The sequence below is a fragment of the Melospiza melodia genome, chromosome 8 (genome assembly GCF_035770615.1).
Source record: "Melospiza melodia melodia isolate bMelMel2 chromosome 8, bMelMel2.pri, whole genome shotgun sequence".
Taxonomy (NCBI): Eukaryota; Metazoa; Chordata; class Aves; order Passeriformes; family Passerellidae; genus Melospiza; species Melospiza melodia.
Window position 1 is genome coordinate 14,532,551 of NC_086201.1, and position 142,163 is coordinate 14,674,713.

Genomic DNA, 142,163 nt, shown 5'->3' on the forward strand with positions numbered 1-142,163 from the left:
GAGAGACAATAAACAGGATGTCCCACAATGACATTTTTATAGAGCTGCTTTGCAGAGTGGGGCTGTGTTTAAAATCCAAAATTAGTTTATTTGAGTGGGAGCGTCCTCAGCTTTAATGTCTGCTTGCTTTCAAAGCAACATGATAGAGCTTGGCTCATGCAGCTCAGATGTCCGGGCAAACCCGTGATCTGGATCCCTCCTGCTATCCTCCTAAAAGCCCCCTGCCCTTCCATTGAGCTATGCTGGTGCTCATGTGTTGAGATTTTAGCTGTAATGATTTTGTGTGAAGGGTTGATTAGCAAGCTTTGCTCTGCAGCAGAGATTATTTCATTTTAAGGTTTAAGCATCTTTGTACATCAGGCCAGTAAAATATTCTTGGAACTAGACACAGAGCTATAAACCTAAAATCATGCTCTACTGCTGAATGAGATACAAGAATCTTTAATAAAAGGTCTGGTTAATTACTAGCATGTGATGGCAAGTGATGAAGAGAGGCTGTGGGCTGTGTTTGTTCAACGTGGAGAAGAGAGGGCAAGAGCCAATTGCTGTATTTGACTCTCCAAAGGGAGGGTTCAGATAGGATGGAGCAGGTCTCTTCCTCAGAGAGGCACCACAAATGGACAAGAAACAACAGGGGCAAGCTGCTGTGAGGGAAGTTCTGTCTCAATAAAAAGAAAATAATTTCAGAGGGAGGGTGGTTTAGCCCAGAGTGGCTGGAGATACTCAAAACTGGATCAGAACAGATGCTGAGGCAACCTTTTGCAGCTCTGAAAGGAAACTCTGTATGTCTCTAGCTGAACAGTGTGCTCTGCACAGCAGCTGTTTGCTTTAGGTGGGGAATTCCTGGAGGTATAGGTTTGTGGGGTTACTAGGGGACTTTTTCTTGGGATGGAAGGAATATATAGCCTTGGGCAGTGGTGGCCCAAACTTCTTACTTCAGTGATGCCTTTTCTTTGGCAGGGTGTCCACATCAGCAAGAAAGTGAAGAGTTTGTTAGTGCAGCTCCTCCTCTGTCACAGCGAGGGTCCGGAGAAGCAAGCCAGAAACCAGCAGTGCTGCTTGGAGAGAATGGTGCAGAAGGGGTCTTGCTTGTGGGCTGCATGTCAGTGCTTGTGTTCTTAGGCTGGTACATAAAAACATCCTGAAGAAATGGAAAGACTCACTGCTGTAGGAGTGTCTCAGGCTGCCTGGCTGTCTCAGCAGGGCTGCACCAGTGCAGGAGGGCTCATTGTGCTACCCTGGGATGAGATCACCCAGATCATCCCCTCCCACACCTGTCTTGACAGGTAGTGTGCTTTAAAGCACATGATTAAACACTGTGAGTTGAGGCCCTGTGCTTTTCTGCTGGCCCCTGGACACTTTCCTACAGGGCTGGTTCCTCAGTCTTTCTCCTATGCTGCTGCTGAAGAGGGCAAGGGGTTCTGTCTGGAGGCAGAAGGGCAGAGTTGGTGTCGCCCCAAGGTCCTTTACAGGTGTTTCTGCTACTGAGCAGAGTCAAAGGTGGGATGGAATTTATCTAGGTCCTGGAGAGGTGTAGGATGAGGGCCTGTTCCTGCAAGATGCTCTGTCCCTTCTGTTCTTGGCTCCATCTTCTTCTGCCTTGGCCACATATCCAGAAGTGAGTCAGGAGAGGTGTAGATCCAGGGCCAGGGAAATGGGATGGGAGAAATTCTTGTTTAAGAAGTTGGTAGGGGGTTAAAGGCACTGCAGTGCTGTGTGTTCCCTAGTCCTGGAGTAGCTCCTGTTCTTCAACAGCCAGAGGACTTTTAGTGCTGGGGTTTCCTTTGTGCTAGACATAAATGTCAGCATACCTTCAAACACTTCTCTTGCCCTAGGAGAGCTCTGTGCTCTGAGTCAAGATCTGAATGGCCTGTCTTGCCCCAGCCAAAACACGACTGTTCCCTGTGTTTCTTCCAGTACTTGTTTTATTTGTCCCATGAGACGAATAAAGTTACTTCCCTGAGGAGGCTTTGACATAGGCAGCTAGAGACCAGCAGCTGGAGTCCTTTCTTAATATGTACTCACACTGCACTTTCCTTTCCTTCATCCTGTTCCATCCAAGCACTTTCTGTGGACTCATGTAAGCAATCCCTGCTCTCCCTGGGGCTGCAGCCCCTTTCCACTCCATTCCTGCATGCAATGTTGTTACTCAAAGCAGTATCCCAGCATGGTGCCTAGAAAAGAGCTGTTTTCTCTCCTGAGTAGGTTCTCCAAAGCTGTTATTACTTTTCCAACAGCAAATACAAAGCAAGTGGAAATGTTGGCTGATGCTGCTAACAAAATTCTTAAGCATCTATGTGTACTTTGAAATGCTTTAATCCTGCTGCCCTGCTCAAGGGGTACCAGGCACTGATGGGAAATTTGTCAATGCAAATGTCAAAAGGATCTTTGGGTTCTTATATCTGTCAGGGGAATATTGTCCATTCGCTATTCCAGGGCCTGGGAGGCTGTCCCAGACCTCTCTGAGAATCTGGACCCTTTAGCATCTGGACTCACTGAAACAAAGGGATTTTTAATCTAACTTTTATCTTGGGACCTAAATCCCCATGGAAACCATGGATCATTGGAAGACTCGGTGGGTGTATGGATTGTGGTGGCTCTTACACCCAGGCACGTGAGTCTTTGGAAGCATTCCTCCTACTACTGAAGGGAAATCATGGTGGAGTGGTCTGGAGAGGAAAGGTCTCTGAGGCCAAAAGAACGGGTCCTCAGGTAAGGGCTGTTAGTCACCAAATATGAACAGTACTAGTCCCCATTCCCTCTAAGTTACAGCTGGAATTTTGTGATGTCTGTAAAGCCACCAAGAATCTAGATCTTTGTAAACAAGTCACCTTCTGCTGATATCCTGAGAACTGCCACTGGGAAACTGTAATAAAGAAGCTGTGTACAGTACTAGGTCCTTTAGCCACCCAAGGCCCACTTCAAACAGATTTGTTTAAAGTAGGAATATCTCTGAAAAGATGCACTGCTACCTTGGCTCTTCCTTGCCCTTCCTCAGCTACATCTCCTTGCCAGTTCCTCTTCCAAGAGCAATTATTCTGGTATCTGCAGAAATCAAGGGCAGTCTCCACATAAATCCTCTCTGCTTTTGTTTTATCATCTCTATAAGCCAAGCCACTGTGCCTAATCTGCCTGGGTCAATATTGAAACTTTTTTCCTTACCTTTTCCTGGTCAGCTGCTCGGTTTCAAAGTGTTTTAGACACTTGCAATTAATGAAGGCATCTTTGAGGGAAGCTTAGGGATGAGTGAGGATTGACTATGGGGTGTCCAAGCCTCTGCTCTGTATGGCAACTGCAGACCAGACAAACTTGGGACACGCTGCCCCTCTGCCCTGCAGCCCTGCAGGAGAGCAGTGGTGCCTGGGACATGGGTAAGTACTGAGCACCTGGCCCCTTAGCATGAGAATCACCACTGCTTTATGCCTTCCAGCTAATGGGTGGTTTCAGCTCTGCTAATCTCTAATCAGTGCTGGAGAAACCTAAACAAACTAGCCTGGACCATTCCTAAGCATTCATAATTACTGGATCAGGCTCAAAGATAATGCATTTAGGGCTGCTCTAAAAACATTTCAGATAGGGTGAATGTAAATAAAGTGGCCTATAATTGACCCTTCTGCTGACATCTGAACCCTGGCTGTGCTGATGCACCTGGAGAAAACAATATAAGGATGGAGAGGGGTGCCTGGGGCATCAGGCAGGCCCAGACCTACCTCTGAGTGTGACCTGTGGAGCAGCAGAGCTATGGGTGTGGATCAGAGCTGCAGGAGCTTGTGGGGCACCTGAAACCCTTGCATGGGAGCCAAGCAGGCTCCAGAGAACAAGTGCTGATGGAAGTGTGAAACATGCTGATGAGTTTTGGGGGAGAAGATGTGATGCTGGGAACTCATTTCTGGGTCATTCCTTTTTTCCTTGAAAGCTTGCTGTTTACTGTGTGATTGCCTTGGGCAGCAGCTGTGGGCAGGATGGAACAAGAGGGTCTTGCCAGTGCCTCCCTCCTCCCTGCAGGGCCCTGCTGAGCTCACTGGCACCACCCTAATTCAATGAGCAAAGCTACTGAACTGGGGTGGCTGAAGGCAGAACAAGGCAGCATGGGGCTGGCATTGGGACCTACAGTCCTGGGGAGTGTGGAGAGAGGGACAGAGGGCCAACTCCATGGCTGGATCCAGCAGCCTGGACTAGTGCTCCTTTTGAGGGGGAGTAAAGGTCCCCCCTGCAGGGGCAGAGGGCAGGGCAGAGCTCCTTCTGCCCTTGCTACTGACTCTGGCCTTGCTCATGTTCCCCTGGCACCCCCTGGGAAGGAATGGGGATGAAGGAATGGGGATGTTGTTCCACTTTCATGTGCTTCACTGTGAGACAAAGGCAATTCCTACCTCCCAGTTCCTTTTACTCATGGCCGAGCTTCACTGAATCTCCAGGGAGAAGGCAACATTCTTTTATGGCTCTGTCCTTTGTCAAGGATGAGCTAGGAAAAATAAACTCACAAACAGAAAGTGGAGGTGCAAATACATCAATCCCAACCTTTCTCCTCACAGCCTCCCCTGTGTCATCACCTGCCCCTCACCATGCCAGCTCTGGCACTCAGGAGACTTTCTCCAGCACCTACCATAAAGCACTTTGTGTCAGTCTACTGAAAAGGAGGACTTTAAAAATAATTAAAACACTGTTTTAATCTTCTTGACTTTTTTTTTCTTTCCTCCCTCCCCCGTGCCCCATTACCCATGAAGAAAAAATGAGGGAAAGAAAAAGGCAGAAGGGCACTTTGTTTTCTCCCCCCACGCACTCAGAGCTGTAAAATACTTCTTAATCATTGGTAGCAAGAGGATCTCCGTGCTGGGCCTCCACTTTTTGTTTGTGAGTTTATTTTTCCTAATTCATCCCTGACAAAGGACAGAGCCATAAAAGAATCAACCAGCACGTCTGTGGGAAAAAACTGCCCTGAAAAGGGTCGGAGGAATACTGTAGCATTTCCAAACAATTCCAAGGGCTAAAGCCTGTGTGAGATGCAGCTTCAGCTATAACTTGCCTTTCTAGGAACAAGCCTACATCTGTTTGGCAATGCCATATTTTGTAGGGTAAAATAAACCCTTGAGAACAAACAGGCCAGCTTATCCAGAGGGGTAAATGCTTGGGAACAGAGCTCACTTGTTAATCCTAAAACTGTCAGCAAAGACCCACTGGAGAAATTATAGCTGGCCACGGGCACTCAAGCTGTTTCCCTCTGCCTCCCCGCCTCCCCCATCCCCATAACAGCTGTAAAATCTTCTTTATTGTTCTGCTGGAGTTGGAGAGCAGCACAGAGAGGTCTCCCAGCCCAGGGCTGCAGCAGCAGGGGCAGGAGGAACATCTGATCCATTGTATCTGCACCGGTGTTATTGCTTTAGTGGCAGACAAAGAAAATGACGGTGATAAAAGGAGAACAGCCCGAGCACCTACTAAAGAGGCATATGAACAGGAAATCCTGGCTCGTTCCCACATCTGAGCTAAGTACGGTTTCTTTCCCTACAGGATCATTATGTTTAATGTCCTTCTGCAATTCAGGCAGCTGAGCCAGCCGAGCCCCTTCCCTCCCCCTCCTCTCCACCTTCCCTTCTCTCATCAGATTTCGAGCCCTCCCTGTGGAAAAATGATTTGTGCACAAGCAGCCTACACAACGGCGCTTAGAAGGAATTTGCCCCTGCCAGGAGTTATTAATGGCACCCCAGTAAATGCCCCCAGCAAAATGGGCCGCTGCAAGCATCAAGTGCGTGTTGAAAAATCGGGTTTAAATCGTCCCTTGGGCAATGACCTATTGGCCACCTAAAAAACACAGGATTGGTTTGCTGTATAATTAAGTTCAGGCCATCTCTTGTGCTTACACATGCAGAAACCCAGATGTCAGCTTGGTGCGAGTCAAAGTTCTGGGCTCTTTTAAAGCACCAGAAGACAGACTGCGAGGGCATAACATTTACCACTGGAAGAAAACCTACTTTGAATACTTGGAATATTTAACTGACTGCAACAGATAATTAGCCAAACCCTCTTACGCCTCCAAATATAGATTCATTAGTCATATGAAAATATCTCATTGGAACCAAATGTGAGTCATTAGTGAAGTCAACAGCAGATCATAAAAAAGGTACCGAGAGCCTCCTTCTCGCTATCCCTGAGAAGTTGTAAGTGTGCAGTGAAAATAATTTGCTCCATTTTCTATTGAACATCTGCTGGGAAATCTGTTTAAAAGGGAGGCTTTTGAAGAGCTGCTGGTATGCAGGGCTGTGCATCCCATTTTCCCGCTTCGAGATTTGTGGGAGTAACAATTGCAAATCCTCTGCTGGGCATTTTCACTGCATTTATTTTTCTTTTTGTCTTCTGGAAGAGACTTTCTCAAGTCACCCAGGCTAAAATTTGGGTTCTGTAATATAAAATGATATTTTGTAACATAAAGTAGAATAAAAATCTCTCCATTATTTGCTTGTAATTTCAGGGGAATATGTTGGTTGGCTTGAAATTTCAGAGTCCCCTGCACTCAGAGCAATAAGTGCTACTGCCACAGGGACCCCAAAAACAACTGGATACTTTCCAAAGGGAAATGGAGCTGGTTAACATCGGTGTCCTGCTTAAGCAAGGTGCAAAAAAGCAATGGTGTGCTTTAAAAACTAAAGCAAGTGGGTAGCTCCTCTATGGCAAGGTATCTGCAGCATGATGGGCAGACAGAGAAATTGACCATGCTTGATTAAACTCTTGTAAAACCTGAGTTACTGTTTGGGAAGACCCAGGGACTGGGTTGGGACTGCATACTCAGTCCCAGGACATATCACAGATTTCACAGAGCATGCTGAACGCTGCAGTCCATCAACCAACCCTGCAGTCATCAATCTCACAAACAAACATGTTGTTGTATAACTCCAGAGCCGCTAGTAATCCTGTGCCAAAAGTTGTGTTGTGCGAGTTGTCAACAGCAGCGTTCTGTATTTTTCTTAATTTGAAAAAAAATAAAACCAGAACAACAAGAAATTATACCATCAAATTTTAAATGCCCCAAAGCTGTCATTTTTCCTGTGGCTGAGGGAACTCAGGCTGCCTCAGTGCCTGACTTTAACCATACACTCCACAAAGATATTAACTGAGTTTTCCAGTTTCATTAGCTCAGTTGCATTCCCTTGATTTTGTTACTATTTTTTTTTATTACAGAAAAAAATGTCACCTCTGTGTAACACCCCTTGTAGTTAAAATCTTCTGTGTAGCCTGTGGCAGTTGGGCAGCAGGAAAAGGAGTGTGATAGGCTTTAAAATGGGCATTTCATACCAAAACGCCCAAAGCTCAGAGACCTCTGTTTTTGTGCCTCTGGTTGTACCCCACTTTTGGTTACCTTCATGAGGCAGTTCCGCATGGAGGTGCTGAGTCAGCTGTAATTTGATCAGGAGGCAAAATACCCTGTGGGCAGCCAGGCTGAAGACTTGGGGCATCCCTACGGGCATGGAGCGCTGGGTCTCCAAGAGGTCTCTCCCAACTGCAGGGTCCTGTTTCTATGGAGGCATGGTGGCTCCCAGGACCAACATTTGGTGAGCAACTGGGTGTTGGGACTGTCCCTGAGTTCAGGTGTCAGCCCCCATGCCCGTGGTGGCACCTGGACCGAAATGAGGCCGCTTGTGCCAGGCCTGGCCCTTTTGTGGCAGCAGGGTGAGAGTGGGCCCTTGCTTAACCCCCAGCTCCCCTCGCTGTTGGGGGTGTGGAGATCACCCCCCTCTCGGAGCACGTGCTGTGAGGCACGTCCCCAGCCCTCTGGTGGGGTGGGATCTCCATCCCTCCCTGTTCCAGGTGTGTCTGTGAGGCGGGTCTGGGTTCCCGTCGTGTTTAGCCCCGCCGTATTCAGCGGGCAGACCCGCATCCCCAGAGGGATGTGTCTCCCACTACAGTAGGCCCTCGCCCCGTGTCGGTCAGACTCCCCATTCCTCTCTGGCTCATCCCCAATCCCGTGTGCGGCTGGCCCCAGCCCACTCTGGGTCTGATCGCCGCTCCCCACCGGGAGGGACAGCCCCGACCCCCGCAGGGGAACGGGGGCGGGCACGGGGGCGGCTCTAGGACCCAGCGGCGGCGCGGCGCGCCCGGCCCCGCTCAGCTCCGCTCAGCTGCTCTCAGTCCGACACCGCGCCGAGCCGAGCCGAGCCGAGGCGTGCTGTGCTATACCGTGCCGTGCCTCGCCGGGCCGTGCCGTGCCTCGCCGGGCCGTGCCACGCCGCCTGGTTCCGCTCCGCTCCTCTCCTCTCCGCCCCGCGCCGCCCCGCCGGGGGGCCGAGCGGCGCGTCCACCTGCCGGCCCCGCCGCCCGTCAGTCCCGCCATGGCGCTCGGCGGGGTCGGGCGCGGCGCGGCGCGGGCCGCCTGGCCGCGGCTGCTGCTGGCGGCGGCGGCGGCGGCGCTGGCGCTGGCGGGGCCGGCGCTGCCCGAGGTGCTGTTCCGCTGCCCGCCCTGCACGGCGGAGCGCCTGGCCGCCTGCCCCCCGGCCGCCCGCCCGCCCTGCCCCGAGCTGGTGCGGGAGCCGGGCTGCGGCTGCTGCCCGGTGTGCGCCCGCCTGGAGGCCGAGGCGTGCGGTGTCTACACGCCGCGCTGCGCCGCCGGTTTGCGCTGCTACCCCGACCCCGGCGCCGAGCTGCCCCTGCAAGCCCTGGTGCAGGGACAGGGCACCTGCGCCCGCCGCCGCGACACGGCCGAGTACGGCGCCAGCGCCGAGCGCCCCGCAGGTGAGCAGCGCCCGGCCTCGGCCTCCGCGGGTCCGGCACGGCGCGCCGGGAGCCGCGCACCGGGGACGGGGCACCGAGCGCTCTGCGCGGCGCGCCAGGGACCGGGCACTGCGCCCCGGGGACCTGGGACTGGGCACCGCCGTCCGGGCTTCGGGCGCTGGGGACAGTGCACCGTGCATCGCTCACCGGGTACCGGGCGCTGGGGACAGGTGGGCGCTGGACACCGCGCCCTTGGGAACGTGTGCCGGGGCAGCACCGGGGTGGCGGAACGTCCAGGGGACAAATGAATCCTAAAGGGGAATCAAGGGGGTCCTCCCGGGGCAGAGCGACCCCGCGGGAGGGCAGACATGAGGGATCCCTGCGGGAGAGGAGCGAGAGTAAGTCCAGGGAGGCACAAAGAGGGAGGGAGTGAAAGGGGCTGGAGGGGGGAAGAAGCATGAGAGCATCCCTGAGGTGGGCATAATGGGGTGTTCGGGGGTGCAGTTACTTCGGGCTTAGAGAGGTTTGCTTGGTATGGGGCAGGAACCCCAGGGGTGGAATGTAACGAGGGGGGCGAGGGGGAATGCAGGGACTGCTCCAGGGGGCAGGCTGGAGGTTGGGGTCTTTTAGGAGAAAAAACCCACCATGGGAGCAGATACGGGTCAACTTTGTGGAGATGCAGCTGAGAGATAGGGAGGGTCCTTTGGGGAGCAGAGAGAAGTGAGCGTTCAGATTTGTGTTTGGTGGAAGAATAAAACCACCCTGAAGGGTGACGGATGCCCCACAGATAAGGAGAGAGGTGGTGTGTGAGGACCATGTGCTGCCTGGTGGGAAGGGGGTAGCTGAGGGACTGCTATGTGAAGAACCTGTTCCCTATGGCCACCCTTCCAGCAGAGTCCACCTTGGAGATGAGGTGACCTCTGCCAGCTCCCGTGGGGGTCCTGGCCCCCTCAGGCTCTCCTTCTCCGGGAACTGGGTGCAGGGACAAGAGGAATGCCTCCCGGGGACACAGCCTCGGGCACAGGGACACCAACAGGCTCCTGACCTGTTGCTGTGATTGCCGTGGGAGGGAGCGCTCTTCGGGTTGCCGCTACAGCAGTGCTGGGATTTATTAATGCCTCCTCTCCCGTGCAATCGACTGAATTGACAAATCAGCTCTGGAAATTAACACTAGCACTTTCTCCTTTGTAATCACCCCGCCTTGACTTCTGCCTCCTTGCTGGTTTTGCTCCCCTGGCTGTAACTTGGGTTCTTGACCCTGTTTGCATAACTAGTTCAGCAGCACGACTTTTGAACTCCCTCCCTCCCTTCCCTCTTGAGGCTTGATTTAAAAGCGCTCTGGACCGGGCTGTACCTCTTGGCTTCCCTCTCTTGGGGATGGGAATGCAGCCAGGTACCTGTGCATGCTCCTCAGGGTACCTGTGCATGCTGCTCGGCTCGAGGAGGAGAGATGGAGAGAGCGCAGTAAAGGAAAAAGAGCAGCACGGAGAACTTTGCACGTTTCAAGCGGCTGCTTCACACAGCCAGGCTGTGACTGCTGCTGTCCCCACTCCTGTCCCCTCTCCTGTCCCCTCTCCTGTCCTTGCTCCCTTGCCCAGCTGTGAAGGGCTGTGGAGAGCCAGGACTCTGGAGAACAATGTTAATGCAAAATCTTCCTTGACTACAGAATATAAGTGTCAAGGGAATGAATTTTAGACTCTCCAGAAGAAGCCAAGGGCATTTAGATTTAAGGAATTTGGCACTGACTTCCAGGCTTATGCTTTTACAAAAAGCTGGGGTGAGTGGAGGGCATTGCAGTGATGGGCTGAGAGGTGATTTTCTGAGTTAGTGCTTCTTTTTTTTCTTTTACAGACTTTAATTCAGAATTATGTTAACTTCACTCAGCATTTTGTTTGATTGGAATATCTTTATTCCTTTACAATGAGTGTGATTTATTTGTTTGTATCTCTGTGGATAATACACACACACACAAATAGCACACTGTAAGAACCCTATAACGTATGTGGTGTTCTGCAATATCCATAGGGGGTGAATAATCAAAATACTGGCACATCCTTAACCAGCGTGATGTGAAACATGCAGCTGGAATATTCACAGTTGAGCATGTCTTGGCAGAGGAGCTTGGACATCCAGAAAAGGGTTTGTGCTCTTCGGATTACAAAACTTTTAACAGGTTATTGTAGCCATTAGGAAAAAAAAAAATCCCAACCAAAACAACAACAAAAACAAAATCCGAATCTGCCAGCTTCACTTGATACTGTTCCCTTTAGACTGTCATCTTTGATCCCATCTGCACTTGCTTGCTAAACATATATGAGGGAGCTGAGTTTGCTTTTAGTTTTAAGCAGTGAGAGGGAAAGCACTCTGGCACCCAAAAGAGCAGGGACTGGAATTTGCTTTCAAATGCTGATGTTAAGCCAGTTTCAAGAGTGCCCCAAGAGCAAGTTTTTGCCTGCAAAAAGCAGGTGTTGAGGGCTTTTCGGTGTGGTTGGTTTTGTGGTGCCTTTTTTTTTTTTTCCTTTTAAAATGTGCTTAAAGATATTTACCCTTTTTCCCCTTTCCAGCTTGAAAAGGCTCCTTTGGCTGATTCAGGACTGGAATGCAGAGCTCGTGCTATTCCTAAATTAAGAGGTTGGCAAGTTTTTTTGTCCCTGATGAGAGGCAGAAGGATTGCCGAAATGAAACAAGGAATAAAACTCTGCAAATTCTCCTGCTATGGCTCCAGCATTGTTTAGTCTTCCACTAAGGTCTGTAAAGCCAATCCTGAAATGGTTGTAGGCGGAAAGTAACATAAACCACCATGTAGCTAAGGAGCAAGGGATGTAGCTCATTGCACAAGAGGCTTTGGGTATTTTGGAGATGTTGGGAATGTTGGAACAAAACAGCAGCAGTCTGTGGAAATCAGTCTGAGAACTTCTCCCCTCCCAGGGGAGGCGAGTGCATCAACCCCCATCAGTGGTGGGAGTGAGGTGGAGACTCAGCATCTACAGGGATCAGGGCCTTTTAGGTAGTTCTGGTGCCTCTGGACCTCATTCCATTGCAGTTTGTTTCGGGTCATGGTGTAACAAATTCCTGTACTTCTGACTGGAACCGCCTGACCTGGGGACAGAATTGTTACTGTGTGTGCAGAGCTGGTCTTGAGTGTGCTTATTCTCTCAGCACCTCAGCAAGATTATCACAGTGTTTTGCAGATGGTGTAAATGATGTGCCCAAGGTCCTCCAGGACACAGGGAGCAGAGTGAGGACTGTCTTTTCATTGTGTTAGTCTGTGTCCTGGCAGAAAATATCTTAGTCCCTGCAGCCACCCTCTACACCCTCTATTCAAAACAGGGCTAAGGTGGCCATATGGGTCTTGTAGACACAGTGTGATTTGAGAGGCATTTTAGGTAGCACTGGGGTCTTTCAAACCCTCCTGTCTCAGCCAGAGGGTGGGGATCCTGCCTTCTGTTTTAGCCATGATGAACTGGAATCAGGGGCTTGTGTGGTGTTGTCTAACTCTCAGCTTCCATGTCCTTTGCCCGCCCTTCTGCTGGTTCAGCTCTCATGTTATGTCAGAGCAGGCTGGTTCAGGAGATAGTCCTGCTGCAAGCTAGCCTTAAAAAACAAGTGTCAGGTCAATGACCTGAACTGGCTTAAGGTGCAGCAGGGTGCCCAGCAGGATGCCAAGTGCTGTTTCCAGGTGGGAACTTACGCTAAGAGGTGGAGCAGGGCAGATCTCAGTGATGTCGGCAAATGCCCTAGATTGTTTTACCCAAGCTATGAGAATAGTTGAAGTACATATTTTCTCCTAATGGAGACAAGATCCTTGGAATAAAACTTGTTCCACTCTTAAAAAATGTTTCTTGAGCCACTGTTCAAAGCTGACCAGTTGAAGGAATTTTTTTTCCCTTTGCCAATTCAGTTCAATTGTGTTTGTAGCATTACTTTGTTGTTGGGATACTTGTACTAATTTAGTGGGATATGTCTCAGAGCCCACTGCTAGCTAATGAGTCCTGCTTTGGAATCTCACTTACTTATTAAAACTAATGTTTTTTTTCAGTCCATGCCAGTGCAAAGTAACCTTTCCAAAGGGAAAGAGAGCTGTGAAAAGAATGTGGCTGCAAGCAAACTTGAACTTAAAGGTCTGGAGTTGCCTCACTCACCTGACCAGAGTCTCCACTTTGAACTCCCATGAGACGAAAACAGTGTCAAAATAGTTAACTGTTAAAAACACAGCTTGTTTTAGCATCCAGCTAAAATCCTTATTTGGGTAGCTCCAAATGCCACACATCCTTCCTTACAGGTCAGATGTCAAAACCTTCATTTCCCCTTGGCAGGCAGCTGCTAAAAGACAGTTTAATGTATTGCTTGAAAACACAGAAGACTCTGAGGTTGGAGGTAGCATAATGTAACTGGAATTTTAACAGCAACTTGAAAACCATGCCAGTAATGCTATGAATGCATTTTTCATTTCTACTGAATTGCCAGGAAGACTTCTGCTTTTCTCTTGCTTTTATAAGGAAACGAAGCATCCGTCATGATCTGCATGTGCATGTGTGTATCTGTCCTTCCGCCCCCACAACTTCTGACCCTGTCAGTCAAGCTGGTGGGTCCGATGCAGCAGTGGATGTCCTAAAAGTACTGCATTGCTAAAACATGGCTGAGGAGCAGAGGAGAGCCAGGCTGTGAGTGTCCCCCCCATCCTGCGCTGGAAGCACACGAGCAAGAGGGAGGTTAGTTATGGGTGCAGCAGTCAGGCTTTCAGCCCGATTTGTGCAAGCTTGGGCATTACCACACACCAGGGAAGCTGACTACCAGACCCAGATCCACAGGGGTGTGTTACTGTGTCCATAGCCACTGCAGCGGCTCTGCCCAGGATTAGCTGAACATCTGCACAGCTCCTTGCCTTGGAAGAAATTATTAAAAGTCAAATGCAATTAGGAACAGCTGTAGGGATTATAGGTGAATGAGAAAACCACACAGTTCATCTGTCCTCATTGCCTCTGGGGCTTTGCCAGGAGGTGGACCAGGGCTTCAGGCTCATCTGTGGCAGCTGTGTCTGGTCAAGAGCTAACCTGGTCGTCTTTTAAGTATTAAGACAATAAATAACACCTTTGTGAAGCAGCTTATTGAAAATAATGCTACCCCCTTCCACAGTCCCACTGGAGTTTGCCGTGGTGAGAGTGCTGCTGGTGTGAAAATGGTGGTTTGGAGGGAGAGGGAAGCCTGGGAAGATTTCAAGGCTCTGACCCAAAGCAGAAATGTGTTTTCATGCTGTCCCTTGGCAAATGATCTGTTTCCTTCTTGCCCTTTGCAGTTGTTTCCTTTCCTCTGGATTTCAGGCTTATACTCACTGAGTATGGTATTTGTCAAGGGAACAGCAAGAAGCCCCGTCTGTGAGAAAGTCCATGTCGTTTGTTTTATCCACATCCAGGAATTGAGCTGAGATAAACAATTCAGGAGGCAAAACAGTGAAAACTGGAATGTGAGAGGTGTCTTTGTGTATGGCTCTGTACTAGACCTGGCTGCAGTATCATCTGGGTCTAATTTATCTGCCCGATGGGTAGCTGTCGCTGTTATCCACAAACACAGCTGGATTTGTGAAGGCAGGGTTTCATCCCAGCAGCTAGCAGCATTCCTGTACCTGCTTTTCCTGGTCATATGTTCTGAGCTATGGAGCTAGGAGAAACAGTAGTTTCCTTGATGGATTTTTTAAATATCTATTTGGATTAGACAATTCTAAGCTTTCTGAACATGGTGACATCTGCCTTTCCTGCTGGGACTCCTTCAGGGAGGATCTTTTGCTCTAAGCAGACAGAATAACAGAAAGACCAAGGTAGAATGTAAAGATGCTGTATAAAGCATTTCTGTTACAGGAGGAAGGCTGAGTTTGGTGGTGTATTGCATTTTCAGGCGTAAGAATTCCTGTTTTCTTTCCTTAAATTGGGGTGAGATATGTAACTGTGATTAAGTGTCTGCTTAGCAGACCCTTCCTGTACTAGAGAGATGCAAATCCATTGCCATTGCTTATCACTTCCACCCATCTTCATCGTGGCTCTCCCCTGGGGAGGTGCTGCCGGAATCAGTGTCCCTATGGAATCAGTGTCCCTGTGAGGGTGCCCTTTAGCAGCACATACTGAGCACATTGTGCTTTCCAATTTGTTCTCTTTGACTGTTTGTGTCTGCCAGAAGGGGCAGGTTAGTCCTGAGGCCTGCATTAGTGTCTTCCCGTGGGAGGGAGCTGTAGTACATGTGTGCAACAACATGGTGCCTCATGAGTGCTGAGTGTGCTGTGGGACTGGGGGGCTGACCATGCTGCATGGCCCTGCTCTGCACTTGGGAGAGAAGGAAAAATCCTTGCTAGCAGTTCTAACATATTGTGCAGATCATTCTGCTGAGCTGATGTCGTGGCAGCCTCGTGCCACTTTATTCCCCGTGCGCATTTCTCATGCTCTGTTGTACAGGTCTTCGTTTTTGTTTGGACCCACAGATCCATGATAAGAAATTTACCCAACCAAATCTTCACTTTTCTGGAAGGATGAGTTTTCTGCCAATTTATCAGATTTCAAATCTAGTCTTATTATTCTTTCTACAAAGACAAATTACCTTCAGTAGACCAAGTCTGACTGAAACATCTCTGCCTACTTTCAGCAGTCACTGCCAGCAAGCTGGAAGGTGTTTCTCATTCACAAACTGGCCAAGCGTGACCTCATTAAAGGTTGAGTTGACACCCAATTACAAGAACACGTGATGTGATGGCTATCCTAGGTAAAGGCTGAGGAAAAAAGGGTTAGTGAACAGTTATCAGAGCTTTGCTGCAGCCCAGCATTTGACTGCTCTTTGTAATTGCATTATTGATTGATTTCTGCTCAGTGCTTTGCCAGACATGTCATTTAGTGAGAAAGATGAAGTCTCTTGTTGCATCAGCTTATGGTAGAAATAAATTGTTTAAGAAAGGAAAGGATCAGGAATTACATGCCTTTGTTATGGACTGAAATTCTGGGAGACATCAGGTCACTTTTATAAGCCTTGAACTGTCCTCTGACATTGCAGCTTTTATTCTGAAGAAAGCTGCACTGTGCCTCTTGGCTGGTGAGGGAACAAGTTCACTGCCTGGTGCTCTCTGTAGTCAAAGATCCCATTAATTCTGCCGGCTGCAAGGAATGATTTCTTGGTATTTCATTCTGGACTGTAATTGAGAGTGACACAAAGCACTGGTGGGAATTGGACTGTGTTGAAATCCCTGCTTTTTCTGTTTTCTGCAGATAAACCAGCTCAGGTGGGATGAGGGTATTTCTAATGCTCTGCCCTTGAAATTTATAATATTTTCAACACCTTACTGGCTGGAGGCTATTTTAGAGAGGTATCTTTGAGCCTCCTTGCAGCTTGCCCTTCTGCTGCAGGATGTCTACAACATTGACACACTGCACTCACTTGCATAACAACATGTGTGGGATTACATGTCCTGTAATATAATGAAAATTCATAAAGCTTTGCCCAGTATTTTTGCTCCAGACTACAGCGAGATTTCCCGGTATGATGTTGCTGGTCAGGCTTCCGCCAGAAGTCTGCTCTCAGCTCTCCTGGCTAGCTGTAGAAGGCTTAGTCCGAGCTGATGAATTTCTCTTGGCTTGGTGAGGAGATTGAAGCCTTCCTTCCCTTGTTTTCTCCTTGCTGTTTTCTAACAAGAAAAGAGTGAGCATCTGACATCCATTTCTTCAGGAGTGCTTGCTGCTCAGTCTGAGCTGACTGGTGAGTTGTTGACTGGTAGTGTTCCTCTTCTTTTGGCCATAATGAACAGGACTGCTTCTATGGCTTCTGCAGGGGTGGTTTGGGTAGGATTTTGTTTAGGCAGAAATCCAGGTTGTTACAGACTATTACAGAGATCATTAGAGCAGAAGATCTGGTTTTCTAGTGGTGTTTAGGGACTATTGCCATTCCTGGGACAGGATGCTGGGTCAGCAGTACAGGTACTAATTAGAGGCTAACCCACCAATTCATCACTGAATTTAAAGAGCAGTCTGGGGCTGGGAGAGAAAAGTGAGACTAGAGCAAAATGTTGCCTTCTTACAGGCCAGCTCACTGTGGGAATTCTGAGTCATTTTGTTATTGTTGATTTTAGTAACTAAAATCAGTGTATTCTCTCCTTTTTTTCCTTGCCAGACCCCACACACCCTGTCACCACAAGCTTTCAGATTCCATTAATTCTTGTGCACCAAGGGATTTTGGTTGATTAGATTCTTTCTCTGCAGAAGAGCCCAGCTTCCCACTGCCTGCAGATGGGACCTGTAAAGCTCAGCTGCCTCACACACCCAGCTGGGTGGTGGGAACACAGCTTCAGATGTCTTCAGGACAAACTCGGTGCCCTGTTCCTTTCAGAGCACCTGTTGCTGAGAGCATGGCCAAGACTGGGCAGGTGGAAAGCAACTGGTCTACTGAGCTTTGAATAAAGCCAAAATGCCTGTTTTGGGCTAGGAAGGTCTAGATGTCTCTGTACATAACTGAGGCATGGTTGGTCTGTGGGCATGGGGAGGAATTTGGCATGAAGCCCTCTGAAGCAACTGTCTTGTGTAGTAAAACTCAGGCTGTGGGAGTCGGTGTGAGGAAATCACAACATCCACTTTGGTTTCTGCAGGCTCTGTCCCGGGGGCTGGTTGAGTGTTGCAGGAGGCCACAGGAATCCTGCTTGTGACCACAGCTAGATTAATGGCCGCTTGGGCAGCTTTTCAGAAGTGAGGAATTTGTCCACTTTCACAATAGTGGGTAGAAATTCCACATGAATTAATTAGTCTTATTACAGGACTTGTCCTTCCTGCTTCTCCAGGGCTGCCTGAAACACTGAACTCATTACATGAAGAAATGGAAATAGTACTAAAAATAAGCACTGGTATTCCAAGCCTTTGTGAGGATACACACAGAGTATACTGACATCCTCCACCAGATGTGTTTCCCAAGCTGTGGCTTTTGGCCAGATGAGATCTAAACCCGAGTTTTAGATCAATTGCAGCCACTTAAACACCCCTGCCTGCTCCACGACTCAGTCTTCTCTCATCCTCTTATTCCCTGCTCAGTTTAGGCTGTTCATCTAGGCTTTGTAATTACTCACACAATTTCAGTTTGATGCTGTGTTCAGATCTGACCCTTGGATGTTGCACAGTGAAGGCTGTGCATTTCAGCCTCCTCTCCCCATTAGAATGGGTTTCCTACCTTGCAAGGACACTGTTGGCTTTTATGGCAGTGAAGTACTTGGAAGTACCCTTGTGAAAGGGTGCTCTGCACTTGAGTTGTGGTGGCATGGGACTTTGGAAATATTTGATTGAGTGTAGTCAGAGTAATGTTAGACTGAGTAAATATTTTGGGAACCCAGAGCCAATAATTTTCCCTTGCTTAGGTTTGTGGGGGGTCAGCCTGCAGAAATTTACCACCTCTCACATGGTTTTAAACAAATGTTGTGCGTGGACTCAGTGTGCTTTTATTTTAATCCCTTTTTAGAAGTGCTGATGTTGTCTTGAGATTTGCCCTGCTGGTAAGGGCAGGTGTACTGCTTGCTGGTCATTCCAGTGTTTGCTTTATGAACATTGCTGCAGATACTGTGGTTGGATGGACTCATTTTGAGTCCGACCCCTCCTTTCTGCTCAGCCCCACCTTTGTGATCCAGGCTTGGCTTGTGCTTTTTGGATGAAGGGAGTTCAACATGAGAAGCTGACCAGTGAGGTGGCAAAGTTCCCATGGTGCAGGTCCCACGGCACAGAGTGGTATGGTTTCTGATCAACTCTCTTGAGAATTGTGACCCTTATGCTGGACCATTGCCAAATGAGCTAACAAGGACTGAAAAACAGAATTTCCAGCATTAACAAAATGTGCCTGTACAAAGAGTAAAAAATGCAAATGCTGACATAGTTTCTTCTAATCTCAGATGAGTGGAAAGCTTCTGTTGTTCTAATAATGTTTGTTGTAGATTTCAGTCACTGCTTTCCTTCATTTTTCTGCTTATTCTGTTTATCATGCTGATTTCAAGGATTTCTTACCTTACTTACCTTACTCTTAGTCTGCTCCTGCACATCTGAAACTGACCTTTGCCAATTCAGACTGCACTGAAGGTATGACAGGGCAGTGGGTGATCCTGGCCAAATGTCTGTCACATTCGTAATCTGGCCTTGGGTGACAGCCAGCGATGCACAAACTGGGGATTCACGAAAAGAGTTTGGAGTGAGCCTTGAGAGGTGGGAACAGTGCTATGGAAACCCATCATGCTGCTGATACTGCTCAGCCCACGATTTCAGGGATTTCCGAAGCACAGCCTGCTCTGCTGGCTGCTCACAAAGGTGTCTTCATTTTTTGGTGAGCTGCCCTGACTTCCAGCAGGGCAGACAAACCCACAGTGATGTCTGTGTACATCAGTCCTGTGTCTTGAGGCTTCAGCTGTGGTGAGAAGGGAGGTCCCATCTCTTGGGCTGTGCCCAGTGGAAGAAGAGCCCTGCCCAGATCTGTTTTTATCCTTAGCTACAGGGTGTGCTAAGAGGGTTGAGCCTCTGGCTTGTCGTTGTCAGCAGTATCCTGTCCCCTGGAGCTGATCTGCCCTAGCAGAACTAAAATGTCTCAGCTGACCTAAAAAACTGCTTGTAATTGAAATGCAGTGGCCCCCATAAATATTTAACTGAGTGTGTGTTTTGCTGTGCATTTTTTTTTCCAGTTCTTCTCTTTTGCTTTTCCCTGCCTGTGTGTGGATAATCAACTGAATGCACATTCCCTCCATGGCATCCTGTGATGAAATGGCATTTTTGGCAGTTAAGTGATGCATCTTGCTTGTCTTCCATCATCATCATGTTTAAGATGGATATCAAGCTCAGTGTTGAGTGTATGAATGCTCCTGTGGGAATGTTTACACTCCCCTACAGGCTGCCCACTGCCATGCAAACCACATCCTGACAACCAGTGTGCAGCCTACATTAAGATTTTGCAACTCTGCTGTTGAAGCAGTGGACTACCATCAGATGAGGGAGGTTACCAAAGTTTTCCCAAGAAACAGCTGTGGATGGACTGGACTTCAGGTTGTGAGGCAGAAGGAGCCTGCAATGCAAGGCTGGAATTAGTGCAGTCAGACAGTAACAAAGGTGTCTCTGTGAGCAGCCGGCACACTGGGCTGAGCTTAGGAAATCCCTGAAATTGTGACCTGAGCTGGGCTGACTGCCTGACACCAGTACCTTGTGCACAGTGTGCAGTCTGCCCTGTAGTGGAGTCACCCCAGCTGGGATGCTCTCCTTTCTCCAGCTGTGGAAGCATGCACTATGCCTGAAGGACATGTAGCCAGAGCCTGGCAGGGACTAGGACAGTGCAGATCAGACTGCTCCTGTGGTGGAGTTAGGCTGGGCGTGCTGCAAAGCCTTTGGAAAGGGTCACCCATAATCACAGCTTAACCCGGAGCAAATGTGATTTCCCATTGTGACAGAATTAACGGCTGCATTTCAGAGCTGGAGAGGTGTTGGTTCCCCTCTGATCTGAGCCCAGTGCAGATGCAAGGGCAGTGCTGCCATCCTGTCCTGGCTGACATGTCCTGGAGAGAGTGGAGCTGTGCTGTTCTCAGCTGGGGTCAGACCCTGGGCCAGAATTGCAGGTTTGCCCTTTTCCCAGACAGACACATGCATCTGTTTAAGCCAGCCAAGGCACAGGGAGAGTGAGACTGAATCTCCCCAAAACCACCCCTATATCCCAAGCACCTGACATGGGGGCCACAGGAGTGGGATTAGACACCAGAATTTGAGGACACACATGTTGCAGTGCTGCCTGAAGGGTGCTTCTGTCCAGGGGCTTTCCTGTGGAGAGACATAGCCGAGGAAGCAGAAATAGCAAGTGACTAAATGTCACGGTTACATTCCTGCCATCTGAAAAGAATTCCCTATTTTCTTTTGGCTGCAAAAATTAACTTCCCTTTTCTCCTCTCTGAGCGGGCGAGCTGGCTCCCGGTGGCTGTGCCCTCGTGGCGGATGCACAGGACGGTCCAGGTCAGACTGAAAGGAAAACTCTCCTACTGGGGGCTTTTCACTGTTGTGCTCCTTTCTAAAGGAAATGTGCAGGGCTTTTCTTGGCCCTTGTGAAGGCCAAGATGCAGGTCTGTAGCTGGAATAGGATAAGACTGGCCTCATTTGGGAGCTCTTCTGGGTTTTGAGCTGCTTGCTTCCCTTCTGCATCCCGCTGAGCTGTGTGGGGTGGGGGCTGGTGGCTGGCATCCGGCTTTTTGTTATTCATGTAATTAATCTCATTCCTCCCCGACTGTGGCTCTGCAGCCCCCAGGCACTGACTGGCTGTTTAGCCTCTGCTGCACAGTAAGAGCTCCACCTGGGAGTCAAGGAAACTGAGGCAGGTACAGCTGAGTGTGTTGTTTTTGGGCGTGCTTGTCCTTTGGTCCTGCTGGAAGATTCAGTAATGTACCTTAGGAGAGTAAGTTCCTTAGACTGAACAGCTTGCTAGTTGCTCCAGTGATGAGCACTACCGAAATTATGATGGTGCCACGTGTTGCCTAGTTTGAAAATGCCAGGGAGGGGAAAACACAGAAAAGGCTCCAGTGCAAAATTCCCCGTGATTTAAAAAATTTCTTTTGATACTCTTTGCAATAGCAGAAGTCTGGACTTTTGTGGGATGAGAGCCTGATGGGTAAGGAATGACTTAGCAGCTGCTCCACCTGGGAGTAGTCAAGAGCTTGGTCCTTTGACTTGCAAAATCTTTTGTGAGCCCTCTGGGATCCCCTTAGTGCCAAGAAGAAAATATGCATCATTATACCCGTGCTGACCATGTGCATTCAGGCCAGCATGCTCATCCCAGTCTCCCTTGCCTTTTTCCTTTGCTGCTTTTTTTTTTTTTTCTTTTCTCTGGAGCCCTGTAGTTTTTTCCCATTGCATTTTTTTTTGGTCAACAAGTTTATTATTTTCCTGCTATGAGGTGCTGTGCTTTCTTTCTTCCTCTCGTGTTCTTGCTGCTTTTCTGCCAGCCTCATCTTCTCTCCCCAGGCTTGGTCTCATATTTGCTTCACATATTTTCAGCAGGGTGCTAGCAGGATTATTGTGACCTGTCTGGCTCAGTGAAGACCTGCTGCAACCTGCCATTCATTGATCCAGCGGGAAGAGCCGTCAAGGAGCGCTCCTGCCAGGTTGGGAGGGTCGGGCAGAGCTCTGCACAAGCGTGCCTGGGAGCTGTGCAGGTGACACTCTGGGTTTGGAGTATGATGGAAGCCACGTGTTGGTTCCTGCTTGGGACTGATCCTTTTGGTTTGGCTGCCAAACCATTTGAAAGAAAACAAAAGGCAAAACTAAGGTTTTATTCTGGTAACTTTGCAATATTGACATTTCTCCTTGGAAACACAAAGGAACCTCAAAGCAAGCTTGCAGAGATATTTAGGGAGACCAGCAGCTAAAGAAGTTCACCACTTGAGCATCTTTACGGAAAGAAAAGGGAATGAACATCTACAGTCTCAAAAGCAATTCCAAAGAACATGCCACCAGTGATCCAGGGATGTGTGAAAAGTCATCCCAAACTCTTCCCATGCCTGAGAGGTGAAGCCAGGCTGTCTGGGCTCCCACACCGTAACACATGGGTTTTGCAAAACTCTGACATTTCAGTTGGCAAAAGCAGCTGGTGGTGTTTAGGGGAGAGCCTGGAGGAGCACAGTGATCCCTCTGGGCCTGATGAACCTCCTGAGCAGCAACTGCAGGAGCCAGCGGGATCTCTGGTTCAGTGGGTGTGGAAGACTTTAGTCCCAAATGGCCAAACTCTTGGTGGCTTGTGTTGTCATTGCTCCTCCAGTTCTTGCTGAAATTGGGCCATAAACATACCTCCTTGGTGGAGCTGCTGGCACACAGGCTCCCTCCACCCAACTGGCCCCAGAACTGACCACAATCTTCTATTTCTTTTCCTTCTAAAAGGACCAAAAAGAAGCATTGGGTTTGACCATAAGCCAGCCTTTTTGACTTGATTGCTGTTACTGCTGTGATTAAACCCAAACAAAACCAAAACCTGGAATGTTTTCTGTATGTCCACTTTTAGTTCCTTTTTTTTTTCCAGGTCATCAGCCAAACTAAACAGTTCCAAACAGACCCCAGGTGTTTGCACTGTCCTGCTTTTCATGAAAATGCACAGTTCCTTCATAAAAATGTGTGCAAGAATTTGGGGTTTTCCTACTCGCTCTCTTTCTTAAGGGCATTCAAAGAGAGATCCTCTTAGTTATAGCTGTACAGAGATGTCTTTATCCTGGCACTGTCTCTCTCCAAGGCAGGACAAGGAGAAGCCATCAGGAAGCTGTGGAAAGAGCAGTGTGACTGAGGACCAAAGTGAACTTAGGAGCAGAGCCCTCCAATGAAGTTATCCTGGGGGTAGTGTCGACCCTCTGGGTGGGTTAAATGTCTGCATCTCTAGCCACCCCCTTTCTCCCCTCCTGCAAACCGAGCAGAGCTTTGCTGGAAGCCCATCCCAAACCTGAGGCTGGTGGCTTGTAAAGTGGTGCCAGTCCAGTGCCTGGACTGCACTTGGACCAGTGCCCATCCACTTTCCAGAGTGGGGGAGCCAAGTCCACAAGGGAGATTTTCCCAGGTTTCAGTGAGTCGAGTGACCATTATGGCATGTGGGCTGAGACATATGTGGACTTTTATGTCTTGGCTCTTTTTCTCCAATTACCTGAGGTGCTGTCTGTCGTCTCAGCATGTAATTCCTCCCTGCTTTGCATCATAATTCCAGCCAGTGCAAATTGCTCTCCTCCTCCGCTGATATCCGTTCTGTTCTCTGACTTAGCATTTCTGCTGCTGCTGAGTTCTGGCCTTCCCCCTTTGGGGGCTGGCACCCACCAAACCCAGCTGAGAATGTGGCCCTTTGTGCTGGAGCTGCTTGCAGGAGCTGGGGAGCTTTGCCTTCCCTGCTGCGAGCCTTTTTGGCTGGAGAACGTGTGCCCTTTCCTGGTGGGGAGGGATTTAGGGGTGAGGGGGAGGTGAGAGCGCTCCTTGTGCTGGAAGAAAAATGATGAATGACTCTCTTGTGCTTCTGAACAAAACCAGGAAATGGGGGGGGGAAGCAAAAAAAAAGAGGAAATGAGAAACAGTAAAGAGGCCTCCCCCGCCTTCATATAAGCAATCACTCCACAGCATCTGGAGCCCAGTAAAAGGGCTGTTCCCAGGAGACCTCACACTCAACAGCCACACAGATCTCCTTTATTGCACCCTCTTGGGGATTGCACCCTCACCCTCCTCCCCTGTGCTGACCCTGCACCCCAAACCAGCCTAACAAGGGCGAACTGAAGCTCAGTTTCCATGGCCATGAGCACCAGAGATGCTCGAGTGTGGCTCGGCTGGCAGGGCCTGGGTCCACCCCAAGAATGTGGTTGTGATGCTGTCGAAGCAGCTGGAGCACCTGCATGCTGTTTGTGCTGGCATGCTGCCTGGCAGCACCAGGGCACTGACAATTGTGGTACTCTTATCTGGTGTGAGATCTGCTGGAGTGCAGTCAGCTCTCCTGCTCCCTCCCCCAAAACTGTTCTGGATGCATTAGATGCAGTAGGGAAGAGCAGAGTGGGTCACTGCCCATTGTGGTGTCAGATTTTAAGCACCCTCCTTTGTTATTTGTTAAAAACCACGTCTGGTAGGAGCCTCAGTAGGTTAAGCTCTTTCTTACTGTAACCTTGCTGGCATTGCTGGTTTAGCCATTGTGGAAGGGGCTTGTTTGCAGTAGGAAAACTGTTCCTGAGTGCAGCTTTAAAATCATAATGCAAGTTTCAGAAACAGAGACCCTGAGAGGGGAGTGGTTCCCATCCATTTCCAGATGGAGGTGATCACAGTTAATCACTGAGCATCCTTATGATCCCAGCCAAAACACTGGGTACTAATTTAGTTGTAGCTCTTACTCTTCTTTGGTGTTCATCAAGTCCCAATTGAATTTATATGTTAGGTGGGATGGGATTTGGCTGTTAGTTTCTCTTTCCTGAGCTGAGAGGAGCTCCTCTTCTCCTGGATGTAAGTCAGTGAGCTGTTGTCCTCTAGTCTGGAGATGGGGAGTGTTTCTGATGTGGCATTTGGGTCTTCCCTGGGAATTTTTGGTGTCCAGGTCTCTGTAACAGAATTGTTTGTCGCATAGGTAATGGAGATAGTGGGCAGCCTCTGTGGTGATGGATGTTTTTGTTGCTTATATCCAGAGATTATACTTTCATCAGGCTTCATTGCAGTGCTTATTCACCTGCTTGTGTGACCCCATTTTCATTCATACAAATCTGAAGGATTGAATGCATTATCTGAAGAATACATTATCTCTTTTTGTGGGCATGGGAAGAGAAAGTTTTCTATTGTGAAAAGTTAAATCACCGCTTTGAATATTTGCAGCTGTTGTTGAAATCCCCTCTTATCCCTTTGTCAGCACAAGGGAATCCTTATCCTGTTTCACAAATGCAGTGTCCCTGACACATATCTCTGCCTGGCATGCTCCCAAAGAAGCTTCTTCTTGAGGGGCTGAGGAGAGGGATGGCTGGGCTCGCACAGGTGCTGCCATGGAGGAAAGGCAGACATTGCAGAGGAGTCACAGACACCCCACTGTTTTGTGGAGAGACAGCAGTTATGTGACCAGTCCTTGAAGGAGGGCAGCTTATGATTCACCCCATTCTTCCTTTTGCCTTTACATGAGCAATGCTTTTAAAGCAGGGGTCTTGATGGCTGGGGAGGGGAGTGTGCTGAGTCAGCAGCTGTTGCTGAGAGATCAGACCCTGATGGGGGGTGTGAAGTTATGGGGATGCCTCAGGCCATTGAGCCTTCTCTGCTGGCTGCCCCTGTGTGAGGGGGGACCTTGTGCTCTCCTTAGTGCAAACCAGCAGCATTTGAGCCTGGTAAATTTACTTTCTCTGGATGTCACTTGGTTGGAAACCCTGGGTCAGTTGACTGGGTGACTGTTGCATTTTGGTCCTGAGCTCCTCAGAGTTAGATGGGCCCACTCAAAGCGAGAGAAATCTTAGGAATTGTCTTCCTTGGGAAAAGCTCCTGAGGGAAGTCTGACTCCTCTGTGGTTTCCATAACAGCATGCTGAGGTGTCTGCATGTCCTAATGTCTTACTAATTTGCCAGTGATGATTTTTTTTGAGTTATTTTAAACAGGCGCATTGTGCAACTAATGGGCTTTTTATTGGTGGTAAACAAGCCGAGCTAGACAGGAATGCTGCCGAGGCTGGACTGGCAGGCTTGCCTCTCAGTGCTGTAGAAATAACTTGTTCCTTTTTTTCCCTTAAAGAGGGAGAGAGAACCCGTGGCTCTTCTGCAGCCTGATGCTCCCCATGGAAGCAGTGGCAGAGCAGCTGAGGTGCACGCTCTGTACCTCATGGCCTGATTTTTGGGTCTAAAATTGCTTTCTGAATTGGCTTAAGGGACTGTAACCTTTGGTGGGAAGCCAGTGGCTTTGCCCACACACTATGGCTGGATGGTGCAGGGCCCAATCCTCTCCTGGCCCAGAGAGCAGCTTGCTGCCCGGCAGTGCCTGGGATGCTCAGGGCTGAATGCATGGAGCTGGTGCGTCTCCATTGGGGCCATGGAAAACACAGTCTCTTATCACGCCTCTTGCTTGATGGGGTCAAAACTGAGCACACAGAGCATTTCCTCACTCCTGGAGGGGAGTGAGGGCAGGTTGGATCAGCTCCACTCAGGGGAATGCAGGTACTGCCACGGAGTGTGTGGGCACTGTGGTGCCTGGCAGTGCTCGCACAGCGCTCGCTGCGGGGCCGTGTCTGGCCTCAGCCTCTGTCCCTGCACTGTGTGTGCCACCACCGGCCAGGATAACCTCAAGTGAAAAGTATCAGACTTCAGTGGCCAAGAAAAGAGTGCTGACCTATTTTGGACACTTATTTATATTCAAGTTGCTTCTCTCTGTCTCTGTGAAAAAGCTGTAGTGACTCCAATACTTTTTAAAAGTTTTTTCCCCTCCCTTAGCTTTTGTTTGTAACCGGATATGATCTAGGACTAACATCTGTATTTTTCAGTAGCCAGAATAAATGTCTTATTATCTTTTATTTTTCTTGCTCAAACAACACTTTTACGGAGCAAAGCCAGTTTTGTAATACAGCTAAGCATTTAGTTGCATTGTGTCTCAATTTTTACAGGTTGTCCTTTTATTAAAAGTCTTTACTATAATTCCCAGTTTTCAGACCAAAATGGAAAAAAGTTGGAAGTATGTCACTGCTGTTTCTGATTGTGAGCAACAAAAAGTCATCTAATGTAAAGTCACAAAACTTCTGGAAAACTGTTTGTTTTTTGGGTTTCTTTTTTAGTACGGCTTCCTTCTGTCACTTATTGGCGGTTTGAATTTGCTGGAATCTTGATTTTCTGAAGGATCTTACTGGTGAAAATGTTTTGGGTGTGGTTTTTTTGGGTGGTTTTTATTTTTTTCTTGTTTTGACAGCTATTTGCTAACTTGTACTGCAGTTCACAGTTAATTTCTTATGTTTTTTAAAATTGAAGCTGTAGTTTCTCTTCACAAAATTCTGCTATTAGATTAATCATGAAATCTAAGCAGCTTGGTCTGGGTAGCTGTGTGCACTAACCTTAGGTGGATACTTGCAGTCCTGTAGGTTTTAGGATTTGCAATTCTGTCAACAGTAGGAATCTAAGTTAGATACTTAATCAGCAAGGAAAACAAAGGCAAATGCTATGAATATTCACAGTTCATCCATATAAATGATGGTTGTATCCATAATACTGTATTCCATAATTTTTTCTGCTTTAAGCTAGGAGGGTTTTATTGTCTATTTTTTTTTTTTTTTTTGTAGTGTTGTGGTTGGATTTTTGTTTGTTGGCTTTTTTTTTCTTTTTTCCTTTCTGTGTGTGTCTTTAAGACCTGAAAGAGCAAGGCTGAAAAAGCTTGCTTTATGGAAATTGCAAATCCTTTGGCTTCGCTACCTTGCAAACTCACTGAACAGTGCCAACCATGCACTGAACTAGCTGTGCCCTGTGCAAGTTCATCTACATGAAGATCCCATGCAACTCCCAGAAGGCCAGTGGGAGCCTTTCCATAATCCTTGCCTGCAGCTGGATTTGACCCAAAGTATATCTGAGAAAGATTATGGCATTGTCTCTGTTGAACAGAGTTTTGGTGGCTGTTGTGCTGTCACATCTGTGTTCTGTCTTTAGCGGCTGACATGAAATTACCAGTTTGCATGCCCAGACAGACACACAGCCATTTGTACCCCTGTGTGCAGTGAAATGTCTGTGCATGGATGTGGCTGCATGGGATGACCCCATTGCACCATGGCAGAAGGGCTGTGCTGGCTCCCTGGGCCGATGGCTCTGTGGCATCAAGTAAAGCTGCTCCTTCAGCATGGTCAGGCTGCAACTGTTGCTGTTGGTGAGGTTAGCCCTGTGCAGGGTTTTGGAGAGAAGGAGTACAAATTTTCCTATTCCTCAACTACAGTTTTCCTATTCTGGACATACATGGAAATGATTGTTAAATTTCCCTTGACTCCATCAAGGATTAGTCCCTTTGCACTTTGGCCTCATTATCTTCATGATTGGTGGTGGTCTTGTGCATGTTTGGCTTCACACCTTACACACCAGAATGTCAGCATTAGGACAAATTTTTTATAAAGTTACTGGGGAAAACTTATGTTCCATGTTGTTAGTTTCTTGGAGACATTTGGATCCAAAGCTGAGGCTTGAGTGTTCTTTCGTTGTGTTGCTGCCACCATATTTGTCTCTAAGCAGGAACACAGATTAAATTACAGTGCACCTCTGATAATGTGCACATATGGCAACTCTCTGAAGTTTCATATTAATTTTTATGTTTCATGTGGTGAATAATCATGCTCACACATCCAGAGGGTTGAGGAAAGAACAGGACACAGTAATTGCTGGATATGAATTTCAAAATTCCCTGTGGAAGACTGTCTAATTAGATTTAATGAGCTGGCTGGTGAGCATGCGTGTGCATGTGTGCTTTCACCACCTCTCTTGAGCCAACTGGATCAGAAGTGCTTATGTGTGTCCGAGGTGAACTGGAGGAATATGTGGAAGAGATATTTTTACACTTGGAGAGTGCAGGTTTGAAGCAGACTTCTACCTGCTTTTCTCGTGTGTGTGCTGTAAAGAGGGACTTCCACCATGGAGGTGAAGCATTTGATATTACGGGTGGTAAATTGGAAGTGACTTCACTGTGGTTCCAGCTGCTTAGGTGAGGAGAGATGGGAGCAGAGTATCTGTGTCTGTATCTGTGCAGTTGGTGTCCCTTCCTCTGTAATGTACTCCTCAGAGCTGCTGGGGCAGGGGGTAGCAGAGCTACAGCAGGTCACAGGATGTGTTGCCACCGAGCTGCCAGGAGAAGGTTTTGAATTAGCTGGAGGCAAATGGTCAGTGGGGCTGGGATTTCTGTGAGCAAGGTGGATTACAGCCGTCAGGTTTGAACATTGCTGTATCTCTGATCTGCTCTGCTGGCTGGTTTCCCACCCCTCCATCACTGGAGACAGCCCTGAGGTGATTGTGTGCAGTTTGGCTTTTTTTGCAGGGATCATTGCCATGGGTCAGTGCTCTGTTTCCAAGAAAGACCAGAGTGAGCAGAGAGCTGTGCTGAGAGGGTGGCCATTTTAATGAGGGGGCTTCTGTGTGGTTTCTTGTTTCTTTTTTTTTTTTTTTAAATATTAATTAACCTTTGTTTTCTGTCAAGAAAGTTGTCCTGAAGCATGACTTAGCAAGGCAAACATGCCTGGACAAAGGAAGCATTAAGCCTGCACAGAGGGAGGGGAGAGGGTTACACCTCTAATTACTTTGTGTGCGTGTAATTTTTTTTTCCCCTCTGGTGACTGATGGGTCTTGAAAGGACTTGCCGGGGTTGGTGTGTGATTCAGCAGGGCAGAGCGTGTTCTGGGCTGAGGCTGCCGGCTGTCTGGCCCGGGATGCCAAGGGCAGGCGATGCCCTTGTGCCGGTGTTGCTCACGCCTGAGTCAGCACTTGTGCAGCACAGCTGCTGCCCAGCTGGGGGCCAGCCGTGGGATTCAGCGCTCACACCCCAGCCCAGCTGGACAGGAGGATGCAGAGGCTTGGCTCTGCCATGTGAGCACTGTCTGGAGGGGGCTGGGGTGAGGCCATGTGGAGCAACATCTCCTGGTAGCAATGTGGGTGCTCAGAGCACTGGGTGTGAATGTGGGTGTGAAGCACTGAGCTGCCAAAGTGCTTATGCCAGTGGAGGGGCTGGAGAAGGAGGCAATCCTGAACCCCTTTCGCACATCCCTATCCCCAAACAGGGAAAAAGGGATCAGTGCTCTCCCACTCTCCCAACAAACATGAGCCTACAAACTAACCCTGTCGTTTTCTCTGGTCTTCCTGCTGGTCCTGGAGCCCATGGGTAGATACATAGCTCTCCTGAAAAAAATGGGACCTGAGATTGGCTAGGTAGGGAGTTAGAGCTCATGATGTGGGAATCAAGAAGAGGGAAGAGGGCAACTGAGGTGAAGGAGAAAAATGGGTAATAGGCAGTTGTGGGAGTGGTGTTCAGGGAAGAGGAGGAGAAGCTGGGGCTGCACAGAGGAAAGGAGGAACTTGTGGAGTGGGCTGCAGTCCTGGCCTCAAAACTGATGGATTAGAAGGGCTTGGCAGAGAGTTGGGGATCTGGTTTTAGGCAAATAGTGTAAAATATGTGGAATTCAAGGAGGGAGCTCCAAAGCCAGTGGGCTTGGCTCCTAAAGATCCCACAGGACCGAATGGATTTTAGTCGGCTTTCTGTAAAGGTTTTCTCTTTCCCACTAGTTTTTGGATCCATTGACCAACTCCCTGCTGGTGGGGCAGTGCAGAGGTCTCACCAATGATTTTCATCTTCAAAGTTTGGTAAAAATAAATGACCAGATAGAGGAGGAAAAGCCCTCTTAGTGTCCACTTGGAGAGGAAGGCTGCAGGATGGGTTCAACTGGAATATTAGACATCAGGACATCTGTGTGGGTGCTTAAGGGCAAAGATGCACTATTTGGCAATACTGCTCCTGAGATGCCTGGCTGTCTTTGGGAAATGGTGCACTTTATGCATCAGAATCATGGAATCATTTGGGTTGGAAAAGGCCATTGAGTTCAACTATAAACCCAAAACTGCCAAGTTCTCCACTGAACCATGTCCCTAAGTTCCATATCTTTAAAATACCTTCAGTGGCAACACCACCACTTCCCTGGGCAGTCCATTCCAATGTTTGGTAACCCTTTCTATGAAGAAATTTTCCCTGATATCCAATCTAAACCTCCCTTGCTACAGCTTAAGGGTATTTCCCCTTGTCCTATTTCTTGTTACAAGAAGGGCCAGAAGACATTATTGCAGCATTCTGTTTGGCATATGGAAAAAGCCTAACCCTTCCATGGCACTTGGGAGATGCAGGGGATGGGACCCTTCCTGAGCTGGGTGGTTCCAGATTTGAATCCTGTAATTTTAGATGTGAGGTTTCCCTGCTTCTGGGAATGAAACTCAGTAACTTAAGTATATCTTACTGTTGGAACTTTTTTTCCAGTCCCTTTCTTTTTTTCACCAATTCCTCTTTCCTGATGCTTTCATAAGTCTCAGTGATGCCTTGTGAAGGTTGACCTAGAACAGACGCTAGACAGAGTTATAGAATAAAGTAGGTATTTATTAGAAGGCCTCAATGGATACACCTTAGGCAGTACAAGAGCCGAGCCAGGGCTACACCCAAGATGAACCAAAATGGTCACAAAATGGATGAGCAGTCGTGGTGTCTCTCACTTGTGTAAGTTCTGGTCCATTTGCATATTGGAGTTAATTGTCCAATTATAGCTTTAGGTTATGAAGTCCCATTTTTCTTGTTTTTCTCACTTCATTCTGCTGTTGTTTATGCTCTTGGGCCTGAGATTTGGATCAGTTGTCCTTGGTCCTCAGCTAGAGAAGGAATTGTTTTGTCTCCCCACTCTGTGAAGAGAACTTACCATCCCCTTTTAGGAAGCTCAGAACTACAAACTAAAGCAGTGCAGAATCTGAAAAACATAAAAGCTAAAACCTGAGGCATCATCAGTGGCTTAGAGAAAATATTTTTCATATCTTCCTTCCTTCACCCTGACAATCATGTCTTCTATTGTTTTCATGGGTGAAAAATTGTCTCTAGCAAAAGAGAATGAGAATCTTTGCCATTTTGAGCAAATTCTTGTCCTGCCAGGGTGGGGAAACCTATCAGTGTCACCTGTTTGGTTCCATCAGTTCTTCTCTGCTGATAGAAGATCAGCTGCATCTTGCAATTGAGTTTGGTTTTGGGTGTGGTTTTATTTTTGTTACAACAAACCAAAAAGCCCCGCCAAAAAAACCAAATATCCAAACCACCCATCTGTCTGGGAGTGCTTTCATTAAATGGAGCTGAGGGACCTGCAGTAAGCTACCTCTTCTGCAAGAATCTCTTTTGGCTTGAAAGGAATTATTCATGCAGTTACGCAATTCACGATGAATTTTCAATTTGTCACAGTTTTTCTCTGCCTCCTCCCTTTTGTCCACCAGCCTAACTAGGTTCCTGCTGAGTCTCTTCACTGACTGACATGCTTTAGCAAGAGTTCAAATGTGTAGGTGCAGTCCTGATCCAGCAGCCCTCCAGGGAGTGAGGGGTTGCAGTGTACAGTGAAGTCCTAGATTCTTCCCAGTTTAAGGTCACACCTTCTGAGAGGAAAAGCCATCATTTTTCATCATGAATTCTTTTCTGAGAGCCTGTGGTTGCTTGGTGTCTTGGCTTTCCTCCCTTCATCTGTGTGGGAAAGTCAAGTGGTTCACATTCTTGCAGGAAGAAATCTTGGAAGCGGAGGACTGTGTGATCCTCTGCAGTCCCAACCTGAAGTGTGACTGAAGTGCACAGGTATGGGGGAAAATCTCAGAGCCTTCACTTCCTGAGTATCTGCTCAGATGGGTGGTAGCTGAGCTAGTGTTTCATTTTTCTCAAACAATTTCATATGTGGGATGGAGGTGTTGACTGCTCATCCTGATGTGGGAAGCTCTGCCACCTGCAACAGGAACATGAGCTGCTGCTGGCAGAGTTAAATTTTAAAGAGGAGCCTGTGTGTGCTGCACATCTGTGGTGGGTTGGTCCTGGCTGGATGCCAGGTGCCCACTAAAGCTGCTCCATGGCTCCCCTCCTCAGCTGGATGGGGGAGAGAAAATAGAAATAAAGGTTTGTGGTTTGAGATAAGAGTAGGGAACAATCTTACACCACTGCTGCTCTCAGATCAGGGAATTCATGCATGTGCACCCGGGTGGGATGGCAGGGAAGGCTCCTCCTGTCCCCTCACTCTCCCTGCAGAGCCCGGTGTTTGCAGAGGATCTGCAACAGGAGTATGGGGATGGGTTTGTCCTGCAAAAATTGTGAGTGTGGCTGCTGAGGTCTCACACTCACTGTCACATGTTGCCCCCTCCTCTCTCCCCAGGGGAGAATGGGTCAATGGGGTGATCTTGTGCTGAAGGAGCCATGCAGTGGGAGATGTCTGAGCAGCACCAGCACGTTTAGTGAGGCAAATGTTTGTGGGATGCGGATTTTCATTTTACTCCTCCCATCCATAATATTCTGATCAGCGGTAGGAATTACAGCTGATAATGCTAGCTGTTGCCATTAACAAAGGCATTTTCTTTCAAATCCCTAAGAGCTCCAGCAGAGAAAATAATAAAAATTCACTTGCTTGTTCTTGTTTCCAGGGTGTTCATGCCTTGGAGATGCACCAAGATGGAATAAGAAGATCTAAGGGAGGGTAAACACTACTAGGACTGTGATCAGGAGTATGAAGATCTATTCACAAAAAATATAAAACAAAATAGAACAAACCCAACCAACACTACACTTCCCTAAAGACCACTTTAGCTGCTCTCCTTTAGTGCAGCCCTGTGTTGAACCTGACACCCCCATCCTTCTCTGTGCTGATTTCTGTTACTAATTTCTCTTGCTGCAACAAGTGCTAAATCCCAGCTGCTAGCAGCCGGTCTGGGCTGTGTTTCAGCCCCCTCCTCTTTCCCAGGAGCTGTTGATGTGCCTGTGCTTGCACCCTTCATGCTGTGTCCTCCATCCTGACACAGCTTTTTTCTTTCCTCTCCCTCTCTCACATTTTGAAGGGTTCGGGTTGGGACTGTGATGTGTGTGGTGGGGATTTTTTAGGGATATATCTGTCTTGACAATATTCCTTGAAAGCTGGCCCAACCTGGACAGAGCAGAAAACTTGTGGAATATTTGAATAACTAACTGGTTCAATGGTCTCCTGGGTCATGGGGCACAGGGGCAAATGTTGCTACTGGCATACCTAGAGTTGGAAGGAGTTCTTTGCTGCAGAAGGCACTGCTGAATTCCTCAGCTGTGGTGAGGCCAGCCCAGCCAGGCAGAAGGGTCCCCGGGGCCTGCTGTATTTTGTATTACTTTAAGTTTATTCGAACTTCATTTCTCCTGCTTGATCCAGCCCTCTCCCTGGGTTTCCTCCATGTGTGATGTGCTGGAGCCATGCAGATGCAGAACACCTCCTGGATGGTGTCTGGAGCAGAGCCCCCATTCCTGTGCGGGGCTGCTGTGGATGGGCGCGCAGGGCCCATGCCCTGGCTCCCCTTGCGCAGCAGCTGGGGGCAGGCGCTGAGCAAGCCTTGCCCGCAGGCTGTGCGAGGGGAGCAACTGGCCCTGTGCTTCCCTGCGGGCTGCTCCGGAACGAGTCTGGCCCTGCTCGTTCGTGGCGCCGCCCGAGCCGCGGGGATGGGGCGGGCAGGATCCCCTGCGCCGCTCCGGGACCTGGCACCGCAGCGCTCCACGTCCCCGCTTGGTGCAGGCGAGTGCGTGCATGCGTTTTACGAGGCTGAGTTCACTGTGCCCCTTAAAACTTCCAAATCTTAAATCTTACTTTTTTTTTTTTTTTTTTTTTTTTAATCCCCATCATATGAATGCATACTTCATACTTCCAGAGCATCTCGAGTGCTCACTGTAGTCAGAGCGCAGATCTGCAGATCTCTCACCTTTAACGCCTCTACAGTGTGCCATGCCATATTAACTCTGTTGAGAGGGCATCTGGCCAATAAAGTGCAAACATGGTCCTTGTTTGGCTCTTGCACTCGGTAAAGACTTCTCTTTCTTGCTTTAAAGCCAGGCACTGGCTGTCCCATTTTGAGCCTGGCTTTTTTCCAAACGAGCCTGTGTGTGGGCACGTGTGGATTATCTTTGTCTCTATGGCTACCCTGAAAACTTTTGAACCGGAAAATTCAGTTGAGGGATTGAGCTCTAAGATACTGGTTTCCTATGGCTTTTATGGAAATAGTTGCTGGGTGGTAGGACTGTACCTTGTTCATGTCTCCTTAGGGGTTGAAGCGGAAATTCAGCCAGTATTAGACATCAGAGAACCAGCAATGTACTCACAAGCACACTCTCAGGAAAGATACATAGAACTCCTTAAAAATCAATCTTTGTTAGTTATATCACTCAAGTGTATTAATATTAATTAGGTCATTTAACTAATTACCTGTTCATCTGCATGTAAGGGGCAATTGATAGCTTGTTGATGGGTCCCATCTGGAAACTGTAGAGCATGAGAAACAGACCTTGAGAGTCACGTGTGGGCAAGAGGGGGTTGATTATCACTTCCAAGAGCTCTTGTTTGCTAGGGCTTTAAATCATTTTGGCAATTTCTGAGGCTTCATGTGGAATGGAGAAGTGCTGTCTCTGATGAGGGTTAAACACATGCTTTTTAAGAGAGAATTAGTGCATGTAAGCTATTCACTGGTGCGTCCTTGTTAAGAGATGCTTGTCAACATTTTGAGTCGATAACAAGTAACAGCACTTGCACATATCATCATCATCCTTATGTTTTGTCTCTTCAGTCACCTCCCCAGCTGGGGATTTAAAGATGTTTCTAATTAGTCACTGTTTCAAGATCTGGGAGATTAGAGTTGCTGAGGCTCCTTAGTAGAGATGTCTGTATTCTGTCCCTCCCTGGATCTTATTCTGGGATGAGCATTGTCTGTGCTCCCCTCGTGAAGGTCACACACTCTACAGTGAGCGTGAGGAGATAAAGTGGGGAGGGGACAGTGGAAGGGGAACCTTGTGTTTGATGTTTCCTTTGGGCTTTAGGTCTCTTAGAAGAGAGACAATCACTGAAGACTTACTGGCTAGTCCTGCACCATCACTAGGATGTGCCAAGTGCTTTTTCTTCCTCTGCCTTGTCCAGCTGCAGTGGCACACAGATGCTGCCTGGCGCCAGTAGGTTTTCCAGCCCAACTGTGTCTCTGGGTATTTCCATGCTAGGCTGGACAAGATTTGGTGGTGAGCAAATGTGTAGTCGCTTGTCAGTCTCTCTAGACTGACTGTGGGAGTCATGTCCTATGGGTGATTTTTTTCAGTGTGTTTTTTTAAACATAAGTGGTGACATTTCCCATGTTTCAGTCATCTCATGCCTGGTATAATAATCTTTGGAGCCATTCAAACTATTTGTTACTCATTTAATGAAAATTGGCAAAGAGGCTTTTAATTTTTGAACTTAAAATACTACAAATTTGATGTTGGAAAGCCAAATGGAAAGAATTCAGTCCATGCCAGTCCTCTGAACAGACAGCCTCCTTGTTCTGCTCCCTGGAGAATCCTCCAGTCCATTGTCATTTTGGGCAGAAGAGATGTTAAAGCTGGCCTCATCCTCCCCCAATTCAAGAGCATTTTGGTTAAAATCTTGACATTTTAATGCAATTGTTCCTTTCTGGCTTTCAAGCCTTTCCTATTTGCAACCTGCTGAAAGCTGTTGCTTACACCCTTGCTGATGGCAGGCTGATGTCTGTCAGACTTTTCCTGATTCCTTCCCCAGCTCCCTGAGCCCAGTTCCCTTTCTCCAAGTGTTTCTTGATAATGCAGCACAAAACAACATTCAAATTCAGATTAAGCTGCCACAGAAAGTGCAGTCCCCAGAGGTTCCATGTGAGAATTTTGATGGTGGAATGGGTTTGAACTACTGCTTTTTTTCCATCAGAGTGTAAGGAAGGTCAGGGTCTGTCAGAAGTTAATATTGCTCTCAGAAGATAAAATGAAGGCTTGGTCTGAGATGGGGAAACAAAGAGGGGGGAGTGTGTGCTTACCTGCAACAAAAGCTGCTGTTGCTCAAAGCAAGGAGTGAAATAACATGAAATATAAGTGATGATGTGGCTTAAGTGGTGGAGACAGGCAAGGAGGCAGCTGCCTCTGGACATCTGCACATGAACAAACAGCTGTCTTGGGAAGAAATTCATTTGCCCTGGGAAGAAACTACTCTGGATGGGAACTGGTTAGGGCAGGTTTACTTCAGTACAAGGTTGCATCATGCAGCCTTTTTTCCCTCCCCTTGGGCCATCTGGGGATTTCCTGGCTGATTCTGTTCATGCTGCTTTCTCTGGGTGCTTGAGAGATCTCTAATAGGTGCTTGTGAACAGCTGTGGGGGATGAGGATCAGGCTGGCCTAGCTCATTATGGGAAAATGGGTTCAGAGCAGCTGAGGTGATCGGGGGGGCATTAATTGGTGGAAGAGGAGGACAGGATTTTTCCTTTTCATCGCAGCAGCATTCCAAAGGCATGCTGGGATCTGGGGAGATAGGTAAATGGCAGCTGTATTCATGGAAGCACTGAAATAAGATTCTCACTGCTCTTGGCAAGGGTCCTTTGCCCTGCTGTGTTGCCTCAGCAAGGCACACTCATCTTCCAGTCATTAGTCGTTCTCGTGTTATTTCATTTTGTGGAGGAGATTATAACCAGCTGAGGTGATATGGCAATGTGAGAGACCAGGCTGCTGTCTTAAACTGCTGTATTGTCCCTTTGTTTTGCTTTGTCCTCCTTCCAAACCCATGGCTATCCAGCCCATACAATGGAGAGCAGGCAAGAGCATTCCTTAGGGTGGGAGGAGCAGACCGTCTGGATTTTTGCAAGTTAAGTTGCCCAACACTGGAGTTATGTTATTCACTGTGGAGCAAACAAGGGCTAAGCATTGTGATGGTGCAGTGTTGATTTCAGAGAATTTATAAACTCTGATGAATTTATGGAGAGCAAAGGCTCAGGGCTGGAGGACTTCATCATGTGGCTGCCTATTGCAGTCTTGGAATCAGCCAGGCCTCAGGATGTTCTGTTCCGCAGGAGCAGGTGGATTTGAGGGAGCTCACCTTCAGCTTCTGGACCTGAAGATCCATATTACCTCATCCAGTCATGAAGCAGTGAGATTGGGGATGCTCATCCTTTCCCTTGGAGCCTGAGTGTTGTTTTTTGATGAAAAAGTCTTTAGGAGACAAGATTATCTCTAAATTAGCCTGTTGAGCAAATTGTATACTGGGACTCAGTTGTCCTGGAGAGACCTCAGGTCAACACGCTGATTTTAAGTTGTAACAATAGTATTTGATCAAATGGCTCAGGTGCAGAGCTAGATTTATCACTTCTAGGAGTCTGACCTTTGCTCCCAGGGTCTTACAGTTCCTTCAGGACCAAATCTTGGTCCTTCTGAAGCTGTTCACTGCCTGGGAGCAGCACTCTGAATGAATAGCTCATTACTGCCTGACGTTTCTCAAGGGCAAGTTGCAGACTGCTGTTGCCTCTTACATGCCTAGGCTCACATGTATTTTGGCACGTACACCTCTTTGATATGAAAAATGATTGGGTTGAGAAAATGCAAATCACTTCTGCAAAATTGCTGATTCTTGTTATATGAAGGAGGAAGGGGGGAAAAAAAAAAGATGCATCCAAATATTTCCTGAAATTTCCAAGTTTGAGGAGTGTCCAACCTCAGCCAGGCTTGGTAATCACCTGTGCCTGATGCCAAGCAACAATAGGAATTTTTCAGCAGGTAAGAAGGTAACAGTGAGGTCAGTTGTGTTTGGTGCTGTGGGGGAACATCTGTGTTTCCCCCACCCACCCTGCTGTGTGATCCAGACTGAGGGCTGTGTTAGGGTGAGTATTCAGAGGCAGTTGTCTTTATCTCCTGGGTTTCTGCATAGGGTCAGTTTTGCTTAATCTGTGTAGCGTGAGGAAAAAAAAAAACAGGTTGTCTTAGTTTGTGGAGCTGCAGTGCATGAGGTTTTTTGTGAAGAGGCAATTTTTGGAGCAAGGCAGGTGAGGTAATTACCACAATCCTTTTTTTAGATTTTGCTGAACGCCTCCAGCCTTTGCAGGGCTAAAGAGAGAAGGGAATCAAAGTTTCCCCCAATCCCCCGCCCCTTTTTACTTTAACCTGTATGTTCAGTGATAATAGCATGACAAAATAAAGGGGAATTATTTATGTGGCACTAAAAGCACAGTCAGTGTCAGAGTAAGGGACTTGCACCTAAATTATCTGTTCATTTTAGCTATGTGGCTGTCCTTGCCATAGTTACAAGAATTTTTCCTATCTGCTAGCTTGATATTAACAGTCATTCTGTCAAGGATGGGATTTTTATGGTCCCTTTTTTATAGATGTGTACTGCTGTATAGAGCGATAGAATTAATTCCTCAAGGTCTCTGAAGGATCAAGAAGCAGGGTAGGAGGGCTCAAATCCAATTCTCTTGAATCGTAGTTCACGAACTTGGCTCTGAAACTGTTTATGGGACCTTCCTGGTGTCAGGATTGACTTCCCTGAAGTCAGCTGTATTGTACCACCATAAATTACCTTAAGCAGATTATGGCCAGGGCCACATTAGTTGCTTTCAAGGACCTCACTGTGAAACAGAACACACAAAAAATGGAGTGGGATCAGGAACGAAGAAAGTACTGAAAACAAAACTCTTTGGTCCCACAGTCAGTAACAGAATGGACACTGAGACTTTCTTAGTCTACCAGAATCCATTTTTGTTTTAGTCTAATTCATCCTCTTTCATTTGCATTTCCCTTTTTTTGGCTCACACTGGTTTTGATGAAGAAATGTGCCAGGCCCTGTGACATCCATGACAAGTCCATTCACAGTCCCTCATGTTGAGCCAACACTACTGACTCCCATCTCAAACAGACCAAAGATGAGGCCACAATTAGCAGACTTAAATGTTCTGCAGTGACAGGGTTTTGTGGTAGTGTTTTTCTGTGATGGTGTGTTTTGTTTTCTTTTACAGTATCCTCAGAAATGAGGAAGGTCTGGGTGGCTGTGATCAGAAGTCAAGGACCCAGAAGTAGTGATACCAGAAGCACTGGCATGTAGCCTATATGGACTGGTAGTGATGCTGTCCTTGCTATAGCAGTGTAAAGATGAGAAAGGCAGCCTTTGTGGGGAAGGTGGAATTATAAATGAAAATTAGGAAAATTAAGAAAATGAATGAAATTCTATGGGGTGGTAGTGATCGTGTGGATAAATGTCTCTGTAATGTTTTTGGAAAGATAAAAGTTTCCAAAATAATATTTCTGTGGGAACTTAGGAATGTATCTTAATATCTAGGAATACACATTAACAAACATGTTTTATTAATAAGGCAAAACATAGATATGCCTGGATGTGGTAGCCCAGACTTTTTCATTAAATAGAGCCCCAGCAAATGGAGGTGCTATTTTAGGTTTTGTTTTGGTAACTAGTGTTGATGTTAAGAGAGCCTGATTGTACAGAGGAATCTCGGACCTAGTGCTCATAAAATGGATTCCTTTTAAATTAAATAGAAACCTAAACAAAAGTAGAACTGGAATTAGGATACTTGTCTTTGAAAGGGCAAACTTTGAAAAATGAAAAAACCCAGTGAGTGAAGTCATCTGGGCAGAGAATGGTGAATGCAGAGGATACAGAGCCTCTAATTCAGAGGTGCAGAAACTATCTGGACCAGGGGTTCTAGGCAGAGAAGGAGAACAGGGCAGGAAAGGGCTCCTAGCTGAAAGCTGGTGAATAGCCACCTTAAAAAGGATAGCTGGGATTAAACAGAGTCTGTAAGGAATGGAAAAAAAGACTAATTGGCAAAAAAAGCAATGTCTTAGAGGTCAGGAAGGGTAGGGATAAAATGAGAATTGCCAGAAGTCATGCTGCGTTAGGTCTGGCAAAAGAAATTAAAACAAATAGCAACAGGTTTCTCAGCTACATAAATAAAATCAGACTTGAAGCTGCTGTGCAGCAAGGACCAACTGGAAGATCAAAGATGATGTAGGTATGGATCCAGTATTAGCCAAATTTTGCTTTGTTGTTAAATATAGTTGGAGGGGATGAGGACATGAAAATCTTTGAAACTGAGGGTAAGAACTGAAAGTCAAAAAATCAAATTGATTGAAATTAGTCAGAGGGTAGGAAACTGTAGGTGTGAAGATGTTGAATACATGTGATTGCACTGTTAGGCTCATTGCTATGAAGAGAGAAAGCCCAGAAAAACTTTAGGATAAATGATGTGGATGGTTGAGAGTCAGGAGTGAGATAAAGCCGAATAGAACAGAGTGCTGGGATGGGCAGTGAAAGACCAGACTGAAGACTTTGATGAATGGGACTTCTGCTAGTGAAACCTGCCAGTGGACAGCTAAAACCTGCACGTGTTAATTGATCCCAGGGGGAAAGGGGGCTTCCCTCCTGCTTTGAGGAAACCACCCAGGCTCACCCTGTGTCCACACAGAAGTGTCCCACGGGGAGGGAAGCATTAGCCCCCTGGAAAGCAGCTGGCAAGCCCTCGGCAGCAGTCATGAGCCTGAAAAATGGATGTAGGCAGGCACAGGTGCAGGGAAGAGCTCCAGGGGAGTGGGAGCTTGTGCCACGGGGAGGACTTGGCTGCTGTGACGACTTAGAGGAGGAAAACAAAGACAGGGAGGGGAAAGAGCACTGTGAGTGAGAAAATAGTGTTGGCATGAGGATGTCATGCCATAACTCAGCCCTAATAATATCCTAGGTATTAATGTCTAGAAAATACGGCATCTCATACCTCAAGGGCAGGGCAGATACTTCTCTGCTCCCAGGGAGGTTGCTGTGATGTGGCTCGTGGCAAGTCTCATGTCCAGTCGTTCAGGAGGCCTTTGCACTAATCTCACAGAGGATTTTTTTCCTTAAAAGAAGAATTTTCTAAAATGTTTTAGTTCTCTTCATGAGCCCACCAGGTTTTGTCAGTACACAGGACACAGTGCTGACCTGCCATGGTAATGCTCCTTCAGCTTGGCCAAAGGCAGGTTTTGTCGTGGGAGAGTGATTATTAAAGATTAGTGTGACTAAATGATGATCAAGACCGAATTCAAAATAAAATTGTGTTCAGAAGAGTCTGGGGTTTCATTTACAGTACAGTAGGATTGAGACTGAAGCAGTATTCCTGTTTCACAAAATGTTTTACTGTATGGAATTTTCAAAGGGAATGGAGAAATCATTTTGCTGTTGTTGTTATTACTCTTTTTTAGGTGAGGGTCCCCGGTCTTCCTGTTTAAGTTAATTTTATTTTAAATTATAGCAAAGCAAGTGGCGTGACATTCTCTGACCTAAAGAGAGTTTCCATCTATTTATTTATTTACTGAGATTTTATTGCTCAGCATTTCAGAGTAGCAGAAGTGTCCTATGTGTTTGTTTTCTTTAGGCTCTAGAGTTTACTCCGCAGCCAAGCCAAACTACTCCAGCTTTGGGGGGAGCTGAAACGAGGAAATGTGTACTTTGTGATCTTACACTTTAAATGAAAGGGGATTTGGGAAATGGAACAAGTGATCAGAAAGTGAGTATTTGCAACGGTAAGCAGGGAGAAGGATTTAAAACAAAGCCTTTATTCAATGCCAATGACCAGATAATGTGGTCAAGTTGGGAACAGAGATAGAGAATTGGTTGCTCAAGAGGAGGTATCAGGTATGTTGTCTGAGGCCAACAGCCCTGACAGAAACAGGGAAAAGGATAGCTGGCAGCTCTGATACTTTAATTGCAAATGAAACAAAAGCTGGTAGGGGAGAAACTGAGAAGTGTCACATGCCTGTAAGGCCTCCAGAAGGCTCTTCCCCAGCTTACAGCGGGCCTTTCTAGACTGATTTATTCCTGTGACTCAGTGAGGGTTAGATTTTAAGCATTTGCTTCTCTCCACTTCCAAGCTCCCCCCAGCATGGCCATGCTGCCTTTGGGGCAAAGGAGCAAGACGCACTCCAGACTGTTTTTATGGCTCATTGTACAGTTTCATTCTGGGAACATCCCGGGGAGGCTCATGGCTGTTTTGATGCAAAATATTCATCAGCATTCTGCCATTTTCCAAGTTAATTTGTCTGGATGACTTCTCTGATGACTTCTCACATTTTCCACCAGCTGATGCTCTAATAAGAGTTTGTTCCTTTGTCTGTCTTTGGGGCTGTTTCATTGTATGGGTGCTTCTTCATTTTCTGTCCAGTTTAAGGATTCAGGCTGATCTTGTGAATTCTGGCAACTGATGGAAGCCACTTTTGTAAGGAATCATCATCTGGAGACCTCCATCCCAGCTCCACTGCAGTAGGTGTGATCTGAGCACTGCCCTTTTCTTTGGTGGAGGTGCTTGGTTTAGGGATCATTCCACACAGTGCAGGTCATCTCTCAGGGCATCCATTTCTGATGCTCCCAGGTTAATTTTTCACATGTCTGCAGCCAGAAGGACACTGTCCCAGTCTCAAGCCTGCTTCCTGGTCCAGTTCAGACCACAGATTTTTGGTATGTGAACCACTGTTTTGATTAGAACACTACAAAAAACATTTGGTCTTGACTTTAAAATCACTCATAACATGATACACTATCACAACCCTTTTGTAAACTATACCAGTGACTAATTATTTGGATTTTCCATGTTTCTCTAATCCAGTAAATTTTCATCTCAGTAAAAGCTGCATATTTATAAGAGTTCTTTTGGTTTTTCTAGACTTAACAATAGGTGTACTCAAATTTTCCCTGGTTGCTCTTTTCCTTTCTAGTATCTTATCTGACCAATCTGCCCTACTTTCTTCTGTGGCGCTCCATTATCTATTTTAGGTACAAGAAAGATGCTTGTGTGGAATTATCTCCACAGGTTTTATTCACTTTTGCTTTCCATTATTCATAAGTTTCCATTCTCCTCTTCTCTTACACCTCCTTAATGATAAATATTTATGTTGCCCCATCAGTTTACAAAGTATTCTGCAGATCTCAAAAGAGGCAAAGTCCTGCCCACTGATTTCTTGTCTTTCCATGCACCTTCCATGCTGCTGTGCAGGCACTGGAAGCAGAGATGATACAGCTTTGCGGGGAAGGACTCACATTCTGCAGAGGCTGGGTGTTTTTGTTCCTCTGGAGCTCACTGGGGATGGAAGGCCTTCCTAATTCCCTTTTAAAGAGAGGATGACAGCAGCTGGTGGTATTACACATGGAGAGAGTGTGAAAGTGCCCTGAAACTGTACATACCCATTCTACCTTCTCTGGTCCTGTAACAAATCCTGTCTTTGAATGCAAAGTTCGAATTACTCCTCCTGTGAGGTGTTAAATGCCGCCAGTAACTCTTCCCTGCTCACTGCAAACCCCTCCCTCCAGCATTACCTGTTTGCTGCTCCTCCAGGCATGCTTTCTACACGATGTAGGAGGGAGTAGTGAAATGAGGTGGTAACTCAGCTTTTGTGGCGTTAGGGATCTCTTTGGTCTGGAGGAACTTGATGATGAAGGGATCCGTGGCTGTGTAGGGATCAGCCAAATGAAGCTGGCAGAAATGAGATCAACCCAAGGCTTTTCTTACTCTGGTATTCTTCCTACTGGTATTCAGTAGGAGGACTCAAATGTAAATATGATTGCAAGCACATGTGGCTGTGGCTGTCCATCTTGAGACCTGTTCAGTGAAAACTGGATTTATCTGTTTGCCAAGAGCAACTTGCTTTTCCCTTTAACCCTCAGGAAGCCTTTCAGCTTAATCTGGCTGACACCACCATGGTTTATTTAGCAAGGCAAAGCATGGTGAGGCTGAGGGAGGGGTGAGAGAGGCCACAGCTGGGCTTTGTGAGACACTGGAATGGGGCAAGGGAGAAAACAATCAGGAAAATAGCAAGTGTTCTGGTGCAGAGTTTGAGTGGGAACTTGTAATGTTCAGTGGTAAATAGCTGGTTAATCAATGCCAGATTGTCTCTTGGAAGTTGTCTTAATTACTTTAGCCTGTGCCAGACAGTGATATCCTTGAAACCTGAAAAATCCCATTAGAAGGTGCTTTCATTGGTCCTCAGCCAACATGTTTCACTGTGTGACAAGAGGCAGTGCTGATGGGCTGGGGGGCAGCACTGGGGGTGGCACTGGAGGGGTCTCTGTGTCAGGGCGCTCTGTGCAGCTCATCAGGAGCTTGCAGTGAGTTCCTTGCTCTGGGGTGGTGTCCCAGCTCTCCACTTAGGCAGCAGTAAGAACTGCTGCTGCTGTTTTCCATGTGCTTTGGCTTTGTTCCTGTGCCCTTAGCTCATGCCAAGGCCTTCTGTAGTTGCAAAAAGGCTGGGCATTTTTCTTTCTTTTTAAAGAAGAGGTGTCCTGGCTCCCAGCCCCTCACCAGGGCTGTGGTTGATTTTGGAGGCATGCATGGCACACAGCAGGTGCACTTAGCATTCTGAAGGTCACCCCTTGGCTAAGGGGTCTTTAAAGCCTGTCTCAACAGAGTATAAAGGCTGGCACTGTGGTGTTTAGGTCTTTCTGCTGACTTGTTCCTGTGGGCTGAGGGAAAGCTATGAAGCAGGAACAAGAAGATCACTATTTTTCAGTTTCATTTGGCATTCCATGAAAAGATCAAGCAGGGCACAGAGCTGAACTATGAAGGTCGCTCCTGTGAGAAGTTGGAAATGGCCTTGATGTATAAGTGGCATCTAAAAGGAAGTACAGAAATTGATAGATATTTGGCTGGCTAAGAAATGTGATGATCCATGTGCAGCCTCTGGCTTGGAAAGTCCCTGTGTCACTGGTTTCTAGAAGCAGAGGAGGTGAACAGTCATTATAGGCCTCCTGATGTCAGCTGCTGGTCACAGAGGAGCAGCTCATTCCCTGACTGCTCTATTTCTTTGGGAAGCAATGCTGCAGAAGCCATCTGCTGATCCGCTGTCCCCTCTCTGTCATGGTTGAAGGGGGTGTCAGTGTGGGTTGTACACCAGTACCTAAATTCTCTGCCTTCCCTAACTATAGAAGATGGGGTGTCCTTTGGAGGATAACTTGAACTGGTGTTCCCACAGGTAGAGTCCAGCTGGGTTCAGCTATAAAGCCTAAAGAGGGATTTTTTCATAGGAAAGATGTCAGCTTTGTGCTTATGAGCTGTGCTGGCAGAAGAGAGCAGGGCAGGGAGAGGTTTGGAGACTGTAATTTGCTCACTGCCTTCCTCCCAAGGAATCCAGAAGTTTGTTTTGTTAAAGACAGGTCTGTTTTCCTCTCTAGTGAAACAAGAGTCCCTGAGTAATCATCAAACACACAGGAACATCCATTGCCAGTTTGGGATAGGAAGTGCAGAGTTTAATTACATTTTGACTCTCTTTCACTTCACTATTCAGACATTTCTTTTCCTGGGTTTGAAGTCTTGTTGGACTGGGACAGGAAGGAGCAGGGGAGCTCATTCAGCTGCTGCTAGTATGCCTTGCTTTTTGCTCGCTTCAAGGGTGGCTTTTGTGTTTAGACACTGGAGAAAAGATACCAGGCAGCAGGGATAAAGGATGGCTGGACTCAGCACTGCAGCATGAAATCAAACTGGAACACAGCACTGGGAGAGCTGACAGTGCTTTGAATATCTTATTCTCATTGGAGGGGGTCAGGCAGGACATTGATGCCTGCTTCCATTGGAAAGGTTGAAAGCCACAGAGGTCACAAGTGTGACACTGGCTGAAGAGGGGGATTCTCTTGTACGTGGCAAGCAGGAGAACAAGGAGCTGAGGTCAGGGCAGGGCACTGGGGAGATGACTGGTAGGGGTGGGGAGCATTTCTGCTGGGCATAAAAACAAGTGGTGGTGTAACTGAGGAGCTTCCTTCTGGGTGCCTGAAACAGATTGTGGGGATTGCTGCATCACAGCCATGACGTGTGGTGGTTTGATGAAACATCACTTCAGCCACTTACCCTGAAGCTGAAAAAGTCCTGATTTCAGCAGGTATGGAGCTCCTGGGCTGATTGTGTGGGTTGCATTCTGTGTTAGTATTAAGCAGCATAATGTATTTGTGTGCATTTGGTGCCCCGTGACAGTCAGGCGGCCAGCTGAGCAGTCTCAGCCTCTGTCTGCAGGGAGAAAAATACTGTCTGGGATGGTGCCCATCCCACATCATGGCCTGAAAGCTGTGGAAGGATGCTGGGCATGGGCCCTTGTGAGGATGCCACCGACCAGCAAAGGTGCCCAAACTCCTTGCCCCGGGAGGCATCAAAACTTTTCCCAGTGACTGGAAAGTACTTGGGGTGGCTGAGTGGGAGAACAGCTAACTTTACAGCCACTGCTCCTCTATGTTCCCAGCTACTCTGTGCCTGGCTTCTGGTTTCACAGGGAAACAGGCAAACAGGAGATGGCAAAGGGCATTTCAGGTAACCTCTCCTCAGTTTGGGGGCTTGAAGGACCCTTGTGCTTTCTGGAAGGGATTCAAGCACTGCATGCATCAAATGCAGGCTTCCTGAGCTGGGCTCTTCTGTTGTTCAGGCCACCTGGAAGGATGTGCCAGAGGAGTCTCACAGTGTGATTGTTTGTGAGCAGTAGCTGGCACTGGCACAGCCTGCACTAGGTGGTTGGAGGGGTACATGGGGGCTGTGTTTTGATTCTGCTTTTCCTGTTTGTTGTAACTTGGCAGAGGCAAAGTTTCAGAGACAGCAGGGGCAGCAAGATCCTTTTTCTTTCTTCCTGACATGTACTATACCACCTTCTGCCACTAATTCTGATTTTTTGCTGGGAAAACAAAAGTGGGAAGGGAGGATTGGTGAGGTTTAAGTCTGCAGCTTTGAAGCACATAAACCAGAATATTTAGCATGGGGTTTATTGTCTAGAGAGGAGACTTTCCTAAAAGCAGCCCCAGAGATTGTGAGCAGCTGTCATAGTAACTTTTGTTCCTGCTTCAGGTGGGAATTTAGTGGGGAAAAATTTAAAAAAGTAAGAATGAAGAAAGAAAGATGCAAACTTCAGCCACACAAAGCCCTTTCTCCAAGGCCTGTTCAGAAAATGGAGATAAAGCAGCAATAAAGTCAAGTGCTCAATTAAGCCAGATGTATGTGCTTTAAAACACTAACAGATGTGGCAACAGTGGCTCCAGTGAAGTGGAGCTTTATGGACCAAGTGTGGTGGAGGTTGATGTTGGTGCCTGTTGCTTCCTGATGGGAAATAGTGCAGCAGTGCTTTTGTTCTGGGGACTGATGAAAGGGGGTGTGTAGCTGCTGGGGACTGTTCCCCACTGTCTCATTGGCTCCTGCCCCCTTTCCTCTGGGCTGGCTGTGGGTACAGTGCTTTCCAGTTGTGGTGGTCTGAGGGCAGAGCGAGTTACAGCACTCTGGGCAATCTTCCTACTGACAGCCTCCCACCTTAGGGCTCCTGGGATGGTTTGGTGCCTCCCTTGGTGAGCTCCTTCCCCAGAGCCTGTGCTTGGGGACTTACATGCCCTTTAATGACTGCTGCATTTTGCTTTGAAAATTTGGGTGTTCCAAAATACCATAAATACAGGCCAAGTAAATGCTGTACAACATGAGCAGAGTACAGTGTGAGCTGTACTTGCTGTCTGGGCTGTGGCTGGGGAGGCTGACCCACATCAGGTGTGCATCATGTTCAGGGCTGGTTTGGAGTTGGGATGTAAACATCCATGTGCTACAAGCCAGCTTATGGTGTTTGGCATTTTGGGGGGAGTTCCATGGGAACACCAGTTCTTGAAGCTGGGGATTCCCTGTACTTCCTTGCCGAAGCTCAGTGTTTCACTGTTTGGATTGTTTACAAAGGCAGAGGTGGTTTTCTCTAATTTGGGGGCCATCCCACCCAGTGTATCATCAGATCTCACTTTTCATGTGCTCTTTGCCACATGCCTGGATCTTTTCCAGGGCTTTAAGTGGTATCCAAATCATCTGGCCAAGAAAAAGGGGTGCTGTATAGATCAGGTGTAAAGCAAGCACACCAGGGTGCTTGGTGCTGAGTGTGCTGGCAGGCTGTACACAAAACGCTTTCTGGAGCTGTTTAAGTGGAAAGCTGACTGATGTGCATCCCAGCTTCTGTTCCAGTGCTTCAGCTCGGTTATCACGTTTGTCTCAGTCCCTGTGTTCTGTGGTGGTCTGTTTCTTAAGCTTTGCAATGCCTCCATTCTCCTTGGGAATGCAGCTACTGATGTTCCCCTGTCTTTTCTTCCTTCCTCTACCACATTTTTATGACTCTCTCTTCCTGCCTTTTGCTCAACAGGAGTCTGCAAACTCCCTAGGTTTGAATTTGGGCAGCTTCATGGGTGGCCCAAAATAGAGAGTCTTTTCCAACAAAATGAGATCCAGCCCTTTATAGAAAAAAGGCAAGAGACTAAAGCAATATCATCAGAGGGAAGGAGCAGGCTGTCTGGCACTGCTTCCCTCACACCTGTGGGGAGGAATCTTCCCCTTCTGAAGTCCAGGTGGCATGGATGTGGCCATGCTGCAGGCTCTGGAGTTTGGAAGTCACTGAGGTGACTTCCATTACTTGACTGAAGGTGCCTTGCATTATTTGACTGTGCATTCATTGTTATTTCAGTAGCAGTGCTGTGTCAGTGAAGATTTTATCCTTAGAGAGTGGCAGTTGCCTTGTTTCAGTAAATGCACATACTAAGATAAATAGTAAATGTGCATAACAAATACACATGCAAGACCTGGTTCAGTCCTTTCTCATGGAGTACTTGAACACAAGGGTTCAAATTCAACTCTGCCTCCAGCTGGGAGAAGGGTAAAACAAGGGTTAAAGAAATTGAGCAAAGTGACTGCAAAACTGAGTGAAATACTGCCCCAAGAACAGATGGCCAAAGTGTTTTGACATAACCTGAAACAATTGTGGTGTTGCTTAGCTTGGATGTCAAATGAGAAAAAAACACAATCTGGGAACAGCTCAACTTGTGGCTTAAATGTGGGATATAGCAACTAAGTAATAGCCCTCATGAGGAGGGAAGATAATGACTGTGAGTGCTGGAGGCAGCTGGGAGATGCTCGTGGGCAAAAAAGGCTCAACTAAATTGCAGCAGATACTCCCTCTTCTACCTACAGTTCAGTGCTCTGGTTTTACTTGGAGACACTGTTTTGTGCCTGGGGAACAAAAAGCAAACAGGGTTGGCTTTAAGGGCTCAGGGGCTGCATGGGGACAGTGGGTCCAGCAGACCCTAAGGTGACACTGATGGTATTGGCTGTTGGTCTCTGGCAGAGTTTCTGAGAAGTTCGGGAGAAATTACTGTAATAATAGTGTGTTTTGAAAAAGGCAGACTTTTAGGGAATGTGCAGTGAGATTTGGGTGGGTGGTGAGGAGAGCCCTGGCCTCAGCTGCTGTCTGGAAAATTGACTTTGGAAAAGTGAGATGTTATTTAAAAACTAGTAATACAAATGACTGAAGTTCATTCCATTTGTGTGCATAATAACTGGAGAAGGCAATGTGGCTGAGAAGGGAGCAGAGCAATACCAGAGATAGGTGAGAGATGGCTCTCACAGGCAGGATGAAGCACCTTTTTGCATTTTAAGTGTTTTTTTGCTTTCTTTGTGTTTTTTTTTTTTTTTTTGTTTGTTTGTTTTTTTTTTTTTTGTTTTGTTTTGTTTTTTGTTTGATTGGTGGTTTTTATTCCTAGTTTTGAGGAATGTTCCACTTTTTTGAGGGTCCAAGGTCAGACTTCTGGCTGTGCTGTACACCGCCTTCCCAGATGGTGCAGTACTCTGCCACAGGCTCCTCTGCTCATGCTGTGTCCAGAGCCACTTCCCCACCAGCCACTGATGCTGATGGGTTTGTGAACAGGCACCAAGTGGTTACCCACAAATCAGTGAATTGCAGTTGGGCTTCCAGAGCCAGAGGACATCTTTTTGGTGAGCTTTTGTCTATCCTTGAGGAGCCGGAACAGGCAGAGGGCATTTTCAGACACTATCTCCCTTAGCTGCTTATATGAAAGAACTCACAAAATTTCCTTCAGCCACCTCTCCTTGAAGCAAGATGTCTTGTGTTTGGCTAAAGCACCCTATCCAAGAGACAGGGACAGATGTGAGTACTTCCTCTAGTAGTCCATCTCTCTGCAGGTTCAAACTGATCTTTGGCAGTCTGTCTCCAGATAGCATGGCGTTTGCTTGTTGCTGCCTGCACCTGAAAAGGTAATAATTTAAAAATAGGAGAATAGTCTGGAAAGGTCCTCTATACTATAATTTTTCCCAAAATAGGTGATGAAGCAGAAACATTTAGTATGATTTTGAAGAGTTTCTTGTTTGTGATTGTGTCCATCAGATCATAAGTCCTTCATCAGTCCTTCCTGGCAGGCTGCAGAGTGTATACCTGGGAATCAGCCTTGTTGAGATTCACAGCTCCTGTCATGCTGGCAGCATCTGGCTCTCCTGCAGGAAAGAGAGGTGCAGCAACCCAATGCCAGACAGAGATCATCTAGATAGTAATGAACATGCAGGCACCCTCATGGAGGCTGTGGTAAGGAGAACTCTCCTGTGCTTGCATACTCTGGACTGTGGGGTGCAAAACCCCTGACAGATTTGGACTTGGGGTTAGAGATGAGCCCATGTTTCCATTGCGGAAATACAGGTAATTCAAACACAGCAGTTAAACCTACAGGAAATTAATAAGGTAGTTTTGTGATTCACTTTTAATCTGGAAATTCATAGGGACCAAGGATTTAGGTGCTGATCTTATACTAGAAATTGGTTCAGGCTTTTTGGGGTGCTTGAAGACCACACAGATGCATGTGAGTGAGCGGGGAAGGAGAGCAGAGACTTGGTCTGGTAGGATTAATGGCTTCTTTCATTCAGGCAAAAGCCCCTAATGACTTAGTAGTAACAACTCTGGGGATTTTACAGACAGGGTCAATGTCAAATTGGGAAGCTACAGTGCAATTAATTTAAGCTGGGAAGTGTTTTCAAGTTAATTCATTTGGTTCTGCTGGGAAGGTTGGAGCTTTGCAGAGGGCTAATTGCAGAACAGTGTTGAAAAGGCTGAGATACGGTTCACTAACAAGGGGGAATGCTTTTATGGTGGCAGGGAGCTTGCAGAGCCTCACTCAGCAAAACCTTCCAAACGCGTTAAAGGTCTTTCCCCTGAGCATGCTGCCTTCACACACATTGAGGTTAAGTACCTGCACAAAAACACTGTCATCAGCCATGAGATGAGACCCTCTGGCTCCTCAGCCTCAGCTTGTAGCTAAGTCCAGAGTGTCTCTGCTGTAGGTGTGCACTGGGATGCACAGTAGCTCCATGCTTGGGAGAAGCTGTGAAAGAAAAGCAGGACTGTAAGTGGAAGCTTGGTAAATGAAGGGACTTGAAGCATTCTCCTGCATTTTTGAGGGTCCTGAACAGCATTCTCACCATTCTTGGCACACAGTGAACAGCTGGTGTGGGAGAGAGCAGGATGTTGCAAATAACACGTGCAGGCTCACTGCTGGCAAAAGGAGGGCTGGAGCAGACCTTCCCCAGCAGTGGTTTGTGCTTTGCTGGGTCTGCGCAGAGTGGGCTGGTAATGTGCTACACAGCCCTTCAGTAAAATAGTTTGGAAAGAAAACTAACAAAACAAACCCTCCTATTTTGTCTCTCTTGAGCCTGGTTGCACATTTCCATGAAATGGTGGAAACTTACTATTTTTGTGAATTGTGTTCCTGTTTGAGATGCAGTTGGCATTTGCTGACGTGTTTGTAGATATCTTGAGAGGTGGAGGGGGAGGAGATCTAATAGGGAGACAGGCAGTCATACAAACATACATGCAGAAACACAGAGGTAGGCTGTGTAATTGCACAAGTCCTGTATCCTTGGGATACCAGTCTACAAACATGGTTAAAAAAAAAGAAAAAAAAGGCTGTTTGAAGTAAAGCCTGGGGGAAGGGACATCTTGGTCCCTCTTCTATCCTCATCTGACATCAGCTTCATGTCAGCATTGCCTGTCTCATGGTCCTGGAGGGCTTTGTGTGCAGAGGTGCACAGGTGTGCTACGGGGCACTGCGCAGTGGTAAGAGGTTTTCCTCTGGCTCTGGGTGGAGCCAGGTGGATGGAGGAGGGAAAGTTGAGCTCTCCAGCCACCAGGAATAGGCAGAGAAAAGAGAGCAAAGCGAGCTGCTGAAAGCTGTGCTGCCTGGAGTCAGTGTCCCTGGCACTTTGGAGGAGCATAAAGCATTTCCTGTAGGATGCCAGAGTCAAAGGAAAGCACTGGGTGCCCCTTGGATCACCCCTCAGTGCCAGCTGCTCAGGGTAGGGAGAGGAGCTTGCTAAGCAACCCCTGGCCAGAACATGCCGTTCCCTGTTCCCTCCCCAGTCCTGCCTTCCCTGCTAGTAGAGATGGGCTGAAAAGATCTCATGGCAAAAAAAAAAAAAAAAAAAGGTGTTTGCAGAGCCCTCAGGGCTTTTGGCCCTAGGAGATGTGTGAGTGTTTTGTGGACAGCTTATCAGAGAGGTAAAGCAAGCTCTTGGAGACTAATGTGGGAATTTTCTGGCTGTGGTGTGCAATTCCTCACTGATACTGAGCAAGTTGGTGTGATGAAATAACCCCGGGAGTGCAGGCAGGCAGAGAGTCCTGGGAACTCTTCAGCAGATGGAGAGATGCTCTGAAGTGATCCATGTCCCATGATGGTAGCCTGTGTTTCTGAGAGATTGGGATGCTGATGTTCAGGCCAGTCCTTGCAAGGCTGGGTGGCACAGACACCTCTGGAAGTCCTTTGGAACCAAATCAACAGCTTTAAACATGACCTGTTCCCTGTGCAGAACTGGATGAAGCTAAGCAGAACAGGCTGCTGGCTGAGGAGAGGGGACAGCAAGCAATAGGGGGTGTCCCTGTACTTGAATCCAGAAAGGGTCATGCACAGCTTTTCCCTCTTAGGTCTGTCAATGGCTGTTAAACCTAGTCTAGATGAAATAGCTTTGGTGTCTGAGCTGCCAATGGCCAGGAGGAGAGCAGAGGAAGAATTGCTCTGTAATTGTCTCTTTTTCTGCCCCTCCCCTGAGCATCCATGGTTGCCCTCTGTGAGAGATGCTGTTCCAGGGCAGGTGATGCTGCTTCTCTGATGTGTGCCCTTCTCCCATTGCTCCCTGTCCTACATAGCCCATTGCTTATGCTCTCTCTCTGGCATTTCCAGATGCACTTTTGTGCAAAGTAAAGAGTGAAACTTGAGTGGGTGCTTTGGTTTCATCTGCCTCTGGACAGCTGCATCCAGACTGGCTGGATGATGATGGGGCCAGACCATGTACCAGTGCTCCCACATTTTCCCTCTGCTGCCAGCTGAGTGTGGATGGATGCTGTGCCATGGCTCAGTGCTTTACAGGTTGGCAGTGCTGATCAGCAAACCCTGGGTCCTTTTTGGGGGTAGGGTGTGGGCCAGAGGTCCTGGGCGTAGGTGTGGGCTTTGTTCTTGGCAGCTCCTGCTGTGAGGAAATCGCAATGCCAGTATAATCCTTGTTGGCAAAGTTTTTCTGAGGTTTCTGAGTTCCAAGTCATAACACACACACCAGAGCTGTTGCACCTTTGCCCAGGGCTCTTCTTGAAGTACTTTGCATATTGATGAGGCAGAGGTCACTGGGGCTGTGGTTGGGGTTTGTCTGCTCCTTACCTACCTTCCTACAAGTAATTCTTCTAGTGGGGCTGTGGTGTGTACAAAAGGTCAGGCTTAAAGGCTCTGTCTGCTCTCAGGCTGCACAGGACAAGCACTGGCTTCTTGGCAGCCTGGGACACGCAGCTCTGCTCTTTAAAATAGAAAGTGGCAAGCAATAAGGCATTTAAATTATGTTGAAATGATAGAACTTGCAGACACAAAAAGCTAAAAGATGCAAAAATCCTCCCAAACCTAGATAAGACAGATTACACTTGCTCAGGGTGGAAAACCTCTTCATGGATGCTGCATTCCCGCAATCCCAAGTGTGCTCACTCTTGTACATGGTGCCAGGCCAGGACTTGAGCTTCTGGATTTGCCCATATATTCCATACATGACTTTGGGCAGCATTCTCAACTATTTCTGTGCCTTTCTTTTGGTTTTCTTTAACCATGTGCAATTCAGGATGAACACCTTTCTGTCTTCAGGGTAATTAATGAACTGCAAAGCTCTCAGACGTCTTCAGAAGGAAAGTGCTGGCCAATGGAGGCTGTGATTGCTTCGGGAGGGAGATGTAAGCCCTGTCCAGCCCAGGACACAGCTGGGACCCCCAGATAGTGGGGTTTCAGGCAGCATGTTGAAGGCTACTTGGGTGAAACTTTCTGTGGGTCTGGGACCTTAATCAGCATTTAAACACTGTATCAGCATTTAAACACCCTGGGCAGATAAGCAAATGGCATGTGAAACCCTCTGGGCAAGCTGTTGATGAAGGAAAGCAAGTGCAGAGAGAGCAGGAGCAGCACTGGCGAGGGCGGCTGCGGTCCTTGGCATGGTGTGTGCTCCCCGTGATAGAGCCTGGCTCTCCTGTGCTAAGTGAGTGCTACTGGCTCCATCCTGTTCTGCTGCCCAGATACGCTTCAGGGCTCTTCAAAGGGATAAAAATATATTTTTAACCTGAGGCAGCTGCCTTTTTTTGTGTGGTACATTTTTTCTTGTAGCTCTGGAAGTGACAGGTTGTTTTTCAGCCCCTCTGTTTCTCAGCTGTCTCAGCAAAGGTGCCTAGAGGTCTCAAACCAGATTCCCGAAAATTTTAGCACTGGAAATTGGTAGTTGCTTTTGAGAATGTTGGCGAGACGGTGCAGCTCCCTACAGACATTAACTGATGGCCATTTGAACAGGCTTTTTCCTCAGCCAAGTCCTCGCCCCATTGAAGCAAATGGGAATTTTCCTTGAAAAAGGCCATAAAGAAATCGTTTTCTTGGCAAGTAAAGAGGTGTTTCATGGACTCTGCATCAGCATTCAGGAGAACTTCAGCTATCTGCTTAGATTCCTGCCACACTTGTCCCACCCTGCACAAAGCTCTCTACCTTTTGATCTGAAATAACACAGGAGATGTTTTCCGCATGCCGTAAGAAAGAACTATAAAACAATTGTTTTGGAGTCTGGCACCACTCCCTTACAGATATATTTAGTGTGAATTGAAATTGGTCAGCAAAAAGGCGTTGGTCAGGATGACAGACAGATTAGGGCTCTGTGTCTTGGGGCTATCACATACCTGCCCATCCTGGGCTAGTAGGGGCGGTAGGTGGCTTCATTAGTTCATGGATTGTAATAAAAAAGCATGACTTGCAGCTTTTAGGCAGCATTAGGAATTTTATCTAGCTGTAAGAGGGGTTATTTGGCTTGTGTCATGCTCTGTGCTGTCCTGGCCTTGAGTCTTTATCTTTCCACTCTTGTTGCTCCCCAGCCCTTTTGCTCTTTCAAATGTGGTCCATCACACCTGGTGCTCAGCTTTCTCCTGTGCATGCAGCTTGTCCTGAAAGAAATGCTGGTGCTCTGCACATGGGGCCAAACTCTTCTGTCTCTCCCTTCTGTGATGAAGCCACCTCTGGAAGCTCCAAGTCAGGATAGTCTCTCTTAAGAGCAGCACAGATTTGGGAGAGGGAAAAGCTGTGATGGGGCTCTGCCATCAGCCCCAGGTGGACCAATCCAGCTTGGCAGCAGGGTCAAAGGCATGGCTCACCGTGACTGACTTGGCCTCAGAGAGGAAAGCTTACAGTCAATAGCAGCTAGGCCTTCCTGGCTGCTGATCCAGTCTTGCTCCTGTGATGGTGCCTGGGGAGCCAAGACCAATCTCTCCTGTCTCTGGGTGTGTTCATGCACATTGACTTGCACACTCCACTCCCATCAGTGGTTTTCTTTGGGCTGATACTTGTTAGCATTGGAAAGTGAGAAAAATGAACAAAAATATTATCAGAAGCAGGTTTTGTGAATGAATCAGCCGACGAGAGGCTTACCAGCTCGCCTGCATTTACTAGCACAGTGCTTATTTGGGCAGATGTCTCTGTGTTTTAGTTGGAGGCAGGAAGAGAGTGAGAATGGATGGGGGAAGACATCACTTCCAGTTTGCTGCTTTTCTGTCAGTTTGTACCTTCTTTTTCTGAATGAAGCAGAGGACTGCAGTGTGTCTGAGAATCTGCCCTGCTGCTGCCCTTGTTCTGCTGTTGTTGACAACATGAGGGGCACCAAGGAGAGAAGCACAAAAGAGGTCAGAAGGCTAAAACTCTCCTAAGCCAGCCTTGCCTCTTCAGCCTTGCCCATCTCTTCATGGTGCTTTTGTAGCTGATTCTCTCTAAAGGCAGCCTCATGGCCTTCTCTCTTCTCACTATGTGTTTCTAATTAATGGGGAGACTGGTGTATAAACAGAATATTCCTGCTCAAAATATTGCTTGTCTGACTCCTAGGATGATGGCCAGATGGCAATCACCAGACAGCAGCCTAGACTTTGAGCTTGCCCATCTGGCTATCAAACCTGGTCTCAATTCTCATCTGGAACCAGAACTGAGGAAACTAATGGGCTTTGCCAGATTGGTTTTGCCCCATGTTTGCTTTTCAGTTGCTACCTAAGCAGCTACAAACCTGCAGACCAAATGCATTTAGTATTTCTGGAAATCATGAAGAAGTTCAAAAATATACTGGACAAATCCACTGAGGGTTGAGTCTTTTGGTGACTTTTCAATCCTGTGGATCGGATGCAGTCTTCAGCCATGAAAGTGCTCTTACTGCTGGTCTGCAGCACAGACTGGGAATGGTCCTTCTGCTCCCAACAGCTGCTGATGGTCTCTCATGAATGGCAGGCTGGGCTGGATGGCTCCTTGGTCCAGCCCACCTGGGCCACCCTGGCATCAGGCAGCTGCATGTTTGCTGAGTGAATTCAGACGAAACTCTTCTCGCAGTTTCTTCTTTGTGAGCTTGGGGTTGTAATACCTGAAAAGAGCCTAGAAAGCTGTGGTAGAAATAAAACACTTTCTATTACATTTTTTCACTCTGTCATGACAGTAGGGCTATGCTGACAGTAGGGATAAACAACATCATGCAGATTCTGAAAAAAGGAACTGTTAACATCTGTAAATGCTCTGTATGCTTCGTCCTCTGAGAAGCAGGAGAGATCTATAAATTAAGCACTGTTATGTGAGCTAAATCATTGCTTGTCCTGCATCATGCACAGTTTGATATGATTTCTTTACATCTAGATAAGTGCCTGAGTTCCATAATGCTGGAAAGCTGAAATTGGAGGGGCCAGAGAAAGCTCTAATGCTGGGAATTTGGGGGCTACAATTCTTCCTTGGCAATACTGAAAGACACTTCCTGTTAGTCACCATCACCAGAACAGCCTGGTCTGTCCCCTGGTATAATACCTATGGAGCTGCTGAAGAGGTTTTGTGCAGAGACATACATACAAAGCCTGGCCTGGGTTATTGCACTGGGAAGTGATGTGCATATGTGGGTTCAATCCTAATTTGGGCTGGAAGGGACCTCTGGAGGTCTTGCTTCAAGTCCCAGCTTAATTCAGGCTCAGCTTCAATATTATATTTAGCTGTAGTATTAGATTGTGCTTTCTCAGCCAGATCAGAGCAGGCAAAAGGGAGTGATCAGCTGTCACCTCCTAGGTGTTAGAAGCAACCAGGAGGAATTGAGATCTCTCCTCATTGCCACTGCAAAGTCCAAAGAGACTGGTGGCTGCAGCATTGTGACCATCATGTCCTGCTGTGGCAAGGTTTGCTCTCACAAATTCCTGGTGAATTGGGAAAATGCATAAATAACAGAGCAGAGGAGATGGAAAAAGTCCAGAAATCCCCAGATTTCCCCTAACTGATTTTGAAATGGCTGTACTAGCTGGGATCTTGTGGCATTCACCAGTGGCAGAGTTGTGAGTGTTCCACTGTCAGCAAATGCAGTAGTAGGTAGAAGCTAAATGAGTAACGCAGTATATGAGAGACAATGGGAAAGATGGTATGACAAGGATGATGGTCTCTGAAATGGCAGGATCTCCAGAGGATGTTAGGGTGGCCACATGGCCTTAGTACAGAGGTGAGGTATTTTTGAAAGCAGAGCTGAGAATTTATTTTAGCACATGAATGTTGAGTAAGTATTCCTGGAGATACTCTGGGGGATGACAGATGGACTCAAGGTATTGTTACTAATCACTGTGGTTTTAAGTGCTGGAACTGAAGTACACTTGGCATCTCTAATCCAACTGGACTTCTAATGGGAAAATTGCATTCTTGGGAAGTAATTTAGAAGGTCACAGAAAAGCCAGAAAGAACTTCTCCAGCAGCGATTTCCCCTGCTCTCTAAACTGTCTTTTAGAGTGGTAACAACTCCAGAATGAAAGAATCTATTCTCACCTTCCAGATGAAAGGGATAATGCAATTTAAAATTTTTGCATGCAAAGATTTTATGGCTTGGTAACCAGCCACGTCTGAAAATGATCCAGGGCAGGATGAACATGTGAGGCAGCGCCTGACTGAGCTGGACACTTTCCTTGTCTGCCCCGTCTCCTGCAGATAATGGTGATGACCGCTCTGAGAGCATTCTCGCTGAGAACCACGTGGATGGCACCGTGGGGATCCTGAGTGGAGCTGGAGGGAGGAAGCCCATGAAGACGGGCATGAAGGAGCTGGCAGTGATGAGGGAGAAGGTGAACGAGCAGCAGCGGCAGATGGGCAAAGTCAGCAAGGCCCATCACAACCACGAGGACTCCAAGAAGTCACGGCTGTCGACGGGCAGGGTGAGAGGGCAGGGCTGTGGGGAGCTAAGGGGGGCAGCTGGGGGCCTACTGGGAAATGCTGAATGCAAATCCTAAATGGCACCTGCAATAAACTGTCTTAAAAACAGAAATAGTAAATTGAAAGAAAAAAGTGGGGAGAAGCAGAAGAGGAGAAGCAAACATTTTTGCTCTGATGCTGGGCCTGAACACACTATCTGATGAACTTTGATATGCTGGTCAGGAGGCATTATTTTCATTGCAGCTTCACCTCTGGAAGGGGGGCTTCTGCTGGCTCAGCACCTACCTCTGCAGGAGTGCAGGCATGCCCTTTGCCCATGGGCTGGCTTTCTCACACCCTTTTTCCCTAAGTAGGCATGGCCCAAGGGGATTTGAGGGGCTAGAAGCAGGTCTGTCTGCCTGCTGCAGGGTAGCCCCAGTCCAGGTTAAAGAAGGCCACAAGCCCCGAGGATGACCTGTGTGACTGTCCTGTAGCAGGGAGAGTGCTCTAAGACCTCCCAGTCTACTTTTCTGTCCCTGTCTGTTATCCAGTTCTTGGCCGTGGCTTCCCTCTAGTGGGAAGCTTGATCAAGGCAACTAGATGGGATAGGAGTGGAGATGGAGATTGAAACCCACCCCAAAGGGTCCACGATATACATCCCTGTAAACATACAGAATATTAATATCTGGGGAGCACAGGGACAGAAAAGAGCTTTGAAAGAGTCCTCATGCCTTCCAAAGACTTAGCAAAACAGAAGTTCGAAATAAAATGCAGGCACCATCAGCTCTGAGAGTTCACACACTGCTGCTGCTCCTTTGCAAAGAAAACCTCATGCACTGCAAAAGCAGAGAGGTGTGGACTCAGTTTGCCTCACATCAGGCATATTTCAGCCACACTGCCTTGGGTGGAAGCCCTGTCTGGGAGCTGCTGTGGAGCAAGAAGGATGCCTCCAGAGGCTGGCTTGGGGTACTCCCATTCCCAGGTCTCCCTCTCCACTCTCATGGAGTCTCACATGCTTTTGAGTTGTACTTCTGGGCCAAAACTGCATCACAGGTGTGTGCTCTGGGCTATGCTCATGGAAACCCTCCTGATCTATCCAGACTAGCCCTGCTTCATGTCACTTGCCACCACCAGTGGGAGCCATGGTACCCTCTGAGGTTTCTCCCCTGTATCCAGGACTTGGGATCTGGTATTATGTTGGCTCTTGTACCAGTCAGCTACATGGGAGATGTGCAAGTCTATGCACAACTCTGATTTTGGGTGACTGGAGGTGAACTCTGGAGCAGGACCTGGAGCAAACCTCTGTCTTTAGGGATGCTCATGTGTTCACCCCTGCTGGTGTTACCATTGTCCACAGTGTTGATGCTGAATGGTACCATTGTCCTGATAATAATTTTTTTTTCCTGTTTTCTGGGTTGTTTTCAGACCCCTTGTCAGCAGGAGCTGGATCAGGTCCTGGAACGCATCTCCACCATGCGGCTGCCAGATGAGCGAGGGCCCCTGGAGCACCTCTACTCCCTTCACATCCCCAACTGTGACAAGCATGGCTTGTACAATCTCAAACAGGTAAGAGGGGACAGTGGAGGCTCTGGGGCTGTCTATGTTTCCAGCAGCAGCTCTTGGCTCACTGTCTGTCCCCATCATGTGCAGACACAGAACATGCATAGTTCAGGGCTGGGCTGATACCCTGTGCATGATGTGAGGTGTGGGGTAAATAGAAAATGCTGCACGTGGCATGGACAGGTGTAGTTACACCCCTGTACATCTGCAGCCACTAGTTTGCAAGTGGAGATGAAATGCATATCCACACATGGCCGTGGGCAGTCCAGAGATGGAGAATCAGTTTAGTTTTCCCCATAAGAGCTGCTTATCTGTCCAGGTCTATTTTTTTTAACTTTGAGCCAGATCTTGTACTGTCTGGGCCCTGCTGCAGGAAAAAAGCAGAGAGGGACTGAATACTGACCAGTCTTGCCGACAAAGCAGAAGGTGCTTCTGGGAGTCAGGAAGGTTTCTACTGTACTTCACTGGTTTTCTTCCACAAGTCAAGGCTAGTCCCCCAGATCCAGGAGGGATTCCTTCCAGGCAGGGTGGGGGTTGGAGTGCAGCATGCTTCTGAAGGTATTTATGGGACCCACAAGAACTCAGAAAACTTGTGTGTCTGAATTCTGACTTTCTGGCTTCATTCATGCTAAACCACCAGGTGTCAGTGGCTGAGGAATGGGAAAAAACTGCTGGGAAAAACAGCAGGAACAACAGCTGGGGCAGGGTTGACTGAAGTAATCTGTGAATAGTACCTGCATATGAGGATTCCTTATAGCTGAGCCTTTGGAGGGGATCCATCCTCTTTTCATGGCTAGGCCTTCTACTCAGGGCTACTTCTATCCCTTCATCAGAAGCATTAAAAAAAAAATAGGATGCTCTGAGAGAATCTCCCTCTGTCCATTCTCCTGTCTTTGTCCCACTTGGGCCCTCACCCATCCATCCCTGAAGAGCCCCATGGGCTGGCTGGATCCCCCAGCATGAGCACACTTGGAAGGGCTGGATGGAGCAGAGGTGGCAGATTGCCTGTAAGATGAGCCATGTCTGGGGAATGAGCCCGGACACTGTGGGTGATGCTTTGTGTGCTACAGAAGGAAAAACAGCCTCAGCTGCTCCCTGTGCCTGAGGAACAAGTCAGCCTGCACTGGCCTGCTTGGAGTAACCTCTGCACCTCCCACTACAACCTGTTCAGAAATGCATCTGCTGGGGCTGGAGGGATGAACATCAGGGTCAAAGTGCCTGCAGCACTGCAGGGCAAGAGGAGGATAACTATTAGACAAGAAACTTTTCTCTAACAAGACTGGGAGGACAGAAGCCAGGTCCAGATGCACCATGGTCCCTGCCTCTGTTCTGAGATAAGTGAATCTCTGTTTGGTCTGGCTGTGGGGGCCTTGATCTGATGTTTGTTTAGCCTAATCTGCAGATGAGAAGAATCTTACACAGATCCTCTGTCAGTCTGTTTCATCCCTCTTTCCCAAGGGATTTTTGTCTCTTTGGATGCTTTTCATACACAGTTGGCAAAGGGTGATGCATTTCAGGGACAATTGTCCTTCTAGTTAATTAAAATTGGCTTCTTGGTCCCTGGCACAGTCCCTGAAGAAAGAGGTTCAGCCCTCATCCTGGACTGCTGGAGTAACGCTGCTGGTGCAGCACAGGCCCTGGGGGGTTTGAGTACAACATCCCATGGATTTTGCCTGAATCTAAACTAGTGCCAGATCACCAGAGGCTGGGGCTTTGGGCTGGGTGAGCTGGGAAGTGGTTTGTTCTGTCCTTTTCTTGACTCTGACGTGTCCTGTCCCTCTCCCTGCAGTGCAAGATGTCGGTGAATGGGCAGCGTGGCGAGTGCTGGTGCGTGGACCCCATCCATGGGAAGGTGATCCAGGGTGCGCCCACCATCCGCGGGGACCCCGAGTGCCACCTCTTCTACACAGCCCACGAGCAGGAGGACCGGGGAGCGCACGCCCTGCGGAGCCTGTAGACAGATGTGATCTTGCTGGCTGGAGGTGGCTCACTGTGGCCCCAGTGCTGGATTTTACATGGGTTTCAGCGTGTCTCTTTAGGCTCTGGAAGAGACTGGGTGCTGCCCTCCTTCCTCAGCTGCCTGGTTCCTGGGGAGGGGAGGGATAAGGGGAGGGGAAGGTGGTGGGGGGTTTGCAAGGAGAAGGGACTGCTTTCTTAGTCTTTCACCCAACATAAACCAGAGAACTGGTCTTTTTTGCTCCTCGCCCTGCAGCCCTGCCCTCCCTGCTGCTTTGCGGCATCTTTCTGCACCCTCCAGCACAGAGTGCCATGTGCTCCCTGACCCCTCCCTGGGCACGGAACCCCTTGCTATGAGTGGGAGAGGGTAAAAAACCTGAAAGAGCCCAGCCTTTTCCCCTCTTTTTCTCTCTTCCCCAAGACCAAAGACTGTAAATACTGTCACCTGCCTCTTGTGTCCTGCCAGTCAGTCTCTTGTGCCCCAGCCCGGCCATCAGTCCTGGCATGGGATGTGGTGTGGGAGGGAGGAAAGGAAGAAAGACCCTGGATTCCCAGCTTGAACGTATCACCATAGTTGGGATGTGTTCCCCAAGGAAGCAGCAGTGGGGGAAAGGGCTAAAGATGAGACAGCTGCCACCTTGTCCCCTAACAACACTCTTGGGTGCTTCCTTTGCTTGTGCTGGGGCACAGACAACTCCACAGGGGCCTGGCTTCAGCCACTGGTGTGGGAGCATGGGGTCTTTGGGTGATAGCAAAGCTAAATGCTTGTTTTTCCAAGGGATTTGAAGGGCTTTTGCACAGTATTTCTTAGGATCAGCTTATGCCGAGGGAGCTAAAATGAACTTGCCGAGGCTGGGTGGAAGGATGCGTGTGTAGATTTAGGATAACAAGCCAGGGAATGTCTCTCTTTCTCTCATTCATTTTTTCTTTATTTCTAGATAGGAAAAAACAAAACAAAACATCTAAAACCTGCGTTCCCAAGCAGCTGCCCTTGTCCCTCCATTTTTGCTTGGGACTGAAGTGAGCATCTGTTATTCAGCACATAACTTTTTCTTTTTGTAAGTAAATTACAATATATATCTTGCTTTGTAAAGGCCCTCACTCTCACACACACACAGACACACACACACACAAACACACACTCGTACACTCTCACACTCCTCTGCCCACATACACATTTGTATAGATGAAATCCAAGTGATTCCAGGTGCTCTGAGAGGTTTTGTGCTGGACATACTGGGGAGAGATGTGTCTCTGCTGTTAATTCACCTGTTGATTTCTTTCTGTACAGAACACACTGATGCTGAGAATAAATAACTTCCCCATTGCCTAAGCAAGGAGGTTTTATTATTTTCTTCCTTTTTTTTTAATTAAATATGGATGTCCTTGTTAGGGCAATTGCAAAAACCCTCTCCCTGGAGTAAATGTCTTGGGCTTTTCTTAAATGGTTTGTTGTTTCTTGTCCCCCTTCTTGGACCCACATTTCAGATCTGAAGTGTGAAGGGCTCAGGTGGGCTTTGTTAAATTAGGGCCCTCGTGCCTTTGCAGGGGTCTGTACCTGGCAGTGGAGGAGACTGGGGAAGAACCCCCTTTGGAAAGTCGGGGATGGGCTTATGAGGATGTGTATGAAAGGGAGCAAATGAAAGAAGAAAACACACCTCCGTGCAAAACCAAGTGACTGTAAAAATGATGCTGTTTTCTGTTAACATCTGAGGGTGTTCTGCTTTTTCATATAAAACTTGCACATGCTGGCTCTCATCTGCAGTTTGTACTTTGTTTTGTTTAGGAATAGGGAAGTTTTCTTATTTGTTTGCCTTCTTCCCTTTTAAGAAAGCTGAGCTACATAAAGTTGGAATAAATTAAATAGGATGCCACAAAACTGTTGTCTTTCCCCTCCACACTGCTGGCAGGACATTTCTTTGCTTGATGCATCACACACAGATTTGTCCCTGTTCATCCTTTGTCCGTGGCCAACAGGCAGTAATGGGAGCTGAGCTTTTATTGTTACTGGCCCTGGTTATGTGGGCAGGGAGCAACTGGTGTCACTCCTCCTTTGCCTGGCTATATTCCTGCTGTACACATGGGTCCTTGTGAATCTGGTGGGAAGTGCAGGGAGGTACAGGCTCTGTATGTGACCAGAGTTTGGCTGAGCTGCTCCATTTACACGGCTGTGGAGAGGTGTCCTGCACCTTCTCCCAAGGTGAGAAGTGCTGCCAAAGGGTGCGTGACAGCAGAGCTTGGTGTTTGGTCATCACAGAGAGGCAAATAATAATAAAAATTAAAAAAAAACACCCCATGCTATTAAAATTGCAGCATTGAAGGAGAGGCTCTTTGCTGGCCCTAACATCCTGCATCCAGCTGACTGTTGTTTTCCCTTTGGACTCCCCAGCACCACTGGACTTCTTCCCCTTCTGTTTTCTTCTACCCCCTGCACCGAGTTTCATACTGACACATGTTGAGGAGCTTGCCAGTGCTGAGGAGCACCAGGAAACTCTATGGGGGCAGGAGGCAGTGAGTGCAGGGGGCTGCAGGGGAGGGGAAAGAGGACTGGCATGATGGGGGGTGGGATGTAGACTGAAGAACATGGGAAAAGTAGCAAAATTACTGTCCTGTTCGGTGCCTCTGGGGTGAGCTGGAGGTGGCTCAGGTGATGCCATGGGGAGGAATGCTGAGTAGCGGGGTGGGACATGGGTGCTCCAAGCCAGGTGCTGCCCAGAGAGGGCTGGAGGTGACAGAGGTGCCCAGAGCCCAGCAGTGCCTGGGGCCACCCTCCCGTTCAGGGGCTGGAGGGGAACAAACACGAGCTGTGTGTGACAGTGTGTGACACCTTCCACTCAACCAGGCTGCTCCAGGCCCCAGCCAACCTGGCCTTGGACATTCCCACAGCTGGGGTATCCACAGCTTCTCTGCCCAACCCGTTCCAGTGCCTCATCATCCTCACAGTGAAGAATTTCTTCCTAGTATTTTCAGTATCAAACCCTGTACAATAGTACAATATAAACGATGATATTTAATATAAAGAACATCCTCACTGTAAAGCTGTATGTTGCATAGCTGTAGCTACTTATACACGTGTATACAGCTCCACCTGTCCTTAGGGATGTGATTTATCAGCCCGTAGCTGAAGGCAGCCATAACTTTTTGCACGCAAAGCTCCATTTCAGGGCCTCTGCGCCTGCAAGCGGCAGCAGCGCGGCCGGGCCTGGCCGGGCCCTGAGGGTAACGCGGGCGGGGCGTGGCGCCGCCTGGTGGCGGCTGCGGCACCGCGCGGCTGCGGCCCCCGGTGCTGCCGGAGGGGTCGGACCCGGCCGTGTGGGGTGTCCATCGGGGACAGGGTGTCTGTCAGGGACAGGATGGTTGTGCCAGCTCTATGTGCTGCAAGATGTCTGCGGGGTGCATTGTTAGCGCAGCCCTAGCCACCCGCGGTCCTCAGTGCAGCGGCAAAGGGGATGATTTCGCCTCCCGCCCCGCTCTGGGCGCACGGGGGATGCTGGCAGGTGGATGGAGGGGAAGAGGGGCGCAGGAACAGGGAGGTCGCGGGGAGCGGGAGAATGAAGGGTGATGGTTGCCTGGGCGGTGGGGCAGGGTCAGATCTAGCACCGGGGAGGACAGTGGGATGAGCCACCAAGAGCTACCGCAGAGTGTTTGAGGACACGGCCTGGCTGGGCTGAGCAGCTCCAGGGATGTTCTGGCCGCTGGGACATTGGGGCAAATCTTCCAGCGGCCCCCGGAGGTCTGAGACTCAAAGAGCACGTCTGCTCCCAAGCTGTGGAGCTCAGTTTGAGATGGCATTTAGGGGCTTAACGTCACTGGTTGCTAGGTACTTTGCCCTGGTAAACTGCTTGAATGTGTGTGCCCCACTTCCACATCCATGCAAAGAAAATTATAAAAAAACCCCAAAAGATAGAAAATTGTAGCTCTGCTTGCAGGAAGCTGTAAAGTTAAGCTTGCAACTTTTACCAGTCACCTAGCAGATTGTTCTAGTATCAAAAGCTCCCCTAAAGCATTGCTACCGTTTTACCCCGTGGCCTGTACCTCCCTAAGCACCCTTGTGGAGCTGGCTGAGCCCCCCAAAGGACCCAACACAGGCAGCCGTGGGATGCTCGGGGCTGGAGCAGCTCACTGGCAGGCCCTGGCACACAGATGCTCCACGAGGGTCAGGCACGAGCTAACTGAATGCATAACTTTATTAAATAAATGCTTTGTCATGAGAAAAGACAAAGATCAAAGAGTAACATAAATTATAAGTTGAATAAATAGTATACAGCAATCTTCACTTTTTAATAAAATGTGAGATTTTTTTTTTTAAGTACAAAATGCTAAACAGAGCATTAAGCTCTTCTTCCATTGTCAGTTTTTCACAAACTGCTTTTTTTTCCCACCAGTAAGATTATGAGTATTTCTTGTTTACTGGAAAAAAAAAAAACAACAAAACAACAAAACCAAAACGAAACAACAGAGCTACCGTATGTATGTAAAGCTATAAAAAGCTACCGTAAAATGTGTAGTGAGTATTGCTTAAAGATAAAAACCAGGCAGGAAACTCGGAATCTGGTGTGTTTTAACAACTGTGTTACAACGGTGGGTAACGTGCGTGGTGACGTCTGTCCCGGTGGCAGTGGCGGTGGCTGGCGGGGCTGGGGAGGGGGCCACAGCAGGCAGGGATCCTGGCCAGGGCCAGGACAGCGGTCTGGAAGCGAGGTGAACTGACAGTTCTTTAAATATACAATGCTCCATTTGGGGGGAAAAAAAATCAACAACAACAAAACAAAACAAAAAAAAAAAAAGAAAACTAAACCAACAGCAAAGAATTTTCATGGGGAAGGTGGAGAAAAGGGGAAGGGGGGAGAGAGTGGAGAAATAGTGCAAAATGCTCTTGTACTAGTGGTTTTCGAAGTCCACTGCAGTACAGACAAGGGGTAGCCCAGCCACTGAGCGCCGCTCCCTGGGCAGATGTGGTGGAAGGGCTGTCCTGAGCCATCCTTGTCCTCTCCTTCCCAGCTCCCATCCTAGATACCAACGTGGGCTCAGCACAAATACCGTAGCCAGAGACCCTTGAGCCTCATGACCCCCCGATGCACAAATTGCCAGCATCTCCTGGTGTGCCTCAACCCTCCCCAGCTTCCAAATCTGCCCCTTCTGGTTCTCTCATCCTAAATGCAGAGGGGTGCTGCTGGGTGCTGAGAATGGGAGCACCTCATCACTGCCACCCCAGAGGGTGACCAAGCCCTCCTGAAGTCACGCTCAATCCCAGGCTCCAACCCCGGTCCTAAATATTAGTGCAGCTTGTAAACAGCCTCGTCCTGCTGGGGATCCTTAAGGGAGTGGGCAGCTGGGGGGGTCACTTGGTGCCCCATCCTGGGAGCCGAGGTGATCTGGGGGGTGAGGGTGGTGCACCCCAAATGTCCCCAGGTTCGTGGGGACAGGACAGGCAATGCCATCCCTGCATGGGGTGTGCAGGGGTGAGGGAGGCTGTGTGGGATGGATTTTGGTACTCTGGGCTCCAAGGGCCACATAGACTTGCTTGGTAGGGAGAGGACAGAGCACTGCCCTGTATCCCTTCCCAGTGTCTGTGGTGGCCTCTTTGTGACACCACCTGGGGGCATCCTGGCCAAAAGGCAAGGTCCATGGGGGTCTGATGCCCTTCCCATCCCACCCTGGGGGCACATCTCCTTTCTCTGCAGCCAAAGGCTTTCAAGTTTTGGGAAATTAAACAAAAAAACAAACAAACAAATTTTAAAAAAAAGCAAGAAAGAGGAAGAGAGAAGGAAGGAAGGGTCCTGGGAAAGGTGGTACTGGCCTATGACAGTCAGGAGGGTTTGCACAGGGATCAGCAAGCGGACAGTGTCAACAATGGTGTCCAGTGGCCCTTGGGGTTAGCACAATCTCCTCTTCCTCCTGCTTTCTTCACCCCATTCTTTACTCCACTTGCACCCCAGCATTAATCCACCACTCTGGTTAAACCAACCCTGCTCCATCAGCCCTGCAGAGCCTGGAGGGGTCCCTCTCTCAGCCCCCACCATGCTCCCCTCCAACAACACGGAATTACCCCACTCCAACAGGCTTTTTTGGGGGCACATCTACACTGGAAGCACACTCCCTTCTTTTCAAGGTGGGAAGGTGCTTTGTCCCCAGGACAAAATGTGTTCTGCTGTGTCTCCGTGGAAGTCCATAGGCAAAACTCACTCCTGCTGTCATTTGGAGGGAAATAACCACAGGTGTCCAGTCCTGCCCTCCATCAGGGTAACGTCCTGGTGGGGAGCCCACGGGATGCTTAGGGGAGCAAGGTCATCTCACGAGAGGCTATGAGGGCTCCCAACCTGTGATGGCAAGAAGCCTTCACCAGCACCCCCTCGTCCCATCCCCACTGGTGGGGCTGTGGACCTCCATTTTTCTCTGCCCAGGTCCAGGAAGGGATATGGGGGTTCAGGAGCCTTCCACCTGAGGTCAGCTGTGTCCTTTGGCCAGTGCTGGCTGCCACCTCCAGCTGTGGCAGTAGGATGTGGTTCCCAGCGGGTGTGTTTCCCCACCACAGCACCCAGACCCCACAGCTTCCTTTCCTTTCTTTCCTTCCATTCGCTGCAGGATCTCCTCCCAGCACCAACATCGTGGAGACCCTTGTCAGGGATAAGCAAGAGGCGAGAGTCCCAAAATCAAATGTAAATGTTATGAACAAGAAATGAGTTAGGAAGGCAGCCGAGGGCTGTCCCAGCATGCCCAAGGCAGTGGGTCTCCATGGTGCAGTGGCTGCTGTCACTCAACAAGGAGCTGGGCCCCAGTTAAAGGCAAGGGCCCATCTCAGGATCTTACTGCAGGATCGTGGGAATCAGCCGTGGCAACATGAGCAGTATCCTCAATGCAAAAGGATGGCGTTTTCCTACCCACGGGGAAAACTATAAACCGGCCTTAACAAAAAACCAAGATGAAACAAAGTGGAGGTTTGGGGGTTTTTTCCCCCTGGAGCAAACCACATTTTCGGCTGTGTAAAAAAACAATAAAAAATCTCCATAGTTGGTCGTCTTTGTGGTGGCAAAGGGTGGTGAAGAGTTTTGGCCCTGATTCCCCTGTCCCCATGTAGGGATACTTCAGTCTGAACAGTGATGCAGTCTGCAGTGTTGATGAGGCCCTGGTTCCACAGGCACCGATCTCCTCCATAACTCTGCTTCTGTGCTTAATCCAGCAGGTCATTATTTGTTTTTGGGAGGGGCAGCATATCCCCCAATTGCATATTACATTGAAACCTCCAGATTTCAAGGTGAAGCGTTGCAAGGAGGAAAAGCCACATCAATGCACACACAAGTGCATGCAGGTGACGAACACTTTCACACCTGGATGGACAAAGGTCAGTCCTGCTTGTCCAAGAAAATTTCTGACCTTCTAATCAAGATGAACTGGACAGGGGAGACTGTATTTCCTTTTGTGATATTTTTTTTTGAAGTCCACAGATACTTTCTGGGGGTATTTGTGCTGTTGCAGGATCTGTGTTTCCCTCCCCAGCTTATTTCCAGACACAAAGTGAACAGTCCCACGTCTCCTCCCTTGCTGAAATCTGCATGGATTGGGGGGCAGTCATTTGAGATGGAAATCAACTCAAGTGAGTCCCAGCAACACGGGAAGGACACTCTGGAGGACTGCAAGGGGAACGCTGGTGGCCACAAGATTTTCTCTCAAGACCCTTCAGAAATCAACTAGCTAACACGAAAAAAATATAAAAATAAAAATGAACCTGCCCAAAACCCGTACTGGAGAATCAGCAACTTGGAGAGCTTCCTACATCAGGGTGACCTCTGCTTGTGGCAGAGGGGTGCAGGCAGCGTTGGGGAGAGGTGCAGGATGGCAGAGTGGCCATGGCTGGTTTGTCTCTGGCTCTATCCTTTCCTTGCTGAGTCCTTGTTGTCAAAAGGCTGTTGTAGATTCCGAGTCCTCAGTTTCTTCAGGGTTTATTTCTCTCTCTTCTCTTTTTTCCTTTTCTCTTCTTTCTTTTCTCTTTTCTTCTCTTTTTTAATTTTCTTTTTTCTTTTCTCTTTTTTCTTTCTTTTCTCTCTTTTTACTTTGCCTTTCCATACTTCTTTCTTTCCTTCTTTCCCTTTCTGTTTTTTTCATTTTTCTTCCTTTCTCTTTTTTCTTTTCCTTTCTTTTTTCGTCTTACATGAGATGAAAGGAATCGGAGTCCCGGGGCGTGGGGAGGTGCGGAGGGGAGGGTGGAAGGGAGTCTGGATAGATAGTGATGGGGCGGAGGGAGGGGATGTGGCTTCACTCCACATTGCTGCTGTCGAACGCGTGGCACTGCAGGTCTCCGCTCAGGAAGTCCGTCCCCGGCAGCTTCATGCCATACTTGTCCACACACCAACACAGCCCACGCTTCCGGCCCCGGGAGGGCTTGCACTGGGGAGACACCCAAGGGCAGAGATCAGAAACGAGCCACCAGACGCTGTGTGGCTCCCTCCCTGGGGACCAGGCCTATCACACCAGCAATGCAATCCCCATGGTAGGATCTGGCTCCTGCTCTCTGCTTTCAGCGCTACCCCAGCCCAGAGCTCTCTGACTTTGCCCCCTCCCTCACCAGCTCCTTCAGGATGCTTACTTCAAGCCAGATGGCACCTGGAGCCATCAGCAAGGCCACCCACCACCAAATGTGTCTGGAGATGCTTGCAGCACCACCCAGACTAACCCAGCAAAGGAAAAACCTCCATCCTTCCCACCCAGGGCAGTGGCAGAGAGAAGCCTTCCTGGCTGGGGAACATCTTACCTGCTTCCTCTTGTAGAAGCCCTTGCGGTCACAGTTGGGGAGGTGGACAGCGCGGGGGACCATCCGCTGGCTGCTCTTCAGCTCCTGCAGGGACGCCTCCATGTGCCTGCGGCACGGGCCCTGCACGCAGGGAGATCAAATGTGAGAAAGGAAGCACCTCACAGAACCTTCCGGCTGCAAAAGCCCCCAGGTCCCCCCCGACTAGTACCCATTTCCCAAGGGTAAAAGCCCTCCACAGTCACCTTCCCATGGGAGCCTCATGGAGGGAAGGTGAAGGCACCCACCAGCTCAAACTCCTGCCGGAGCTCGGGGATGACCACGCGAGGGTGAGCCGTGTTCTCAGCCATGCCCACAAACTTCGCCAGGGTCAGCTTCTTCCGGCGGTCCTTCTTCAGGGCTTCAGCCTTGAGCTCAGAGAGGCGCCCGTGCTTGGGCCGGTAGGCCTTGGGCGGGTAGGTCTCCTCCGTCATCTCCGAGGTGGTCGGCTCCTCGTGCTCCCGGGACTCCCGCTCTGCAAGGGATGGGGTACCAAACTGTCATGTCTCCATGAGATGAGTGGGGCTTGCTTTTGCACAGAGACCCTCCTGCCCAACCCAGAAAAGAGCTTTGGAGCAGGCAGGATGAAAAAAAATAACGGAAGGAATCCCTTTCCCAGCTGCTGCCTACAGCCCTGGCTTTATCTCACTGTGTGGGACTTCACAAGGTTTTTTTGTGACCTCTGAGCTTGGGACAGGAAGCTGTCTAGAGAGCACGGAGGAGTCAGAGGTCTAGGATGCACTTCTACATACAAGGGCCATCATTGTTTCTGTGGAAAAAGACCAGTATGAGGGTCATCCAACCTCCAGGGCCAGGTGACACATAAATGAGGCAGAGAAGCCCCTGTTTATCCATGCTGAGAGGATTAAGTGACAAGTTCATACTTCACCCTGCCTTAAGAAGGCAAGAGCACAAGCCAGGAATGCTTGAAGATGAGACAATTCCAAAGCCAAGGTCAATCACACAGCACAGCCACCACGTGGCTGGGCAGACATTTCAGCAGTGATACCAAAGATGTGGTTGACAAGTACTGGGATCTCCAGGGTCCTCAGCTTGCAGCCCCACTCATGGGATCAAACCAGCTCCCATCTGCTGACACACACCCAGCAGCCAGCAAAGCCAAGGGTAACACTGCCAAGTAATGCTGCCTGACTGCCACTGATGGGACTGACAGCAAAGGGGGAACATGTTTAGGTTCTGTCCATGGCACCCATCTTCCTGTAGATCCCCCAGCACAACCTCTGCTGGCAGGATGCAGGCAGGAGCCCTGAGCAGTTATATATAGGAGCAAGCTGGTGACAGTCTAAACTTAGATGACTTGTGACATTTAGTACAACCACCAGAGTGAAAAAGGGTTATTTCTTGACTAAATTTGAATATAGTTTAAAGGTCCTGAGGCTCCTGGTCTCCTGACCCCTGGGTCCCCAGCTGTCTGGTGTTGATGACAAGTCCGTGCTGGGACCAGCAAGTGACCATGAGGAAACTCACTGCAGCAGAAGGAAAGCATCAGAGTAGCTGAAATCTGTCCCTGAACAGCATCTCTTGCAATTTCTATGCCAGTGAACCCAGATCATCCCCTCCTACGGGAGGGAAAAGGCTCAGGATTAAAATAAAAGCAGATATACGCCCCCAACAAGGCAAGCAGGATTCTTTCTGCAAAGCAACTGCTTCCTGGAGCCCAGATGCAGCACCAGGAGGGAGAAAGGTGAAGAGGATGCCATTGCTGCCCAGGGATGCCTGAGGATGCCCAGTGGGGGGGACAGATGAGATGCTTAGTGGCAGATGGCAGTGCCAGACTGTCACACACACCTCAGCCGGGGGGTTTGGAGGTGACCGAGTGTCACTGGGTCACTGGGTGCCCAAGCCATCCATAGGTACAAGTCTTCTATTCCTCCTTGCACTCTCCCAGTGTTTGAAAGTTTCTCATGGCCACTTATTTAAAGTGGCCCTTTGTTTTTTTTTTGTTTCCACAAGAATAGCACTGGATGAGCATCCCCAACTCTACACCCTCCTAACTGCCAAGAGCAATGTAAACAATCCCCTGTACCATCCCCAGAACTCATGTGGCTCCCCAGGATGGGATAATTTTGCCATTTTACCCCATGATGCTTATATGCTTGGCGGTTTATTCCTTGCTGCAGGACTCACCTGCCTGCACAGATCAGGGCTCCTCTACTCTAAGAGGATGACAGACAGGGATATCAGGGCTCCTCTACTCTAAGAGGATGACAGACAGGGATAGAGAAGAAACTGAGTAAACTGGAAATTACTCCCCAGAAAATGAAACAACACAAGGTGCAGCTGAAGTGCTTTCTTTGCCTCAAAAGATATTCTGGCAACTCAAGGTCTGAAAGAAGAACAGAGGCATCTGCAGTGACTAAGCCCTTCTCATAGCAGTGAAACACGCAGTGTTCTGTCCCAGGAATCCCCTCTGGCACCCACATCCAGGGCTGGTGCTGCCAGAGTACCTCCCTGGGCTGCCCTACAGTAATAAAGGGAAGTTTCACATTGGTGCTGGCAAACACCCAGTAACACAGGAGAGGCACAACTCATTACCTCAGCAATACCAAATAAGTGAGGCACAGCTTCTTAGGGCAATCCTAACAAATAAAAACAAGTAACAAATAAAGGATACAAGGCAGTGAGGATTCAGTCAGAGAAACAGTACAGGGTGTCCAGTCCCCAGAACTCAGCATGCAATGGGTGTCTGCAGCAGCTCAGACTGCTCACATGGTCAGCAGCTTTACCCCCTTGCAAGCACCTTATCCCTCCTCTCCCTGCAAGCTGCCAGCAAGCCAGAGTGAGCTGGGGACTAATGTGGAGCTCTTTCAGCAAGGATAGATGGCAGCCACAGGAGCCCTGTGCTCCTGTAACTGATGTGCCCTAAAAGCTGCCCAGATCCCAACCCAAGTCTGGTGCTTTCTGCACGGCTGAAAAAACACCTGGAACTGACCCCATTCACTCTCCCTGGCATGCATGTGTTCCCCCTCAAATGGGAACATATGCTTGGGATGTCCTACAACAAGGATTAGAAGTGATGGGACTCCTTCATCTGTGACTCAGCAGTGGTGTCTAGTTTGGGTTTTTATATCCCAGAGATGGGGTGGTGCCTTGAAGGCATCCCTTTCCTCCATCCTCTTATGTTTTTTATAGCCTAATTTCCTTCAACAACAAGGCTGATGCAACCCCTTCTTCTAACAAGCCAATTTTGGCAAACTGAAGGGCAGAGGACTCTCACAGAAACAAGCTCTGGGCAGCTGGTAAGGGGCCTTCCCAGGGCCTTCCCAGGGCGAAGAGGAGAGGGAAAGGCAGAGCAGGCGCGTGCAGCATCCATGCAGCCCCCTCCTTTCTCTTCCTGGCTGGCCCATCCACCTTCACCTGCAGCTGCCCACTGCCGCCAGACCAGACACTCACATCAGCATCCCCAGAGCTCCTGCACCCACCTGCCCATTCATTACTTCTGTCTGCCCCCAGGCTGGCTCATGGCACCGCTGTGCCTCCATGCCTGAGGAGATGCTGGCAGGAGCAACGCCCAGTTTCACCAAATGAGCCCAACTTCTGTGGGAGACTCAGGAAGGAGTTCAGGCTGGAGTTCCTCCTCCCTCACTGTCAGGTTCTGGCCTGCCACACAGCCCCTTCCCGCCTACTCCCATCTGCCTGCCAGCCTGGTGCCACCTGCAGAGGCCCAGCTGCCTGTCTGGGGACACAAGGCATGGCAAAGCACGTTGCACCCCTGTGGGCTTAGGGCATGGGCAGGCAGGCCCTACTCACGGTGTCCCCAGATGAGGGACAGTGGGAAACAGAAGGTGGGTGGCTCACATAGCTCCATTCCTTCTCCCCACAACACAGGAGGAGATCACCTCTCACTAGAGGTCCTAAGCTTACTGGCATAGAAAAATGACACAAAAGAATGACATTGCCGGCCAAGCTGAGGATGCCTGGCTAGCTTGGAGGTGACACATGGGCTGAAGCCACCTCAAAGGGATGCTGACCCTACAGCCAAGGCAGGAGACTGAACTCAGTTCAGAGCCACTCCATGGCTTCATGTCTGGTCTGATCCCCTGCTGCCCAGGGAAAGAGGGCAAGCATCTGGAAAGGCTCTTGACCCAGGCCAGGCCAAAAGGACTGTGCTGTTGGTGAGCCCTGGGACACAGAAAACACCCACAGCAGCGAATGGGATGTCCTATGCCCTGCGCTGAGGCACAGTGTCTTCTCCCCACTCCAGGTTAGCCAGTGGAAACTCCCTAACAGGAACCATTTCCAACTGTTCCCTGCAGAAGGGAAGGGGAGTAGCAAAATACCAGGCACTGTTTCTGGGAAGCCACAAATTGCTCCTGTCTGGCTGCCTGCTGTCCGTAAGAGATACCACCCAGAGCAGACTACACATCATTCTGCCCCGCAGCAAAACCCAGCCTGGTGCTCCTGGCTTCAGATGCTTTGGGCCCATGTGACCCATAAGGTGGCGGGTGCACTCACATGGGGGAGCAGAGTGTGTGGGAACACTGCAACCCTGCCTGCTGACATTACAGAGTGGAACACAAAACTTTTTCCAAATGGCTGGGAGGCTCAAATTTTTGTAATACATTTTCATTGGTTTCTGGCAGAAAGGATCTATTGACTGCTGCTCTTAATGAACCGTGCTTGTTACAGCCACAGCCCACTGCTAGAGGACTTGCTGTCCTGTTCAACACCACCCCCAAAAGCCACATGCACTGAAGAAGTACATGCACAACCACAGCACAACCTTGCTAAACAGCCCTCTTGATTATTATCATGATCATTATTATTTACAGCACAGGCACTAACATAATACACCACTTAAGCAGGAAGGTGTTGGAGAAAGACTTAATGGGGATCTCAGTTAAACCTCTAGCACAGGAACAACGAAAATGTCACTTGTGGAGACTCTGAGAATTTGTCCAGTCCTTCCTCTGCCCCAAACTCAGCCATGTCTGTTCAGAGGTGCTCATTGCATATGGGGCTTATACAGGAATTCTGTTCTTAGGTACCTGGCTGGAAAAGACCCTGAGGATTTTCCCCAGCTGCCCTCCCCATTTGTTGCCCACTCCGGAGGAGGGGACATGCTTGACCTACATCAAAACTTCCTGGTACTGGCAGGCAAATTTATCCCTGACCTGGACTAGCACCTGTGGCCATGATGGGAAAATAAAAATTCCTCCTTCCTGGTCAGCACACAGAGACAGACACTGTGTTTGCATTCTGAAGATGCAGGGAAGGGAGAATGCAGGCAGGGAAGAGATGCAAAGAGAGGAAAGTCATCTCATCTTGCACCCTTTGGCAGCTGGAGTGTACAATTGAGCAAAAGCATTCCTGAGCTCCCCAGAGGCCACCAGACTCAGCCCAGGCAGAAGCCCAGCAGCTCTCACCCACCTAATGAAGAACAGCTCGCTGACGTTCCCATCCCAGGCACAGCCCCCAGCGTGGTGGTGACCGGCCCCCAGCCCTGCTGGGGTGGTCAGAGAGTGGCCCAGGCGCTGTGCCTGTGCTGGGGTCACTGCTGAGACCACCGCCCTGGTGAGGTCAGGCAGTGAGCTCAGGCAGCCCAGCCCGAGGCCATCTGGCACCCACTGGAGCCAGAGCAGCCAGGGCTGAGGATGGAGGCTACAGCCAGTTCCTCCACTAGCCCAGGGTGTTGTCTGCTGGAGAGCCAGCTGCAATGTGCCTTGGACTTTGAACGAACTTTTGTGCTTTGGTGGGGTCTTGGCATCAAGCCGGTGCAGTCAGTCTGGCAGGCACTGGTGAGGGAGCATGCTGGTAATGCTTGCAGGTGATGAGAGGCTCAAATGAGACACCACACACCAAGAAGGACAGAATAACAGCAGCCCTGCTGGGACTGCCACCCCACCTCTCACAAGTCTCAGCAACGTGCAACAGACACTTAAATCTATGTCACATATCACCCAAATGCTAACACTGAGGTGTTCTGGATGGCCAAACTCCATGTGTAAGTCATTGCAGAGATGCTGCACCCTCCAAATTGTGACCAGCCCCATAATCTGGCTTGGGTTGTGATTTTAGGGTGGAATAAAAGTCCAGCCTCCTCTCCTGAGACTCCAGTGATCACACTTAGGCCTCCAAAGGTCTGAAGTTAAGAGAGGTAACTCCCACCACCTCTTCAGTCTTGGTCCCCTTGAAGCCTGTGATGTAGTTCCCATGGGCCATGCTGTTTTACAGACACAGGAGCAGTAGTAAGAAAACACGTGCCCTGGGAATTAGGAACTTCAAAACCTGCCAAAGGCAGCAAAACACTTTTGTGATTTGCAGAGTGTGGAAGGAAGTGTTTAGCAGTCAAAGCACTGTGGAAGTGCTCCCAGAAACATCCACTCTGCCCCACCACACCCAGTCACCTACCAAAGACAGATGATCAGAATCCAATCAGTCCATGGCTCAAAAGCCACACAAGCTTTTGGAAGAGGGGCTCCAGGGTATTCCAGTATCCTATACCCCTGTGACAATATGGTGGAAGTTGATGAGACCTCACTGCCTTGTTCCATTGAGACACCTTTTAAGGGAAGGATATGGATCAGTAAGGCCAAGCTCAGAGAAGATAATGGAAAAGCATTCAGAGAGCTGGCTTGGAAGGCTAGGCCTTATCTCCATTTCCTTAAGCCAAGAGCCAGGAGGATGCTTGGGAACAGCTCAAGAATACCTGAAGAGCCTCAGAACAAGCACTGATGGCAGAGGGATCTGCTATTCCGTGGCATTTTTTACTTTTTTTTTTGAAGTAATTGTTTGGGCTTTGCTGAATTAGCCTGGAAGACCAGCTCTTTCTCAGGTGATTAATGTCTCCTCAGCAGAAACTTGTGGATACAGATTCTGCTGTATCAGCCAGGGCTCACCTGCAGAGCGTGAATATCAGGTGTTTGGGCTGCCCCCAGGTTCACACAGGATTCATGGGAAAGGGAGATCATCATCCTGATGACCTCTGTGTCCTCATACAGATCTGGATGGGGGAGAAATGCAGCTCAGCATGTGGGAAAGGAGCTCTCAAGGGAACCAGCTCATGTTTCGGGTCTGCTCTGGAAGTGCGGGAGCTATCTGTAGGCGTGGATCTCTGGGTCAGCATGACTTCACAGTGCCAGCAAATGCCATGGAGGTGGGAGAGGTACAGCTATGGGAACTGGAAGCTTAAGGAAGGATCTGTGTTGCCATGTGCACATGGTACTTTCCTGAGTTGTCCTTTACTGCAGTCACAAAACTCTGAGAGTAACTCAGTAGAGCAAGGAGAAAAGCAGGTTTGGATACGGGGAGCTTCATGATGGAAGCTCCTTCCCTACACATTGCTAGCTGTGAGTCCAGCAGTCTCCAAGCACCCATGCTGTGCTGGAAGAGCCAAGCTTGGGCACCAGCTGGTGGGCCAGACTGGTGCTGCCTTGAGATGTAACAATAAAGACTGTGGCTGAACAGGTGTTGTCTTTGTCTCTTTCCAAGAACTTCCCAAATCTGTTTACAGTCAGTTCTCCATGCAGGTGTGGCAGTTTGCAATGCACATACAAGACACGCCAAGACCCGGTGACGGTCTGAGTCAACAGGCAGCACAGCCAGAGACTCTGGGTTCTCATGACAATGATTTCTGTCCAAGAGAGAGCCCAAAACGGCTAACCAATAAAAGAATTGGGAAACTTTCCAGGGTTTCACCCTCCAGTAAGATGATGAGCAAACGTCCATCCATTTCAATTAAATGATGCTGATGTGCACCATCTTGCAAAATTGCAGACACTCTGTTGCTAGATAGCTGCTTATATCAGCCTGACATTTCCTGAACAAAGTTATCTTCCAGAGAACTGAACTGGCAAGTGGAGAGGAAGGAAGTATTGCAGGACTAGATTTATATCAAGAAGCTCCTGTTGCTGATGCACTGATGATAGGAAGATAAAACGTATTTCCTTCACATCATCTGGAGGCTGCAGATGTTCACCATTCCACATGTTGAAACTGCAGAAGAAGCTGAGAGCTGAATTATGACCCACAGAAATCAAAATAAATCATCTTTCAATATCACAGTGACCAAGACATATTCTTCCTTCCTGGAAAGGATGAAGTAATTCAGACTTTCTTAGTCTCACATCTTTTCCAATAAATTCACCCAAGCAGATTTCATTGGTTGCAATAAAGCAGGCAAAACCCATACCAAGCTGCCAAGAAACTAAGAGCAGGAAAGATTAAAAAAGAAAAACTCAGAGAAGATTGCATGACAGTCTCTGCCTAACTAAGGGTGAGGAAAATCTGGTTTAGCTCCTGCAAGGCATCATTGAATTGTTTACCAGCAGTTTCTCCATGGGGCTTATTTGTGACAAAAAGATAAGAACACACATGCTTTAAGGTTTTCTGAATGAAAACAAGAAGTTGTTTGATCATCTGACCACCTGAGATGACTTGGAAAAAATCTTCTTGTGCCCACAGAAATGAAGGAGGTGTGATGTGTCCATCAGCTGTCATTACTGCATGAAAAAGAATCAGGCAGGGGACTTTTGGGATGCAGGTAGCTCAACATCAGCAGTGGAGGAAGTGTAACCAGGGAGAAGGAATAAGTAATTTGCCCTCCTGGACTCCATGGGGCTTATCTTTAAAACTCAGGTGAGGAGTGGTACCAATCTACATGAGACATCAAGAAATCTGGACTTAAAAGCAGGTGCTGCCAGGATGCTTGCCCCTTGCTCCCCACAAAGAGACAGCAAAAGGCCCATCAAGGTGGAGCGTGGAGATGCACCTGTGTGAGGTGTTGGATAAGAACTGTTACAACACCAAAAGTATTTCAGATGTGCAGCTGTGATTGCAAGTTCCAGCCTAGCCTGGATTAACTTCTAGGCCTTCAGCCTCACTTTCACAGTTTTGCCTTAAACCAGATGGAAAAGCTGTGTGAGATCATCCATTGCTCATCTCTGTGTCAGCACCAGATGACACATCATCACATGTACCGTCCATCCTGACTATTACCACCTCCGAGGGATGAAATTTCCAACCTCTGCCCTCAGGACTCCTTTCTTAATGGCTCATTCTCTCAGAAAGCCTTTGCCTGCAGTAGGCCTGGATGTTATTTAATCTCTCAGTCCACCTAAATAGGGCCACAAAAAAGTACCAGAACCTAGACATTCACACTCAGACAATATTGATAAGGAGAAATTTCCCCAAGTTTGATCCTAATGGGCGACTCTTGCCTCTCTTGGCCATTTTCCACCCTGTACTCCTGCATACATTAGCAATTTCTTTTGCTCCAACACAATACAAAGATGCTTTTGAATGTTAAAAAATCCCCATGGGTATCTTGATGGACAAAAGGGTATAGACCTCCATTTTGGGGTCTGAAATTCCATGAAAGACAACTGATCACCCCCTTGCCACAGATCTGGAGCCTTTCTGGAATAATAAAATCCTTGTTGCACTTTGTTGTTTCTCCTGCAACCTCAGGCCACTGCTGCTTTTATAAAACCAAATAACTGGCCATTGAAATGGTTATGAAATGATGCAGTAAAATTTCACCCACATCTACTATTTCATCAGGAAAGAAGGACACACAAGTAAGAGCAATGACTGTATGTCATTTTGTATTTAGATAAAATATCTTAAGACATGTAATAATATCTTAAGACATGTAGTTGTGGCAGCAGCATAATTGACTGCTGGACAGCTATAGGACAGGTGTAAGACAATTCTTCTGCAATTCTTCCCTAGTAAAACCTTTCTTCTTTTCCAGCATGTTCTTTAAATTAAGAAGTGAAAGCCAGGTTCCATAGTTTTCACTGGCTTATTTAATTACAGATTTTCATCATTAGTCTAACACATAACATCTGATTTCTTAAGCATGAATAATAAATGACTCTTGATTTAATTGTCCTCTGATGAATCCCATCTGTATTTGGAAAAATAAAGTATTTCTACTGTTTTTCTACAAAAAAGAATTATGACTATTAGCCAGCTTTGCCCCCAAAGTTACCTTTAAAAAACATTCCTTCTTCTGTTTAGCTAGGCAATCATTTCCCTAAGTATCTGTCAGGATTACTTTCTTGCCCTTAAATAGCAACCAGACAACTCATCTCCATCAACATTACAATTATCTCCATCACCAAGCCAGCTGTGTCCATCCAACAAGCAAACAAACCAAACTGCAACAACAGCCCTCCAGGCTCAAAGCTGCAAAGAAGCTTTGAGCCCTACCAGAGCCAACAGCCTTTGCTTTGGCCCCACAGTCCTTCCAAGACCGAAGCAGCTGGTTCCCACCGAGGAGAGAGGTGCCCAAAAGCCTTTGATTCTTTGGCCCTAGAGGAAAGGTGCTCAGCATCCTGCAGGATCAAGGTCTGCCAGGCTAAAAGGGAACTGTGTGCCAGTTTGTTGGAGGAGATATTGACCCCCCCATTCAGCATTTGAAGAGACAGTACCATCGGGGTGGTGTTACAATGAAAAATGATGGGAATAACAGAGGGGTCTGGAGAATAAGGGCAATAGTGAGAGCAAGGCCTTGTGCACGTGCACACAAGAAATGCCCACTGACTTCTGAAGGATAAATTTAACATGACTTCTCAAAGTTTAATCTCTTGACCAGAGTTTCCCTCTCACACATGTCCTGGAAACATCATAGACAGAAGACTTACCAAAACATGCTGAGAAATTGATTCCTTGAGAGCAAATTTGCTCACAGCAAATCACTAAGAGCCCCAAATTTCTGCAAACACATTATGCTGGCTCCTGCTGAGATGAACTTCAAGCAGTGGATTGACATGAACACTAAGGGGTCTTCTCAGATCACTAGCATCAAAGAGCCACCTCAAAAACAACATCTTGCTGAGAGTTGCCTTGGCTACACAGCTGAAGGAACACAGTGTCTGGTGGGGGTTGAGTGGAAAGGGGATGGGGGATGTCACCAGATATGATGAGACCCTTCCAGGATGACCTGAGGCATGAATCATGAACTGTGCCCAGTGATCTCAAATGGGCAGCCCCAGGATCCAGGAGTGCTGGCACAACTGTTCCCCCACTTCATGTCCCTACCCTGTGTATCACCCTGGGGAGACCCAGTGGGCCAGGACTTAGGGAATTCCAGCATGGGGGGTCAGGTGTCCATCTCCTTCTCGCCCGCAAGCCTCCTCATAGTTTTGGCTATTCCAGTCCAGATGATAAACAGACAGTATCTACTTTTTCCCTGTAAAAAGCCTCCTTATTAACAACTGGGTGGTTATCAGGCTGGCTGCCAGTGAGTTCACACAGGCTGAAGATGATCTTTGGATCATCCCTGACTTCTGCATGCATCATGTCTTTGGGTCCTGTAACTTCCTCTGCTCAGTGCTGAATGAAGGCTGTTTCTCCTGCCCTCAGTTGCTGCATTTCAGCAAATGTGCCATTTTTCCCCAATTCAGTTCTTCTTTCACACTTTCCTGAAGGCCAGTTGCTGCTGCCTGGGCATGGAGAAGTTTGCAGGATCCCAGGGACCTCAGTGTCCCTGGTCCCATCTCCTTCCACCTATGACACCAGCAACCACTGCTCTGGCAGGTGGACTGGCTGTCATTTGCAAGGCACAACTTCACACCTTCGGTGGGAAGAATTTGCTTGTTTGATATGGGAAAATTTGCCCTCAAGAAATCTCTCAGTGTATTATCTTAGTCTAGCCAGAAAACATAAGCCACCTCCAAAGAGAGGGGGTGAGTTTGGATCCACACAGCTGGCTGAGAGGAGGACAGATCTTGGATCTATCTCCTTTCTCACCTCCCATTGTTTGATATGCTCACCTGGTGCATCTCATTTCAGAGCCCTCAGTGGGAGGAGAGGATAGGCTGATCTGTATGCCAGTATCTGATCTTTATGGCAAAATACGATGTGCCAGTCATAACCAGAATCCCTGCATCTAAGAGAGGTTTGTGTGTGCTGCCTGGAAACCATTCTGCCTCCAGAGACAAGAATGCTCCGTGTGTGTGCTTGCACACATTAAATGTTTATGCAGGCATGTGTGGGCGTGTGAACACGGGTACGTGTGTGCATTTGCTCACACGCATATCTGCCCTGTGCATATTAATGCTGCTGCTCTGCAGCCCACATCGCGGGGCAGGTGTGCTCCAGACAAATTCTCCACTTACGTCTGCCCTCGTATTTGCACTACTAAGTGCTTGGGTTAAAAAAAAAAAAAAAAAAGGGGGCAGGATTTGCTGTGCCATGGGCGCTTTTATCTGCCCTGTGAGTTAGCACAGCGAAACGAGCTACAACTGTTCTCAGCGGCTCACCCAGCTGAGAGGAGGACGGCAAGGCCCGGAGGGGATGAGGTTCCCGCCACCCTTCCTAGGCTGCTCCCAGGATTTTCAGTTTGCATGGAGTTTAGGGAAGCGCTGCTGCTGCATGTGCGGCTGCCGGGCCCGGCGAGCAGCGCTTCCAGCCGTCGTTAGGAGGAAGCAGAGCACCGCGCTCCGGGTGCGGCAGCGCCGGGCGCCGCCTCTCCTCCTCTTCCTCCCCCTCTGCCCCGACACGTGGGACCAACTAAGCGACAGGAGACCCTGGGGGATGTCTTGAAGCTGGCACAGAAGGTACCCAGTCCTTCCTGCCCCCTTTTGTCAAGCCGGAGGGGTCGGCCCGCAGTGAAGCAAACGCTTCCAGTCGCACATGACTGTGCTCAAGTCACTGACGTGCCAAAGCCGCGACGATCATCTGGGCTCAGGATGCTGCTGCTGCTGCTTAAGTGTGACACAAGGAGGCACAATGGCCTCCTCCAGCATCCCTCAAGTTTGCAGAGGCTCCCGTTTGAGAGCAGCCCCTGCTCTCCGCTGTGGTGGTGCAAGCTCTGGAGCACTCCCTGCACTGACCTGGAGCGGGTCCAGGGCTGTGTGGAAGCTCGGGGCCAGCTCTATCACTCATGCACGCACGCACGCACAGAGCCACGTCTTTTCTCCGGTGAACTCTGCTGGCACTCGGCAGGAATTTCATTTGGATCAACTACTTAATATTCTCTCTCCTTCCTTAGAAACCAGGCTGCTGAAAAATCCTTCCAGCCAAGGCCCCTCCTTTCCTGTTTGAACCACCCCATCCCTTCCTCCCCCGTACACACACACACCGCAGAAACCCAGCTCTCTTGCTGGCACCTGATGGATTTCACTCTCCGTCTATTTTTTTTTTTTCTTAAATATATTGTTATTGAAACTCCAGATCAAAAGAAAAAATGGAGATTTTCCTGTTTTGTGTCTGAGGTTTTGCAGGCCTGTTGATACTAGCTTTCACCTTGACAGCTCGGAGCTGCTTCGCACAATGGACGCGCAGCCCGCACCAGCCGGGTCCCTCCCGCAGCGACATGTGCACAAGGCAGCGCATCCCTGCTCCCATGACCCCTGCCCTCACCCTCACCCCGGGGCTCGGCATGGAGCTGCCCACCTGCCTCCCCACATCCCCTCTGCTCACGCCTGAAGCCTCACATCCCTAAATGCAGAGCAGGGGAGTACGGGAAGGGGGAATGGGGTGGGGGAAAATATGTTGGGGAGCAACAAAGGACAGCACCGAACACAAGCTGCTGCAGGAAATCTGTGCTCGGCAGCACTCCTCCTCCTCCACCTTTCAGCTGACGCTGCAAAGATGATTTTCTTAGGGCTAATTCTGCAAACCCTCCCCTTTCCCCTCCTGGTTATCGTTGGCTCACGGTTTCATAAGGAAACTTGCCAAGTCTTGCTCGCTTTCTAGAAAGAGGGCAGGAATGAGAGAGAAGGAAATATTTGACAACCTTTGTTTTTCCATGAGCGTTTTTAGGGCAGCAGGCTCCAATCTGTGCCCTCCGCTCCCTGGTGCTCAGTCTGACCTTGCTGTCTCAGCAGGAGGAAGTCTGGCAGGAGCACAGGGGAGAAAAATGGAAAGACATGGTATATTTCAAAGGAAACCTAAACAAAACAGAGAAAACCCAGAATCCTGCAGCCTGTGCCATAAATGAAGCTCATTCATGTTTTATTTTACCAGGAACAGTCAATTGCAGACGTGATGTTTGGCTTTAAGTAAAGGACAGTGTCTGACTGTTGTGGGAGGAAGGACTACAGGGACCATCCTGTCAGTACCTATGTATCCATCTACTTAAAACAAGTCCTACTAAGGCTCTTCAATCCCACACTTGCTTTCATTTCAGACCTCTGAACAAACCAGGAGGACATTGTGCTCATTACCTCTGGCATTCCTCAGTACCACTGCCCAGCATACATATGAAGAAACTGAGGCATGGTACTGCAAGCATCTTGTCCCCAGGCAAGACATCTGCTCTACAGGAGAGCTAAGCCTGGCCTCCCAGGCTCTGGCTCTGGCAGTGCTGCTCAATGCATTTCTACCTTGTCCATAAGGAGGAAAGCATCTGCAATTTTAAACTTGGCCAGCACGAGGGCAGAAATAGATAGAAATGCAGTTTGATCTAGTCCTCACCACTGTCACATAGTTGATTTTGCAGAGTGCTGATTTTTTCTCAGCAGTTCTCAGCTCAGGGCCAATTTTGGTCATTGATAGATGGGAGGGCCAGGCCAGCTTCCCCAGTGCACGATCCCTGTGCTGCTGGCCAAACTGGCAGAGGCCAGAAAGTTCAAGTCAAACTTAATTTCTTTTCTTGCCCTGTTGCTTAGAAACATGCCTATGAAAATATACTTTGTTCTCACACACTACCAGTCGAATGCCAAGTGACTTTTTTTTCCCCTCTCCCATCCTCAGGAATTCCTGATTTATTTTTTATTTCTATTTGCAATTGCATAAATCTCAAGAGGAGCCTGCTGGTCTCCTGTGGCTTCTTGCAGCAGCCTTTCCAGTCCAGGCTCATCTGCTGTCTGCAAACAAAACCTGTCGAAAAGAGGCCCCTGCGGCATTTGGGGAGTCCAAACTGGAAGTGCAGGTAGTGCCACAGGGTTGGTTTGCACGACAAACCTGCCACCGCCTTCCTGTCCCTCTCCTTGCTCATTCAATGGGTGTTGAATCCCAAGAAAATCAAAAGCAGTGGAATTACAAGGGCCCTGGCTAAAGTTTTCACACAAAGCACCTGCTAAAGAACCAGTTTCCTTGGGAAGTGCGAGGCAGGTGGAACGGAAGGACATTCATGCTGGGAGCCAAGCGCCAAAGCTTTTTCAGGTGCCTGAATGGGGCACCCTCAGCACAGGCACAGGGATGGGCCCTGCTCTCCTGCTGGGCTCCAGCTGCATGGCTTTGCCTTCCCAGCCACACTGCCTGCCCCTGGCCACGCACACACACGTGCAGAGTAAATAAACACCAGGATGACGCACTCTGGGATACTTGGCTATCTCTGCTGACAGTGGTTACTGCCCAGCTTCCTGGGCTCCCCAGCAGGAACGTGGCTCCTGCCTTCACCCTCTGCTCCCTGTGCAGGTCAGCTCCCAACCCTCCTATCTGACAGCTGCCCTTCAAAAAAACAAGCTCAGCTTTGCTGTTTCTACCTGATTAAAGGGAGTTTGGACATCTGATGTCATTCGAGGGAGGGGGGGGAAGTTATTACACACAGAATTTGGTTTTGCTCTGAAGGATGGTGCGTAGCAACGCAACCACTGCCTGCAAGCAGCAAAGGGGAAAAATAATAAAAGCATCACAATTTATTAGGTGCTAGGAAGGAGAAACGGATTCCCGTTGCATGGGTCTAAGCAGACACTTGCTAACAAGTAGAAATGACTGTTTCATGGACCAGAAACAGTGAGCGTTTCTGGTTGGGTTTTTTTTTTTTTTGCCAAGTGGTCTCCTGGACTTGCAGACACCCTCCCTACCTCCCTTCACACTGTGGCAGAAATATGGATGTACTTGGAGGAATACAAGGAATCTGTCCTCACATGAGCTACAGGATCCAGAAATGGGAGTGAAATGAGTGTCAAAATGAAGGAGCACTTTCTTTCATGCTTTTGTCACGTGCAAGGTACAAACATTTCAGAAGCTTGGCCTTGCACTGGTGCTGCCATGCTCGCCTTCATGCTTGCTTTTAACCTGTTCTTGCCCATTATTAGCCACACCACCGTTATTTTGGCAAACCCATATCCTGACCCTAATGCACCTGCTCTCTTCATCTCCCTGAGCTAAAGCCCATCGCCCAACAAAGATGTCCAGCAGCTGGCAGACAGAAAGAACAGGCTGTAGTGAGATTCCAAGGAGGAAGTGTGAGGCAGAGCAACAAACCTGGGGGTGGCTGAGACTTTGGGAACGGGCTGCTGGTTGAAGGGAGATGCCCTGCTGTTCTCCTCTGTACTTCAATCTGCAGAGATCAGCTCGGGCCCCAGAGCAAGGTGGAGGATATGGTGATAGAAAGTTGTCAGGGAGAGAGATGAAGACAGAGGTGCAGGAAAGATGTAAAGGATGCAACGGGGAAAGGACTGGGATGCAGTTGTGACTAAAAGGGTGCATCTGGGAAGTGGGGAAAGAAAACCCTTCCACTGGAGATGGGACAATCAAGAGGTGGTGATGGAAGGCAGGGTGGGGGCTGTGAGATGATGCAACAGGAGGTTTGACCAGAGCACCAGAGATGGAAGGAAGGATGGGAGAAGTGGCAGGGGGCATGGAAGAACAGCTAGGGGGATGGAAAAGTACCCACAAAGATGGAAAAGCAACTGTGGGTGTGGGTGGAAGAACATCTAGAAAGATGTGAAAGTAGCTGGAAAGGTGGAAAAGCAATAGGGGGGGGGTTGAAAGAGCAGCGGGAGAAGTGATGGTTGTGGAGAAGCCGACAGAAATGATGGAAAAGCAACCGGCGGTTTGGAAAAGTTGCTCGTGGAGGGGGTGGGGAGGAGAGAGAATGGGGAAATAGCTAGAGAGATGGAGCAGCAGCCAGGGTGTGTAATTGTGTGAGAGAAAGAGAAAAGTCAGGCAGAAAGGCAGAAAAGTAGCCACAAAGATGGAAAAGCAGCTGGTGGTGGTGCAGGGGAATGGAGGAGCCGGGAAGGCGAAAAAGCACACGGCGGGGGAGGGGGGGGGGGAGGGGGGATGGAAAACCGGGCGGAAAGATGGAAAAGTAGCCGGGAAGGCGGCAAAGTAAGTGGGAGCATGGAAAAGCACCTGGGAAGATGGAAAAGCAGCCGGCGGGATGGGAAAGCAGCGGCGGGGGCAGGGAAGAGCAGCCAGTGGGAGGGAGCAGAAAAGCAAGCGGAAAGATGGAAAGGGAGCCGGAAAGACGGAAAAGCAAGCGGAGGGTCATGGAAGAGCACCCGGAACGAGGGAAAACGCAGCCGGGAGCCGGCGGTGGGGTGGAAAAAGCAGGCGGAAAGATGGAAAAGGAGCGGGCAGGGCGGCTAAGCATCCGGGAGAGCTGCGGATGGAGGATCGGGGTCACTCACCGGCCTTGGCTTGCTCGCGGTAGCTCTTCTCGCTGAGGCAGACGGCGGTGCCGTGGAGCAGGGCGTGCAGCGGCTTCTCCTCGCCCTGGCGCGGCAGGCAGCGCAGCCCGCGGGCGCAGCGCTCCGTGTAGACGCCGCAGGGCTGCCCGGCGGGCAGGGCGCAGGTGAGGCAGCAGCCGCAGCCCGGCTCCTTCACCAGCTCGCAGCCCAGCGGCGACGGCGGGCAGAGCGACAGCGCCTTGGCATCGCAGGGCTCGCACTGCACGAAGGAGCCCAGGCACCGCGACAGCCCCGGGCAGGCGCCCAGCAGCACCAGGAGCCGCAGCAGCATCGCGGCGGGGATGCTGCGGGACGGGGCGCGGGGGGCTGCCGGCAGCGGGCGGCGCTGGCTTTCCGCTTGCCCCTTCGAGGGCCAAAAAAAAGAGAAAAGAAAGAAAAAAAAAGGAAAAATTTCAAAGAAAAAATTAAAGAATTTTAAAAAATAAAATTCAAAAAGGAAAGCGCAGCCCCTGCTTGCAGGCGCCCCACTCTGGGGGTTATTCTCGGGGTGCGAGACCTTCCTGCTTTTCTTTTGGCGCTGGGAGAGGGGGGACGTCTAGATTTCCTTTTTTTGTCTTTTTTTTCCTCCCCACCGTTTCTCCTTTCAGCTTTTTCTCGCCTCGGAAGGGGGAATTCGCACCGCGATCCGCGGGAGCGCAAAAAAGAGGGAGGGAAGGAGGGGGGAAAGGGAGCGAAGCCTGCAGGGGTTGCACAGCCTACAGGTTGCAGGGGGAGGCGTGGGGGAGCAGGGGTGTTTGGGGAGGTGGGACGGCGATTTCACACACTCGCTCACTCACGCGCGCACATTCGCTCTTCCCAAAGGGCTGGGAGGAGGCAGGTTGGGAAAGGAGCAAAGTTCCTTGAAAACCAGTGTCCTGCTAATAATGCATCAAAGCAGTCAAGAGGAGAAGGGAAAAAAAAAAAAAAAAAAAAAGAAAACGCAGGAGAAGGAAGAGGGGATGCAAAGACCCCCTCCCGTCCCTCTTCTTCTGCAGGAGGAAAAATCTCTCCCGACGCAGCGAGCTGCTGGGAAGCTTGGTATGAAGCAAAGTTGTGTTTCGATCGGCTCTGTTCAACTCTCCCGCTTTCCTCTTCCAAGATTTGCAAAGAAAAAAAAAAAGACCAAAAGAGTAAAAAAAAAAAAGTTTTCTGTAAAGTTGGAGTGTTTTGTTGCAAAGTCGGCAGAGGAGCGGTAAAAAATCAGGGGGAAAGGAAAAAAAAAAGAGGAAAAAATATCCACTTTGTAGATCTCCCAACACTTTTCCCCTGGAGAAGTTTCTAAAGAGACTGAATACTGCAGAACAGGCTGTCTTTTAAATAGACTGCCTCTGGCTGCCTGCCAGCCCCTCGCTGCAATTTGAGATCCCAATGACACCTCAGCTTGACTAGGTGCCAGCAGCGAGGGCCCTATCAGTGCGCGCTCGGGCCGTGGGGGTGGGGTGCGCAGCTCCTGACTTCTGGGCTTCAAACCCCGGGCAGTGATCAAGGATAATATTATGAGGAGAGACAAGGGGAGGAGGAGGGGGAAGGGGAAGCCGAGCGCTGGAAGGCGGGGTGGGGGGGGTGGGTGGGGGGAAAGTTCAGATCTTCACGGTTTAAGGAAAAAAAAAAAAAAAAGGCAGCAAAGTGGTTGCCGTTGGGTTGCAGGGCAGCCTGGGCTGCAGGGAGTGTGGATGGGAGAGGTCAGGGCTCTGAGTTTGGGGAGGAGGAGGGAGGTTGATGGTGGGTGCTGTGCCCGGTGCTGTTGGGGCGCGGAGCCCGCGGCGGGCTGGGAGCCGCGCAGCAGCCGTGCGCTCCGAAGGTGAGCAGGAGAGATGGCTGGGTGCCTGCCAGGGAGCTCCTGTCGCCCTCCCGGGCCCAGCAAGGAGCCTTTGTCTGTGCAGGGTGCCCAGCCCTTCTCTCGTGTTCCCTCTGCCCCCGGGCGAGGTTGAAAACCGCAGCGAGGCTTTGCCCTGTGCCGGGGTGCGCTCCTGACACCCCCAAACAGCAAGGGTTAACGCGGCCGGACAGTGAGCAGAGGGAGGGCTGGGCTGCTTGTAAGCACTGTGTTAGATTCCTCTTTGGAAAAGTTCGCTGTTGCTTAGGGCATGCCAGAAAAGAAGGGGAATTTTGCCATGTGAAGTCCAATTTGCACGTTTTAGCTCATTCTTCTGCCTCTTGCCATGCACAAAATGGGGAGGGAGAAGAAAGGAGGAAAAAAAAAAAAAAACAAACGCTTTGCAGTGCTCATCCCCTGTCCTGGGCAGCTTGGGGTTTGTTGTCTTTTGTTCCACCGCTGCATTCCTCAGGGTTACAGTTCTCCCGGCCCTGGTCCTTCTCACTTGCCTCCCTCAGTTCTCATTCATCTCTCGGAGCAAGGAAGCTGAAGCGTAGGAGAGGGAATCTCCAAACGCGGGTGTGCAGCCCCCGCAGCTGTGCTCAGGGGTTACACCTGGAGCAGGGGGTGAGCAGAACCCAGGGTGGGAGTCTGCTCAGAAGCTCAAGCTCGGGGGCATCTACCAGGGCAGTGGGAAATTCAAAGGGATCAGCTAATTCTGAGTGAGGTTTATGTGCGATTCAAGTCAACCCCCCTTCCACACAGGCACACACTCCTCCAAAGCTTCATATTGCCCAGGTTTCTTTTTAGATCAGTCATCTGTGCAGCTGCATTGCATGGATTTTGCCACTAGAATGCACCCTTATCTATGGTAAGAGGAGAGATGGTTGCTTAAAAGCATTAACTCCTTCTTCTCCAAAATTTCCAGCTTAAGGCTTTCTTTGCACCTCTCAGGTGTTCCTTGTTTTACTGCCTTTCTACCCCATGTGCAGTCAGTAGTAAAGATCAAATTCCTCCTGTTCTTACCCCTTGCCCTCCAAAAAAGAAAACAACATTGCTAAGCTTGGCTGGGTGGTTTTTTGCTTTTCTTTCTACCAAGAGTTTTTTCCAGAGGTTTTAGTTATTACTACCTGAATCTCTGCTTAGATCACAGTTAACTGGGAAAAAAAAAAAAAAAAGTAAAAAAAAAAAGCACCTTTAAGGTAAGAAAAGCACTTCCCAGGGGTTTTATCTTGAAATGCTTTAAAATGGTTTCTCCAGTTGACACTTAGGGCTTTTACAGCATATTAATTGCATCCTGCCACTGTTTTTTATGAGAATCTGCCACTGGTCTGAATGGGTGCTTTGCAGAAAATACCACCAGGCAGAGAGTGAGCACTGCTCACCTGGAGATCTGGAAACACTTTATGAGAGGGCTTAGAGCAGGAGAAAAATGGCTTTCCTCGTTCTCTCATCTGCCCTGTAAGAAGCAGAGTGCCCTGTATGAATGCCTGGTGCAGAGACAGTGAGAGTATCTGAGGGGTGGAGGAGAGGTTTCACTCCCACTCCTACCTGCGAGACACAAAATGGTGAGGCATGTAGAGAACTGCCTCCATCAAGCCCAGCTGCAAGCCCTGGCATGGGAGGCTTGGGCACGGCTGGATTGCCACGGGGCAGAGATCCTGCGAGGGATCCCAGGGGAAGCTGCTCCAACTTGGGGCTGCCCGGGAAATTTCTCTTGGGCCAAAACCCAGGTCAGGTGAAGTTGTCTTGCAGCCAGCCTCGTTTCACTCCTGTGCTGTCCTGCGAGGACACTCATCCACAAAATCTTGCCTGGAAACTGAGTTGTATCCTCAGCCAGAAAATGGTGATATTTTAGCCATAGGAGGTGCTCTCTTGGCAGGTTTTCCCCCATTTTATGGAAGTAGTCTCAGCTATGGGGATCTTAGGGCTGCCACCTGTACTGACCCACTGAGGCCAGCAGTTGGGATGGAGTTGCAGATGACCCCTGGTCTGTGCTCTCTCCATGCTTTTCACAAGGTTTGTCTTTATGGCATCTTCTGCTGACACCAAAAAGCTCCCACTGCCCTGGCAACCTAAGACAGCTGCAGGACAGTGTGCAGCGTATGGCTGGCCATGAGCTGCAGGAGAGCCTGCAGCTAACAAAGATCACATTTCTCCTGGCTTGTGCTCTTCCAGGGGAGATCACAATCATGTTTTGTGTTTATAAGACATGCTCTCTTATTTCGAGGGAGTGAACAGAGAGCGTTCAGAGGAAACCAACGTTTCTGTTAATGTCTTCTCATGTATTTCATTGCTATAGGCTCTATGTGTTACATACAGCTCTGCTGCAAAAAGAGAAATAATTATTTGGAAAGCAGTTAGTGTTCTTAACATATCAGATATGTTACACTTCATTATGATAATCTCAGTAATATGCAAAAGCACTGACTTTCCTGGGTATGATAAAGAGGATGGAACACATACTTTAATCAGTTTGGGCTAATCTGTGTGTTTTGGAAGCACTTAGAACATAAAAAAAAAGTTCAGGCTATCTAGAAAGATTAAGAGCTGAATGACAGATACAAAAGTAAGATACTTTTTTCTTCTTTCTCCAGAACCACTGTCCGATTTTTCTAGATCTGAAACTCATTAGCGAAATAATGCTTATACAGGAGAATGTATAATTTTTTTTTCATGAGCAAGCATTAAAAAACACGGAATAGTTGTGAAATCAGGGGCCCGAAGCATTGTTCTGAAAAAAAAAAGAAAAAGCCAGTACTTCTACAAAGCTTGGAGGGAAAAACGACAAGCACCAGAAGTAGAACTGATGGGACAAGTCTGAGACAGAAGTGCGGAAAGCGGAGATGAACACCAGCAGGAGGTGCAGATATCAGCACTGTATTTCACTTTGCATGGAGACTGCGTTGAGTGTCAAAAGTAAAATGTGATTTCTTCCCGAGATATTCGTTCTTCCCTTGGACAGTGCCTTCTTGCCTGCGATGATAACCCCAGCAAGTGTTCGCAGCTCCGTGCTGGGAGCCCCTTTCCAGCAGGGTCCCGCAGCCCATCCCGCAGCAGTGGCTGTAGTAGAGCTAGCGAGGGCTAGGTGGCATACTGGATACGTTGGAGAGTCACCTCTAAGGACTTCCTTCCACATCCAGCAAGGGCTAGGCTGAATGAAATTATCTCTTTGCAGGCAGCTTTCTGTGTCATTAAAAAAACAAAGCAACCGATGCTTCCAGTGAAGACAGCATCAATGTTTTGCTTTCTAACATGCCTCATGGGGGTATCAATTTTTAACCGCATGTAGAAATGGAGTCTCCCCCCACCAGATCAGCGCCTGGGTGTTCTGCGGGGCCGTGTTGGCTCTGTTTCACATTATCAGGGCTCAGCTGCCAAGATTTCCAGTGGTGACGGGTGACTGGGGTGCCTCCACCTCCCGGTGGCCCACACGGGCCAGCTTGGGGTGCAAAGTGGGGGGGATTCAGTAAGCGAGGGACATCAGATCCTGGGTGTCAGGAGGTCCTTCCTCAGAGACTTTCGCAAGGAATGAAGCATAAATGCACTGGATGTTTAAATGATAGAGGCAGAAATAGCACAGGGGACAAATTCCTCTTGCCTGAGCACAGACAAAATTAATTTCTTCTGCTAACAGGGAAAATACAAATGTTTCATCATGAGCAGACAGCACAGGTTCCCCTTTGCACCTTCCTGGCCGAGCAGAGAGCAGAGGTCATTGTGTTGCTGGTGGCTCTCTCAAGGACCTGAGTGTGGGGTGAGCAGTTCAGTGCCCCTTGCAGCACCGTGCTGGCCCAGCAACAAGTGGGGCTGTGAGTCTCCTGCCCCACTGGCCATGCATGCCATGGCCATGGTGCCACACATGTACCTGCTTCCCTGGGGCATTGGAAAAGTGCAGTCTGCTCCATGACTGGGGATGAGTTGCAAAAGAAGCTTCAATTTCCCTTATCTGTGCAACAGGACCTATGAGGCTTTTGTGTCTCAGAGAGGACAGGATGGACTTAAAGGGCTGTCTTTGTAAGTGGCTGGAGATCTTGTCAAGGTGCTCTGCAAGCTGGAAATATCCATGTGATTCACTGCTTTCCACCTCCACCTTCCCCCACTTCTTGCTGCCCACATTGTTTTTTTGTTATTAATTGTTTTAGATTCAGACAATGCCTCTCCTTTGGCCTCAGGCAGACACATGGCTGAATCACTAAAACACTTTAACACACATCTGCTGAGGCAGCAAAACTCAGTATCTCCTTCCCTCTTTTTCTGCCTCTCCAGTATCACAGTCAAAAGGTGACTGAGACACAAAGTAGATCTGAATTTGGCTGAAAAGGGAAAGTGCTCCCAGCTGAAGTGCAGAAAACACCTGCATCTAATAAAAACAAATGAGAAACATCATCAATAACCAGGAGAAAAAGTAGTGTAAATAAAGAAAGAGTATAAATTCAGATGGTCTCTGGGAAACTTGAACAGATGCCCTAGCCTGCTGTCTTCTGGAGGTATTGGCTAATTATTTACCTTGTAGTGAAATAAAATACAGGGGCTTGCCTTGTCTCTCTGGCATAGACTCAGGTGCTCTAGAAACCTTGCTGTGCATATGGGTGCCATGGTGATGGGTGACACAGAAATACAATAGATTGTTGCTGTGGCAGGAGAGGAGCATCAGTTGTCCTAAGAAGGATACTCCTTTCTGCCTGTGTAAGGTTTTACATGTTCTCAGTGCTTGGATAATGATTCAAGGTATAAAATGTGTTTGGAGTTGACTGAGAATCTTGAAGTGCCTTACAGGGTGTGTTGGGTGAACATGGGATGTCCTTTGCCTCTGTGGTCGTGTACCTGCTGCTGGCCCCATGAGCAGCAGTGGGAGTACTTTACCTGGAGGAGATGACTCCTGACTGTGACCTCCCTCCAAGCCTGCTCTGTGCACGTTCATTCCTGAACCTTTGCATAGTGCCTGAGGAGCTGGCATGAAAATACCCGCTTGGAGCCCTGCTGATTTCATTTTTTCTTTTTTCATCTTTCAACCACTCTGGATTCCCTTCTGCTCTGTGCATAAGCCAAGATGGATATAGGCTTTTCATCTCTTTTTGTGATGCCGTGTGCCTGAAAATGTTCTTGCCTGAATCAGTGTTACCACCAGGAACATGCCAAAACCCCTGTCCAGGGACATGGAATTGTCATGGAGAATCTCATGGATGGGTGTCTGGCTGCACCATTGGTAGGAGTGGGTACGGATGGTTAGGAGACTTTCTAGGGATGAGGAAACATAATCCCTGTAGCCTGATTCTGAAGAGTTCTCAGAAACCCTCCTGTCTCTTTTGCTGAAGTGCTGCAGAAGTTTCCAGGGATGTCCAAACTACTCTGGGATCTGTGGGTAGCAAATGCTGGCTGTTACCATTTATAGTCCTTTTAAATAGGGAGAACTCTCCTGCCTGTGACTGTCACACCTTGAGTTCTTGCAGAGCTTTCTGCTGGTGGGTTGTCTGAGTGCAGCTGCCTTCATTAAATACCCACAGTGAGCAGTTGTATTATTCAAAGAACAATTAAGGTCCTCACCAAATTAATCCAGGCGTCAGCTCAGAGCCTCAGCTTCCCCAATGGGAAAGGAAAATATCCTGTCTCTGTCCCATCCCAGACACACGCATGGAGCCTCATCCCCGAAGGTCTGCAGAGTGCTGTAGGATCAGAAATGCACGAAGCATTTCAGGGTCCTGCTGAGAGTCTGGGGACAGCAGGTTCTGTGATGGGTGTGCAGGCTCATGCAGGACTGGATGGAGATGGTCCCAAACCAGAGAGGCCCTCAAACCCTGCTTGGATACATCCTCTTCTCAGCCACCAGTAACTGGCCTGGATGTGGGCTCATGATTATATCCCTGAAGTAATTCCCTGGACCTCTCCTTACCCCCACTCTATAATTATTCATAGTTATTTTCTAATGCCTGTCCTACCACTTGTTTTCTTTCTGGCTTTCTTTTTCTTCCGAGTAATGAAAACACATCAATGGCCTTTCTCCAAGAGCAGTTATTAAAGCCATCACCCCTGCCTATCCCCCCTCCCCTCGTTTAAAGCCTATCAAGCTCCATTGGATTTGTGGCCAGAGTTTGCATCAAATTACTATTTTAGGGTTGCCAAAATAAGCACAACCAGAAAGTTTGGAAGGGGGGGGTGAGGAGGGAGAAAGAAGAATAGGGAGAGAAAGTTATAATCTTCCCAGATCACTATTAATTACATTTATAATAATTATACTTTTCCAGACGGTTACACTGCTGACAAGTAGGAGGATCAGCTCTTGCAGGGCAACCTGTGTGTGTATTTTGGCCTTTGCTTTTTCTCTACAACAAATCCTTTGTGACTTGCAGCTGCTGTGGGACACCTCTGTCCCCAGTGTGATGGAGAGGACAATATGCATGTGCAGGGAGGGTGGATGGCTTCACTCCCTCAATGACAGAGCTTGCTCCCACAAACAGGTCCCAGCTTGGCTTGCCAATTTGCCACCTCCTCTGGGGCTGAATTTCAGTGCCTTGTTTTGTTAATCCTGATGGTCTGGAGCACAGCAGAGGTGGGGTGCGGGATGCAGGACTGGGGGTAATTGTCTAAAGCTGTTGCTCAAGGCAAAGAAGCATTAAGAGGTGCTCTCTCGTGGCTCTGGACTGAGCTGTGCCTCCTTCTGAGCTCCTGGGAGCATGCTCTTGCTCGGGTGGATCTAGTGGATAAACAGAGCAATTTGGAGTAGCTCTCACAAGTCAGACTGTTCCTCATGTGTCAGGAGATATTTATTTATTTATTTAAAGGGGTGTAGCAATTAGGGAAGAGAACAGGGATGTCAAAAGGCACTTGGCTTTTCTCCAACCAGCTCCTTCTTCTGGTGCCTCTTTCTGAGGCCGCTGTCCTCCCCAGTCTCCTGCAGTGCTGAAATCCCTGACAAGTGTCTGCCTTGCACTGCAGCCGAGGTTATTCCCTGCTCTCATTGCCTTTGCTTGACATTTCCTGCTTGACACCCCCTCTCCTGTCCAAAGTCAGAGGGCTGAGGACCCAAATACTCATCAGAAGCAAAACCTCAAAGGCATTAAACATATTTTGTCATTGACCCAGTTATCTTAATTTTCAGAGCTGTCTTACTTCAGACACGTCAAAACTTTGGATCCCACATATTCTCACCTGTAATGTGATACATTTTATTTCTTCTACCAAATGCCCTTCCTAAAACTGTGTATTACACAGACCCCTCAGTGAAGAGCAGAAACACCCTCTTACTAGTGTGGAAATGTTTTTATACGACATCCACTTTGCCTCCTGCCTGTGAATCCTGATCCTCAAGGGTCAGCTAAAATAATACTGACTCTTGAACTAAAATTACTAACTCTCCTGCCTGTGTCAAATCACAGCCTCAGCTAGAGATATTAATTTTATGGTATATTATAGCTTCCCCTGCAATTTACCTGTCCCCCAGGATTCTAAAGGCAATAATTTTCTGTCCGTCCGTCCATCCGGGACCAGCAGCTTTTTTACCTCCCCTTTTCCATCTTTCCTCCTCTGCTTTCCAGTTGCTGGCTCCCTTAAGATAGACAGGCATGGCCATCGCAGCAGAGAGACACAGGTGGTGTTTGTGAGCCAGGGACAGATCTCCCTGGCACTGCTGACAGATGGCTTGCAGCGGTGGTCCCCTTGTTCTCTCACTTGTGCAGTAATTGCAAAAGTACACAGAGCAAGAGCTGAAGGGCCTCTCTGCCAGCCTGCCACCTTAACTCCCTTACCTCTTTGGTGAGGGGTGGCATTTTCACCCTTTGAACAACGCATCCTTTCCCCTTGTTTTCCCTAGGAAGCATCCTGACTCCCTTTTCTGCCCTGCTTGCTGCCTGCATTGCTCGTGGATACCCCAGAAAGAGTTCCTGCCACCATCTGATGAACAGCCATGGGACACACTGGTCCATGGGCTTGAGACTGGCCCTAAGGATTGTTTCACTCAATGTTAAAGGAAATAATAAGTGATATTAAACTAGATGCATAAAAAGTAGTATTAGAACACATGCCTAAAAAAGGCAGCTGAAATTAGAGCAGATGCAGCAATCCAGGAAGGAGTTGAGGGAAAGCAGAGTCTGTGCCCAGCACAGGAATAGTGAGGCCTTCAAGGTTCAAGTGTCTCTTGGCCTCTCAGACTCAGAGCACACATCAAAGGCCTGAACTTGGTCCAACCCATCATTTCTATTCTTTCCCCCCTGCACTCCTCCCTTTTCTTTTCTTGAGGAGGGAATCTCCACAGCCTCCCGTGAACCAAGTTTCACAACCTGGGGCATGTGGCTTTCTCTGCAGTCTTCCTATTTTCCTTCACGTCTGTGCAAAGAAGCACAGGTAGGCTAAGAGAGAGGGAGAGGGAAAGTCAGGGCCACTTATGCCTTGAATTGGTCCTGACTCCTCAGAAGAGTCTCTGTGAGGTTGAGTGAAGCGCATGGGTCTCACAGCAGGAGCCAGCACCCTCGTGGATCTTTGCTGGGAAACGGCATATGAGCATATGAGTGTTGTGCTTTTGCAGCCTGGGGAAATGCTGTGACCCAACACACTCGTGCCACAGTGGGTGACATCTTTGTGCTGGGATGCATGTGTTGGCATCAGGAATTAATTCAGCATTTCCCCTGCATATCAGGCTGACAGGAACTCGCTCAGACCAAAGACATGCTCCGGCACAGGTGACATCGCGTCTTTGAGGGCACTTCTTGCAGTGGTCCCAGGAAATGCCAGCCAGCTCTGTGCTGTTTGGCAAGAGGACAGTGATGCCAACAGGGTAAGAAAGTACAGCCCTCCTACAAAAGAAAATTCCAGGAGAGCTGCTCCATAGCTGTGGGCTGCACATTCCACTGGGATCCGTGGACCTTTGGTCCCCATCCCTCTGTCTGAAACAAGTCTGGTATAAATGATGCCTTGAAATATTTGCCTTCCTCTAGGGCAGTTAATTTTCATATTTCATTTGAGATTGAACCAGTGAGTGCAAAATGGGCAAAAGGCGGTTGAGGGCTCAAGTCAAATGTAGACCAGCTTGACAGGGTAGACTCAGCAGACAGTGCCATGAAGAGCAGGCAATTTACAACAGTTAGGAAGAGGAGTAGGGATCTCCCTCTCCTGTCACATAAGGAAGCTGAAGAACCCTTTCTTGGTCACATTTGGAAGGACCACAGTTAACAAGCATTCTGGCAATGATGCCATCTCTGCTAGCATTCATATACCAGAATGATGGATTGTTCCTCAGGACAAGAAATTTATCTGTGAACAAAAGTTTCTGCGTAAGTTTCGGCCAAAGGAAAAAAATCATTCCTCCCACGTGCCTTCATTTTTATGGCCCATTTGCACTCTTTTTCCGGAGTTTTCAGCAGGCTCTTCAATCTTCCTGCAGAAATCCCTGAGGACAGTCTGATCCAACATAAACTTTACTGTAGCAGCTTTCCCAGGTGACTGGCTCCTGTAGCTATTCTCTGTGCTCTAGCTCTGCCTGAAGTCACTACTTGTTGCCAGATCCTTGATGCTTTTCTGAGGTCTCTAAGTCTGTGAATAGCACATTGCCTGATTTCCCATCTCTTTCTTGATGTTCTTCTTGTCTGCCTCTTAAAATCTTGTCTTTCCAAAGCATGGCCAGAGTTTTCAGATCTTGTATGTCACACTCTCTGCTGAAACCTTCCAAAATCCAAACATATTTCAAGTCTAATGGTGGAAGATTTTGGAGGAGATCACAGAGTCGTATAAGACCTTCACCTCATCCTCAGTTTTACTGACAGTCATAGAGTCACAGCACAGTAAAATTGTTGGGGTTGAAAGAGGCATTAAAGGTTATCTAATTTCAACCTTCTGCCACACGCAGGGTTTTCTTCCACTAGACCAGGTTGCTCAAAGCCCTGTCCTGGCCTTGAACACTTCCAGGGATGAGGTAGCCACCACATTTCTGGACAGCATGGTCCAGTGCCTTGCCACCCTTGTGAAGATATGAAAAATATGAATGTAATAGCCTGTCCTTGCAGACTCCATGCCATCTGTCCTTATACATTTAAAAGTTGGTAGTCTGGTTGAAAGTAGCTGTGGAGCTATTACGTGGTTAAAGTTAGGTGTGGAAGATCTGAGATGTTCCCAGATAAGAGAGAGTTTTGGTGGATGTTGAGAAATCCTGTCCTTTCCAGGGTCAGACCAAGTGGTGACTGCTTCAGTGTTGGCAGCGTTCCTGTAAAACAGCCTGGCTTTTGTGCCTTGGAGTCCACAGCTTTTCCAGGAGGCTTGTGAGCCTTTGGCTGATGGCTGCTCAGCTTCCGGGGCCCAGACAGGAGCAGTCACCCTGGTGCAGCTGCAGCCTGCATGGGATGTCTTAGGCTCAGTCATGCCTGCATCTGCTCCAGCTGGTGGATGAACCAGAAGGGCCACCTCTAGCTGAAGAAGTTGCTGGAGAGTGGCCTTACATAAAGTTTGGACTTGGGAATTCTGTTCCTGGAGCTGCCTGGCAACAGTTTTAAGCAAGCATGATGTGTGGCAGCTGCATTACAATCACTAGTCTTTTTCCTCTCTGCCATAACCAGTTTCCATGAGCACTGAAAGGCAAGATCTACAAAAAAACTCAACAAAAGAAGCCCCCCCAAAAAACCTCTCTGTTGAGGGAAAAGATTAGTTCAGAGACTACATTTCCTGTACATCAAATGGCTGAGGACATACAGGTTTCTCAATTTCCAGGGCACCGTAAAATCAGACACAGTAGGAAGGGGGAATGAAATTAATGGGAAAAATGAATGAAATTAATGGGAAAAGTGTCATGGTCTGCTCTCAGCCAGAACAGTCTCACCAAAAGAGATGGGACTCTGCCAGTGAAGGCATGAGCGGGATTCGGCCTTGCATCTGTTAAATGGGGACATTACCAGAGTACCAGATGACACAGCCTAGTTCTCTGAGACCAATTCTGCTAAAGTAGAAAAGATTTGTTAGAAGGCTGCAAGGTCAGGAAAGCAAGATTATTGGTTTAGCAGCCTTCTGCTGTGCTGGGGACCCCAGGCGATGGCAAGCACAGCTCTGCCCAGTGTTTCACATCTTTGCTTTGTCATTTAAAGACTTGTAAAAAGGACAATGAGACATTCTCCTTTCTTTCTCTTCAATATTTGCACAGTTGGAGTAATTCTTACTCTGTACTTTTTTTTTTCCTCCTCAGAAAACAAGTGCTTCAATGCCCTTATTTTCTAAATAAACCGAACATGCCCACACAAGTGCACCCACGAATGTGAGCAGCCCAGAGCGCATGACCACAACAACGAAGTATTTTGTAGCACAGTCTTCATGAATATCCTGTTCAGACCAGCCGAGCCCCCTGTTCATAAACAGCTCTATAGTTCCTATTAACCAGCAGCCCTCCAGTAATGATCCGTTCTGTTCAGCCCTGTACCCTTTGGTGACCTCCCAATAAAAGACCCTACTATTGCTGCGCAGCTTGGCCACAATTAATCAGCGCAGCTCTGGGCTTGCAAATTACTTTCACCCTTGCCAGCCATTACTTTCTAGTGACCCTACAATAACAAATCGAGATCCACTGCTGGCAAAGTAGTCAAGCTTGGCTTTTTTTTCCCCCCAAATACCTCAAAACGGTATTCTCTAAATAATTTTTCCCTATCCATTTCAGAAATTAAAACATTTAACCTGAGCACAAAGAAATAGTAATTTGGAGGAAAAGGCAGAGATCACTTTTAATGGGTTAATTGTCCAGTTAGGAAAAAGAAGGAACGCTCAGTGTCAGTCTGGAGGATCCAAGTCACAGATCACATCTATGGAACTGCAGAGTGTGTGTCCCCACCCCAGAAGAGCAGGATGTAACCCATCTTGTGCCTGGGCCTGTCTCTTGCCTGAGGTCCCTGTCCAAAGGCTGAGGAGATGCTGTGACAGCTGTGCTGGGGAGTGTGCTCACAGTTCCATGCCAGTGCTTGAGCCCCAGCCCTCTTTAGCTTCCTTGTGCAAGTGCAGCCACAAACCTCTGGTATGTGCCCCCTGCACCCTCCCTGCTCTTTCTGGGATGGTTTGCTGGGGGCCAATGCTGTGAATGAGTCACTTTTTCCTATAGCCGGTAATTAATCTCCAGCTCTCTTCTTTATCTGGTTGCCAGTTTTCAGGAAAACTGCAGAAATGTTGCATCTTGGAGCACCCTGCAGTGCTGTCAGATTGAGTTGAAATGGGCCAGTGGGTTGAAAAGCTACTGTAAAGTCATGGGGACATGGAAATGCCCATATCCTTAAGCATAAATATGGCTGTGTACCATTCGGTCTGTGGTGTCTGGTGTCACAGCATTGTGGTGGCATTTTCACTGTGTCCTTCATAAGCTTCTGCCAAAGTCAGAGTCTGGAATTTGTCCTGTTTCACCTTGTTTTAGCACCTGGGGTTGAAATGAATTTTAAAAGCAGAGGGAAGCACAAAGAGCTGGCACACAGTGGGGTCCTGGCTCTGATCTCTCCAGAGCCACTGACTCACTCTGTGATCTTCGGCAGAGCTGTTGACCTGCTCGTGCTTTGTGCTACACAGCTGGAAAATTGAGTAAAGAAAAAAAAAGCCAATGAGAACTTCACTCAAAAGAGCAGATGCACAAATTTTCTAGATAAACAAATCACCCAAGCCCTGCCACTCCAGTGTCCCCAATCCTTCTCTCTTCCTTGCATCTTATAGTTAAAGCAACAAGCAGTTTAAAGTTGAAAATCTGGGGCTGTGTTTTCTCACACGTTCCGGATCCTCCTTTAACTGTGAAAATGTTCAAAGTGAAAACTTGACCTGGCAACAGTTTCTGAATGACCTCGCTCTGGCTGTGAAATCCACTTCAGCTTTGCAGGAGCAAATTTTTACAGTCTTCTCTGGTGGAGGAACAAAAAGATTTTTATTATTATTATTATTTTTCTTCAAGAGGAAACTTTATACAGACTGTGTGTTATGTTTTCTCCCAGCACCCAAGGTCAAATCCGCAGTTCTGGTCTCATTGTTCCCCACTCACTTTATATCACCCAAAAAAAATAAACCCCCTTCCCTGCTCTCACTGCAGACACCCCAGGGCAGCAGAGGGGAAGGACAGAAGCGCAAGCAAACAAACGTGACATTTCTGCCATTGCAGCCACACACAGTAAAGGCACGTCTGGGCAATGTGATCATGTAACTGGAAGTTGCTAATTATAATTGCTACCTCCTAATTCAGAGGAGCAGTGATTCATAGGAACCCTGGCCTATCCAGGCCTCACAGATCCCAGTTCCTCAGACTACAAGCCACAAAACTGAAGATAAAGGCCTCCAGTGCATTAACTTCAAGCTGGAACTCAAAAGTGGCCAAAGACACCACTGGTGAAGATTTGATATCAACTTCTCTCCAGCTTGGTAGTGAGTGTAGGCTCAGAAGCTGTGGCTGAACATCTGCAGCTCAGCGGGAGCCAGCTTGATCCTCCTCAAGCACGCAATGCCAGAGGCCCTCTGCTGAACACTGCAGTGATTTTCTACTGGTCACTTTTGCCAGGACACCGAATGCAGCACCAGCCATGCACTGGTTGAAAAAGAACATTTATGTTTGTTGGAAAGGCTTCCCCTGTGCGTGACGGTGGCTGTTTGCATGTGCAGCCAACACGCCTCACACCTCGTCAAGACTCACAAGTGCACACAGCACAGGACATTATTATGTATGTGCCTGCACACTCTCACAAAGCTGAGCCTTAGGTGACAAATAATTCTGAATGATGTGCTAAAAAACCTAACAGGTATAGAATAAGGACTAATCCTAACCTGAAAAAAACTACTTCTTTTTATCTCCTGGCATGGCCCCTGGACAGGAAAGCCTTGTCTCTGACACTGACTTTCCCCACAGTCATAGACAAGTGTTAGCTTCAACTTCTTAGTCTTAGACACTAGGCATGATAAACATGTCCTTTTACTTGGCCAGCTCATACCTCTGTTTCTGAAGCTTGGCCTGGGGAATAGCATGTCTCATTCCCAGTAAGGATTCTGGAAGTGACTACCACAGGATGGAGGAGGGAAGGGAATTTAGTTATAAGCCAAGCTGGACTGTCTTGTGCCAGGCAGACTCCAGAGTATGGTCCTTGATCTTTTAGTTACAAGGATATATATGGCCTGCATTTCCAGAATTGTAAATGAGACACCACATCATCAGGGCTGAGAGACTAACACACTGAGGAAAGGGAGTCAGGCCAAGGACATATTACAGTATTATCTTATTATTCCTTCACACTCTCTTTCAATCAAACTGTGTTCCCTGTCCAGCATTTTACACATGATTACAGACTCTCTGGGGTGCAGAGGCCATCTCCTTGCTGCATTTGTGCAGCCGCTGGAGAAGTGAGGTCATGTTCTTGATGAGGAGGAATTTCTGCACGCCAGGGATGCTGAAGATGCCAGGATGCTCACGGGAAGGGTGAAGGAGCACTCTCCTGCTGAGATGCTGTTCCACAGCAGAGCTGAAGGTCTGTTTGCTTGTCTCACTTATTCCAAGTTGGCAGGAGTTTGGTCATGGCCATCTAAGGAATATGTGCGTGAGATATTGCAACCAGACAGTTCATTCCTCTGCCCACAGAGGTGTTTCCACATTGGAAAATGCCTCACTTGCACAGGAATTGCCCCTGCCACCAGAAATAACTAAACATGTAACTAAAATGTAAGGTCTAAGGAATATTGTCAGAAGTCTCTTTAAGGTAATTTTTATTAGGTGTTGGATGTCCTAGTTGAGGGTTATTTTCCCCCTTAAAGGCTAAAGTAGGAAAGAATCACACCATCAGCTCAGGCCTCCCATGAACTGCCAGCAGACCACATTCCCCAGGGGAATGGGGGCAGTGGGATGAGATTACAGAGTGTGACCAGATGTGCTGAGGAGTTTGTGAAGCCTGTTCTTTGCTATGGGGTTAACGTGCATGAGGAGACTGCTCATCCTGTAGCTGGTCCTCCTGTGGAGCTGGAGCTTGATGTTGCTTTGAAATCACCTCCTCCTCCCATCTCCATTGCTGTGGGAGGCACTGCTCCATCACTGTGACACTGATGGCTTTTGGGGCACTCTCTGTGCTCTCCCCACACTTCCAAGAAAGCTTTTCTTGTGCAGTGTCCACTCTTGGCATTCTGTCCAACACTGCCCACTGTTTGCCCCATCTGTGGCCAAGGCTACCTCAGCCACAGAGTGAAGTGGGTGAGGGAGGGAAGCAGAGCAGTGAGACAGAAGTTGTAGTGGCTTGGAAAGGCTGTTCAAAGGCACCCAGAAGGGATCTGTGAGCACCATTCTGGCCCATGCTCTACAGCCACAGGCAGGCAGTGATGGAGAAAGTGCCTATATGGAGACATAAGCTGCTCTGTGCTGAACTTTTCCTGTGCATCATCCCCAGCAGGGCAGAGTGGTGCCTGGATGTTATGTACCTCTGAGAAAGGGGTGATAGAAATGGCTCATTATGCTCTGGCTGGTGTTACATGCTCAGCTTATTCACCTGCTGTAGTCAGGGACTTGACAGAGCCAGTGGGTTGGTAGGAGAAACATAGCCATCCCTACTCTAAATCCACTTCCATCCTTGTCCTAGGGATTGGAGATTTGGGTCACATTTCTGTACATCCTGCTTAGCCCTGCTGCCTGGTGTAAATAGGACAATATCCTTGAAGAGTGATGGTTTTGCATAGCTACAGATCACCCTGCAGGTCATGTAAATTGAGGCATTCCTGAAAACCTCATCCACCATCAGTTCTGCCTGGTAGCTTCTTACAAAACCCTCTGAAATCAAAGAGGAAGGAGTCAGGCAGCCCCTGCCCATGACAAGCCCCAGTGACAATCCCTAATTAGCAGCCAGTGCAGAGCCATCTGTGCTTATACATAATCTGCTAGATATGGGCCACGTGAGGAGAGGAGAGCCTGGTGTCAGCTTCTTGTGAAACCTACTGTGATGGCAGCGCAGCAGGATAAACTTTTGGGATGCTTGTGGCAGGGTGAGAGTGGACAGTGTCATGTGAGTGACATCAGGCACAGCAAAACAGCTGGGAAAGGACACAGTGGGGAAATTTAGAAGATGTATTGGTGGGGATATGGAATATTTGCTAAGCTGAGACCTGAGAAGCTGTCACAGTTGTTGCATCACAGGTGAAAAGGATGGGAGAGAGGAGAATGGGAAGTCCATTGAAACTATAGAAGACAGTAACTTGCAGGGTTTTGTCCAGGAGGGAGCAGGTGGGGTAATCTCCATTGAGAAAAGTCTCACAGTTCATTGAGTCTCTTTTCCTTCCTCTGGAGGAAGGAAAACATGCTTGAAGAGGTCTTCTGTTTTGGAGAGAGTTGGGCATTTCACCTGCATTATCTAAACCAGTCCACATTTTGCAGGGTCTCAACCTGCAGCAACATTTCCACATCACTAATCACAATTTTGTTTTGGTTTTTGTTGTTGTTGCACAGATCCGAACTTCCCAGAGGGAGCAATAAATGACGAAGAGGTGAGGTCTACACTGCATCCAGATGTGCCTGGTAGACAGTTGTGTTATGTTTCTGCCTTGCGTTATATCTCAGGTTTTGACCCCAGGAGCAGAGCTCCTCAGCAAGCACTTAGTCACACAGAGAGCCAAAGAGACGGACCAGCAGCCTTGGAAAATGGTGCTTTGCCCACCAGTTCCTGGCTGATTTGCACGAGACAGCCCAAGATTTTGATACTTTTTGTTTCCAGTGTCTCTCTGGAGTTTTGGCCTATTGCAGCCATTTGCACTCACTGATTCTGGTGCAGGTCTTCCTTCCAGCAGTCAGATTCCCTCATGCCTGAGGTCGTGCTCAAGCCCAAGTGATAATACCACATTCACATGTTTTTCAAAGGCTGGATCAAGCTATGGAGGTGACTGAACCTAGGAACAAAGGTCCTGTTGTGCACAGAAACAGTGTGGAGCTGATTTTTGATACACCCACTTAGTGCAGCCGGGGTGCTGGCAGGCTGTCCGTGCTGGGCTGGTGCTTTATGGGGCTGCAGCAGGGAAGCTGTGGGATGTTGGGTTCCCTTGCTGAGAGCGCTGTTTGTGATTAAAGCCCGTAAAGTGACCACAGGTTGTCACCTCTCTTTGGCATGAGATACTCAACTAGCCAGGAAAAGGTAGTAACTGCTGACTTTGCCGTTTTGCTGGTCTGTTTGCAGTCTTCCAGCTGGCTTTGAGCTCTCACAGTCATGTTGTTCTCCAAGCTGAGCTGTATTAATTGTCTCGAGAGACCCAGCATCAACTGCTTTATTGTAGCTCAAAGTTGTGACGAGTAATTAGTTTTCTCTTGCTGTAATTGCTGGTAGTAAAACATTATTTCCACTCATCAGAAGGTCACAGGGCAAGATGCAAGCAGTCTTTGTAGCAGTTGTGGCAGCCCATCAGAGAAGAACATAGTATTTGAGATTCAAGTGCCCTGGATTTGAGGATGCTAAAACCAGCACATGACAACAAAGAAAAATGAGAGTTGACATCTCACTAGCAAAGACTTTTAAGGAAATGGGCTGTGGCTCCTAGCTGAGGCAGTTTTGAATAGATTTCTAGCTGTAGAGGGGTCAGCTCCCCCCAGACTGTCAGTCCTCTTTTTGTGTCCCACCTGATGTCCATTTCCTGTTGGGTTCCTCTGCTGTGCTTAGGTTTGGTGGGTTCCCTCAATCATGTGGAGCTGAGTGATTAAGCTGCATGTTCATGTGGTTTGTAGTTTTTAAGCTGCAAGATTTGTAAGCTATTATAAACAGAAAGGCCCAGACAAATCTTGCTGCCTGATGGAGCTATCAGCATCTCTAGATGTGTAGGAGAGGCCATCCTTCCCTCGTGTTTATTTGTAACACAAGGGAAAAAAGGGAAGCAGAGTAAAGCCTGGTACCACATAATTTACTGAAGAGTGACAGCTAATTTGCATTTTAGCTAAGACATCCAGCAGCAAAATGCAATTGCTTTCACACACACACACACACTCCAGGATTCCTACTACATGATCTTGGACACATGGATTTGATGGACAATGAGTTTTGCTGAAGCCCATTACAAATAAGGAAGAAATGTGACGAGGCTGCAAGTAAGTGTTGAGTGTTTGTGTGAGAAGGTTTGCATTACTAAAGACTAAAAGGCATCCTCATGTGAGCTCAGTATCCCTCCACTGAAGGGTCTGTCTGTGCCTCTCCTGTGAGGGTGCCCGTTGAACAGTTCTGTAGGTGGGCGCTGAGAGATGGGCAGGAGGGAGCTTTCTGAGAAAAAGTCTCCTGAAGGAAGGACTTGACTGTGAGAAGAAGGATCAGGCGGTTGGGATTGTGCTCATTTTACTCAGATGTCCTTACTTAGAAATTCTTCACTTGCTGGTCATTTTAAATCTCACAAGTCAAATGAGAAGGTTTTAAAATTTGTTTTTCCATACTGTCTAGAGAAGCTGGTATAGTACTTTCCACTTTTTATTTTTTCTGAGGACAAAAGGGTATCCTGACAGGGAGACTTATTTTTGGTGTGTTATCAGATAAATATGACAGTGGAAATCTCTATGTTGCATTATCTACTTTAGTCTCTGCTGCAAGGAGCAGACTCTGATCTGAATGTGCTCTGCCAGACCAGGGGTCTCAGTGCCTCTGGTTGCCGGTAGCCAGTGTGACACCCAGCCATTACTCATGACAAATCCTTGGGCTGAGGTTCAGGCTCAAAATCCTTCAGCTGGAAAACTGCCCTGCATCTCACTCCAAAGAGCAACACTTTATTTTCCTCGCCATCCGCTAACTAAAAAAAATATCCTCATGTTTTGTTCCTCTGGGCTCTTTTGAGTGCCGGGTGTGCAGCTCTGTGCCACCTCTCTGAAACTGCTCCAGCAGGGACACAGCCTGCCTTTCCTTCCCACATCTGAAAGCCGAGCCCTGCTCCTTCTCTTTCCCTCGTTAATGTGGAGCAAAGTCAGGACTCACACAGCTCTTGCAGGACCAGAGTGTCTCCTTTCAGCTGCCATTCCCAGGGGCTGTGGTGTCCAGGGTGTCTGTCCTGGCTGGAGGTGGAGGCACACCCTGCTGAGGACGCAATGGGACCAACCGGCCGCACCTGGGACCGTAACTCGTCACTGTTGGATGGGTTCCTGCTTTCAGACCAGCCTGCTCCAGCCAGCTACACACATCCTCCAGGCAATTTTAATGTTCCTGGAAAGTCCTCCCAAAAACAATCACATCATCCAGATCAGCTGAACATGTGGCCCACTGAACAGCTGCCAAAATCAAATCCATTCGCTTTTGAGAGGTGCTAGGGGAATTGCAGAGACCAAAAGTCATCACGTTAAACTCAGAGAGCGAGACACGCTGTCTTTGGACAAGTTTCTCGATGAGTCTGCCCTTGGCAGAAGCCACTGAGCCCGTTTGGAGAGGAGCACTGCTCTGTGGTGCAGGCAAGTGCCTTGGGCAGCTCTTCTGCCTGCTGGTTTTTACTTCTGTCTTCACTTTTAGTACTGAGCCACTCAGAGAAATGTGGGCCACTCAAGTCCAGTCTCCCCAGAAGAGCACAAGCTCTGCTGAGACCACCCAGTGGTGGGGCTGGGTGTGATGGAGCCCCTCTCCTGCTGGGTTTGGTTACCAGAGCCCGTCTCATCCTCGTTCTGCTAACACAGTGCCGAGAACAATGGGACCTCAGTCCCTGCTTTGGGTCTTGAAGTAATGAATAACAGCATCTTCAGCTGAGGCAGTCAAGCCATATTTGGGGAGGATGCACTCTTGTCTTCCAGGAAATGAGTCTGTGGAGCAGGTTAGCCCCTGTCAGCACACTGGTTGTGAAACCTGTGTGACAGTAATTTGTTGAAGACCTTCATCCTCCCTCTGCACTACACCCCCTGCATTGCCCTTGATGCTTGTGAGGGGTTTTTTAATAACCAAGAACATACGTGACCCTCAAGGAAATTTTGGAGGATGTGACATTCTTACCTGCTAAGGAACAAAAACCCTAAACCCAGGGTTTTCCCTAGTTGCTTTTGCAGTCAGGCTTTCCCTTCCTGGTTCCTGGGAAATGTGCTTGTATGTTGCCATTGAAGTCTTAAAAGAAATGAAAAACTGTGCCCTTGCAAAGAACTTATCTGATAACAATCTTCTCCCATCACTGGTTTATCAGACTTAACAGCCAAAGGAATGTTAGCAAAGGGGAGAAGGGACAAGATGTCAAATCTCCCCTGCCAACCTTCCTTTCCACCTAACATCTGCCAACACAGGGCTGGATGCTGAAAAAATAAAGGCTACGCCTGCCAGATGGCTGATGGATAATGGTACCATTGTAAAAATTGGCCAGAGCAGCTCAGCCAGCAGCCCTGCCACCCTTCACAGCGTGGGACAAGGGCTCAGATGGCTGTCATTCACCTCCAGCCATAAAGTGGGATGTCCCCTCCAAGACCCAAAAGACCTCATCCTGCCAGGTGCAAAGCTCTCTGCACTCTCCTGATATAAGTAGGAGGGCTCCTTGGCACCACTCTGAAGCAAACATTAATCTTTTGGATTTGATTTTGTGGAGATTTCAGGAAAGGGATGGCTCTGAGCTGCTGGGGGAAGCTGTTGCAGAGAGAGGCTGCTGAGATATCTTCTGTAGGACTTTCTCTGGGGCTGTCAGCCCTGATACATTCTTAGCTTTCTTATTTCTTTCCATCTCTTCTGCTCATTTGTGCTTTCTTGGATTGCTGTCACAGAGGAAGGTTTTTATATTCATTGAATTTATACCTCAGTGACTCAGCACTGGGCTCAACCAGAAACTCAGTTGCCCTGAGGAGATATGGATGGAAGAAACGATCGTGTATGTAAGTATTTGTTGGCAGGGGACAAGTTCTTCCCCAGCCCTAGCTATTCACACACTTTTGATTTAGGAAAGCCTGAAGAAAGCTTTCTTACTTCCTCCTGAGTGGTGCTGAGGAGAAGCAGGAGCAGACGTCATGCTCCCACATGCTGAGCCGCCTCCTTCCTCCACGCTCGGTGCCTTTCCTCCTGGTGCACTGGAGGGGAGCTCAGGGAGCAGCACTCCAGCCAGCTTGCTCAGAGCCTTTCCTCCTGGGGCGCTGGAGGGGAGCTCAGGGAGCAGCACTCCAGCCAGCTTGCTCAGAGCCTTTCCTCCTGGGGCGCTGGAGGGGAGCTCAGGGAGCAGCACTCCAGCCAGCTTGCTCAGAGCCTTTCCTCCTGGTGCACTGGAGGGGAGCTCAGGGAGCAGCACTCCCGGCCGGTTTGCGACTTCCAAATGCGTCAGCTGATGGCTATCTTGTCTCAAATACCTGTCTGGTGCAGACCATGTGTCGAGCATTAACTCTGCAAAAGAGGGGCTGGAGCGCTGGAGCAGGATGGACGAGGAGCTGAACTTTTAACTCTTTCACTGCACAGGCCCCTGCTCACTGGTCACAGGTACCAAATGAGAGTGGTACTGGTGCAGGGGGATGCAGAGCCATCCATGAGGATGCAGGAGGACAGAGGAAGACACCTGTGAGGTGCACACCAAATGGGGCTGGGAGGGCCATGTCAGAATCAAAGTAGTCAGTTCCTCCTGTGGCATGTAGTTGATCTGTCAGGTTGACATGGATGGAGATGAGCTTCCAGGGAACTCTGGATGAGTTAATGAAGAAGAAATTCTCTAGGGATTAATAAATTTGCAGAGGGTAACATGTTTAGATAACATAGGGGAAATAGCATATTTTCTTATCCTGTTCTTACTTTCTCCAGGTTGCTGGGCCAGATGTGTTCAGACCCAGCCCAGCTGCCAAATGTTCTCATCTTCTCAATCTTCCAGCTCCTTGGCAGCTGCCTTAAGCTGAACAATGCCTGAGGTAGGCCACAGACCTTAAGTATGCCCTTCTTGGAACTGCCATGAGTGCTCATGGAGAATACCAAGTATTTCCCTCTTGGTTGTCATTAACAGAATGAAGGGGAGAAATGTTGCTCAGCGATAAGCCAAGATGTTGTCCACAAAGCATTGTTTCTTAAACACACTGGGGGAACACAGCTAACCACGAGAGCTAAATGCTCTCCCTTGGTTCCTCATGTCCAAAGTGTGCACAGTAAAGGCTGTTTCCTGCTGCAGGCTGCATGGCACACTGTGACTGCACAGCCTCAGTACCTTTTTGGTAGTTTGCTCCCACCAGACTAGATGTGTCCATCGTCCACACAGCTGTGTCTAATCCAGAGCCTCCTACTTCACAGTAGGTTTGGAGCAAGACACAAATGAATGTTACCCTGGCTCATTTATTGGACCTGTCACTGCCATGCAGAGGCACCACTGGGATTGCCAAAGGTACAGGGAGAACAGTGGGGACACAGCAGGGATTTTAGGTGATGGGTGATGAGAAATGTGACCTGCACCAAGCAAGGGTCAGGAGCCCCTCATCTGGGATATTATTGGAGTGGCAGCTAGAAGAGACTGCTGGCAGTATCTCCAGGCATACCCTGGCTCTTAGCTCAGAATTTAGTACTAAAATAATCTCCTTTTAGTATTTTCAGGGATTTCTGAGCACCTTTCTCCTGTTCCAGGATCCTGCTCAAGTTTAAACTCTGTTTTCACTTGGAAATAAAGAGGCCAAAGCCCATGTCTAGTGCACCCTGAGAGAGAAAATTGGTTTTGCTGCCACAGAAGATCTTTGTATTCTTGTTCTGGAGGAAACCCACAAAGTTGAACCTTATGCAACATAGTTGGCAAACGAGGCTGTGGCAGGGTTGTGGCTTTGTGACCAGATGAAGTGACACAGGATGGGAAAGTCCCCAGAACTCAACCAGAGTGCAAAAGGGACAGAGTTAGAAAGGGGAGAATTACTGCTCTTGTGGTGACTTGAAACAGCAAGATCTATCAACACAGTGATAGGCTGGCAAAATCCCTCGGGTGTCCCATAAGTGTCTGGTACAGCTTTACCAGAGAGAGAAGGAGCCAGAAGGTTAAAAAACAGGATACAATGAAGGAGGTCATCCAGTGAGTGGTCTGGTTAATATTATGTTGGAGGGCAGTCTCAAGATGTGGTTTATCTCCTCTAGATTTAAACTGTCTAGTGTTTAGGTGTTTGCTATAGCACTCTGTATAGATCTCAGTTTAGGCACTGGGGAAAAATGTAAAATGTGTGCCTCTAAGGAATATCCCAGCCTGTCCCAAAGATGGAGGCTGTTCCTGCTTGAAAATGTCTACCTTTCTTCATGAACAGAATAATCTAGACAGCTATTTAATTTAAGCATCTAATTTACAAATGGCTAAAGTTGGTGGGATGAACATCCATGTAGATAAGAATGAGCCCTTCCAGCCTGCTCCATCTGATTCATTACATAAATATTCTTCTGTACTCCATTAAAGAAGATAAAAAAATTGTTTTCCACCATGTGAGTAACAGTAAGTACTTGACAAGACTTCAGAAGACACCAAGGCCTTTGTGCTGTATTGTTGACAAAAGAATTACCAATGTGGACTTGTTCTTCTTTCATTTGCAGCTAACAGAAGACGAAACAGTTTTCCAAGAATTCTGGTTTTAATGTAAATGTGTCGGTATTTTTTTTGGAGATGACAAAGCCTTTTATGAAACTAGGATTTTTAAAGGCAGCTTCAATATACAAATATCTCACCACAAATGGCTTTTGTATAAGTTCTACAGCAAATACCAGCTTCTTCTGAATAAAACCCTCATTTTCTCTGGAAATGTTCATGTCAGTGATGGGGACCACTGTGGGGTCTGGAGCAACTGAGGGCTGTTAGTTTGCTTAATGTAGCACAGCTAGAGAGAACTTTATTCTTTGTCTAAAATGCTCTTGAGGGAAGGACAGAGAGGCATCCCCAGCGTACATGGCCTGGATCCAATGTCACAGGGATTGAATTCAGCTGGAGGAATAACACTCTCTGCTTTGAACTAGCTATGGCTCTAAGAATGAAGGTAGGATGAGCGAGTGGATGAGATTGGATATCACAACAGCTGCTTTGCTCTCCACCAAGCCTCACTGCCTTGAACGGGGCAGTCCTGTCCTCCTGCAGTTCTTCACACTGGGGAATTGACTTAGGAACTTACTGAGGCAGGGTGCCAAAATTTAAACCTTGTAAGTAATCCAAGGTGTTCGCATGAAGATGTGACAAGAGCAGCTTGCATATTTCAAGCTAAACATGTGCTGCAGAAAGAGGTGAAAATCCCTGATTCTAGGAGTGTGTGAGGGCATTAGGTACATTTCAGTCATAGTTTTATATTCCTTTCTTGTCCGTTATTTGACAGCGATCTAAATCAGAGGGTTTCTTTCTAAGTGTTTTCTATGAGGAAATCCTTCCATGTTTCAGCTCTAGATCTTTCTTTTTTGTGTTGTACATCTTTTGAGAGCTGGTGATTCAAACTATGTTTGAGGTCAGGGAGAGAGGCTGTGTACACAATGGCATTTTAGCACTTTCAGTTATGTTTTCTAGCCTCTTCCTAAGAGTGATGTAGTCTCTGTTGGACACCAAGACCTTGAGGCTACAAAGGAATTTGGCACAAGACTCAGGGAACAACTCTCTGAATTTCCCTTTAGAGGTGTTCTTTTCTCAGCACACCTCATTTCTCTCTCATTGAGAAGCCAGTTTGCTTTCACCAAGGTCTGCTGAACTTTTTACAGTTTCCTTAGGGATTTACATATATAATATAATATATAATACACAAAATATGACTATAGCTAGGACAGGAGGTGGTACAGAACAACATTACTTAAGTATTTCTGCTGTGGAAAGAAGGATGCTCTGTCAATCTCAAACCACAAAAGGGATTCAGGAAGAAGAATGCAATTTCTTTTCTCAATAACTCAGCCAGACAAGCAAGGCTAATGAGCTTTTTCCTACTAAATGCAGACTGGAATCCTTCACTATCGCAGACTGATGTGGTCTTCACTTAAGCCCTCAGTCCTTGGGGTGCCATCAGACAGAGGCAGGACGTTCTCTTCCCAGCACTTCATGAAGAAGTAGGGCAGATAAAGCAGTATTTTATCATGTTCACTGCTCCTCATGGCACCCGGTCACTGTTTGACCATCTCCATTTCAGGTTAGCCAAAGGAATTGAAGAAGACTGATTCTTCCAGTAGGATACTCAAACACTTTTAGGCCTCACACACAGAAGAATCTGCTGTGACTTTCCAACAGATGTAGATGCCTTAAGATCAAGCTTGGAATCTCACAGTAAAAAAAGAAAGCTCCTAATTGTGTCCTGCTCCAGGACATTCTGGTTTCAAAGAGGTCCATTTCTCTGTGCAGGATGGAGTAGCACTCTGGAGGTATGGAACAGCCTCTTTTTCCCCTTGGTGTTTGCAGGGATACGTGCACCTCTCAGAAACACTGTGCTCAGAATCAGGCAGATGAATGGTGGTGTCTCTGGTGAGCTGTGGCATGGCATCATCAGGGACAGAAGATCCTGATGAAGAATATTTTAAATGCAATCAATCTCTATGACTTAAGACAAAAAGCATCATTCGCACTCACACACATCCAACTGACAGGGCCTGCCAATACCCACACAAGAGCCCATCCAGATGGATCCTTTTGCAACGACTGCAAACATACTAAGAAGAAAAGAATTTCAGTTCTTCTGTTAGCCTGAAAACACATGAGCTTTTAGAGGAATTATTAGTATTCTGAACATATGGCAACTCCCTGCATTGCCTGGGGAAGCTCTTGGCTTTCCAGTAGAAAAGCTGTTAAACCAGTAATGGGGGACTGGGTGTATCAAGTGTTTATGAGTCTCCCATCTGTAGGCCAGACAGAAACATCTCACCCTGAGTGTTTTGCAGTATCATCAACCCATCTGCAGAACTGTCTGTTTGGACCCGGGTATGTGATGGACTTGGCAAGAGGCAAGAAAGAAACAGTGGTGGTGGGGGGAGTGAGAGGTGAAGAAAGGAAGATGGGTGCAGGAGGAAAAGATCTAAGGTGAGGAATATAAATAAGCCTGTTCAAATATCATAGAAGTGACATCATGACATTTCTTCACCCAAGTCCTTCACTCTCAAACTCATAAACTAATTAGAGAAGTGTATTTTACAATTCCCTCACCCTACTACATTAAAATCCATTTTTTCAGCTGGTCTGGCTAAAGAAGAGAACTCCAATCACATGTTTGCAGGGGAAAGTGTTAGTGCATGGGATGGTCAGCTATGATCTGGAGGGACACAGTTTTCACTGGTGAAGGAAATAAACAGCAAAGTAATTTCGTTTTTATGTTTTAAAATTTTCTTCTTTTTGGCTTTGGGCAGTGTTGGACTTCCCACCCTCTGCAGGGCTGTCAGCCTGAGCCATGTGGACATCTGGCATGCAAACAAATTACAGCCCAGGCAAATACTGTTTTGCAGTTAAGTTTGTCAGTCTCTCCATCTTGCTTGTGCTTTCTTTCTTCCTTTCTTCCTTTCTTCCTTTCTTCCTTGCTTTCTTGCTGTCTTGCCTTCTTTCCTGTTGCTGCAGCACCTGTCTTTGTAATAAATTAGTGCTCCAGCCGCCTTCAATTCATTCCAGAGGGAAAGAGCTGGAAGGTTACAGTGTGATGACACCCCCAAGGCTAACAGCTAGGCTCATAAAACATGTTATCAATAAAGCATTTCAGTTTTTATGATGCAAACCAATCTCTCACCGTCAGCCATGGGGTCTTAACTGCAATTTCATTTCTAGTAAAATGGCACTGACCGTGACAGTGTACAGTCAATATATTCTCAAGACGCTTTATATATATATATATACTGTATATACTATATATTATATATATAGAATGTATATATTCTCAACACGCTTCCCAACATGCTTTAAGTGGCAGGGATGTTTACAACAGCTCATGAAATCACTGACAGCTGTAAATACCACACAGCCATCCTCACTCTTTTCTGATTACTGAAACAATGATTCTGGGAGGGAGAGAAAAGTAGATCCAATGGATTTCAGAAGTTATACAGCAGGAGGAGGACAGCTCAGAGTCCTTCTTCAGCTTTTATTTTGTTCTATGGTTTATGTGTGAGAAACAATTCTTAAAAAAACTAGAAGTGATGTGGGCAATCAAAGGCCTCCTTTTATTGAACTGTAGCATCGGTGGTAACACTCGTGCCTTTTAGAGGCCATTTCAGGAAAGAGGGAATCACTTGTAGCTGTTTCCCAGCCTGATCTGCCCATCTTATTCCGTAGAAGACATTTCCCAGCCTTACCTTTTCCACAGAATGGATCTTCTGTCTTTGAAAGTGAGACAGAGAATAAGTGCATCATGTTTAAAATGGATGGGTTTATCTATACTAATTGGTGTTCATGAAGTTCTTTCCTAAGTCAACATTAGATTATTCAATAAACTTCATAAGCAAAACAATAACCCTTGTAAAAAGAAGGGACAGAAAAAATGTATAGAGATACTGAGCAGTGAGAACTGTGAAGTGTAACTATCAGGATTACAGAGCTCTTACAAGTGCTGAGACTGCCTTCCATGTCATAAAGAAGGAAGCTTTAAAGATAGATTTCAATGAGGATAACATCACAAATTTGTATTTTCATCATGGACTCTTTAAATGTATGTGGGAGCCAAATATGAAAGGAGATGGCTGAAAATGTGAAAAAGCTTTATACAACAGTTGATCCTGTTTCATAATTTATTTAATTTTTTAAAAATTTAAATTATTTGTGGCCATGATTGCTGCCAGGCTCACTGCTGGCCCTCCCATGTGCCCAGTGCATCCTGGCTGTCTTGGCTTGGTTGTGAATTCCAGCTGAGCTGGGGAATTTTAAGAACTGAACAGTATGCATAAGGAAGCCAGGAGAAATGTGGATTCATGTTGGCCTTTCAGATCTTCAAAGTACTGCATGGGCTGAGGTTGATGCTGGTGACTAATTTGGAAGTAAATCTGATTCATTGCTGGCAGGGTTTCTGTCTGGAGCCAAGGAAAGTTGGTGAAATGTGAGTTTTTGGCTGATTGTCAATGGAAGAGGTAGAATAGGTGGTATTAAGAGATACTTCAGGATCTTGGGATGACTAGTATTCTTTATCCTTCTAGTTGGAGGCAGTGATGAGGAAAGAAACTGGAAGAGCCCAGCAGATCAATATCTGGCTCTGAGCCTGGTGTCACCAGCAGAATTTTGGGGTTTTTTGATAATGGGTCAGTTTACATGACATCAGGCCTGCTGGGAACACCCAAGGTACACCTGTCTCAAGGGGTAGAAGGATCTTTGCACAGAAGTTAGCAAGGATCTAAAAGTCTTTCCTAACTGAAATGATTCCATGATTCTGTGATCTAATCCAAAGAGGGTAAGCAAGACTTGCCCAGATCTGCCTTTTCTTCAAAACTGCCACTTTTATGTATTGCAACAGCAGAAGAGCTGACTTTTGGTCATGGAGAGTGAACTTAATTTGTTTCTTTTTGCTGAGGTTTCAAGATGAAGGCTCATTTCCAGTGGGTGGAGTGGTGATACATGTATTGCATCTACTACATCTTAGCAGAGAACCTCCATTTCCAGGGCTGTCAAGTGAACCTTCTTCACACTATGGAGAGCACTTAATAAATGCAAAAAAAAAAAAAAAAAAAAAAAAAAAGTGAAATGTGATCTTGCTGGAATGGGGAGGCATCCAAAAGGACTGTGCTTTGGGTTGTACAGCCTTCACAAGGAGTCAGAACAAATATCCAGACTTCAATGTGAGACCAAACAGAGTTGTGCAGTCCCTATGGAGATGAGATGTAGAACTGGAGAATGTAAACAGATGTGGAGACATTTTGATGCATTTTTGAAAAGACAAATGACTTTCATGCTGCTATATTTTAGAGTTCACTCCATCTCCTTATCAAAAGTATGATGCAAAAAGCAATAGTCACTTCATTTCCATTTCTCAATCTGTCTGGAGAGCAAAAGGCACAGTCATCTTGTAGATGAGTTAACAATGGTGTCTAACAATTGTTGGGAAAGACTTGGAGAGATTAAGACACCAAAGAAAAGGGAAAGAACTATCAAGAAAGCAAGAGTCTGAAGGAAAGCACCATGATGGATCGAGATCTTGAAATAGTGTGTGTTTATATATTATTGCAGGTGGGTTGATTAGCACATGAGAGATTCCAGCACAGCCTCATCCATCTGGAAAAGAGAATGCAAATGGTGAGTATCCAACTAACCCCATATGGATATAAACATTCCACTGAAACAAGAAACTATAGGATACAATAGGATACAAAATAGGTGGAATTTCAGCATCATAATCTCATGACCCTTTTTTTTTTTTCCAGGAGAGATTCACTCCATGTAAAGGGCAAGAATCACACACTAAAAGGCTGGAATATTCTCAGCATCCTTGGAGCTGACTTCTGTGGGTGAACAGAGGGTGCCAACAGCCAAGACTGTCTCTGCAGCTATGGGTATGATGGGAGGGCCCCTTGTTCAAGGATATCTCAACCAGTTTCAAGTAACCAGTGTGGTCTGTTCAGGTCAATATTATGGACAGCAATAAACAAGAGGACACTGTGTCTCATCAGTCTCATGGATATAACTTTCTGCTTACAGCTGTATGTGGCAAAGGCCTGTAGGTTGTTATGGACTTTGAGTCAGTGGCTGGGCTTGGATGGAAGCCTTCTGGCTTGCAGTCCTGAACCATCTAATCTCTCAGCCCAGAGGAAATTGCGGTGTCCCTTTGGGCCCTTGGTAAGACACCACAGCTTTGTTTGTTGAGTGCTTAGCTTTTGATGGGGATATTTGAAGGTTTCACAGATGACAGTCTGTGATTCTCTGCCCTTTTTCTACCTGGAGGCTGCCAAAGGATGGCAGCAAAGAGGCAGGCGTTAGAGGGACATTGGGATATGAAAAGAGGGGCTATGCGCAGAAGAAGTGCTAGAGTTGCTTTTTCTGTGAAAGAAAGGCATACTATTTTGGAAAACAAATTATCTGGAATACAATATTTTCTGCAGTTTGGTGCTGCTAAAAAATGCTGCACTGGCATCTCTGCAACACAATAGCCCAAAGCAAGAGCACGGTTTGTTATTACATGTGTGGCCAGGAGGATTCGTGGTGGTGGAGGAGACGTCCTCAGCTATGGCTGAGTATTTAGTTTCCATGTCCCTTCTGTCCTAGGATAGCAGTCAGCAATAATTGCTTTAGTGGTTTCTACCCTGCAATTCATAACCTCTAGGCACTATACTCAGCTCCACAAATTTCTTCCATGCAGGCCCCTTGCAGCAGGATGACGATTTCTACTCTCTGCTGAGCTTGGTGTAGATTCACATGGGAAAGCTGGAGAAGAAATGCCAGTTCACTGGAGTGACACTGAAAGTGCCAGGCCAGCTTTTGGTAATGAGCCTCCAACATTTGGAAACAATCCTGAGGTGACAGAGTAACAAACATAATGATCGATCTGAGACATATGATTTAAAGAACTACCATGCCACCAGATCTAGACAGGAGAGGAAAAGTGATCACTGATAACAACTGTTATTGACAGGGGTGTTAAGAATATCTCCTGATGACACAGGAAGACACACTGTGTCCTTTAAATCTGTTGCAGATTCCTATTATCTAAGCGTGAATTTCTTTAGAACAAGAAAAGAGGCACTTTCTTTTTGTTTTCTTGTTTAACAGAGCTCCTGTGCCTGACATAATCTTTACACTTGCCTCCCCAGTTAAGTATCTTTTTTCTTTTCCTTCCCTGGTGTTTGCATGAACTTGGTGAACCCTCATCACGTGTGGCAGTGTTTATATTTGCACAGGCTGTTCTGCGTGTCTCTGTTTGTGTTGCCACCACATCTATATGGCTTGGCAGCAGCCCCACGGCTGTGTTTCAGCTGCATATAAATCAGCTTCCCTCCATCCCCCGGTGTTTCCATCTGTCTGTCTTCCCTGATTGCTCTGAAATGTTACAGGGCATGGAGGTTAACCCATGGCTGAACCCTTCAAATAGAGGTGGGACAAAATAAAACCTGAACTTCTCCTCCACAAACTCAACTCCTCAAGTTATGAAGGTGTGGGTTGTTTGTGTTTTTGAAGGGAGAGGAAGCACCTTAAAATAAGGACTAACCCCTGCTAATATAGTATAGTTTTCAAGTCTTTTATTTTGTTTGGAGGAAAGTTGTTGCAGAAGTTCTGAAGTCACCTCTGGACTGTGGAGCTGATCATCCCTTAGACCTGCATTACATGAAGTTGGCCCTGCCTCACACAGATTTAATTTCTGCTCTTTCATTAATTATCACTTCTGGTTTCTTTCATTATAATATCATTAGTTTGCTTCTTTTGTTCAGGAAAGAGATATGAAAAGAGTCCAAAGACTGATGGCATGAGGAGCTGGAGGTGCCTGGTCATCCAAGAAAAAGGGTGTCAGGCAGAAACTGTAGACATTGATACTGTCCATGTATAGAGACATTTCTCCAGGGATCTCCTCCCAGACAGAGTTCACAGTGCAGCTGAATGGATTGCTGTGAACCCCAGAAATAAAGCTCTAGCCTGCTCAGAATGTCCCCAGTTTTCTCTTGGCCAGGTCTGTTCTCTTGGAGAATGGATATCCCAGGGGAACAGAAATGGAGCATATCCCTTTGCCCATTGGCACTAAATGGCCAACCCAGTAGAGATGAAGAGAACTAAATGGGGAGTCTGTACTGCTCTCAAATATTGGAATTGCCCATTCCAAGAAACTGAGAAACACTGATAGGACAAAAGACCTGGTAAAGGAACAAAATCCCTGTGGTGTTCTTCAGTCAGGTGTCAGATGTAAAAAGCAACATTTTCTCACTATCTTTGAATTTGTTTGGTACTCTGCCTTTCTTCTGAGCACAAAACTGAAACCAAGCTCTTCCCTTCTACATGTAAAAGCTAGATGTGTGTGTGTGGATACCCTAGCTCTTGAAAGAAGAAAGTCCCAACAACCTAATCTCAGAAACATTGTAGACTAAATAAGAAAAATAATGGATAAACTTGAATTGGTCCCCCAAGTCACTCAGAGTCTATTTCATAAAGAAGAATATGTCCTTACCTAGGAAAAGTTGCTTAGAAATTATGTGTGACTGTGGGTTCCTACCTCTTTCCAGCCTTCTCTTAAATTGGAAGGTGTTTGGGCTTTGTGCTCTATTTTTTCTTAGCTCTCTGGCTCCAAACTTGAAATCTGCAAAAGTTGTGTCAAGTTGGATCTAATGTTCAATTTTAATAGATTCCAGAGAATAATGGGTAATGCCTGTTTTGGTACACAGATAAATCCTTAGTAATAGGATTTGTCCTATTTCTACATCTGTCTAACAGTTCTTTGTTACTAAATCTTTGTTGGAGAGTGGGGGTGGCTGTGATTTAATTTTTGATGGGAGTAACTGATTTAGAAGTTTAGGAAAGGCAGATATCCCTGTGACATAAACATCCCCTCCCATTGCACTTCTAGCTGAAGGAGAGAATCATAGATTGTTTTTTAATATTGCTGATGTCCCAGATGCATGTCTGAGTAGATGTCATTAAAAATCAGACTTGCAAGAAACCTTGGACGGTATCTATCCACAGAAATCTCATAGAACCAGTGAGGTGTTGATATTAACCAGAATATCACCATGGAAGTTTGTAGGAGACCACAGAAAGCATAGGCTGAGCACTGAAAACACGTATGAGACAAGTGCTTGACAACATTTATATTTTTTAATAGAAAAAAATATTAAGGAACCAACTGATACCTATACTGACATATCTATATTTAGTTCTTTATTTAATTTTTTTTTTTAATGCTGGATTATAAATTTTAAATCAGTGTTGTACAGACTGTGAAACAGTGCAAGAACAGGACATGACTGGCAGTACTGGGCTAGATCCATTGGGATTCAGCATTTAGACAGTAGAAGAGAAGCAATCAGGTGTCAAAAGACAACAGTAGGTTAGATCACAATGAAGAGACATCCTTCCCACCCACTGGGGACTTTTCTGCTTCTCAGAATGAGATGCAGCTGTTCAAGCCTTAGGACAGAAAAAAAAGTGCAAGAAAAGATTGATCTGGACACAAATCCCTGGCAGGGACTGGTGAGGATAGAAATCTGGAGAGTAAGAGTGCTGTGTTATAGCCAAGTTGGGGGCTGGGAGAAACATTCCCTGCAGAAGGGATACAGAGATTGCTACTGAGATGCTGAGATTGAAGATTTTGCCAGGAGTGGAAATAAAAGTTGTTTGTGCCCCTCAGACTAACTCCAGGAGCTTCACTCATGCCTGAGAGTATTGGTCTGTGAGCTGAGGCTTTTCAGATGGACATGGCATTTACAGCTTTGACTTTTTCACATTCACTTTATAAAGCCGTGATCATATTTTATTGGACTTTTGTAAAAAAGACTCTTAAGTCTAACAAAATTCCAGCAGAACTGAAGAGGCTGAGATAGAGAGACATGCAATAAGGCAGAGACAAGAGGAGGTTACTCAAGAGGAGGGTAAAGCAGAAATAAGCTCTGATAGAAAACTTGGGCAAAACTGAAGATGGGGCAGAGCTGCACCAGAGCAAGTATTGATTTATGCACTTTAAATTAATCCATAAACTAAAGGCAAATGTACAGCTTGATTAACACCCTACACTCCCCTCCCCCAAATCATATTCAGCTTGAACCTGGAGCAGAATGCAGTACCAATCCACTATGCCAAGCATCCCACCAGAGGCATCCCGTTAGCATTGCTGTGGATGAGGAATGAAGGGGAGGTGCAATGCAATTAAAGGTGACAGAGAAGGAAACGTTTCCCTTTCTGTCCAACCTAGGGAATTCAGTGCTGCAGATAATTACTGAAATACCTTCCAGAACAGGAGAGGCTATAACAGGAGAGGCCATTCAGATATAACCAATGGTATAGGTAGTGTCCCTAAGAGGGATACGCTGTCATAGGGGAGGGAGTAAACATTAATATCCACTGTGCTTAGAAGGGAGTTTCCCTCTCCTGCAGAGTTTGGCAGCAGATATTAGATTCCTTCTTCCTCATTTTGAGGTCCTACAGTCCAAGTTTGGAGGAGCTGGGCAGGGCTCTGAAAGGCTCCTTCTAGTCTGCAGTGAGTTTGAAAGTGTCATTCAGCTCACACTGGGATTGCTGGTGGGGCATGGGTGCAGCCACGGCACCAGGAGGTGACCTCATTCCCAGGGAGAGGAGCAGCAGAGCAGCTGGGTCACTGAAGCCAAATACTGCAAAACTAAATTTGCTCTCATAGTCCATGCAGCATCCACACATTTGCATACACCCACCCTGAACCCAAGTCCCTGGAACTCTTTTGGAGAAGAACAAACAAACAAACAAACAAGGCTAAAAGCTACAACTTGCAACGAGTCAAAATCCAGGAAATATCTGGCATGTAATGTTTGTCTCGTGTCCTTCCTATAGCAAGAAATGTTAGAAAAATGTTCTGGTCCTCCAAAGAAGTGGGCTGCGTTCTCTGTGCAGCATGGAGAGGCAGCCCCTCCAGCCCCTTCATGATCCCCAAGCCTTCAGTGCTGGGATCAGCACAAGGAAAGATGCCAGAAAAAAAGTATGAGATTACCTCTCAGCAAAGCCCTTTGGCCTGAATCACTGACATCTTTGATTTAAACAGTAATTTAAAACACGCATGATGAGAAGTCAGGGAAGGGATCCAGGAAGGCCTGGGGTCCAGCCAACCTGGCAGATCTGCCAATTTGCTGTTCAGAAGGTAGATTTGCTAGGAAGGGGCAGGATCATGGCTGAAAGCTGTCATTGCCTCAGCTAAGCCACAAGACCCTTATTCAGAAAAGACCAGAGACTGCCTGGCTGAGCCAGCACTGCCTTGCTGGATACTGCAGCTCTGCTCTAAAGCGCTGTATAAAGGATGTGGGGAAAATCCTGCCATGCTCCCTGCAGCTGATCAGAAAGCCCTGCTGGAGTGTGCCCTGTGGATTCCTCTCTGGGCCACCAAACCAATGGCTCAGTGATGAAGCTTGAGTGTGAGGATGGCAGGCAGAGGCAGCAGGAAAATGTTGAAGGAACTGAAAAAATATGGATTAAGGGAACCACAAAAGGAGCGCATATACAAAGAACATGTATTCCAGGCAACTTTTTTCCACTCTTCTGTCTCTTCCACACCAGTGGCTTTCCTGAGTGGTGCTGCTGGTACCTGCCTCTTGACATGCAGAGACAAAAGAGAGCAGGGTAAATCCGTTCTTAACTGACACATCCTAATTGCTTGATCTCAAAAATTAAGTTTATGGCTCTGGATAAAAGTTTCCCAGGTTGAACACTACGGCAAAACTGACACAGGCTCGCTGCTAGGTGGGGAGCAGATATAGAATAATCAGTGGTTTCACTTTAGTGAAAGAAGAGGTGAGTTCTGATCCAACTCTGAGTCCACACTCTGGCTCTGGTCCACCATGAGTACCCCCAGTGGGTAATTGCCTGTTGGGCTTAGATGCCAATATGTTATTCTTACACAAATTATCTTTTTCCCCACCAGGCAATTTCAGATTCTGCCCTGATTCTGCTTGTATCATTTTTCCTCTCCTGGGTCACGTTCAGGTTGGAAACTTATTTCTTGAAGAGGGCAGACAGAAGAAGAGGTCTCTGACTTTGAATCAAATTCTGTATGATCACGACTCAATGATCATAAATCCTTCAGGGCCTGAAACCTAGCAAGGGAATAAAGGCAGGAGCTCTGTCTCCCTTGGATCAAAGGGAGGAAAAAAGATGTGAGGGAGACAAAAGGTGCTGCAGGGTATGTGAAAATGAGGGCTCCCATGCATGTTGCTGAAGGCTGCCAGCGCCGGGCTCTCTGCAGCCGTCCCGTATCTGCAGCGATGGGAGCGATCTCAGATAAGATCAGGCCTGGAGAGAGCATGCCCGGCTCTGTTTCTCCAGCAGAGCAATATGGAAACCCAGGGCTGGGAAACCATTTTTCCGTGCCAGGAAAGAGTCGGGGAGTTGTGTGCAACCATTCAGGAGCCTCCGCTCCCACGCATCCTCCTGCTCCCTCCCTGAAACCCTGCCAGGACGGCAAAGGAGGAATTGATTTACGTGCAGTATGCCAAATAAATAGATAAATACACAAATAGATACAATAAATTACACCCTTCCTACCTTGCTCATCTAAAGAAAGAGAGAGGAAAGGGAATCAAATTCGGGAGGAAGTCATCTGCAGGTGTGCAAAGCTGGGCAGTGGGTGCTGACAGCTCTGGTAAACATGATATTTACTCCCTAGGAGAGAATTTCAAACTGCTCTTTGTGAGACCTGTCACTCACTGTCTCCTGTTCTCAGTAGTGAAATCTCTCTGCTGTGAGCTCATCAGGGTCAGACAGCAGTGGAGGAGTCCAGCTTGAATTTCCCCAGTGTTTTAGTTCTCATTTTGATGAATTTGTTTCTGAAAGAACACTGCAGAAAATGTCCCCTTGGCTGAGTATAACCCCCTGACAGTCATTTTGCTTCCCCACTTGCCTGTGTCAGGGGCAAGGCAGTGAATTCCCAAGTATTTTGTCAAATGTCCACCCAGCTGAGCAGGCTCTTCTTCCATGGTTACTGGCAAATTGCCTGGGGAAATAATATAAGAAAATTACGGTGCCAACCATCCTGTAGCTGGGACCTCCCAGTTCCTATTAATGAATTCCTCAAAGTACTAGCTGAGAAGGCTGCCCTATAGGCCTTGGTGTTTAATAGGCACCAGCCTCAGTGAATCATCCTCTTCCCTGCTTCTGGCATCCTCAGCATTCAGTGTCAAAAAAACTTATCATGGGAAATGTACATGATGTAAAAAATTTCAAGCAGCTCCTTTGAGCTTCCCCAGACTGACCCTCCTGTTTGAGATCTGGTCTTCCACAACCATGCACTATTCCTTTCTCCTTTGTCCTGTCCTCAGCTGCCCACACACCTGCAAAAATGCCAAAAACAGGTCTGTAATCCATGGATTGTTCTCATGAGTTCTCTCAATAAAATAATCCGAGGTCTGGTGACTACATTAGCCCATCTACTTCTTGGAATTCAGGAGTGAGCTCAGTGTCCAGAATTGCCTGGGGACCCAAACACATGACAGAAAACAGGGTTTTTCTTTTCCTGCTCTTGCCAGGTATTCAGCTCCCACTCTGTTCAAATACAAATGCCCTTTTCCTCTGTGCACCATCAGCAGCAGAACTAAACCATCCAAATGAACAGTTCTTTATCACTTTACCACAGAAATTGTTGAAGTGATGTTACAACAGAGCTGAATTCATCTTTGCCCTGACACCAAACTCCCACAGAAGGTAATGAAAGGGCTGGGAATGGCGAAGATTTGGGGTCAAGATATTTCCATGTACCACCTAATTCAGTTTAACACAACGACCAATAGCAAACTGCTGCTGGGATAAAACTGACGGTAATTCTAGTTGCTTTAACACCTCTTGTGGGGTCCATACTGGCTTCCCTAGCCTTTAGAAAATGAACAAAAAAATATTGTCTACTGTCTGTTCTTATGCCAGCATTTTCCTGCCTTCTTCCAGAGCAGCAGACTTGTTGCTTTCTAATCCCAGTGTAGTTTAGGAGCTTCAGACCAGGATTTCCACACCCAGTAATGTTTTAGAACTGTAGCAGATCAAAAGAATAATTAAAAATACAAAAAAAAAAAAAAAAAAAAAAAAAAGTGTACTAAAATTCGAGAGAAAAACAGTGGATTTGACAGAGACAAACACCTTCATCTACCTGTACCTCCCTTTGTCTCACACTATTGCTTTGGCCCCTCTCTCTTCACTGATCTCTCTTCCCCTTGTCCCCCAGAGGCTGATTGCTCTTTCCTCAAATTGCCTAAACAGCTGACATGGAGACAGTAAGTGGAGAACAAGTGTTTCCCACCTGTGTGCAGCTGAAAATGGTGCACTCTCATTTCAGGCCCCAAGAAAGGCTGCTGAGCCCCAAAGTGGATTTGTTTTTCTTAGTCTCCTAGTTAGTCTAAGGAGAGATATTCCCTCTCTTTGAAAAACCCACTTCTAATAAAAATAATTCATTCCACTTCTGAGTGAAACCTCAAAATGTCCAAATTCGCTGGAAGTGGGTTTGTGACCTTTTGACGTGAAAGATGAGCTGGCACATTTCCCTGGGAAACCTCGCTCTCCGGCAAACCGTTTGACAAAGTCAACCTGTTCCCGCAGACAGAACCTCTCCAATCTGGCCAGTGGCGTTTCCAGCCAAATCCCCCCTCCTGCCCCACTCCAGCCCTCTCTGTTACAGCCAGGGAAGAAAGCATTAGTGAAACAGAAGGATCCCTTCTTGCTTTCAGAGTGGAAATGAAACCAACATTAACCTATTTACAGAGGATCTTCATGTGAAGGCTCAGGCCAAGAGCAAATGCCAAACAGGCCTGAGGTTAGCCTTTCCAAGCAGCAAAAAAAAAAAAAAAAAAAAAAAAAAAAGAGCTATAAACGTGGCCCTAAAAGAAAAAAAAAGAGAAAGAAAAAAGAAATTAGAGAGAGAGAAAGAAAAGAAGGCAGATTAAAAAAAAAAAAAAGAAGAAGAAGGCAGGTGCTATTTCAGCAGAGTTCCCTGCTCAGCAGTTTTCTTTCAAAGCTTTCCAGTCCCACTGTTTGCTGAGTTGCTCTGGGCTCAGCTGCAAGGCAGGCCAGAAAGTACATGCACAGGCCATTATTGCTGGGCTGGCTCGGCGTGGCTCCTAACCATGTGCGGATGCTGCTGCATTGTCTGAGCCTCCTGGCAGGCTCCCAAGGGGGCTTCTTGTTTGCACTGCCACATCTGTTTGAAATTCTGGCACATCTCAGCCTGAGAAATACGGTTTGTGGTGTCATAGCAACCACTTTTTCTTGATCTGACAGGCAACGTTTTGGAGGCCTGGAAATGCTCCTTGCAGATCTGGTTGCAATGGATAGAAAGCTCCTGATCACATGTTTAACCTGTGGTGGTTCTTTTCCTTCCCTTGCTTGCTGTCTCTCACTGTGCCTTAAATCACTGTACTTGTGGCAGTGGGTTAGTTCAGAAGTTTGAATGAGACCTTCAAACCTATTCTTGAAAATTCAAAGATGTCCAGCTTGGACCTATGTTGCCCAGTTGCAGAAGGCAAAGCCATCACAGGTCCACAAACCAAGACCATTGTGATACTAGGGTATATGGAGCAGAAATTTGCCTTCCTATTCCCATTGTAAGAACATTAAGCTGCATAAGGGGGACTTGCTGAGCATGTCTGTCCTTTTTCCTGAGGAGAGATGTGAGGTGGAAGGTGTTGCACATGTTTCTGCAGCAACCCTGTCTTGGAACAGCGTGGACAGAGCCACTAAATATATCCTGCACCATCTGAGGTGAAGATAGATGGGAAATTTAGTTAATCACTATCATTGCTAATGAGTCAAAGCATCCTCTACCTTTGGGCTGGGCAGTGCTGCTAATTAAAAACACATCTTCTAGTCATCAGTAGAAGATGTGTTTGCTGGGTCTCCCAGTGAAAGGCATGTGAATTTGTCCTACCTTGGCTGCTCTATGCCCAGTGCCCTGTAACTATAGCCAGGGTGCAGAGGCCGTGGCCTCCTGCCACTGCTCCCTGCTGTGGCACCCTGGTGTCAGCAGGAATGTGAGAGTTTGGCAAAGACAAAGGGGACAAAGCCACCTGAGTCTCTTCCCCCTGGAAGGGAGCCTGGCAGGAGCCACAGGAATGTTCCTCGAAGCAAACGGGTACCTGAGAAACTGAAAAGGATGAAAACCTTGACGACAGTGCCCAGCTCTGGGCTGGAGGCACTGCAGGAAAGGCTTTGCATGGAGGCATGGAAGGAGAGCTGAGCCCCAGCGAGAGCCATCTCTGAGGAGGAAGCCCCAAAAGCAAGTGTTTGGAGGGGTGGATGGGTGGGTGGGAGATCTCCCTCCAGGGAAGCACCTTGCCTTCCTGAAGGGACCAGCTGCCAGGTGTGACTGTGCTCTGCTCTCCTGCAAGTGTACAAATGGTGGCTGCGTGGTGGGGATTTGAACAGTAGTAGGCTGAGCTGAAAGCAGAACATTTGTTGTATAACTTAAAAGTAGGTCAGAGACAGGTTATCCCCAAGAAATGGACTTGGCTTAGCCGAGAGGAGTGAGTATTTGCAGGGCTGTTAAAAACTTGTGCTTCCCCAAAGAAAAGCATTAACAAGCAGGGGAGGAAGGGCAGTGAATCCAATTAAAAACACACGGCAAGGCAAAAATGAGAGAAAAAAGAAAACAGATTTTAAAAAAAATGCCTTAAAATATACAGTGGGATAATCCAGACTTGTTTGCCATAAACGAGGAGGCAATCACAGTTCAACACAGGTGTCCAGGCCCGGAGGGAAGGCAGGAGAGAGGGCAGCCAGGCAGCAAAGAGAATAATTACAGACTCCGTTGAGGGTATCGGCACTTATTTTGGGGTATGAGTCCAACTTTGCTGTGAGGATTCCATTTGGAGGCATGCCATGGAGAAAACTCTCAGGAAATATTGACTATTGCTACCCACAAGGGTGTGAGAAGCTGGAGTCTTGTGAAATAGAGCATACCCTGTGAAGTAGAGCATACCCTGCTAAGCCCATGCCTCAGTTTCCCCACCAAGATTCTCCCCTGACAATAAGATCCTGTTAACTTTGTCACACATTCTGAGAGCTCTCTAGGGAAAGCAAATGTAAAAGTAGGAAAGATATAATTTTGAACATACTAAAATAGCTAACTAGTGTTCTGGTCTTTATGAAATTCCATGTGTGAAGGGAAGCACCCTCTGTTATGATCATCCCAGAGACTGCACAAAGCTCCCAGACAGTCAGGGGTACAAGTGTGCCCATTAAGGAGTGATGGCTGCACAAATTTGTGTAAAAAAATGCAAAATCTCCCCAGTCAAGTCCAAGCCAAATCAGTCTCAAATGATTTGACACAATAGAAATGTAACAAATTATATGGAGTGAGTTACTCACTTTGCCTCCTTTTCCCTCTGTTTTATGTCATGGTTTACTATCAAAATGTTTCAAACTCAAATGATAGCAGGGACTCCTGATGTCCTGGTGTCTCTTGCTGAAGCATGGGCGTAACATACCCCTTCAGCTTGGCTAGGGATTCTTTAAATTCTTCTTCTTCTCCTACCAAGGGTTTCAAAGAAACTGTGAGTGAGCTCTGGGTTACTCAGGTAGGGTTTGTGTCTAGGAAGGTGCAGTCTGATGGGAGGTCTGCTGCTGAGAGGGATGGTCCCACCTCTGCATTTGGGATGGCTTACACAGGTTCTGGAATTGTCTTCTAGGTGAAGATAACATAAATATAACATAAACTTAAGGTAACATGGTCATTGTTCTGTGAACAAGTAGGGCAGTAGCTGTGAGGTGAGAGTTAGAAATGGGTAAGTCTTGGCTGAGGTCTCCCAGAGAGCCTGAGATAGAGAAAATCTCGCTCTGGTGCATGAAGACGTGAGTGCAATGAAAGTAGAGGAAAAAGACAATTTTACATGGGAAAAAGAATTTGTCAATTCCTTAGTTTGGTGGATGAAATAAAGGAACTTGCTTTACTTTATGCTGGCTGTTCGTGATGTGGAGAATGCCATATTTAGGGAGGAGAAATGCACACTTTGTGACACAATTCATCTGCATGAATGTAGACAGCTACTTTTGGATGTGGTGATTCATACCCAGGTCTCTGCTGACTCCACTGATTACATCTGCAGTGTAATGTACAACCTCTACAATGGGCTGCAGAGAGCACTTAACATGATTAATTGAAATGGGGTTGTCAGTACCATGTCAGATGCGTTGCATCCAAATTCTGTCAGTCCTTGGGCTGTGAGCCAGTGCCATCCTACCACCAGCTGGGATGAATTTGGGCCAGAACTGTGATGGAGCTGCAGGATGCTCTGCACTGCGACCAGGGCAGAGCTGCAGCAAGGATGGAGGGAGAGGGGTGCCCAAAAAAGGAGGTAAATGTGACTCAGGTCTCTGCCTGCCAGGGCTGTTGTCAGAGAAGAGCTGCAATTTAAATCAGAAGGAATTTCTGGGGGCTGCATGTAGCTTGGGGTAGGGCAGTGCTCTGGAGTGAGCTGTGAATGAAAGGGGAATCAAGGTGCTAATGCCTTAGGGATTAGGTGCCTTGCAAATGAGCTGGTTAAGATAATTTTTTCTTCTGAATTTACCTGACATCAGCCACTCTCAAGATACTTGGAAGGTACTTGGCTAGAAAATGTACAGGTGTGTTCCAGTGCAGCTGTGTCTATGCTGTTCAGTTAGGGGCTTGGAAGAGTTATTGACTCTTCCAAGAAGAAAGCAGGTTTTTTTTTCTGGGACAGGAGAGATTGAGGAGGGGTTTGACCTAGAGGGCTTGTATGGTTTAAGCTGAGCTAGGAGCCAGCAGTATTGTGGGTTTTCCAAGATCCTGACTCAGCTTTTGACCTTTGGCAAATCATTGACCTGAGTCAGAGCAGCTGGAAAGTTGAATAAAACAGTCTGAAAGGAAAAGTAAAGATGCTAGGATTGAGTTGAGCTTTCAGCCTTCTGTATTTGGGCAAATTTTTATTCAAAGATAGAAACAGCCTGAACTGCCATGCCTTCCTCAGGGATTTATATGACTTTGGATGATCCCCTCTGCTGCTCTGTTGTAATATAAGCTGCTCTGTTGCTACTCTGAAGTAATATAAGGAAGGAATGTGAGATGAAATGAACTGGGATTGGCTCTGTTATCAAAATATATGCAATTCAATAAATCAGAAATCTTGATGGACTTGCTCTTTAACAATCCAGTTAGGATTTCTCATGGGGCGGTGGAAAAAATTCTAAAGAGAAGTTGCAAAAAATAATTTTTTCTTCTTTCTTTTAATTGAATTTTAGAAAGAAGTGTTCTGTTGAGAAGGGATGGGTCTGCAGAAGCAGTAGTGGGAATAAATCCAGTGTAGGGATTCCATGCCTGGTGTTATTGCTGATTTCTTACATGGACTGGGGCAAGATGCCCAGTCTCTTCTCCCTCCCATGCTCCAGCTGTAAAATAAGGCGACCATATTTGTGTGGAAAAGTTTTGAGACTGTCCATTCACATATATGTTGCACTATAATCCAATTAATCCATAAAGTCAAATCATATGGATGCTCTCAGGTTATTGCAAAAGCTCTAGAGATCTCTGAATGAAGGACAAGAATTTCCTCTCTTCTAACTTTTCTTCTCTCAAGCGCTGCACAAACAAAAATGAAAACCTGGCCTTCCGACAACTAAATTTCTCCCACTATTTTCCAGCTTCAATGGAAGGTTTACATCAGCTGTTTTTTAATTCACTCTCTCTCCTTGGATTAAACAGGAATTTCAAGAACAGAAAGACATGTGTGTACATCACTGAGCAATGTGGTCTTGAGCACTGCTGAGTTGTCCGTTCTGCTGCTCCTCACATCAAGTCCAGTGGTGCTAAATGCAAGAAGTTACGTCTGCCTGAAAGCCAAGATAATTCTCAACTTGTGTTGATCATCCACAGGGCTGCAGAATGGGACTCACAGTTATTCAATGGCACTGTACTGAACAGTGAAGGCATAGTGTTTCCAATTAAGAGGTCTGATAGTAAAAGAAGATTTATGGAAAAGATGGTAGATTAACAGAAAAATGCTGGCCCAGGAATTTTGAGGGCACTGACTCAGTGAGACAGTTAACTGCAGGCTCCCTTGGGTTCACCAGGTCCCCTTACCACATGGAATTCATTAGGAAGCCCCAAAAGCAAGTGTTTGGCCCATAAATGTGGGACTGCCTTCCCTTCTTCACTGAACCCTTAAACAGTTAACAGCACTCTATATCTCCCCTGCCGCAGAAACAATTCCCAGACGTTGAAGCATTTCCATTGCAAAACACAGCTTGGGATTCTGGACTCGGTTATTTGTTTGGAAGATGTAGACAAAATGAAAGTGTAGCAAACTCATACCAGATTGGATCCGCTTCAGAAGCTGCCAAACAGCTGCCAGTGCTGTCGGGTCAGGAGAGCTTGCCAGGCTGTTCCCTGGGGCAGGGGGTAGATTTTAATGGGGGAACCTGGGATCTGGAGATGAACTGTACAGCTATGCTGGAACAGAATATGCTGTCTACTGCATTTTCCCACCCGCAAGTATATAAACATGCCCCCTACACCCCTTTCCAGGCTGAAACGCAGCCTGATCTAGAGCATATCCACACACAAAAATGCCACTGGGCAATTAGCAGTTGCTGCAGTGTCACTTCAGACAAAAGAATATACGCTAGTTGGGGACTTGGGGAAGAACAAGAGAAAAAGGAACAGAAAGAAAAAAAACTGTGGGATGCCACGTAGCTCAGTGCCCTGCTAAAAGCCCTGTTTTTAACCTCTGGGTCACCCCTTTCAGCCCCACTTTGCTTAGAAACATTGGAGAGTGAGTGGAAGCTGCTCCTTTGTAGTCCAGAGAGGAGGAATGTCTTTTTAGCCTAGGTGAACAGGCAAACTGCCTCACTGAGATAGTAAGGTAGATGCAACAGTAGACTTTTTGAAAGCATGTGAGAAGTCCAGTCAGTTGGGAGTCTTTAGCTACAGCATGAGACTTTTCTTTTGTTTCTACCTTAAAAAAAACCAAAACAAAACAAAAAAAAAAAAAAAAACCCTCAAACCAAAAAACCCCCAAACCCCCAAAATATATTGAGGGAGATCTGTAGCTCAGACAGTTTGGCACCTTTCACCAGCCTGAAATGAGTTAAAAAGAGAGAAACAGACAAGTTGAATGGGATACTGAGATTCAAAACTCTTTGGAAAGAAAGATTAAAAAAAGAGAGGTTCTTTATTTGCTGGATTTAGATCTGAAAGGATTTTTGTTTCGTTTTTAATACATAGAAAAGACAGGGAAATATCTTCCTCTCTTTAGGGACTTATGAGAGCTCACCTTGTAAATCTGTCCGTTCGGAAAGGTACAAACTCTTCCATATGTCATTAGTAATGTATGTCTTCAGCTCCCCCTCATCTCCCACTTGTGTGAAAGGGAGCTCTCCCTCTGTTATCAGAGATTAAGCAGAGACAACAGAAAAGAAATCCAACAAAAGTGAGATGAAGTTGGTAAATTACAATGCAAAGGGTTTTGGAAAGAACATCCTCTGGGGCTGCTTGAAATTTTCCATCAGAACATTTTTTCAGTGGAAAATTGCCTTTCAAAATAAAGCAAAGTTTTGTTGTTTTTTTTTTATGTCAAGTTACGACCAATCTCTCAACAAGGCTTCAGAGTGTGGCAGGAGGCCTGGAGGTTCAGCTGGGACATCTTTGGACAGTGTCTCCTGGAGGCTGCCACCGCTGAGCTCTGTGACCCCATTCTGCCCCAGCGCCATGTGAAGGGCATTTCTCACAGAGCACCATGGTGACACGACTTCCATGGTGCGTGGCATTGTCTCAGCAAGAGAGGGGACCACGCCGCACCACGAGAGATGTGGGCCAGCCAGGAATGTCAGCTCACAGGGAGCAGCAGGGACACAAAGCATACCAGCTACAACTCCCACGGGGGAGCGTTTCTGAGCTGAAATGGAGGGCTCTTGGCCAAGGATGTTCATTGTTTGGTGAAATCTCAGTATTTTCCATGGGAAAAGAAAACAAAAACACAATAATATTAATAATAATAAAAAAGAACAGTTTCCAGCCCAGATTTATCCAGTCAGGGTTTGAGAAATCCCAAGGACTGGGTTTCGATTAAGAGAATTTTTTCAGGAACCCTAAAAAATTAGGAGTGGGAGCCACACATTGTTTGGGACCAATCAGACCATTTGACTGGGACCACAGAAGAGGTCAGGGAAGCCCATCATGTGTGGTTCAGGCTTGGACTGGATTAGCAATTGCCAAGCAATGTTGAATCATATAAGGTAGGAGCAGCCAAAAACTAGCAGTGGACGAGTCAATATATTTGTGTTTAAGGCCGAGTGTATGGTGGTTCTGGCAAAAGCCAACAAGAAGAATGAGATAGTGACAGTCTTCATGTTAAAACAACTCATAATGAGTTTGTTTCTCTTAGTTCCTGTTGTCTCTGACTTTCTCCCTTCTCTTGCCCCAGAAAGACCTTGGTAAATTACCTATTTCAAGAGCTTGAGCACCAACAGTTAACATTGCAAGCCCTCAACAGGACAAGAGTGATCAAGAGAGAAAGGAAGGGAGAGGGATTTGTGTCTGTAAATTGCAAAGAGATACAATACTCACCTTTCACTTATGCTCAGTTTCAAGTTTCTGTTGGGCAGCATCCGATACCTTCCATTTTCCATAGGTGAATTAGCCAAACAACAGACAGACAATAGAGACAAATTGGCTAAGTCAGAAAACGTTAAATGAAAATGAGCTGGCCTTGGGAAGGAGGGAGGGGAAATGTTGAGGAAGCCTTTACTAGTAAGTGATCCTTCCTTGGATTTTTTACTTGGTTTCCAGGTAAGCTTGGGAACTGACAAATGAAGGCAGTGCCCTGGGAAACCTTCACAAGAGATTATGTGTTCTGCAGCCCTTTGCAATTACACATGCACTGTATAATTTCAGTCTCTTTGGGTGTATTGGGGTGCATTTTCCTCAGCACTGGTGAGTAGTGACCTTCCTTGGGTCATTACTGGTGATGTTGGAGGAAAATACTTCTTCCTCTCTTTCTGTGTTTCTGTGTTGAGAAAAGAAATCAAGGTAGGTTGGATTGTGTTGAGTTTTAGTGTCAAGATGAAAGGGTCCCTACAATAACGCATCACCTGAAACAATGTCAAAAGTTGTGATGTGCTCAGGCCTGATTCTAAGACTTAGGAGTTATTCTGAGAGTGATACAAGCAATAAAGTGTTCTTTGACTCTTCCCCTTAAAATAAATGTTCTAAGTATTTCCTGAAAGGTTGTTCTCAAGGGGCTTAGTCTCGTGACTGACAACAGAGGAGGTGGAAGGAAAATGTTAGGCGTTCTGAAAGGCTTCCACCCAGCATGTCAGAAGAAAGCAAAGCATGACCTTGATAGCATAAATTAAGGAAAAGGGTGGGAATGCAGCCAAATCATAAGGAAGCATAAATATACAATTATGCTTTTAGTATCCTCTAAGTTTTTTGGTATTTTATTGTTTCCTGGCTGGTGATGAGAAAATTCATCAGTGATGGACATGCTAGATATAAGTGAAAGGGAGGGATTTGTGTAGTCAATTTTTTCCTTGTGAGATTCAACCAGATGCCTTGAAATACTGATTTTTTAAAAATATGAAGTAAAATTCAGAAGACAGTTCATCACTGCAGAATTTTCAAACTGTGCTAAGTCAAGAACTTTAAGGGGCAGCCAGAAAAAAAATACTGATAGCTATTTAAATAGAAAGCCACTATGTCCATCTGTGGAAGTCCTGGAGCTTGAGACTGGTGGGAGAACAAAACACTCCCTATTTACCCTGTTCATAATCTTTTCCCTTGGCATCTGCTATTAGCCACTGTCAGCAGTGATGCTATGAAATAGAAGGATCCAGTCAGACATGGGTTGTCTGTTCATGTCCTCTTGTGATAAAAAAAAAAAGTGTGTTGTTTGAAGTAAACTGCCCTATGTGACAGACACCGTTGCTTAGAAAATGCTAACCTGCCATGAGTGTAGAAAATACATGAGATGATCAAGACCAATTAGAATCCCTCTCCAGTCTCTTCTTGGAGGAAAGCAAAGACCTGTGCCTTGTGATATGCATTCCAAATCCTATCTCCATTGTGATATTAACACTAAAAAAACACCCCAAAATTTCTCTGTGGTTTTGGGACACTCTTTTGTGGAGCAATTGTCACCAGAAACCAAATTTTCTTGGTTGTTGACTTCTTCCTCTACTACATTTATGTCCTTACAACTGTTCAACATTTTTCTCTTTGGTTCAGCCATTGAACTCAGAGCGGGCACCTTATCCAGAACAGTTGTCATGAAAGGCACCAAAATCCTCCCTCTCCAAGGATACAACTGCCTTGCAGCTAAAGGCAGGACTGCAGCTCAAGATGAGCAGACTTGAAACTGAATCAAGCTCATCAGGATCCTGCATTGCAGAATATCTGTCAAACTTTCTGATCCACCCTTACTTATAGCCTGAGCTCCCAGCTGAAGCTCCTTACATCCTGCTGACATTTCTCTCAGGAGTAAAACTGCTTGAGGTGTGACTTCCAAAGACACAACCACCACCAGGCTGCAGTGAGCATGTCCTCTCCAAAATGCAAACCAGCATGAGGAAGCTGAGCTGGGGCATCCATCCAGTGGAGTGAAATGTCCTCCCTCTTCAGCTCATGCCTAAACAAGCTGACCTAAAGCCTTCTGACCCTGGCAGAGATGTAGGGTAGATGCCTTCCAAGCCTCAATAATTGGCAAGCAATGTAACCACAGGAGAAAAAGCAGTTCAGGTGCCTCTTGGCAATGGTTGAACTAAGCTCAATGCAGTCTGACTGTCCCTGCCTGTCCATCTGCGTTGACTCAGGTCTCTCAGCTCAGACCAAAAGGGCACCAAAATCTTGCACCTTATTTGGCTGTGAGGTAAAAATTTCTTTGGGAGGACTCATTCTTCCTGGGGAGGATCTTCTTCCCCAGTTTCCTAAAGGAAACTAGGCTTGAGCAATTGTATTGTCGGTATTTGTATGTGCCAATGTGCTCCCCTCCAAACAACTGTCAAATTTGTTGGCCAAGTGATAGAGTTCTAAGAGATTTTTCTGAGATATAAACAAAAATAATCACCCAAAGAGAGATACAGAGAGATACATGGTAGCACAAGTTCATATGTTTAAATTAGAGTCCTGAGAACAGGAAAAGTTTCAAACAGAGGTCTTCATTAATCACCAGGCACAAATCAGTGGGAATCCAGGCATCAGTAGTACAACATGAACAAATAGTTTGTTTGTCCAGTGTTTCTTCCTTTCTTTTTTCTTTTTTGGGTTTGAATCTGTACAGCACCTAGCATGTCGGCATACAGAAATACACTTGTAATAACACAGCGGGAGAGTTGGCATGCAGGAGGGATCATGAAGAGGGAAGAAACCATCTTAGCAGGCAGCTTCTTCATTTTACATCACTTTTTAATGTCAGGCCAACTCAGGGTGCAGGGGTGAGGGAGCAGAAAGTGAAGAGAAAAAAGAAACAAATGAAAATCCCACAACCCCAACAACAGAAACCGCAGACAAACCAAGAAAACAGCAGCATGTCCAGGGAGTGCTTGCACCTCAGCTGAAGGGCCTGTTTTCATACTCTTCTCTGTCTTGTGTCCCAGACTCACGTCGCCTCTGAGGCTGAAATACTGGTTCCTTATTCTGAAAATCGAGTCTCCTGGGCTTCGGTAATATTTTCCAGTCTTTCTAAGGTGTCTGCTTTAATGAGTAAGGAAATAAGAAGACAGACTGACTCCATGGGCACGGAGATTGGTTACCACTTACTTCATAGTGACTATCCAGACAGAATGAGAAGAAATGAAGCAGGGATTAATTGACCCAGATTGCTTTTGTGAAACAAGGTGGGAGGGATCAGGTAACAATTTCCCAAGCATTGTCCAAGGAGGAGGCATAAGCAGGCAGGCAGTGTGAATAGCTCACACTAGGGCTTGAAATCTTTCTTCAAAATCCCCTTGCCCTTCTGCTTTTCTCTGCTGTCCCATGCAGAGAAAAGCAGAGAAAAAAAAAAAAAGATGCAGCTCCATCCTTCCGGTTGCCACCTTCCTGAGACCCCCCTTGGTTTTAGTGTTTTGCACTCGTGAAGGATGTCATGTGTACTAGGAGACAAAACAGCCCCAAAGTCTTGACTTCCACAAACCTTGCCTTACACAGCTCAGTTACTTCTCACTTCTTTTATTTTATTTTAATCCTGTTTCTCCCTTCTATCCCCTAGGCCCCCTCCCACTCTCTTTCACATTTATCCCTTAATCAAATCGCTGTATGCTCTTCTCAGCAATTCTTCTCTAAATCCCTCAGGCGGGTTAGAAGCCCCCTGAGGAAAGATCTTTTTTGGCAACTGAATTGAGATAGGAAAGAGGTCCTTGACAGAAGCATATTCCATCCCAGAAAGTTTTTAATCCTTCCAGATGCTTTGTCACAAACTGTGCTTTTATGCTGGTGCACTTTTAAAGGCAGCCAGGATATGTGCAGAGGTCAGATCACAGAGCTGCTCTGGAAAACTCTAAATTGCTCTCGCCTTTGATTCTTGTGCTTTAAAACCACTCTGAAGTTTAAATAAATGGATTAGAAATGAGTTAAAGAGCAGGGTGCTTAATGCTTATGCTTAAATCTATAGCCTCAAGCCACGGCACTTTGGGCGGCAAGATCCTGTTAAATCTCACCAGCTCAGCAGACTCCGAACAAGTCAAGGCTTGGATGCAGATGTCTGTGGAGAAACAAGGTGAAACAGACCAGAGAGGTGGCACTGGTCCTTCTATAGCAGCACAGAAGGAAGCCCAAGGTGGTGAAATGGGCAGTGGGACATACACTGGAACACCTTCCAGAGAGGGCACCAGCACCACAGATATTTGCTATTAATACTAAAGCTCTGCCGCCATAAATTTATTTAATTTTATTTTGGTTTAGGTCTCATGATTTCCAGACTTGTTTCCAGCTGGGGAAAAGGAGGAGCAGTGATAATGTGGTGGGCTAGATCCTCTCAGGAGACTCAGCCATCTTGAAAGCCTGTTCTGCTTCCCCTTGTTTGTTATTGTTGGATGGTGAAAGGACAGCTGTTGTGTTACATCCTAGAGGTAGCTGCACTTCTAGGGCTGGATGAAACGATTGCTGTAAATGCCAGCTTGGCAGCTATTCTGGCCCTCCTTGGGGCAGGCCTTTACCCCCTGCTTCTGGTGTGGCTTTGTTCTGTGAGAGAAGAGCAAAACATTTTGTAGCTGCTATTGAAAAGAGTTTCTCAACCTTTTAGGATAATCCCTGTTTTAAAGAGGAGGAGTTGAGTCAATGAGAAAGTAAATCACTTGTGAAAATCACAGAGCATTATTGCCGAGTGTCTTGCTCAACACTACCCTACCTGCGTGCAGCATCCCTGCTCACAACTCCAATTTTTTTGTTTGCAATATGAGACCAAAGGTATTTATTTCTGGTTTACACTAAGACACCAGGAGTTGAAAGAAAACCATCCACAGTGACTCAGGGAAGCCTTTAGAAGGAGGCACGATGATGAAAATCCTGAATTTTGGATGTTCACCATACACCTCACCACATGTATAAGAACAGTCCAACTACAGAGGGAACAAAGAATGGGTTAGCTTGGCTTCCAGAGCTCACACGCTCTTCTCTTTGCAGCAGGCTATAAATTATGCAGCATTTAAAGATGACTTTCTAAACCCCTGGCTTTAAAGCTTATTTATAACTCCCACACTGATATTTTTCAGACTCGTGACAGCTCCCACCTTCACAAGCTGGGGACATGCCAAGCACCTGGCCTTTTCTATAATGGCCCCTTCTCCCCAGAAAGCTCCCCCCACCTCTTTTTTAAGCAATGCTTTGGATATCTCAGGGAGATTTTATTTATAGCAGAGACATAAAAAGCAAGTGGAAGAGAGTTGAGGATGGTCAAAGGGAAAAGTAGCAAGTGTCCTAAATGTCTGACAAACGTCATAGGACATGCTGGAAAAAAATAGGGCCTGGGAGCAGCTAAGATCTCTTAGTGGTAATTTATGTAGGAACAGCATGATTTCATGTAAAGCAGGTTAGGCTCAGACCTAGCCAAGATGGGAACTTATGACTAAAGGGGATCACCTCAGGGGAATGATGAGGGAGGTGGTACTTGTCCTTCCCACAAGGGACTAAGCTGACCATTGGCAAAATCGGGTCTGCGTGGGTGAGAAGGTGGCAGCCTCATGTTGGCA

The 142,163-nt window shown here is 47.4% G+C and overlaps 2 protein-coding genes across 2 annotated transcripts; one reads left to right on the forward strand and one right to left on the reverse strand.

The window, feature by feature from the left end:
• Positions 1-8,318: 8,318 nt before the first annotated feature.
• IGFBP2 (insulin like growth factor binding protein 2) lies at positions 8,319-64,465 on the forward strand. The gene is made up of 4 exons (XM_063161862.1): positions 8,319-8,718; positions 58,991-59,214; positions 60,617-60,757; positions 62,541-64,465. The coding sequence occupies exons 1-4, from the start codon at positions 8,319-8,321 to the stop codon at positions 62,706-62,708; spliced, it is 933 nt and encodes a 310-aa protein (XP_063017932.1). The 3' UTR covers positions 62,709-64,465.
• Positions 64,466-66,876: 2,411 nt separating this feature from the next.
• On the reverse strand, positions 66,877-89,142 carry IGFBP5 (insulin like growth factor binding protein 5). The gene is made up of 4 exons (XM_063161863.1): positions 88,769-89,142; positions 71,741-71,967; positions 71,457-71,576; positions 66,877-71,092 (listed from the first exon to the last, which is right to left on the reverse strand). Exons 1-4 carry the CDS (start codon positions 89,097-89,099, stop codon positions 70,961-70,963), a joined length of 810 nt encoding a protein of 269 aa, XP_063017933.1. The 5' UTR covers positions 89,100-89,142; the 3' UTR covers positions 66,877-70,960.
• Between the last annotated feature and the right edge of the window lie 53,021 nt (positions 89,143-142,163).

Excerpts from the sequence above, each read along its gene's own strand:
- IGFBP5 (XM_063161863.1), bottom strand. The coding sequence starts at position 89,099 with ATGCTGCTGCGGCTCCTGGTGCTGCTGGGCGCCTGCCCGGGGCTGTCG. Across the intron at positions 71,968-88,768 it reads CCGCGAGCAAGCCAAGGCCG|AGCGGGAGTCCCGGGAGCAC; the intron begins GTGAGTGACCCC and ends CATCCCTTGCAG. Across the intron at positions 71,093-71,456 it reads GCTTCTACAAGAGGAAGCAG|TGCAAGCCCTCCCGGGGCCG; the intron begins GTAAGATGTTCC and ends GTGTCTCCCCAG.
- IGFBP2 (XM_063161862.1), top strand. The coding sequence starts at position 8,319 with ATGGCGCTCGGCGGGGTCGGGCGCGGCGCGGCGCGGGCCGCCTGGCCG. Across the intron at positions 8,719-58,990 it reads CAGCGCCGAGCGCCCCGCAG|ATAATGGTGATGACCGCTCT; the intron begins GTGAGCAGCGCC and ends CGTCTCCTGCAG. Across the intron at positions 59,215-60,616 it reads CACGGCTGTCGACGGGCAGG|ACCCCTTGTCAGCAGGAGCT; the intron begins GTGAGAGGGCAG and ends GGTTGTTTTCAG.